A 144,179-nucleotide genomic window follows, 5' to 3' on the forward strand; every position below is an offset into this window, starting at 1 on the left:
GAAGCTCCGCCTTTCCAGATGCTATAAAAGGACTCGCAAAGGAATATCTGGGTCTTTTCTTTAATGTAACGATGCAGTAAAGTTAATACAAAAAGTTATTAGTAGTTCCTTTTTATTTACTCCGGAGATCTTAATTTTTGTAATTGCTATTTTCTCCTGAAATATAATAAATGGATCCTGTTTTTTAAACTTATCGTCTGATAATTTAAGCTACGACTACATCTATGATTCTTCACCAGTCTATTTATTCCGGACAAAAGCTGGTACATCACACACACATACACACATATATATATATATATACTCTTAGTATACGTATTTATAGTTTGTTGTAAGAAGTTTTATTTACGATTATAATTAATAATATATATTTAAAGGGTTTTATTCTTTGATTATATACACTGCATTTAGGATGCATTGATTTTTATTGGCGAGTTGCTTTTATGGTGGTACACATTTTCTTGTTTCATATTTATGTGGTACAAAATTTGGAAAGTTTGAGTACCCCTGGCTTAAAGTAATTCCCACGTCTGATATCTCGGCCGAAACAACTTGTAAAGTTTTAATTAATGGATTAGCTCGTTCTGGATGTCCTTCCACTATCACCACCAACAAGGGTCGCATCTTTTCAGGGAGTTAACGAACCTGCTGAGCACTCATCGTATTCGTACCATTGCCTGTAGATTTCAAGTACATATAATCATTGAACGGCTCCATCGCCAGCTGAAAAACAGCATAAAATTGCAACAAAACCCTCGCAGAATAGAATCATTACCTCTGATACTTTTGGACATCCTATCTTCTGATGACAAAGAAGTCATCTAAGCAATTTATTGTGAACTAGTATACGATACTTACTACCTTAACATTGCCTTCGGAAACCTAGTGCTCAGATCAGCTTAATCCACCATCCTCGACACCAATATATGTTAATCGTTTACGATCTGTAATGAAATCTCCGATTCTCATTGCAGCATCAAAAACATTGTTCAGAACCTGTCCACATTCATCCATCGGTGAAATCGTGTTCTCATGTTTATCTGAGAATTGACTCTGTCAAGCCTCCTCTTCAACCACCATAAACAGGCCCTCATACTGTCATTGACCGACATGACAAAACTTTTGACATCTCTGTGCACGGTAAGAATCAAACTGTTCATGATAGTTGATCGACTCAAACGCGCATTTTTTTATCAACGATAAAATTGTTGTGCATATTACCTACCAGTAGGTCGGACGTATTGAAGAATACCATGTCAACTATTCCTAAAATTGTCACAAAACTGGAACGACATGTCAGATTCCCTCAACATTTCTATACTACCTACTACATATATAGTAATATATTCTGCTTATTCAATATTTTCATTGTGCATTTTAATTTATCATATGTTTTATTTTTGTAACTTCTTACCACACAATTACTACTGCATAATTAAGACACAATAACACGCCGAATGAATACTAAATCAGAAATCAAACAACAAAAATCAGCGTTATATTTACCAAATTTTCACAGGACTAGTTTCGATGGTTTTACCGAACCACCATCTTCAGCTGCAAAACCGCAAATGAACCAGATAGGAAATAATGATAAGATAAGATAAGAAAGCCTGGACAAGAATAAGCAAGTGGCGCCATCTGTTGGTGAAACCAGAACTAAAACGTAATTTCTTTAAAGGCCGAAGGCAAATTTGGATTGGAATTAGGATCGTTAACTAGAACAGAAAGATTTTTATGAATGTGAAATGCCTCTAGAAAATCCAGTTCTCCAATGGAAGATGTTTTTTGAATAATTTTGGCAGCAGAAAAACTGAAAGTGTGGTTTTCGGACCAACAATGTTGAGCAACAGAAGACTTCTGTGTTTCCTTTTTTCTAACATATGCCTCGTGTTCCTTGAAGCGAAATTTTAAGGCTCTCTTAGTTTGGCCAATGTAAATTAAACCACACTGGCAAGGAATCCTATAAATACCCCAGGAATTCATATCCGGAATGGGGTCCTTGAGTATGGAACTCGGAATTTTATTGATGGGAGAATAAACAACCCGAAAGTTAAATTTCTGCAAAATATGTGCAACTTTATAGCTAATTGATGGAAAGAAGGGAATGACAACAGAATTTTTATAATCTCCTAAAACAGTTTATCCTTTTAGACTAAATCCTTTTAGTGTGTTGAGATGAGAATTTTTTAACTGCTTGATTAATAATGTTGGGTGGAAAGCCCCTGTCAATAGCTATTGCTTTTAAATAACTTAGTTCTTCATCAAGGGCTAGTTTGGAGGAGCAAACTTGAAGAGCACGGAAAACATAGGAATAAAATGAAGCTAACTTTTGTTTAGTCGGATGACATGATTTAAAGTGTGGTGGAAGGCAAACCGATGAAGGTTTACGGTAAACCGTAGTACTGAAGTTGGATGTGTTACGTGTGACCAGAATGTCGAGAAACGGAAGAGAATTGCAAGTCTCAAGTTCAAAAGTGAACTGAATAGCAGGATCAATAGAATTCATTGTTGAAAGAACTTTATTTAAATCATCTTTATTACCTTCAAACAGAGTAAAAGTATCGTCTACGTAGCGGAACCATGCCGGGAAGTTTAAAGTTTCAAACAATTTTGATTCATAATAATGCATGTAGATATCAGCCAGGATGGGTTAAATTCGAAAAACTTCTTTTACAATCTTCCAGTTCAAGTAGTTCAAAAAATCTTCCCATTGTAAACATCAAGCCAATAGTTAATATTTCTAATGTTAGTCTTTCAGAAGAACAAGAGAGAATTCTAAAATATAATTTTAACTTCTCACAAACCTGTAAACCCTCGATTCCAAAGATTTTAGCTCCTATCGAAAAAGCTTTCAAGTTCAGTAAAGTTTCAGATTCACAGAAAGAAATGATTAGGCATCTTATCGCTCATAATGTGAAATTCAATAATAAACCTTTGAAACCAAATCTAACTGCGAGAGAAAGAGCTACATTGCGTGAAATTCATTCTAACCCGGATATTATTATTTCAAAGGCCGACAAAGGTGGCCAGATAGTCGTCATGGATAGGAACACTTACATCGATGGTGTCACTAAACTCTTAAACGAAGGACCATATAATCCGATTCCTAAAGATCCTTCACCTTCGGACTTGTCAAAAATAAAAACTGCGATCAAATGTTCGCAAATCATTTCAGGCAACTTAAAACATTCACTTATCCCATCTGTTGCGAATTGTGCCAGATTATATGCTCTTCCCAAAATTCATAAAAGTGGTATTCCTTTCCGCCCTATTGTATCAAATTTAGGTACTGCCTCGTATCCATTAGCTAAATATTTAGTTTCTAGATTTTCAACTCTATTAGACAATAACATTTACACCATAAAAAATTCAATAGAGTTTGTAAAAAAAGTTAAAAACATTTCTCCTAGTAATTTACTCATGGTTTCTTTTGATGTAAAATCATTATTCACCAATGTCCCAGTGGAGGGTGCATTAAGATGTCTAGAAACCAGACTTCGCGAATTTCATTTCTCTTGCATCGAAATTGATGAGCTAATTTCTCTCACTCAACTCTGTTTGAAACAAACACATTTTGTTTTCCAAAATAAATATTACAAGCAAACTGAGGGATTAGCCATGGGAAGCCCCCTCAGTCCCATCCTGGCTGATATCTACATGCATTATTATGAATCAAAATTGTTTGAAACTTTAAACTTCCCGGCATGGTTCCGCTACGTAGACGATACTTTTACTCTGTTTTAAGGTAATAAAGATGATTTAAATAAAGTTCTTTCAACAATGAATTCTATTGATCCTGCTATTCAGTTCACTTTTGAACTTGAGACTTGCAATTCTCTTCCGTTTCTCGACATTCTGGTCACACGTAACACATCCAACTTCAGTACTACGGTTTACCGTAAACCTTCATCGGTTTGCCTTCCACCACACTTTAAATCATGTCATCCGACTAAACAAAAGTTAGCTTCATTTTATTCCTATGTTTTCCGTGCTCTTCAAGTTTGCTCCTCCAAACTAGCCCTTGATGAAGAACTAAGTTATTTAAAAGCAATAGCTATTGACAGGGGCTTTCCACCCAACATTATTAATCAAGCAGTTAAAAAATTCTCATCTCAACACACTAAAAGGCACACTCTTGTTTTAGGAGATTATAAAAATTCTGTTGTCATTCCCTTCTTTCCATCAATTAGCTATAAAGTTGCACATATTTCGCAGAAATTTAACTTTCGGGTTGTTTATTCTCCCATCAATAAAATTCCGAGTTCCATACTCAAGGACCCCATTCCGGATATGAATTCCTGGGGTATTTATAGGATTCCTTGCCAGTGTGGTTTAATTTACATTGGCCAAACTAAGAGAGCCTTAAAATTTCGCGTCAAGGAACACGAGGCATATGTTAGAAAAAAGGAAACACAGAAGTCTTCTGTTGCTCAACATTGTTGGTCCGAAAACCACACTTTCAGTTTTTCTGCTGCCAAAATTATTCAAAAAACATCTTCCATTGGAGAACTGGATTTTCTAGAGGCATTTCACATTCATAAAAATCTTTCTGTTTTAGTTAACGATCCTAATTCCAATCCAAATTTGCCTTCGGCCTTTAAAGAAATTACGTTTTAGTTCTGGTTTCACCAACAGATGGAGCCACTTGCTTATTCTTGTCCAGGCTTTCTTATCTTATCTTATCATTATTTTCTATCTGGTTCATTTGCGGTTTTGCAGCTGAAGATGGTGGTTCGGTAAAACCATCGAAACTAGTCCTATGAAAATTTGGTAAATATAACGCTGATTTTTGTTGTTTGACTTCTGATTTAGTACTACTGCATAGTTTTAGTTATATTTGCTGTATTTATTAGTCTCTCTCACTGGGGAGATATTCTGTGGTATTGCTATGGAAATAACATGCGAGGTTTTCGTTTTGAAGTACTGAGTTGCAATTTTTTTTTTTTTTTTTTTTTTTGTGCTCTATGAGAAATTGCAGAGTATGTGGAGAGACGCAACAGTTTGCTTTTAGTCGAAGTGTTGTTATGGTCTCTATGATTAACAAAGTTTATTTTTGATTGGTTATTCACCATTAAGCTTCTACAATATTTTGCATATATATATTTTCATAAGGTTATAATGTATTTCTCCCACTTTCCTAGCGTGCCTGCGTGGTGTAGTGATTCTGCGCGCTGGGCCGGTATTCCAGAGGTCCGTGGTTAGATTCCCGGCGAAGGCGTTTGCTCATTTTTCATCTCTGGCTTAAAAAAAAAAAAAAAATCCTAATGTCTGTACAGTGGCGCCCGAACTAAAAGGTTGTTTGCTGAGGTTTCTGCACACCCAGGATTTGGCGACTGGGTCCCCTAAAAACCCCAGTCGCTCTTTAAAAAGAGGAGTATATAATGTATTTCTTCCACTTTCTTAGCAGGCTTTAGTGGTGTAGTGGTTTTGTACGTTGGGCCGGTATTCTAGAGGTCCGTGGTTCGATTCCCGGCGAAGGCGGTTGCTAATTTTTTATCCTGCCTGCTTCTAAAAATCCTGATGTCTCTATAAGGTAAAATCTTTGAAAGCAAAAATAGCAGTAATTAATCAAATAATTAAACTAACAAACAAAAAAAAAATCTGTAGTTTAATTTTAAGAAAGCTTGTCAGAAAACTAAGTTAATCTAATCAGACTGAAAGAAAATATGACAAAGACAGTAAAAGGATTAATTAAATAAATTTGTGTATTTATGATTACGAGTATCGTATCTTTACAAAATGATATGCGAAAATTTCAAATATTCATAAAAATGGACGTCTTCTGTCTTTCATACCAGTACTATTTCCAGAACGCTACAGTTTCTTTGATCAGCTGCAAGACCAAAAGTGTTTAATAAATTTGCATTATCTTAATGCAAATTAATGGCCAATTGACATGAATTCAGGAACAGAAATTTTCCTTTGTGTAAATCACAGTGAAACTTCTCGAACTTAGCGCAGTGTTTAAACTTTTGGCCAGTACTCTTGGATATTGACTCCAGTACTCTTGCTAATCCATTCCAGATATTTCTGTATCTTGACATAAACACCAGGCACACCTGGTTGACCACAGTCTATGCCCCAAGATACTATACCCGCCAAGGCGTAGCTTTTATCTTTTCTGTAGCAAACCAAGGGACCGCCTCCATCACCCTAAAATAGATAAGGGCAGAAAAAAAAATATTATAGCATATCAATTATTTGTTGTAGATTTCAGTTTCAGCATCTGGAAGGTATGGAATTAAATCGGACAAAATTTCTACCTTACCTCAGTGGTTCCGAAACTTTTTTCCCGCACGAACTCTGTGTAAAAACATTTTCACAAACTATACTCTTTTTACCAGCTTTTCATTAATATGTGATTTATAGTCTTGATTTTATTAAGGAGGAAGGTAAGAAAAGAAAAGAAAGTTCGTGTTACCGATAACCAACAAAAGTAGTAATAATGAAGTTGCAGTTATGATCTGAAGGTGTTGCATTCTACCAAGTTTGTGTTCTTAGAATTTGAATTTAAAAAAAAGTATCAGTTTTATGTTGGCCTTACGCTTCAGTGTGTACCATATTTCCTAACCTTAAACTTATTATCAGTTACTGTCAAAATGAACTTTAAAGCACCATATAAGTACACTTCCCTAAAAACTTTAAAATATTTTATTAACTTAAACAATATGCTATTTTCTAAATATAAATGCATAATGTTATACATAATTTTGTAGTAACTAAGAGATTTATTTCCTTTACTTCCGGTAAACATTAATCGGTTGTAGAGAAATGACGTCATTCCTTACCGTTGATTTAGACGTGGTAAGTATAAACCGAAACAATTTTTAAAGGCTTGAAGTAATAAAATTAACAATATAATACACATTAATAAATTTTTACACAATTTGAAACAAGATTACGATGTTAATAATTATGATGTAAATAAATTAATAAGCTTTCTTTCTGAAAAAGAAGATAAGCGGAATGTTTGAATTTTGAAATCTATGCAGTGCAAGGAATCGGAATTCTTTTGTATGTTTGAATAACTGAGAAAGCAAGACTGATCTGATTTCAGTTCTATCACTTTCCTGCAGTCAAGCCATCTACGCATAAATAAAATTTATTATACGATACTTGGCAACAAATGTTGTATGGAATGATTTTATTTTATTTCTTGATTCTGCTGAGTGATTAAAAAAGGGCTGCAATTTTTTGGCGAGGCGGAAAAATTAGACAATTTACTATATGATGCTATTCGACCTGTGCGAGATATAACTTACGTTAAGATTAGGAATAGCGGAGAAGAAAGCCACCTTGAGTATTTTTTTGAGTATTTTTTACAGCTTACAGAGAGTATGAATAAATATTTTAAAATAAAAGAAATTTGTAGAATTGATTTGAATGAGACTGATATTTTAGGATGCTGATATCACTATCAATAGATATAGAAGATTTCAAATTACTTCGCTTACATAAGCAGATTAATTTTATTAGAAGTAGCTCCTTCTTTGATAACATATCTGTAATATTATTTATCCGTAACACTTATCTATAATAATATCATTTGTAGTATCTATAAGTTTGTATCTATAAGTCTTTTATGATTCGATGCAAATGATTAATAATTCCTCGTAACAATTTTAAATGTTAAAAACGGTTCCAGAATACACTTCTTTAATATTTGTTACAATATTTGCTACTGTTGCAATTCTGCTCACATTGAAGATTTCATCATAACTTATTTAGCAAATGCTATAATTTACTTATAATTTTAGCGATTGATTTCGAATGCATTATAGGAATAAATTTCTGTTTTTTTTTTTTTTTTTTTTTTTTTTGAATTTACGGCAATACTTTTTAGTTGTTCTTATAATCTTTTTTTAAAGCAAATCTGTAAGTTTATTTAAATTTGACCGGAGACTCAAATCTTGGGGAACGAGTTGGAAGCAAAGGCGTTTTCGTGTTTTATCTCTTGTGTAACGTGAATATAAGCCAGCTCACGTTCAGAGTCCTCCATGAAGGTATTTTCTCTTAGGCCAAGAAAGCGCAGTAAGCAGTTAACCTAACCTAACTGACGGAGGATGCTGAGGGAGTAGGGTAAGAATAACGTAAGATTAGGCTATAAAACGTTTCTAACCTTAAATAAACTTATTTCCTCGAATTTCATTACAGATATATTTCACACTCAATCAATTCAATTCTCACTTCGTGGCAAGGCAAAAATACATAAAAACTCGAAACATCTTCATTTAAAAATTGTAAAATACAGAAAAAACCTAAACACGAAATACAGTTAAGAGAAGAGTTTTTACACTTAGAGTGCTTGGGCAAAAACAAGTAATTCGGCCAGCGGGTAGGGGACAAAATTTTCGGTGCACAAAATTGAAAGTTGACTTTTGGTCACATTGGGCAAAATGACACTGAAGTTGGTGCAGCAACTGACTTAATTTACTACTCTACTAAGAGTTTCGTATGTAAACAAATAGCTGTCGCTATAGACCAAGAGGCACTTAAACTTTAAACTGTAGATAATTCTACAACTACTGCATGCAGTTTAAATAAAGGCATAAAAACCTTTTTGGAACATAAGAACAACATAATTCAATCATTTTTAAAGCAAAAAATACCCAATTTATCAAATATCAGAATAAGAAAGTGAGCTTACCCAGCGTTCTACGGCTAATCGTTTTTGAGTTATGGGACATATATTCGTACAGACGAGTCTGAATCTGAAAAGTCTCTTCTGAAACTATTTTAAATCCATTTTACAATCCGTTTTGGTAAAAAGTGTCCTTTATTTGTCCCTATGTACAGATGTTACGCAAAAACATCGATAAATTGGTTTCCAGAGCCGTTGAAATGGATGCTTTCGTTGAAATATGATACCCGAAATTTTTCGCGATTACAATACTTCCTTTACTTCGTACAAAAATTAAAATTGTTTTGCAAAGCTAAATTAATCAAATATATTCAATTCTACGCGATCAGAATAACCCCTAGTTATGCTATATTTATTTAACATTTGTATTAAAAAGGGAACCGTACTGCGAAAGACAGCAAGCCATTTGAGTTAAGGTGCATTTTGTCAAAGATGAATTATGAAGAATCTTTATGTATATTTATTTGTATGTAAGTTTCTTTGTTCTTCTCATTATAGAAAAACGGAGACGATCTAGAACGCAAAATTTTGAACACACATAGAGTTCTTCACTCGAACTTGTACACCGTGAAGCCTGAAATTTGAATTTTTTATTTCATGTTTTGCGCAAGTTTAATGAAATTATTATTAACAAACTCAGCGATTAGAAAGCAATGTGTTGCCATTCGGCAAAGCGTAAGATATGTATGTTTCAATTTCAATCAAGAAACTCGGCGATTTAAAAGCAATGTGTCGCTTCTTCCCGAGATAAAATAGTTTTATCTTCCACTCCCCAGGGCTCCTTCGGCAAAGCCTAAATTATTATTTTTTCCCAGTTTAATCTATCTTTTAATGGTTAACAAACTAAAAGATTTAAAAGCAGTTCTTGATCTTTTTTGTTATTAATTGCAATCTGAAACCCTGAAATGATACTAGCTGCCCTTATCATTATACATTTTTTATAATAACTATCTTAGGCAACTGGCCGCGCTAACTGTTAATTCTTAAAATAACTGAGATAAATAAAACTTACCTTGCAGGAATCTAGCCCATACTCTCCACCTGCGCACAAAAATCCTTCATGCAACTGGAAAAATCTTCCGAGACGCGTTTTCCGAAGCATTTCCTCGCATTTGTAATCGTCGATGACTTGCAGTGCCACTTCTTTCATCACATTCGAGAAAGTTCCGCCCTCTGGATCGGAAAGGAATAAAATTAGAAATATATTTCAAAATTAATTATTGCTCTTGCATTAAAACCTCGTTATGTATGCCTCGTTAAGAAGCCCACAGTCTCAGTTTTCATCAATAAAATACTGAAATGTCTCTTTTATAGCAGTGATTATAATTACTGATCACAGTCGCCATTAGTCACTCATTATGATTATCTCTTTGCGTTCCATTAATTCGGTCATTACATTTGTAACAAACTAATACAGTCAAATACATTATAGAGAACTCGGCCCGGCATAACGAATTTTATGGAATCGAAAGCTGCTTCGCTATATCCGATCTCAAAAGAAAAAGGAATTATTTTCTAAAAACGATTGATGAATCACAAAAGTATTGATTAGCATTGTAGCATCCACCAGAAAAAAAAAGTGAATAATAACTCTAATTTTTTTAAAGATCAAATTAAGAAGTTAATTACAAGTTATTACGTGCAGTTATTACTATTATTTATAGTTGTTCTTCTTTTCCTGTTTCGTCGTACGTTAGCAGTTTTAAACGATTAATTATTTAGCATAAAAACCATTTTTCAGATTTTTTCTTCAAAATAAATATTTCCCTCTAAAATAAACTTTTCTAACTGTGAATTATTATTTTCATGACTCAATATGATTTCCTAAAATCTGTATGTCGGAGTTTACCAAGAACTGGATGTCACACCTACTTCGAATAACATGTTGTTTAGAATAGGGGACCCAAGGAGTTGATATTGGAAGGTCATGGGGGTCGATGACATGTTAAAGAGGGGCAATGATGATCTTCGACAGCCGAGTAAGCGTATAGGAAATCGAAAGGTAGCCAAACATTTTGTTCGTTATACCCAGAAGCTTGTTATATCCCATTTTCATAGGTTTGAAGGTTTGTTATGGCCATATAAAATAATATTAAATAGAGAACTCGGTTTATTATCAACCCATAGATATACCGAAGGAATTACTGCAGAACCTCTGTCGTCCGAGGTTTGTTAATCAAGCTGGCAATCAGTTTAAAGAAATCATGGAGAAAATGTAGTAATATGATAATAGAAAGGGTACAACGAAAATCAGTCACATTCGCGAATTTTATCGTGATGAATCTTTTGGCTTTTCTTATGGTTATTTTATTGAGCATTAGGATAAAAGATATGGTCTACATGTGTTAAAGATTAAAACAGTAATGGCTGACTATGAATTCGTAGGTATGCACCGAGGGATAAAAAGATGATATTTCGAAATGATAAATGTGGAAAAGAGGGAACCAAGTTTTCAGCTTTTTAGTTATAAGGTATTTCTCCCGCCTTCTTGGCATGCCTTTGTGGTGTGGTGCATGTATTCCAGAGGTCCGCGGTTCGATTCCCGGCGAAGGCGTTGCTAATTTTTCAATCTCTCTTGCTTCCAAAAAAAAAAAAAAAAAAACTAATGTATCTACTGTGGCGCCCGAACTAAAAGGGTGTTGGATGATGAGTCTCCACACTCAGGATTCGGCGACTGGGTTCCCATAAAAAACCCAGTTGCCCTTTAAAAGGGAAAGTAGGTAAGATATTTCTCCCGCCTTGGCATGCCTTCGTGGTGTGGTGGTCTGCACGCTGGGTGCGTATTCAAGATGTCCGCAGTTCGATTCCCGGCGAAGGCGTTGCTAATTTTTCAATCTCTCTTGCTTCCAAAAAAACCTAATGTCTCTATAGAGTGACGAAGAAATCTTTCGCTGCATTGATCCGTGAAATAAAAAATTTGCAGTGACGCTGAGGATAAAGATGAAGCGGAAACTCACAGCATAATAAAATACAAATTTAAAAAATATTTTCATTAAATAAGCTTTAATGTAAAATGGATATGATAACTAATGCACTAAAAAGAAAAAAATATTAATTGAGCAATTTTGTACATTTTTTAAAAAAATACATTTATTTTGAAGCAAAGGAGAGAAAAAGTGTTTCTTACGGAAAAGTTGCTTTTGAGTTTGCCATCTTGACGTTAACGAATTAGTGGCATTGGTTTTTCTCATTCTATATCCAAGTAAAATGATCGTTGCAACATTGTTATTACATCCAGTTCCAAAACTTAAATATTCAAAGCGATTTCATTCTCTGAATGATGCTCAGTTACTTTTATTTATTTATTCAGTTACTCTTATTTCTTATTTGTGTTCGATGCATTTATAGATGTTGAAATTTTAAAATCATAAAAGTCAAATAGTTTAAAAATTGAGCGATTTTAAAAAATTCGTCAAAAATTCAGAAATTCAATTTGGGGACCACTTTTATCGAAAACACTTTTTTTTCTCTCTATTCCGATTTCACAAATAGTGAAATTATGATATGTTTAGTTTGTTCGTTAAACGAAGATATGTATGAAAAAATAAACCGAATGTTGAAATATTTTCTTCATCACATTGCATTATCATCTAAAAACTAAGTGCGTACAAAATTTGAATTCGATAGCTTATCAGGAAATAGTTTAAGAATCGGTGACAAAATTCCATTTACACCGTGATTGAACTAAACAAAAGCTGATTAAAATTATTTATACTGATATCTTAATTTATTTTAATTACGCAAAGCATGCAAGGGCTGTTTGCCTAATGAGAGAGATTTTTCAAGGGAAGCGGCTCGGATTCATGTTGCATATTACAAATCCCTGTGTACTCGAGGAAAAATAGAAAACTCCCATCCACCCAGTCCGTTTCCTCGGGATTTAAACTGGGATCGAACTGTCACATATACAGAATTTCGAAATGAGAACAAAAGTTATTGCAGATCATATTAAAAGTTTTGCCACCTAGACAGTGTAGTGGTTAGGGGAGCCTACTGGGGTACTAAAGGATCTGGATTCGAATCCCGAAGAAGGCCTCGTTGTAACTGTCCGTTCCTTCGTCATAGGAGGCAACGAGCGCTCCCTGTTAGGTGCTCCGCAATAGAATGGTTACCACTTCTGGCCTTAGAAATGGCCAGAAGTTGAATAGGCAAATGTCCGCTATTAGATTAAAAATATGCATATTGAAAGATTTCAGAGCATAAATTGGGGTTTGAATCCATATACACTACATTAGCAATTATATGTCACTGCGATAGAAAAGACTGTTAATTTCTCAGTTGCTCTCTGGGAAATTCCTATGAAAAACAGAAGAATTAATCATCTACAAAGCGTTCAGCCCCATTTGTCCTTACAATTACCAAGACTAACAGTACTACTTCAAGTACTGCAGCTAATTAAGTTTAGTGCTTGCATGTTTACTTCTACTGCATATCAAGTACAGCATGAAGCCTACCATATTCATGACTATATTACGACTCAAGAGGCAAGTAAGCTGCACTGAAATAGTATTTAACCAACTTTATTATGAAAATGCCACAACTTCAGATAACTTCCATCTTTTTAAGGAATAGCCAAAAGCATATTTATTAATAAAAATAATAAAAAAACAACCTGGACATTTGTTACATTGTAACAGAATGCCTACAATCTACACCCATAGCTCTAAAATCAATGATAATGTGGAATGGGAATTTGTTCCGCTGGAGGGTGATTCTATTAAGTGTTAAACGAAAACTTAAAAATAATATGTCCCAAACATAAGCTATTATTAAAGCAATTAAATACAAAGCAAATATTGTTTATTCAAATATCTGTACCGATGCTTCTGACAGCACCTTTTGCAGTTTCGAATTATTCGCAGACATTACTATTAATTCACAAGATTCAACATTTATTAGGAAACAGCAGAAGGATTCATGTCAGTACTTGTTGGATAAAAGCTCTTGCTAGATCACATGGAAGTAAGTTGGTAAAAGAGGCCGACGAAGATTACGGCGTAGAACTCAGTTCCATTCCTTGGCCCAGATCATACATTAAAAAATATCTTTTGACAATTCAATTAAAGAAATAGTAAAAAGAATGGAATATTGTGAACAGGGCAGAAGCACCTTTAATTATCTTCTAACATCGCTAAATGTTATATGATATTCGGTTGTATGATGTTTGATTTATGGACTTCATAATTGTGGGCTTTATCAATTCAAAATTTTATTTTTTTCCTTAATTTTTCCTGTAAATACGTTTCAAAGTTTTTGTATTTAAATTATGTATCATAATAAGAAAAATGGGAGAAATTTGGTTATTATTATTATTATTTAAAAACTAAATCTAGTTAATGGTGCGTATGCCGTAATACCTATTAAACACTGGTAAAGACCAGGTGCCCATCTATCGTCAACTGAACTGAACTACCAGAGTTCAGCAATTTTCCCGCTCGGCAATTAGGGTCGCTGGACCTTTTATCAAAGCTCTTTAATATTGAAAGCAAGTTTCCGTTACTTCTAAAGAACTTTTGTTAATCAAAAATCAGCATGATAGCGGGACGGCTGATAAGAGTTACCGGAATATCATAATACAGTGTAATAGTGTCTCGACCTCCTCCCAAAAAAATATCCATGTCTTTTCAAAATGCAAATTTTTGTAAACTTGGATAGAGTATGTTTATTTGAGTTTTTTCATGAATATTTTTGTCGCGAAATAAAATATTGTGTTGTTTATTTACTTATTGAAAGAAACAAAGGTTAGTCTATATTTTAGGGTGTCTCTTGTATTATCATCAAGTTGTTTCATTTGTCGCCAAATTGTCGCTTCATTTATGGTAACCTGAGTAGTTGAATGCTATGGAAACAGTATTATGACGTGATTGCCATGAATTTCACTGATGGGGAAATATTTGTAAGGGCTTATTTCTGCATTGGATGTCAGTTAGGAAGTACGTTGCTTATTTTGTGCTGTACACTGTGAAACGGCTGTAGGTGGTGAAATTAATGTGAAGTTTCTGTACGATTTGGAACGAAAGGGGAAAGCATTAACTGACTGGTGTGTAAATGAAGGTTTATGAAGTATCATTATAAGTGTCCTGTTTGTACGAAGGAAATGCGTACGGTAAAACATAAACATCGTTCAGATGCCTTTGGATGGGTTTATCCTAAGAAAAGTTCACGCAAGAAATGCCACCGACACTCCGGTACTACGGAGGACATTTCTGGCTCTTATTTTTTGTGAATTTATGTGGTGACGGCAGTATACATATTCTAGTTGAGATAATTTTAGAAAGTTTCTGGACGCTGTTAAGGAATTTTGTGTGCCACAGACTGAAGACACAGAAATTTCTAAATATGGTAAGTCGATATTTGTAGTACGTATATGCAATAACATGTATTTCCTTTTTTAATGTTATTTTATTGCGGGATTTAAAATGCAGTTTATTGAGCTTATATTGAATACAAATTTTGTTCAATTCTGGTGATGAGTAACTTTGTTTTAACATCATATCGTCATTCTCCTGATATTTTTAAGTTAAATTAGATCGATGTGTACATGGACAAAGCCAAGGGAGTGCGCAATGCCGAGTTTGTGCAATTATCCGGTGTTCTTTTAAGTGGAACTAGATCGATGTGTACATGGACACCGAGTTTGTACAATTCCTTGACTTGTTATTTTGGTTTTGTGTAGTGGCCATCTTAAAATTGTGCTTTGCTGGCCAATCGCCAAAAATCACGAATTTTCGCCAAGGGTCACCCTGAAATATACTTTTACTAAAACACATTTCGTCTAGTAAGAAAAGAATTTGATTAAATGTTAATAGTCGAACTTGTGCACTTAATTTTAGCTTTCATATGAACGATTTCAAAACACCTTCCCTAAAGCAAAGTTAGCATTTAGTCGAGTTTTTGACTATCGGGGACGGTTACGGTCCCAATTACTTTGGATAATGGAGGTTCTACTGTCTTTTGGTCCTATCCAATTACCTATGCCCTTGATACCTTTATATACGGCTGCAGCGAACCTCGAAACGTATTTAAACGATCTATATGTATATCTTCGATTAAAATTTTCTTTTCCATTTTACACGATTGTTTTACAACTGTAAGTTTTCAGTGAAAAATTATTAACCCTAAAAATTGTTCATATTTATGTTATATAAATAACAAAAAAAACTTTATATTACTCTTTTCTTTTTCCATCTTCACCCCCCCCCCCATCTTTCTCTAAGTTCTGAATGAAGGTTATGCCAGGCAAATGTAAAAGTTCTTGGAAAACCAGGACACATCATAGCCTATCTTAGGAGATCATATAATGTGAAGCTGATGATTACTCATAATTATAAATATGTATTTTAGGGGATGATATACTGTTTTATACCAAGTAATTTATTAGGTAAAGTTATTAATATATGGCAAAATTAAGGAGGCAAAACCCAAATCAATAGCCACACTTAATAACTGTAATTAACCCTTAATGTTATTCTAATTAAATATTATTAAAATGAGATTAATAATAGCATTTAATTAATTTAAATTTAAATGAAAAATAACCTTTAATCTCTTTTGATAGAAGAATAGCGGAGTTTCATAGCAATATCTGGCTGTATTTACATTGCATTCATAACATATTAGAAGAATATGTAAACTCACTGTATGCGTCTTTACCCCAACCGGTGACCACGCAATTTTGGCCGGAAAAGACCTCGTCGTATTTCGGGAGGCAGACGGTGTCTATGTGGGGAGCGAACAGAACAGGTTCCTCCAGCCGCAGGATTGCGACGTCGTTCCAGAGACTCGTATTCCTGTATTCCGGGTGCACAAGGATCTTGGATACCTTGTAGTCCTCGTGAGCGAGGAATTCTGTGGTCGTCTGCGTGTCCCATTCTCCCAGACGGACTTTGAGAGGGTATTCGTTGTATTGGCTGAAAACACACCAGGGTATGAATTCTCATGCATATCAGAACAAGTAAAATGAAGGCTATTTTGAAAGATTAAATATAACTTCAACACTTAGCTCCAGATTAAGAAATGAACTAAACGAAACGGTTTTCAGACTACACAGTTTTGGTGCTATCGTGCCATTAACAGTAAAAGTGCCAGAAACAATCATCGACTACCTAGGACAACTTTAGGGCTACCTAAACAACCTTAGGACTTAGTTGGTGGTTGCTTCGGCAGAATAATTTACTGGGTATACTAGTTTTAGCAGAAGGTTAGGCCAGCAGACATATGACAATCATTTATTTAAATTAAAAGATATTATTGCCAAGTCACCATTTGTTATATTATTGGATATTATTAAGTACTACTGCGAATGGCACATATTACTTGCCAGGGTGAAGAACACAGTTGATATCAAAATTAAATGACATCATGACTTGAATAAATAATAATAATAATAATCATTGAAGATGCCTTTTATATAAACCTGTGCAAAAATTCAGATTTCAAAAAAAAAAAAAAAAAAAAAAAAAAAAATTATGTAGACACCAGATGATTTCTACGGCCTATTAAATTATACACATTTTTTGTTGCACTTCGTTTAAACTTATTTCCTCGAATTATTACAACTTAATTAACGGATCCATTGAGGCAAGTTAAAAATGATATCAAAAACTGCAGATTTTGAAATTAAATTACCCGTTCAATTTTCGTCGTACGGGAGTCAAACTTCTTCTATTTTTATTTTTTTATAAGAGTAAAAAATTTCCCAAATACAAAAACAGGAACCGGGAAATATTATTAAAAGTTAGATTTCGTTATTTGTCCAAAATTAAATATTTTTAAATTGAAATTGTCAAAACATGAATATTTTCGTCATTTAAAACACTTCTGTAAATAAAAGTATATCTCTACGACCAACGATTGTGAAAATAAAAGCCGGCAAAACCAGTTAAAGGGCTGAGTATATAGGTATACATGTTTGGCACTGCCGATTGCAATAAAAGACGGAAGTGCTCAACTATATATGTTACAGCAGTTCCATACACGAAATTTCATTTTTCTGCGGCTAATCGGTTTTAAGTTACCCGAGATACATGCGTACGTACATACATACAGACGTTGCGAAAAAGTCAGTTTTGAAACCATTTTAAATTCATTTTACAATCCGTTTTTGAAAAAAAGAGTGCTATATTCTATCCGTATGTACAGACGTCACGGAAAAGAAAGAAAATCGAAATGGGTTTCGAAACGGTCAAATGGATATTTCCGTTAAAATGTATAAAACCTGGAATTTTTCACGATTACAACACTTCCTTTACTTGGCACAAAAAAGTAAAAAAATACAAAAAAAAAAAAAAAAAAAAAGTATTAAAGTAAAATACAAAAAGTACTAAATATACGTATGGCAAGAAATGCATTATGACAAAAGCTATCCGTGCAAAAATGCGTATACAGCGATATACGCTAAACACGGAAAACATTAAAAACTACAAAACGTTAACATATAAATCTGCTAGAATACATTCATACCGATATGAGTGTCTAAGTATATCTGTTACTTGAACTTATATGAATAATATTTTTACATAGTAAGTAAGATGAATAAATATTGTTGGAACTTTTCATAGTACAGAGGGCACTGTTGCGCCAAAAGAATTCTGTGTTTTTAACATTATGTAACTGTGGTTAGCCATTGCGATGTATGTGTATTGCTGTGATATATTTTGGTGCTTTCATTAAATATAAAGAAAGATATCGTCATGAATTTTTTGTATCCAAATCAAGATCAAATTTACCACTGATGCAAATTCGTCGAAACAAAATTAGCGTTCGAACAAGAATCGTCAAGTTATTACTAGCCTTTCGAACTACGCATTAGTATCGTTATTCGCTTAGTAACATGTGGTGCTGTCGCCGGGAAATTATCGTAATGGTGGGGTGAGTAAATAGTTTTGTTGAAAATTTGGTTGAATAGAATATTTTGTAATTGTTGAAGTGGTAAAGTTATTTGATGTTGTTGATTTTGTTTGGTAAAAATTTACAACTTTAGGTTTCGCATTTACTGAATATTTGCATTGGTATTTGAAAATAAGAAAATGTTGTGCTTTCTTAGAATTAGAATTTGTTGTTAATGCTTGAAGTGTGATTTGTTGTTGAAAATTACAGTTTGTTTTCTTAGAATTAGAATTTATTGTTAAATTATTTGAGGGGTAAATTTTGTTGCTAGAAACTGTGAAAATGGCTAAATTGTTAAAGCTTCGAACTAAGCGTGACACACATCGTGAACAAACTTTAAAGTTAGTAGAAAAAATAAACATATATTTGAATGAATCAGATATTGACATAGATGTATGTGATTCATATTTAGAACAGTTGAATAGTAAAATTGAAATTATTAACATACTAAATAGTGACATTGATGAATTGTTGAAAGAAGAACAAGAAATTAAGGATGAAATTAACACAGTAGATGAATATAACAAAAAAATAATACCAGTTAAAGTAAAGTTGCAAAACAAAATTAAATCAATTGGAAAAGTTCCATATCAGTCAGGTGAACAAACAGTAAATCCAGAAAATGTTCACGTAGAAAATAAAACTTTAGGAAACAGAACTAAACTTCCTAAACTTTCGCTTCCTCGATTCTATGGTGAGCCTTCAGAATATTTAGATTTTTGGAATCAGTTTGAGAATTCTGTACATAATAATTCTAATTTAACTGAGGTTGACAAATTTTGCTATTTGAAGTCGTTATTAGATGGTAAAGCCCTAGCTAGCATCAAAGGATTCTCAATTACTCCAGAGAATTATAAACAGGCTGTTAAATTAATTTCTGAAACATTTGGCCAAAGAGACATTTTAATAAATGCTCACTTGTCAAATTTATTAAATCTGGCACCTGTAAAAAATGCTTCTAACATTCAGGCTCTTCGTAACCTTTATTTTGAAGCCCAAACTCAAATTAGATGTTTAGAAGAATTAAATGTCAAATCGGAAACATACACAACAATACTGACTAACATAATACTAAAAAATCTGCCAGGAGAATTGACTCTTGAATTTTCTAAGCAAAATATAAATAATTGTCATGATTTACAGGAATTGATGAAGTTTTTACACAATGCTATAAAGCCCCGTTCACAAGAGCAGATTCGACCGGTAGCGAAAACCGGTTCTTCCAACGTGTCCCGTTCAGATGGGACAAGCATTAACTGCCTCGCCGAATTGGAGGTAGAACTTGGTTGAATGTTTCTTACCTCTCGGGAGCAGGGCAAATGGGGAGATTTCCCGTACTATACTGCGCGGTTCACTTAATTTTAGTTACTGCTCGCTGGACTGTCAGCGAAACAATCGCGCTGATAGATGTCTGGGGATGTGATAGCATCCCCCCCCCAAAATTAGATAGAACTGTACAAGATACGGAAATTATAGGCAAATACAGACAAGGTTTATCTGATGCTAGGTAATCCAAAAATATCGTTCAAATTAAAACTAAAGTTAAAACAAGTGCATATCGGCTTCAACGCAAAAAGGGACTCGGTACCTTTTGAATGATTTTTTTTTTAAATTTAAGCATTTTCATCTACTTAATAATTATGAATCATCCATTTAATAATTATGAATATTATTAAATGGTTTTGTGAGACAAAATAATTTTAAGCTGAAAAAAAGTTTTTGCTAGCATTTTTTTTAATTTAAATTTTTGAAGAAAAATTTTACGATTAAAATGTCTTTCTTCACCTACAATTTTCAATGTCTCCCCCCCAGTTTTTTTATTGTATTTATTAGAGTGTTCTTAATAACTTCAAGGAATGATTTTGCAATTAATGAATTAGTTTCTGAGGAAAAAAAAAATACACTTTAATCTAAAATCTTTAAAACAAATATGATCTCAGTCACATTTTCATTTCAAATAATTTTTTCCGAAAGTATTTTGCAAAATCCATCATTGTTTCTATAAAGTATATAATTTTATATAAGCAGTAAAAATAATAAAAAATTTAATCCATACCTGTATATGTTTTAGGAGTAAAAGGATTTATTGAAAAAAGTGCAAAAGTTTCTCAGTTTGCATTTGCAGTTTAAAGAATTCAAACTGTCTAAATAGACATTTAATCATTTCAAATCTTTAAAATTTTATTACTGAATTTCAATATACACATATGTATATAAATCAAAACTAGTGCTATTTATTCAATTGGTAAATATAAACATAAATTACAATCCTTTTTTTAAAACCTTATGTGGCCAGAAAAATTGCAAAAACTCATAAAACGCAAGCAGAATTTTTCTTTACCTGTTTTTGTTTTGTAAAACACGTTCAAGACAATTTTAATACATTAATTACTTATAATATTGCTGCGTGCGTACGGGTTTGTAATAGATTGATAATAGTTCGTAAATGATTGTCATTGCACTCAAATCCGATGATAGCCTAATTAAGTTTATTTTATCAACATAAACACTTCAAAGTTCTGGAATAATAGGTATAGATTTTTATTGGAAGTTGACAAAAGGTTTTGAAAGGTTAAATACGTCTCTGGTAGCTGTAAACACAGAACTTGGATGGTCCTTGCAGGGAAATTGTGGTGATATGAGTTAAACAGGCTGTTAAATTAATTTCTGAAACATTTGGCCAAAGAGACATTTTAATAAATGCTCACTTGTCAAATTTATTAAATTTGGCACCTGTAAAAAATGCTTCTAACATTCAAGCCCTTCGTAACCTTTATTTTGAAGCCCAAACTCAAATTAGATGTTTAGAGGAATTAAATGTCAAGTCGGAAACATACACAACAATACTAACTAACATAATACTAAAAAATCTGCCAGGAGAATTGACTCTTGAATTTTCGAAGCAAAATATAAATAATTGTCATGATTTACAGGAATTGATGAAGTTTTTACACAATGCTATTAGTGCAAGAGAAAAAGCATTCCGTATTAATTCTAATAATGTATCTTCATATAATAATTTTCATTCTAACCAACACAAACAAAACAATTTTCGAAATCAGAAACGAAACTTTCATCCGAGTCGCAATAATCAACACGCGTCAGTAACAGAATTTATGGCGAAAACTTCCGAAGTTTGTTTATTCTGTGGTCAAGGTCACTGTAAGACTGAATGTGAGAACATGAATGTACAGCAAAAAAGGGATAAATTAATTAAGGAAAGGAGATGTCTGTTATGTTGTAACACAAACTGTTATGTGAAAAAATGTAATGCTAAACAGTGTTCATTCTGCTTTGGTAGACACGCCAAAGCTATTTGTTTTAAATTTGAAAATTCTAGCAAGTGTAAATCTAATTCAAAACCGGAAAGAAAAACCAAAGGAATTGGAAATTCAGCCTACTATTTCGAATTCAGTTGCAAATGATAGGAATGTGATTTTATTGCAGTGTGTTAGGACAGAAATTGTTGGTCGTAAATCGTCAGGTACAGTTATTGCAATGTTTGATAACGGTAGTGAGAAGAGTTTTATTAAAAGAAATGTATCTATGAAGTTGGGATTAAAATGTCTAGGGTCAGAAACATTAAAGATTTATTCATTTGGAGCAAAGGATCCTAGGTTGCAAACATGTCGCAGAGTTGAAGTGAGATTGCGAAATATTTTAGATGGAAATGAAGTCGTAATACAGGCGTTGGAAACAGATGAAATTTCGAGGGCGGCGATTAATTTGCCGAATGAGCGTACAAGAGCTGAAATGGAAGCCAAGGGATTAACTTTAACGTGGGGTTATAATCAAGCGTCAGATGATAATGAAATTTCCTTGTTAATAGGTATAGATTTTTATTGGAAGTTGACAAAAGGTTTTGAAAGGTTAAATACGTCTTTGGTAGCTGTAAACACAGAACTTGGATGGTCCTTGCAGGGAAATTGTGGTGATATGAGTAAAACGGCTGCTGTGAACTTAGTTTTAGGTGATCAAAGCACTGTATCAGCTGAACTCAGGCGTTTCTGGGAACTGGAAAGTTTAGGTATTGAAAACAAGGAAGCGGAGTGTTTGACTTTAGTGGAACAGGAGATACTTGATGAATTTAATAATTCTGTTGGGTTCGTAGATGGAAGGTATTGTGTAAAGTTGCCGTGGAAACCAGGTATGCAGGAGAAATTAGCAAATAATAGAGAAGTGGCTCGGAAACGTTTCGATGGTCTGGTTAGGAGATTTAGAAATGATACAGCTTTTTATGAGGATTATAAAAAGGTAATTGATGATTATCGTAGGGAAGGTATCATTGAGAATTCGTCGTCAGATACTGAAGTGTCATATTCTGAGCAGTCATTCTACTTACCCCACCACGCTGTCATTCGCGAGGACAAATCTACTAGTCGACTTCGAATCGTGTTTGATGGTTCTTCTCATGAAGGAGGACAACTTTCAATTAATGACTGTTTATTTAAAGGACTAAACTTGTATCCAAATCTATTTGAAATGATTTTAAAGTTTCGACAAAATACAATCGCCTTTACAGCGGATATAAAGAAAGCGTATCTACAAATTTTGATCGATCCTAGTGATAGAAAATTTACTAGATTCTTCTGGACTGATGATATCGGTTCTAATTCATATCAAGAAATGAACTTTAGTAGAGTTTTATTTGGACTAAAACCAAGTCCATATTTATTAGCTGCAACTCTGAAATATCATTTTGATAAATGTAAACAAGAATTTCCTGATACTTGCAAATTACTGTCAGAATGGTTTTATGTCGACGATTTGATTGGAGGTGAAGAAGTCTTGCAAGCGGCTTTGGAAATTACGACTGAAAGTGTAGAAATTCTCAAAAGATGTGGCATGATATGACGAAAATGGAAAACCAATTCCATGGAACTGCGTAAGCTGTGGAAAGATGCTGAGTTCGACATCGATGAGGAAAAGAGCTCAAGTACAGGACTTGACTCACCATCCAAGGTGTTGGGTCTAGTTTGGGATCCAGATGCGGACAGTATATCTTTTAACGTGAAAGAATTATCAAAGTTTGTCAAGAACGGAACTGCTTCGAAAAGGTTTATTCTTCGAGTAGTGGGTCGTATTTATGATCCGATCGGATTTCTTGGGCCTTTCATCATAAAGCTGAAGTGCATTCTACAGGAACTGTGGAGTCATGACATAGACTGGGATGATAAACTTCCATCGTCACTGGATCACAAGTGGCAGTTGTGGTGCAGTGAAATCGAACACTTAGAAGATCTTCAGACTCCTAGATGTTATTTTTCAAATTTGTCAAATTTGAACTGTAAATTTATTTCATTTGAAATTCATTCTTTTTCAGATTCATCTCTTTTAGCCTATGGAACTGTATTGTATTTAAGAGCTATATCTGAATATGGGAGGATAAGTATCAGTTTTATTTGTTCTAAAAGTCGTGTAGCTCCTCTGAAAAGTCTTACATTACCAAGACTGGAATTAATGGGAGCTTTATTGTCCGCAAGATTAGTCCATCAAGTAAGTAAATGTCTTAAATTTAATACTTCTAGTTATTTTTGGACCGACTCGATGATTACATTATGTTGGATTAAGGGACAAGCTAGTAAATACAAAACTTTCGTAAAAAATAGAATAGAAGAAATTCAATCTTTATCAGATACCAATAATTGGGCTCATTGCCCTGGTAAGGATAACCCTGCAGATATCTTGTCCAGAGGAATTTCTGCAGTAAATTTAGCTACAAACCATATTTGGTGGCACGGTCCACCGTGGCTAAGCCAATCACCTGAACACTGGCCTACTGAAAGAGAGAACTTAAAATCTACAGACGTAGACTTAGAGCTAAAAAAAGAATTTGAAAGTACAGTGCAAAATAACTGTTTGGTAGAAAATTCGATATTTATTTTAGATTTAAGGAAATATAGTTGTTTGTTAAAAGTACTAAGAGTAACTGCACTAGTTAAACGGTTTGTTAATAAACTTCAAAAACGACAAACGATTGCAGGTCCCCTCACAGCAGAAGAACTTCAAAATGCTGAAATAGACTGGATAAAACATGAGCAAAACATAGAGTTCAACTTAGAATTGCAGAACCTTAAAAATGGTAAATCGATTCCTAAAAACTCACCACTTTCAAATTTAGCCCCATTTCTCGACAGTTGTGGTGTATTGCGCATAAAAGGAAGGTTAGAACAAGGAGCGTTTACAAAGGATGAAGCTCATCCTATACTTCTTCCTAAGCAGTCTAAATTTATAGAGTTAATTATTATTAGAGAACATAATAAAATTTTTCATGGTGGAGTTACATTTACGCTAGCCAAAATTAGGTCTAGATTTTGGATTCCACGAGGTAGACAAATTATAAAAAGAGTATTAGGTAACTGCCTAATTTGTCGAAAGTATAAGTTGAAACCAGCTAAACAAATAACTAGTCAACTACCTAAATGTAGAATTACTGAAAACCCTCCTTTTACTGTAACTGGCATAGATTTCACTGGCCCAGTTTTAATAAAATCAGGAAAGGATACGCCTCAAAAGGCTTACATAACATTATTTACATGCAGTGTTACTAGAGCTGTGCACATAGAATTAATCACAAATATGTCAACAAAAAATTTTATTTTGTCATTAAGGAGATTTTTAGCTAGGAGAGGAAATTGTAAAGCTATCATTTCCGACAATGCTAAGAGCTTTAGAGCCACTAATGAAATTCTTAAAGAATTAGCAAAAATTATAATAGATTCAAAATTGAAAGATTTCATATCAATAAACGGCATAACTTGGCAATATATTGCGCCTCACGCGCCTTGGTGGGGTGGTTTTTATGAAAGGCTTATGAAAAGTATCAAAGATCCTTTGAGAAAGGTTCTCGGAAGGGCTCTTCTTAACTTTGAGGAAATGATGACTATTCTATCAGAAATTGAGTTAGTTTTAAATCATAGACCTCTTACTTATGTCCATAATGAAATAAAAGAGCCAGAAGCTCTTACACCTGCCCATTTCTTGTTTCCAGGGCAAGAAAAGATTTCTTATCCTGTACATTTCGCCGACCTTTTCAGGAATGAACCATTGAACAGGCAGACTTTGACTAAGAGAAAACTGTATCAAACTAATCTTTTGAAACAAATTTGGAAAAAGTGGAAGGAGAATTATCTCCTCGAATTACGGTCTGCGCATACTTTTCTAAATCCATCTCCTGAAAGGAATCTTAAAAAGGGTGAGGTTGTATTGCTGGAGGGGTCGACGAAATCAAAATTTTTATGGCCTATTGGAATTATAGAAGAAGTTTATAAAGGTAGGGATGGGTATGTGCGTTCATGTTTGATTCGTACTTCTCAAGGACTTTATCGAAGACCCGTCCAATTAATCTATCCTTTTGAAGTTTAAAGTTATATATATATATATGTTTGTTTCATGTATTGTATTTAATTTGCAATGTAGTTTTCAGTATTAATTTGTGCATATTGATTTTTGATTATATCTAAATATATTATTGATATGTAAATTTAATGTGCTCTTAAAAGAGCACAGGTGGGGTGTGTTGGAACTTTTCATAGTATAGAGGGCGCTGTTGCGCCAAAAGAATTCTGTGTTTTTAACATTATGTAACTGTGGTTAGCCATTGCGATGTATGTGTATTGCTGTGATATATTTTGGTGCTTTCATTAAATATAAATGAAAGATATCGTCATGAATTTTTTGTATCCAAATCAAGATCAAATTTACCACTGATGCAAATTCGTCGAAACAAAATTAGCGTTCGAACAAGAATCGTCAAGTTATTACTAGCCTTTCGAACTACGCATTAGTATCGTTATTCGCTTAGTAACAAATATACTAAATTACTCAGATGAATAAATATACTAAATTACTCAGATGAATAAATATACTAAATTACTCAGATGAATAAAATATTCTAAATTTCACTAACATGACAAATAGAGACACTACAGATGCACTCAAGATACGTATGCGACAAGGACTGCATTAAGTCAAAAATGATAACTGTATGTGAAGAGATCCCATAAATGAAGAACACTCTTTATGTTATCTGCGTATGGCAAACCACATGAGAAGTATCTGCCTAGAATGAAGGATTTCTTCGTAGAGGACGATCTAAAGTAAACTGGCTCGTATCCAACTTACACATTGGGGGGAAAAACCAATAATGAATCGGCCCTCTCGTTTAGTATCAAACTTCCGGCATTCAGCAATTTTAACGACTCACCTTAGTGGAGCCGAAAAGAACACTGAAATGGGATTCAATAAACTTATGTAATATAGAAATACCAAAATATACTCTAACTCCTAAATAAATACCGCAATATAAATGCACTGAAGAAATACACTTTCTGCAAGAATATGTGCATTATGCCAACAAAGAAGGAAAAATAAATTTACGAAATAAAGTAATAGTTTGGATAAGATATTACACTAAGCCCCGTTTGAATCAATTCATATCTGGACACGGCTTGTTCCCCACACATTACTATAAGAGAAATATCTCTTCAGACAACTGTGCTTGCGGCGACAGAAAGATACCAGAGCACATGGCAGTGTGACGGTGTTGGACCAACTACGAATGATCTTGAGTTCCGAAAGTATTTGATAAACGCTCCAAAACTGTTTTGTAAATTCAGCGAAGTTATCAAATATTTTTCGGGATTCGGGATATATAAGAGTAATAACTGTCGCAGAATAGATCCTTCCTTTAAGTTCGTATCCTTTAAAAATAATAACAATAGGTAAAATTTTGGGAGATGTAGTGTATACTACCTTTTCCAAAACCGTTGGCATAATATAATAGCATTTGATAGTTGCAGGCACAATTTTGTACCTGCAGTTGTCAGATGCTATCATATCATCCACAATCACGTATACTTTCATACGCACGTTTCCTTTTTTGTGTTAAAGACAAGGTCCAATTAATCTTATCCCAGTTAATAAGGAGTTAGTTGCCTGTGTATGCCCTGATAACTGAAATAAAAGTATTTGAGTGCACATTGAGTACCATTTATTACGAAACGAGTTAAATCTAAATCCCTTTTGGAGATCCTGTAGAAAAATAAATGAAAGAAATTGAAGTAATAAAGCAGTCGAAACATTGCTGACCTCAGTTAAAAACATCAAATAAAAGAATAAAGGCAACAAATATTTTAAACAAAGCAGAGAGCCTAAGTGTATGAAATTAAATCTTTACGTTAATATAATACTACTATACTTACTATAAATGAAATACACAATGAGCCACGGTCAAAACGTGATACTTATCAATGAGCACGCCTCCGCATTGAAATATGTTCACTTTTCCCTCTGCTTTCAATACGGCTGCCTGAAAGAACAGGATTGCAGTTACAAGTCTTAAAAGGAAATAGATTTTGGAAACATGCAACACAATTAATATTTATTGATTTAGAAACAAGGCTTTGTGCTTGTCTTTCAAATATCATAGTCAGGAGTAAATTATTTCATTTGAATGCAATTTTGTTTTCCCCCAATATTTTTTTTCTAAAAAAATAGCTAGCTGTTTGTTAATGAAATATAGCTTATGATGAATAAAAATTAGATGATTTTTTAATATCAAAATAAAAATTATTTTTATGCTGTTAAATTCGTTTATAAGCATCAGAAGTTTTAATTAAAACATCAGTTTTTAAGCAAAACGATATGCAAACACTGAAATTTAACTATGCAAGCTGTATTCGGTTAACTAGTATTTTAAGTTGCCTTCAATCAAATATGCAAGAAATCAACTATGTTAAATAGCATTCGGAACATTTATAACTAAATTAATAATATTTTTAAGAAGTAGGGATATAGTTTTCAATACTTTCAGTTTGTTATAAGTCGTTCTCTGAAGTACGATTTGAAATATAAGTTTGAAAATTTTTGCTACTTGGAATGATAATAACTCCGAGGCACTATTTGGTAGTCCCGTGGTGGTTAAACGAAAGAAAGATGATTTGATTTGTGCCTCGTAAATAAACGTGTGAAAAAAAGCGTAAAATAAAAGTTACAGAGAAAGACAGTTAGACTTTATAAATAACATAGGTGCATCATTTGAGGCACATATAATCGAAACTGAGCTTTAATTTGTTATGAAAGCTCAAATGTATACGTCACTTATATCTTCAGTCTAACATGTTCGGCGCCCCAAGCAATCAATACAGTTAACGCACGGTATAAAGCAAACATAATATATGTAATATTTCAGATCTTACTGAGGCCCATTTGAGGAAAGCTCGCGACGTTTCTTTTTAGGATAAGCATTATAATACAAAATATTAATTACTAATAAATGAGCCATATAATACAGAATATTGTTCTATTCCCCGGCCTAAATCATGTCTTAAAAGTATCTCTTGACAATCTCACTGAAAAAAAATGGGAAGAAGTGTGTAATATTTATATAAAATTTTCACTTGGTACAATAACTTCTCGCAAGCATCAATTCCTTTAAAATCTTCTATCAGCGCTATCGTGTGATGAACAAGCGGAGGAATGAAAATTTTGCATACTCATTCCTCTTCTTCTCATATTTATATATATTGTCCTTAAATTTTACCTTGCCAAGAGTTGATCAAAATCACAAAATTTCGATACTGCTGTTATCAAGATGTATAACAAGATATGATCCCTTTGCTACGATTTTGCTGTAAACATGAATTTACCAAGTCTGATCATTGTGTCTGTGTAGACATAGGATATCTAGATTCTTATATTATTGAATTTCCTTTAACTAAATAATATCATATTAATTTTCTTGAGGCTAAAGTCTTTTCTTTCAGATTATACTTCATTAAAGAAAAAAATCTTGTTTTTAAAATTTGTAAAATCATGAGTCTACTTTCTGCATTGGAACAAGATAATTGCCAACCATCTTAAAAATTTCGATATAATAGTACGGTATTTACAGTGCAGGACAATTTCTAAGCCCGGACAACGTTACCAACCATAAAAATCACAAAATGAAACCAAGCAAAATGTGGAAAATTACAATAAGGGCGGATATGGGAAGAGAGGAATGCGTGTGCAAAATTTTCGTTCTTCCGCCTGTTCATCACGTAATAGTGCTGATAGAAGATTTTAAAGGAATTGATGCGTGCGAGAAGTTATTGTATTAAGCGAAAATTTTACAGGAAAAATTTAATTGACTGTCTTGGAAATTCTGGTGTGTTTTTCCGGCATCACTTAGATGATTTTATGTATGGCTTTATCATAGGAAAAATCGAAGAAGGGCAAAAAATACAAGCTGTTTCCAAGGCGGTCATCGCCATAGGACAGCTTATCTCCCGAAATACTGTAGCCAGAGGCTTATGGAAAGGAGGACTGTACGCCCGTAGGCTTGTTGGTATGTGTTTAATTGTCCAGACATCATGGTACTGTCCCTTTGCAATGCTGTCCGAGGATAGCTGTTGAACTGAACAGGACTTTACTTGAGTACTATTCTTAAAAGAGAATAGATTTAGTATGTTACCGGATTATAGACGCCAACTAAGGGTGTAACCACGTAAGGGTGGTACTGTTTATCATTTGGAAAATACCCCAGAAAGAGACCGAGATGCATTATTTTACTATGAACTGGCACCATGATAATGAACGCATGCCTCTATATGTGGTTGCAATTGCGACTATGACCAGTCAGCACTACATTGACGAACTTCAGCTGTCTCATGTTCAACTTTTTCGTGCTGCTTTCTAGACAACGAGAAGTTCCAACCCTGATGTGGCCAGCACGTCCTCCAGATCTAAACACAATTTTAAAATTTTTGGGATGCTCTGGAGAGCCGACTTGTTAGTCGAAAATGTTCTTCAACGAACAAGAACACCCTCTCCGTGCACCGACAGAAGAGTAACATCATTTGCATCAACAGCTGCTGGATAATGCTGTGCAAAGCGTGATACAACGAGTGGAAAGTTGCATCGCACTCCATAGTGGATCGCAAAACAGAGTTTAAAAATCTCGATAGTTTCACTGCAAGTCATAGTACTTTGGAGAACATTAATGCCAGTTTGTATCTGGAAGGGTGTCGTAATACCTCCCGTTTGCAATGCGAGTTTCTAAGTGTATAAGGCATTTCTCCCGCCTTCTTAGTATGCCTTAGTGGCGTAATGGGCAGCATACTAGGGGCGCATTCTAGAGATCCGTGGTTCGAGTCCCGGTGAGGGCATTGCTTATCTTTCATCTCTACTGTTTCAAAATAACCTAATGTCTCTAAAAGTGATTGTGTAAGTTTCGGTGTCTCAGAGAAACTTCTCCTTGTAAAACTGTTATCCTCAAAAGGCAGTTCGCTTCAGTCTTGTTGACGTATCTTCGATAGTGAGGGATCCAGATTTTAATTCCACAACCAGTATAATTCGCCACGAAAAACTGTATCCCCAATTGAAAATGACTACAAATATTTATTTGTTCATTTCCTTTCCCCTTTTTCCCTTTTTCTGCAGCAGCAACCAGCCGTAAGTTGACACAAGAAAACTAAACAAAACACTTAACCTATGTATCATATATCTGATCTTTTATCACCTTATTATGTATCATCGCGTAACCACCAACTTGTGCAGATCGCGTAACCACCAACTTGTGTAGCAGATCGAGATTAGCTTACTCAGTGATACCACAAATAATCTTCTAAACACTGGTGAATAAATACCATTTAAACACGTTATCGAATAGTTTTGTCTTTATATATTTCCTTTAGCTTTAACCCAACAGTAGCAGCTAAATAAAATGTTTTGCTTTGTGAGAAAATGTTATTACTTCAGGGCGACAACTCGTCAACACCTAAAAGAATAGCTCTCTGTAAAGTAGAGTAGCTAGACTTCTAAGAATAGTTTAACGATACAGATACAAACTAAATTAAACTAATTTGTCCGCTGAAGACTCAAAACTATTTACCTGCCACGGCCATTCACCAAAATCTGCTTCGCCTTTGTTACTGGGGGAGAGAATCCTGCTATTGATGCCACTTGGATTGCGAACACCACAACGATGCTCGTAGGGCTTCACCGTCGATGTTTCAGGTGTATTACAACAGACATGGAATGGACCACACGAAGGAGGTTTGAATTTTCCATCCTGTAAAGAAAAAAAAAAAAAAGAAAAAGAAAAAAAGGACAATTTGAGTTGGAATATGGATTAAAAATATCCCAGATAGTCTGTGGAAGAAAACTTTTTGGAACGGAAAATTTTTTTTCTGGAGTGCGAATAACTTTGTTCACATTGGGAGCTGGAATATGGTTTGATAGAAGGTGACAGCAATTTTAAAATGATTTGATAACTAATATACATTACATTAAAAGAAAATAACAGTTGGTTTGGAATAAAAAGTTCTGAACCCATAAGGCGGACCGATTGGGCCACCCGATAACGAAGTTTAACATGTAGTTCATAAAGAAGCATTGCAAAAGTACTGAATGTTATTAAGGAAGTCAAAATTTCATATATGCTACGTGTCTAAGATGGAACTAAGTTGAAAAATTATTAAAATAATACGTAAAATATTATTCGGCACTCAACGTCTCTTTAAATACGTTTCTCGAATTGGAAACACTATCTAAATCATCACTTTAATGAAGCCCTCGGCGCAAAGTAAGAATGGAATAAGATGAAAAGAGTTGACTCGAGATTTGGAATTGGCATGCCAGTCGCGGGAACCAGGAAAGTGACACAGTAATTGCCTCTGCATTAAACTGATAGCCTTTTTGTTCGCACAGGAGCTCAGGAACAAGTTTAAACCTAAGAAAGTATCCTAAGGAAATAATAATTTATTTAATCAAATTCTTTTCTTTAAGCACCATTGCTACTTATAGTCCTTGGCTACATTGCGCAATGTATACTGTATGCTATTGCCGATCTTATTATCTTATAGTCGATCCCATGCCGATGTCAGTCCCCGATGTGAACGCTTACACTTTAGCGAAAGTATGCATTAAATGCAAGAAAACTGGTTTTGCAAATGTCACACAGAGACCTTGTGGCGTGTCATAATGGATTAGTAACACTGTGGAACAATACATGTTGCATCGTGGGTCTGGAACAACTGCACTATCTACAGCTAAATGCGGTGTACCGTATTCTTATTTCTGTGCCGTCCTCTTGATTCTACGCAGTACTAAACGTATAGCTGTGGCAACTCTGTGAAGTGATAAATGTGTCTTTTTCTTCTTGTTCCTTATCTCAATCTCGTTTTTATTGTGCCAGTTGTATGCTGGTATCGATACTATGTCGGCGTCGATGTTTCGCGTTGTCAAACCCACATAATGTCTATGCTATGTAGTGAAGATTGTATGAATGTCGATCTGATTAATTTAAGCATTCTTTTTCATTTAGCCAGTTTATAATGTTGCTGTTGTTATTAACTCTTTTGATCTGAATTTCAGCCAGATGTAGTCCCCAAATTTAATCGTGGCCGAAAGGCAAAGGTTGCACAAATTACAGGTGACAGAAATGAGTTTCCCCAACTCTATCCATATTATTTAGAAGAAATTTCTGGAAGACCGATTCTGTCAACTCTAATATCGATTCTTTGATAACCCTTTAAAATAACACATTGAATTTTTCATCTTACTCGCCATCATCATCATCATTTTTTTTTCACAGTTTTTGGTGGCAAAATAAAAATTAATGTCGGTCTTATGTACATGTCAATCCAGTGTCAATTTTATGCCGTGCCGATCCTTCGCATGTCGATCACATAAATCTAGTCTAACCGCAGATACAAGAAGGCCTGTCTACAAGACGAATGTGGTCGCGAGAAGTCAAACAAGACTTTTAACTTTTGTATGATTTTAAGTATTGGTATGTCACTTGTAAGAAAAGAAGCTGTAAATGCTATTTAACATTCACTGTTGTCAGGAAAGCATAGTTCACGCAGGGAAGAAATAAAAGTGCAGTTAAATTATTTTATAAAAGATACAATTCTCAGGATTTAATAGTATTCCTAATTAGGAGGTTGACTTTATTTATATATAGGCATAATCCTTAACGGTTGCTAGCTACGCGATGGCTCAATAAGTACTTTTGTGTGTCTTGTGTGATTTCGTGCAAGAGGAGTTCAGCTTTGATGTGAATGAAGATAATTCGTCTCTACTAATAGTCAAGAATTCTGAAAGGTGTTTAAACTCTCATAGGCCATAGAATTCATGACAAACCTTCTGTTTGAGGGTAATAGTATTTCGAATTTACAGGTTTTCGCCCCCCCCATAATGAAGATTCTACTGTTTATCATTGCAACAGACAAAATGCAGATATTGTGCGGAGTATGACCATTAAGAACATTTAGCGAATACTGAAATTTGAGTGCAGACCATTTAGTTCTCTATTAAAATATAAAATTAGTTGATTAATAATACCATAATGTAAGTACTTAAAAAATTGAAATTAAAATGGTTATGATGCACGTACCAAGGGCAGTTCTTCGTCCGGTTCCGGTCTTTTTCTAGCGTCAATTATTCCTGCACCATCAGTGACAATATGGCCATCCTGACACTGGTAATAGGGTACGCAAATGCAATTCCCATCTACTACTGGAATAGGCTTAATACCATCGATGTAATCTTCGTCTTTGGAGCCATCCCCGACACCATAATCGTCATTATAGTCATCATCCTTTGGGTCACCGTAACCTCCAAGGTCTTTCTTATCTCCTGTAGGCCGACGATTCGAATCGTCCGCGACAGGTTTTGGATAGTAACCTCCACCTCCACCCCCACCTCCTCCTTCCCCAACAGGACGGGGAACGTAATCATCTCTGTCCACGACTGGTTTTGGATTATACACTCCTTCATCGTCGACTGGTTTTGGTTTGTGCTCATCTCTATCTACTGGAGGCTTCCTGTTGTATCCGCCTCCTACTGGTCCTCCATCATCGACGGGTTTGGGTTTGTAGTCATCTCTGTCTACTGGAGGTTTTCTATTATATCCACTCCCAACTGGTTTAGGATCGTAACTATCTCTGTCTACGACAGGTTTGGGATCATATTCGTCTCTGTCTACAACGGGTGGTTTGTAACCTGCTCCAGTACCAGGACGTCCTCCTCCCGATGGAACGGGCCAATCGTCTCGAGTCAATTCAGGCGGCCTGTCTTTGTCTGAGACTGTCTTAAAATCTTGGTCGTCTTCTTCAATGTATCCATCTCTCGAAGGGCATCGTCCATTGCGGTTGCATTTATTTGGATAATAAGGTCTGTAGTGTCTACTTTGTACTGATTGCGATGAAACAGAAAAAATCAGCTGTATTTCGATTAAAACTGTGAATAAAATGCAGACTGCAAATTTATTCATCTTTGTATCTGAAAAGTAAAATATAAGAATGATTAAAAAGACTGCATATCGATTATAGCAAATGTTTATAAGATTTGTTTATTTTACAGTGCGTTATCAGTTATCTAAAATGCAGAATTAGACTAAGATGCAAAAGTCACTTGATTCAGGCTCCGGGGCTAAAGCCGTATCCTGAGTGTAACAGACAGCAATCGCATAACTTTTTATAGCGTGACATATCTAAAATTCTTAAATGAGAATAAATTTCTCGTTTGATGCTTAGATAAGTCTTTGTTATTAAGTTACTCCGGGCTACGATGTCGAAAATGCGATGGCAATAAATATGATTATGGCAAAGCCTCGAAGGCTACATGCTTAAGAAGAGGGATGCCTTCGTGAAGGACTTTCTAAGGGAAACCGGTCTGTATACACGTTTACACGTGGGAAAAACCACGAAAATGCCCATGCAGCCACCCCGTTCGCGATATTCGAACATCTGACAGAGCTACCGGCGTTCAGCAACTTTACCGCTAGGCCGCCGGTAGGATGACTTATCATTCTTTTAATTAGAGTAATCAGAAGTAAAGAAAGGGGTTAAAATAAAACTAGTTATAAACACGTCGATTTGACCGCAACACAAAACTGATACAATCACATAATTCAACTCTACAGCTTCCAGGAAATGTAGAACAAACTTTAAAATTGAATTAAGATATGAATGCAGATTAACATGCATTTGTATAAAATATGTTTCGAGCTCTAGGTATTCGCAAAGCAAACAAACTGAGCTGCCAAAAGCACTTTTTCACACCCAAGAACTCTGTTCATATTTATATATTTACTAATTTCCATTCTGGTGAAAGTTGATGAAAGTAGGAATGAAAATACAGGAAACTGATAAAATAACGGTTTAATTAATACAAAAACCTTATAATATTCTTCTGGAGTATAAAATTTCAAGCTTAAAAATGCTTCACATTTAAACATTCCCCCCCCCTTTTGCATCCGATGGCAGATATCTGTTCATTAAGCATTCGTTATGAGAATCACGAATTCATTAGTCATTTAGCCATCTCCTCACCGAAAATGTTGCCCAAGGTGCATCACAGGGAGAAAGGTGACCAGTATTACCGAAGCTAGAAGGGGATAGACAACTATAAACGCTAAAACATGTTGAGTTGGTTGTAGTCAGAAAAGAAACTGAATGACGAAGCAAAAGGTCCATGCTGAAAATAACGATCTAATGATGATTTAGTAGTAGCAGAAGTACTAAGCTAATCGACATTGCTAACATTATTAACAATCGCAGTTTGTTAGATTACAAGCAATATGAAAAAGTCATTTTTAGTTTTATTAATGTACTTATTTTTTATAATTTAAAGAAGCCGCATTTTCCGTAATCGCAGTTCTGTCGTTGACTGGGAACCCTCCTCCTAAATCATACCTTGCGGTTTGTCTTAATTGCTAATTCCGCTTCGTAGAAATCTAAAATAATGTTTGAAACTGTAAATAAGACAGCTATTTAAACTTCCGCGTCAGGTGTGACCTTTAAACCATACAGAGTTTTTTTTTTTTTTTTTTTTTTTTTTTAAAGTATTGATTATGTGTCTTATACTTCTTCAATTTTAATTCAAGGCAGTAAGTTCAATATGACTTCCTGTAGTAATTTTGAAGACGTTTTCACCCCAAATATAACTCTTGTAACTTCCGGAGCTTACCTGGAGAAATTTCGACAATGAAGACATTAACTGTGAGATAGTGTTCTATTAATATGGATTGGTAGTCATGAATAAAGTAATCAAAATATCTGGCCCAGGTAAATAATGCTACATTACACTTAATACCTAATGGACTTAAGCAGAGTTGTAAATATTTGTTAATTTATCACTTTGAATGATATGCAAAATATTTTATAGTTCGCAGGTAATTTTTTTCATTAAATCTGATAGTAATTTCTTCATTTAAGTTTAAACTTAATTGCTCTAAACTGATGCATGATTCTCAATTAATTATAAATAAAAATCAAATTTTTACCTCTCTACTGCATAAAATAGACATAAATTGCACTTCTTTCTTTGATCATTAATAAAACTAGCCTACATTGAACAACTACAGTAAAATAAAATTTTGGATTGCTGTTACACTCCCTATTAATTGCGCAGATGAACCTCTTTAAAAAAATCTAATTTCTATATTGCTATATATTCTGTATGTTTACATTGATATATATTATATAGAGATTACTTTCAGAAACCATTATCATAAATCAGAACTGTGTACGGAAATTGCAGAATAAAATGAAAAAAAAAATATGGTTTAACATCAGTGATGGCAGATGATATTACAGTCATTTTTAATTTACCCACATAGCATAACTACCTCTTCGCTATATCCTGTAGATGTTCCTTACGGGTCAATGCGCATCCTCAGGACTTCTGGGAACATCCCTTTATCTTTCCAAATACATCCTCCTGAGCGCTTATGTCACAACCAAGGATATCCTTAGGATCCTATGTCTAAGTCCCTTCGACAATGTACTGAATGTTGTGACAATTTTGAATCCTATCCACATCCTCAGAACAGTTCGAAATGTCCACTTAACCTCTTAAACACATCGTCTCGAGTGCTGAATATCACATTCCAGTATATCCTAAAGACATCATCTCTAGGTTCAACCAGCAACCTATTTGGTATTATGATGATTTAAGTCCGATCTATCATATCCTCGAAATATCCGGGAATACAACCTTAAGCCCTGTTTACACCACGCGATCATGCGTTCGGGGGGAAAGTGGTGACCAATATCAGAAGTCAGCTCACAGACGGTATATTCCGGACGACCGAAGACCGCACGTGTTGACTTAACTTCAATTTTTTGTCGCTTGGAGCGTCAATTTTAGACATCTCATTTCAAATCTCTAGTTCACACCACATTTTCAAAAATTCTTCTTGAGAAAAATAAAAAGTCAAATGGACTAATCTCAACAAAAATTTCAGATAATAATTAATAATACATAAGTTAGTAGAATATTTTAATAAATTACTTAAAAGATCGGTATTTTCAGAGTAGCACAGATGCTTATTTAGATTTCTGAAGGTGAAGTCTGAAAACCAACTTTCCACGCAAGACGCCTGAGCGTAGAGGTAGAAATTTCAGATGATACTAGGGACAATAGTAGAAAATTCACTCTATAGAAAATTCATGATATACTCAGTAGAAAATTCAGATAATACTAGGGACTTGTACTGCGGGTTCGGGCCTTTTTTCGAAAGAAATTTCGATGTCTTTCAAGTGCATTTCTCCAGTTAAATTATTTGTATCTCTCTGCTGTAGTCATCTCTCACATATTAATATAAATCACTGCATTCTGCTTCACTAGCTTAAAGCAAGAAGTAAAATAAAGTTTTAGCCGAAACTGGATCCGTTTTAATTAAAACATATAACCATATAATGCAAAATACCACACAAAAATTCACTTTTTGCCCCAAGGTTTCGATATGAAGAGCCATCTAGTGTGCGCATTTTATAACTTTTAAAGCGAAAGTTTCCGCGCTGGTGTGAATTGATGTACGCGGAAAGCGGTTTTTTTTTTTTTTTTTTTTTTTATTCTCGTGCCAACGGACCAGTGTGAGTGCAGCTTTAATATGTTCTCCAGATGAATTAAAGTCATTTTCCAGTGTAGTATAAGCATGACAACCTTGAGCAAATTCGAGAAACAGAAATCAGTAGAAGAAACACCTCAGCCTGTTTGATGACGGGAACACTCCGGAAAGTACTATATTACGAATATATTCAGGCTATTAAGAAACGAAGTTTTCGAGACATCTAAGTATTAATATATTTAAGACATTTTTGCATATCCCAGGGCATAGTAATTTACTCAAGACATTTTCGGGTTGTTAGATCAGCGATGTTACTTAAGCAAGACATCCTGAGCCAGAGATTTCGAACCTCTTTCTCGTATCGATCCATTTTAAAAGAATACTTAAATTCACCGACCCCTTACATTTTTCTCAATATTATACAGTATGCATCTTAATTATAATACAAATAATTGAACATAAAGAATTTAAAGACAACAATTAAATTAAGAATATAAGAAAGAGTTTTAAAAAAAATGGGAGTTTTGACTTACGTTTAACTATTTTTTGTATTAGTATTGTTTTTAATTTTAAAAATGAAAACAGGTTTTCAAAGAAAAAACCCATTATTCTAAATACACAAAATTTCGATTTAAATAATGGGATAGTACCGCTTCATGTATTGCTTCAAACATTTGGCACTGAATTTGTTCACTTTTAAATTGCATCCTTCAAAAATATTTAAGTTGTTTTTCATTCTAATTTTGTGTTCTTCATATTTTTTATTGCGTTTTCTTGTGCTCCTGAGTCCTCTTATAGTACTCCTGAGTTTACTAGTACTTACTTTCTAGTACTCCTGAGTTTACAATTTTTGCACTTATTGCATAAAAAAAAATTATACAATAAATGCAATCCAAAAATATTAAAATTTTAAAAGATATTTTTTTTTAATTTTAGGTATTTAAAAAGATATCATTGGCTTTTAAAGCATATGAAATAATATTAGTATATTTTCCCTTATATTTATTTTATATGACTTCTTCTTTATTACATGCCACAGCTTTTTATCAATAAATAATTAATTATCAATTTTATTAATAATTTTTTATAATGAATGGGATCTTATTTATGACAATCAGATGCCCGCTGCATATTTAGCTATCAACCCTCAGTCGACCTCTTGATCATTATTGACCCCCTTTAAAATTTCATCAGTTCCCAGGGGTTGAATACTGACTCCATGGAAACTACTATCTGGAGCACATACTATGTTATGGGTGTAATTTTTTTCAGACGATGTTTAATCTTCCTGTTTTGATAGTGTGTTATTCTTGTTTTGAAAACTGATATAATTTGCTAAACCAAATGAACATATTCATTGCTTGAAAAAATACGCAAATTGGTAACAAAACTTTTCTGTTAGTCATAATGTGGGCTACTCTATATTTTTTTAATGCCCTCGGATTCACCGTTATATTAATTAACCCTGCACGCCGTTCCGGTATTACACTAGTAAATCGGCAGTTGCCTGTATAATTAAAATTTAAGTTATTATGCTATCATAATGTTAAGTTATAATACCTTGATTGTTCAGGGATACTTAAGAACTTAGTTTCGAACTCTCATTACAGTTCCATATCTCATACAATCAAACTTTTTATTGCTACAGTTGATGCTTTCGTAACATTTAACTTTCGACATTTGAAGCAATACCTGCTATAAACTTGTAATTTCTTCTCTGAAAATAATTCGACGGTATTGTTTTAAAGAAAAGTCTACTTTTGCCACTTTTCTAGAACCATCGAAATTTCATGTCTACAATTTTAAACAAAGAAATTTGCACAGGAAGATGTAGAAAAACGTCGCCCAGAGAAAAAGAATTTTTCCATCTTGCCTGATCCAAATGACAAATAAGCAAATTTCAAGGAAGAAGTACACCATTTAAAATTTCATCATTTGCTATAGCATTTCATTCTACTTGCTAGTCCCAATTGACTACGCGGCTAATACCGCGGAAAACGTTCACAGTTTACATAATTTTATGTAAACTGTGAACGTTTTCACAGTTTACATAAAACATAATTTTGTGGTTAATCTGATAGCTGATCCGGAGTTCAAGTCTCGAGGAGCGGGCCGGGTGCATGAGCGTTTTCGTGGTTTTCACTATTTATAACATGGATACAAGTAAGTTTCCCCACGTGTAAAACATAGATACTAGTACTCCACGAGCATTCCTTGCTTTCCTTATACTGCCTAATGACGGGGCACCTAATAAATAAAAATCCGATAGCTATTAAATACCCCAGAAAAAAAATAACTCGTATTGTAACTAAGAGAAAAACTACTATTAACGATTTACTTAATTTTAAGCTGCATAGCCGCTATTGAGAACCTGGTTCATAATAAACTCCTACATATAATAGAAGAAAGTTTTGGTTCCGCGCTCTAAAACAACAGATAATAAAATAATAATAACAATCCCGCCCAATAAACAACGGGGTAGTAACAATAATAATCCTGCGCTATAAACAAGGAGGAAAATGTGTAAAAGATCAAGTCGTAAATAGCATTAAAGACTAATATTTGCAAAAGTACAATGAGCAGCTGTTTTAGGAAAAAGCGTAATGCAAGAACATTAAAAAAGAATGTTTTACAAGAAAATCTAAAGCATGTCACTGGCTTCGAAATCGCTTAAAATGACGGGTTAAAACGTTTTATTTTTTTAAAAGAATTTTTTTTTAGACCGATGACTTTGAAATATCATATAAGATTCAGTTAAACAACAACCTGCTTAATGGGAAATCTTCCTTATTATTAAAAGTTTCATACATATTGTTGCATTACGGTACTCGGTGCGTTTTTTACAGACTTATTGTCCGTTTTTCTTCAGAGCAGTAGATTCTTTTTGAAAACACCTGTATTTTCGCATTACATAATAAATATGAAATCGAAATTTTCAGGTTTTATATTTTCTGGACGACACTTCTGATCTCCATCATTATTTTCAAAACCATTTGAAGCGAAATTACGTCGGATTCTTTCACTTTCATTTGGGATCGAAAACAAGCTTATGGAACAATAGTTTCCTTATTTATTACAAGCTTATTTAACAAAATTATATTCGTGTCTTCGTCAAATGGAGAAAACAATGAAAATATTCTTAATGTCGTTGTTCAGCTTGTTTAAGTCAGAATTACAAAATGGGCTGCAAATGCCGTGACTGAAAAGAAGTAAATCATAGGCGATATTCATGTTTTAACTCATTCACAAGAAATAGCATTTTCTGGATAATTCTCTCTGTCCTTTAGCCTCTCTGTCCTTAGTAAATTGCAAGCATTTTATGTTGTGTTATAAGTAAGTCTTTCAAATTGTTCTTTACAGACAGCCTTCTTCTAAAATATCCCAAAGTCTTCCATTATAACGATTAATGTTAATAATTATAAACTGCTTATAAATGCTATATGTTTTAATTATAAACTGTTTAATAAATAATGGATATAAGACCGAGGAAACTGACTCTGTCCTATAAGTCTAGCTTTGAGAATTACATGAGTCTCCGTTTGTGTTCCGAAGATTTGACAAGAAGATATTCTGAACTTGGAACTAAACTTGGAACAAAGATGTAGTTCTCTACTTCACATACTCCTTGTTTGATTTGGTGAACTGGATCAGGGGTAAAACTCGAAATACAAAGGGTCAAATGCAAGATCTGAAAACAGCTGATGGACCAAATAAAATAATAATAATAATAATAATAATAAGTTTTTATTATTACGTTTTATAATAATAAAAAGTTTTTATACAAAATCTGTTTTAACTAAGTTTTAAATTTTATTTACTACATATTAATCATACACTCATATGGTAAAAGATCCCGGCTATCGCATACAGAATTATGTTCCTGTAGTTTCGGGAGGGGGGGAGGCAAAATGTCAAGCACTTGTTGTTCTACTCTTATGAAAGGAAGAAAAAATTCATCCACCACCCCAGCGGGCTTCTCCCTTGAAGTTGGGGCGGAGCTGCGCAGTTAGTTTGGTGGGGCAATACCCGTATAACCTTTGATAAAATTCTGGTGTTCTGTCCATTTATACCAGTGCCTGTCCTATACATCCGTAAAATGAAATTGATTAGGTTAGGTTAGGTTATTTTATAAGGTATTTCTCCCTCTTTTCTAGTGTGCCTTCGGGGTGTAGTGGTCCTGCACGCTGGGCCGGCATTCCAGAGGTCGGTCCGTGGTTCGATTCCCGGCGAAGGCGGTTGCTAATTTTTCATCTTTCCTGCTTCCAAAAAATATCTAATGTCTCTACAATTTGAATATGGCAAAGCTCACCCAAGAGTTTGTATTCACTTTAAACGTGAGGGAAATTATAAAAATCAACTTTGCAGCAAGCTCACCCTTTAGACCGGGATCTAATCCAGATCGAATTCCGAATATTCAGTAGTCTTAACTACTCAATGATGCTGGAATATATAAAGATTTTCCAGCTAAAAGCAAGCAGTCAAAAACACTTTTTTTTCCGCTTGGAGTAACTAAAAAAAATTCAAAATGTACTTGAGAAAAGTTCAAAAGATGAAGCTATTTCGCCAAAAGGAGATTGCTCTCGTTAACTGTGATTAGTAGAAATAATGAAGGAAACACTGCAATGCAGGTAACGGAGTTTGGTTTCCTTTAACTTATTTGATTTTAACAATCAGGTTCATTTTAACTCCTTAAAAACTTAAAAAGGGTTACTTTAAACTCCTTAAAAAACACGAAACACTTCTTTTCCCCTATTATTAAACAGGGAAATGTTTTTGCAAATTACATTAACTCTTCCTACGTCAGTTAAATAAAAATAACGAAATCAGTTTTTATTACTGTCTCTACTAATACAGGTTTTCTTTTTAGTAAGGTCCGTTTATAAATATCATTTGAAATTCCTTGCGTACATGAGAATGAAAGCGCTCGCGGGCTTCCGTTATTCTATGCAAGAATCCGACACCATTTGTGAGAAATGGGTGAAAACTTTTAAAGGTCCCAGGCATTTGAAAGATTTTAATACCCTCACATACATTTATGCCAGTTTTTCTTCATTTATTCTCCCTCGGTCTTGTTTTAGCTGCAATATATATGCCATAGTAAAACTGGCAATGAGAAATTTCTGGGATGCCCCCTTTCCTGAATCCTTAAGCATCTTTTTGCGGTGCCTTTTTCTTTGATGCCCTAAGAACGGCCTTATTTTGCTTAATGGTTAATTGAGTGCTGCTATTTGCATTCTAGGCGTCTGTTCGTGCACTTCGTAATGTGAGATTAGAATGTTTAAGCAAATCGAGGGATCCATAGACTGTGAAATTCAGTCAGTTATCCAGGTCTTAAAAGCAAAAAACATGAAACTGCCGATACACATCGCCAGATGTGTGACCACGCAATGAATGATAGTGAACTTCGAAAATGTGTGCGATTGTTCTAGACAGGTCGAAACACTGACGGAGAAGTAAAAACGTTCATTAATAACTGCCTATCATCACAAGCGGCAGAATTCTATGAGGAAGGTTGTCAAACACTCGTCATTTGTTATTATAAATCTTTAAATCGACAACGTAATTATGTAGAAAAATAGAGAATTGTATATAAATTCAGGGAATAAATGTTATTATTATTATTATTATCTTGTTTTGCTTTCATTTGAGAAGGAAACCTTACTTATGAATGTATGAGGAATTATTGCATTCCTTCTTGCACTCTCTTGTTATGCGAGTTTTTAGCATGTCTAACTAGCAATTGGAAGATTTGAAATTAAATAAACATAAATTCAGTTTTCATGCTTTTGGCTCCATTTTATTTATAGATCTCTAAAAATTTAGGCTAAGCAAGCAAGCAATACTGCATTAAAATTTTAAAAAATTAATTTCTATCACAAAGAAAATTGCCCAGGCTGTACCTCAGAGGGCAACCGATTTTGCACACGCGAGAGAAGGGAGGCTTGAATTTAGTTTTCATGGAGAACTCCCCAAACGGAGGATCCGAAGGTCTCTTTCCTCTTCCTCGGCCACCAAACCTCTCAAGAGGACTACCAACTGTTCGGTACTTTAAATGCCCCATGCGGAGCAGACACCATTACAAAGATCTGAACCTTCTGTGGATTCGAACTCTGGCCGAAAGTTATAGCAGCCAGCATGGCTAATCATTCTACGGATCCGCTTGATAGATTACGTAAATTAGTCTAATCATAAAACTAATCATAAAAAATGTGTAAAGAAAATATATATATATTACATTATCCTTTGTGATTCTTAAATGAACGAGGAAACTAAATATACAGCATGCATAGTTTTACTTAGTTAATAATAAGCAAAAAGTATACCGGAGTGTTCATTTCTAATTCATCGATGTAACGAAGGAAACAAAACAAAGAAGATTTGTTATTGGAAATATGCTTTTCCTCAACGCCGTAATTATTCACGGAAGTCACGAAAAGGTTGCGCTTTTGACATTGAACCTGCGTAAGAAAGCATACGAATGCTTTTGTCGTATCTTACATTACGTCAGAAACGTCCAAGTAGTTGTATACCCCAAAATGTTGTGATTAGTTTTACGCAACATTAGCCTATATTCAGAATTTTTCATATTTCCTTTAAACATTCTAAAAACTATCAGTTTACGCGACCAGACGCTTGTAATAGTTATTTTAAAAAACAAAAAATATATAATAAGTTTAGCTAATAACTGTTTTAAAAACTGTGGTTTTTGCATTTAAATCCCTTAGATTGCTATTCGGTGACAAATAGATTAAATTTAGAAGGAAAATTTTATATCTTGCGTTTTGCCTAATGGCGACAGAGTGGCGCATGGAAGACAAGAATATTCCATTTCCAGCAATGGTAACACATCTTTCGCTTTGCCGAGAGGCAATACGTGGCTTTTAAATTGCAGCTTCGGTTAATCCAAATTAAATTAAATTCGCAAAAAAATGTAAAATAAATATAAAAAATATTCGAAATTCATGCTTGGAGTTGCACATATTCGGGGGGGTTGGATTATGTGTGTTTAAAATTAGATGGCTCTAAATGCCGCAATTTTTCTGCAACGAGGAACAAATTACATTTCCCACTATTTAATAATAAATATTTATGTGAAATGAATTTCACTCTTTTTTCGTTTAATTCGTGATCATACTTTTTGTGCATTTGTGCATTTTTTGTGCATTTACCTCTCGTGGAGGCTGTACCAACTATTGATTTTGAATATAGTTTTTCTTTTCTATCACAGGTGTCCAAATACTTATTGGTAGTCAGTGTATGTTTACGCACCTTTTTTTTTTTTTTTTTTTTTTTTTTTTCATTTCTTTTCTCTCTCGATTTTGGTTTAGCTGCACGATGCATTCCATGGCAAAACCAGTAAAGAAAAAAAATTTGTGATGCCATTTTTTCTGAATACCTAAGGATCAGTCCGCGGTGCCCCCTTTCCATCATGCCCTAAGCGCGTTCTTATATTTCTTAATGATTAATCTACCCTGATGGCTGCGCTAGAACGCGAAAAATGATCAAATGGCTCCTGACGGCTCTCCGCGGCAATTTGTTTTTTGCCACTGCTTCTCGCTAACTTGGCTACTTGATGGAAAATATGGGAAAACTCATTTTTAAAGCCTTACACCGGTTTTCCCTGAAGCTTCTAATAGCCTTGTTACACCATATGCGTGTGATAGCATACAAATAGGCTCCGAACGCCATTTCTCTGAAGAATTCTATATATTTTATTGCCGACATTAAAAGTTACATCTGTACGTGTGCTAAGACAGCTTCTCCGTTCCCTTCTACCGGATTGTTTCGTCATCCTCGAATGAATATTTTTGTCCTCATACGGGAAAACGGCCTCTTTTAACATTGAGGGGGATCGTAAAATGCAATTTTTGATGAAATCAAGGCTTTTGCTTCCATACTCACAGACCATTTTTCAACTGGCTCAAAGCCTTCATGCATGTGTTCTCATGACTATGTTCTAGACTTAGCGATAAGTAAAGCGTTTTTTGCAGCATTATCTGCATGAGACCAAATAGGTCGATTAAGACTCGATAATCTCAGCATATAGTGGTAGTTGGAGTTAGAATTGGTTTTTAAAACTGCTTGTAAATGTTAATTAACTGTTTATCTTATCATTTTTGCTTTTTACTCTCTCTTCTACATTGGTCGGCTCTCAGCAGGATGTAATTTAGTTAATGAGCATACTACTGCTTAAGTTCAGATTAAAAAGGAGGAATATTATTTTATTTTTCACACTATGTAATTAATTTACAGGTTATCTGTACGTTACCTCCTAGACATTCATTAAAGTGAATGCAAGATCTCTGTGTCAAAAACAGCAACTTTTTATACACTTTATGAAATTATAATGTTCCTAACTACCTGGTCTATGCTGAATGAACCTATTGAATTGGTAGGTACTTATCGCTGAGTTCAAGTGTAACGACAAAGCCCAGAAAAGGAATAAAATACCCTTTTATTCTCTCAAAAAAATAATACAGTCAGCCCTTCCCAGGGCGCACAGGGAAGCCTTCACTCGAGCTTCAAATCTAGATAAGCAAAATAAAAAACTAATATAATACTAAACTAAACCGAAGCTAGACACAAATACCTAACGTAGTTGGTCCTTAACTAAATTAGCCGGCTATTATCAGCAGGCACGTACAATAACGAAGTAGCCTGTTTTTAATAATGTAGTAGCCTGACGGCAAACACGCGCCATCAAAGATTCCTACTAGAGTAAGTTGAATCTTCCTTAAATACTCCTTCTACCTAATTTATATGCAACGCGATACAAAAAAACCATTCTGGTAGGGAGTTATAAGTTGGAAACAAGAATTAAAAGGAAAGAGTTTCAAAATTAATTTTACAAAATTATTTTTTAAATTAAACAGTTATTTATAATTTCAGCCTTTACTATAATTTCTTCTTTCCGTTTTCTTACCAAAATGTAAATGAGTTAGCAAGTATTTAAACTGAGGCTTTAGGATTTTAAAACAGAGCATATTTCAGCCTTTCGTGTGAATGTTACATTTACTTCCTGTCATCTCTGATAAGTTGTAATTATTCGGCTTTGCATTATCACTGACGACACTTAAATTTCATACGCCGGTAGAGTTACTGAGCCAGATTCGTGTATATATAAATTGTGTAATCTTTGACTTCCATTCCAAGATTTAAATTGAAGTTGATCGTTCCAGTTTAGTTGCATCACCAGCAGCTGTGGTTGATTTTGTTAGCACAAGAACGTATATTTATGTTCTAAGTTCTGTTTGAATAAAAAAGGTTTATTTGAACCTTTATCTGACTCTGTAGTTACTTTCAGCCTTATCGATAATTCGCTTCATCTCTATTAGGGTTTGAACTAAATAACTTTTACCAAATTGAGGAAAACCCCATAGCACGTATACAAACAACAGAGTAATAAAGTGAAACTTCGGATAATAAACTCTGCTACTATATGATAGAATCTCACTGTATTAGATAGTAGTATGTCTCAGTTTACTAACCATTCGGTTCACGAACAAAGAACGCCTCATATGACAAATGGTGTCTCGACTGAGATCGGATATATGCGATTTTAAAAGGAGTTTTGAGGTAACTTATGCCACAGAATTCGGGGGGCATTCTACAAAAATGATTTAATATTTTCAGTTGTGCCGCCCAGACGTTACAGTGGTTAGGGGAGCCTGACTCCGATACCAAAGGGCCCGGGTTCGATTACCGGAAAAGGCATGGATGTAAAATTGTCTGTCCCTATATAGCAAGTAACGTTGGCCGCCTATTAGCCCTTCCACAATAAAATGGTCACCGTTGCTGGCCTTAATAGTGGCCAATGCCGTTATAGGCAAGTGACCGCCATTTGTAAAAAAAAAAAAAAAAAAAAAAATTAACTCTGTTTAATGAAGCCTAGCAGCAACTAATTTACAAGATCATGACTTCTGGAAGAAATTATGACCAGACTGGGTTACAGGCAGGCAGAGACTTTAAGCCCTCTGGCCCTTTTTTTCTCTTATATATGATATAAGTACGCTCTAAAAACAAAAATATCGACGCACCAAGAATGAGTTGTCCGATGGAGACAAAAATTGGTGGATAGGAAGATTATGTACAGAAAAGAAAATGATTAAAATTTCAGAACAATTTAATGAGTTATTTCATAGTTACAAAGTAATAAGCTCAATAAGGTGTTGACCCACCTCTAGCCTGGATGCAAGCTGCCAAACGGCATGACATAGACTGATGGCGCTCCCGGATTGTCTCTTGCGGTATTTCCTGCCAAATTTGCTTCAACTGTCGGGCAAGGTTCTCAACATTCCATGGTAGATGCAGTCGCCTTACCATCATATCTGAGACCTGCTCGATGGGAGAGAGATCTGGCTGGCCAAGGAAGTGTTTGACAAGCTGTAAAACAGTTCATAGCAACACATGCCATGCGTGTTGCTATGGCATTATCTTGCTGAAAAATAAGGCCAGGGTACCTCAAAAGGAACGGTAGCAAAATAGGTCTCAGAATGTCGTCGACGTACCGCTGTGCTGTAACTGTACCTCTAATGACGACCAAAGGGCTTCGGCTATCAAAGGAAATGGCATCCCAGACCATAATTCCTGGTTGAGGGCCTGCGTGACGTGTTACATTAAAAGCAGGATCGCACGCTACTCGTAATAAGCTTGAATCCTGCGGCGAGGCATTTTTTTTTCATTCATTGAAAGGTATCCTAAATCGAAATGCAACTGATATTTCTAACAACAGTTCAAGAACATCTCCTTATATACTTCTGCTGGATGCGCAGTGCCGATGAGTTGCAGATCGCACTATTTATTCATTGAACACCAAATATTAATCGTTTGCATATTTGGTCAAAAAATTTAGACATGCGAAATTTCAAAGCAACTAGATTATTTCTTCTTGGCGCGTCGATTTTTTTTTTTTTTTTTTTTTTTTTTTTTTTGTAAAATTGTTTCGGTTAACGAACGGTCATCAGGAACAAAATAAGTTCGTGAACCGAGGTTTCAATGTACAAAAGCACACAATACCTTTATTCCATAAAGTTTCATCTTTTGATATAACCATTGCAAATCAAATTTATGGGCAATTGTTGAAACATAATTATTATTTATACATATTATTACATATTTATTTACTGAAATTGGCATATTGTAAATAAAAAATACTGACAGTTATTGAATCATAATTGCATTTGTTTCTTTTTTGAAATTAAAAAAATCAATAAATATACTGAATAGTTCATGAAAGCGATCAACAAATAAAAGCAGAACACAGAAAGTCAATTAAATGATATTGAAATGGTAAGTATTATTACAAATAAGGAAACGAATTTGCGAACAACATGATAAAAATGTGTTCACCTATTAATGCAATCTCACGAAGTCATGACTCTTTGAATTGCACAGTAACTGCATTTTGAGAAAAGCCATGAGACAAAGTAGGAGAAAGTGGTTCGGAAAATAAAACGCCAAAGATACAAGTCCTAGAATACAAAACGAGAAAGGGATAGAGGAGGAAAAGGAAAAGAGAGGAACAAAAATATTTTGCTCTTTAACGATTCGGAATGTCATCCTAATCGGTACAGTGCAGGGGTGGCCATATAGGGCGGCTCCCGAGTCGAGTTGGGCTCTCCCAGACGAATGATCCTGCTTTTACGTACATAAAATAGAAATAAGGTCAATTGAAATTACTCAATTTACCATATTTCCTTCTTCTGGATATTGAAGGTCCAGGAGAAATTAATTCATTTATTTCATTTCTTTTTGCAAAGTAATTAGCAAACTTAAACTGTCCAAAAGCAAATTGTCCAAAAGCAATTATTTTATTTAATTTCTTGTTAATAAAGAAACTTAACGATATTATTCAAAAACTTACACATTTTTGTAATGAAAGTTTTTAAAAATTAGATTTGCTAGATGCTTTACGAATGGACGGATAGAAGCTTGAGGACGCTTTACAGGAAAAATCTGTTGAATTTCTGAATCGTTAGTAGCAGTAGAAACTAAATTGGTGTGGCCTGTGAGCGGAACGGAGAATCAGAAAATGCATCAGAAACATTTAGCATCCTACAGAAATTGATGCAAGTTAAAAATAACTTAAAGCTGATTATACGCTCAAATTGGTAAGAAATTTATGGCAGTTGAGAGGTGTGGGAATTTCTAATAAATCTGACGACAGCTACAGCTTAGAAAACTATGTTATTTTTTAGAAAATTTCGAGAATCCGTAAAATTTAAGGGCAACAGATATACGGGTTGCTTATCGATAGTAAAAAAATTTTAATTTCGTAAAGTATGTCAGTTTTTTTAAATAAACAGCATTTAGGTACATGTCGCAATCTAATTTTAGTATGTTCATCTTTTCTTTATTTTTAAATCTATCACGCCGGAATATACGATAATTAGAAACTGAAAAAATAATTTACTTTTTACCGCATTAAATAATAATCAGAGAAAACAAACACACCACAAAACTTCGCGCTGTCTTCCACGCAAATCACATGCTGAAACCAAATTGTCATTGAATGATTGTTTGGAATCAGACATTTCTTTCCATAATTAACCTTTGGCAGGGACCGTACTGGTACTGTCTTGTCGGTGTCCTTGGTGGTGGGGACGTTACATGGTCAATACTTGACCGTCTGAGAGGATTGGTTCCTGTCGGTCGATGCGGAGGGACGTATGAACTCGTACTTTTTTTATAAGCGTTGGCAATTTTTAGTCGTGCTGCGAAAGGGAGTGGTGACCCTTATTCGTGGCGAAGTTTCTTAACTGGGTGGTCTGGGTAGAGATCGGCCCTGTGGATCTTTTCGTTACTGTCTAATGGTCGCCCGTCTGTCTCTTCCTAGACGTTTCCATTTCAAAAAAGCTGAGGGAGGTTTCCAGGTTTCCCCTCACCGGCGACCGGGAGGAGTGGCGCCCTCTCAGTACGGTCCCGGAGGCATGGATACAAACAAACCTTGAAAGGGAGGACTTGATCCTTCCAGAACTTGGCCATGTTTTCCTCTGGCTCTCTGTTTCCCTACTTTTAAAATGATGTAAATATAGACTAGTAGCTTTTGAAAAATCTAGTTTCGGCTCTCGAATTATCTTGAATTCCAGAATGCGGCTCTTACTGACGTGAAGTTTGGCCACCGCTATCTTTAGTCCTCCTGTCTGCTGTATTGCTCCTTGGATTCGAAACCTAGAGAAGGCATGTATGCATGTAAGCTGGTAGTGTCTGTGGGGCAGGGGGGTCAGTCAAAATACATCGCGAATCCAACGTCGGCTGAAGTGGTTTGGTGTTAGGAGCAGAACGGTGGAAGATCCTCGGATCCATTCTTCACCAAAATTAGGACACAGAGGTGTAAAATCATACAGTCACCTATATGATATTCAAGGCCGTTCCGATGACAAACGCACTCTTGGGCTACTTGCTATGATAAAATTTGTGATATTGTTCTGATTAGGTTAGATAAGTGAGATTAAGCCACAAAAACAACAATATTCGGGGCACATTACATAGATTACAATGCAGACAAGTCATTATTATATAGACGATTTCGGACTTTAACGGAAAACTTCGTAGAGACTATTAGTCATTTTGTTTCGGAACATTAAACATGATAAATAAATCTGCGATGCCCTCGCTGAGATTCGCACTCATGACCTCCCAGCTACTAGTCGGACCTGCTTTCCAGTTACACAACGAAGGCACGTGGTAAGGAGGGAGAAAATACAAGTTCGAACAAATTATCATTGGTGACACTTGATTGCAAAACTGTTTTATCGCGATTTATGACAGGAATAATTTATTTAGACATGTTAACTGATCCAAAAAGCCTTTTTAGAGCCAAAAAATCCTCACTCTATCGAGTTTATATGAATTATCAGCATCTCACTACGGATTTATATAATCTGAAGTAGTTGTTTACTCGGTGCATTAGCAATTAGCGAACGATCTACGAACGAAATAAGATCTCGGAAATTTTATCTTGATTTCAATAAAATTAGAAATATAAAATAGTTCATAAGCTGACAAATTTAAAATGCTTAATGTATTCAAATTTATTTTACTTGAGAAACATCAAGAGACAGGGGGAAGGAAACTAATTTAAAGAAACCTCCTAGTTTGTCCGGGCCTGCTCCACTCTACAGCAATGTTTATGGTTTTCGTTTGATGGATGATATAATTCTAGCCCACATAATTGCACGAGGTATGTGGACTATTGAATGAATGCCTCGAATTCAAACACATTCTTTATGAGTAGTGATTACGGTTTCTGAAGCGTATATATTTTACGAGAGTATTTTGAGGTTTTCTCTATCAAACTCCGCTAGCTACTCTTTGGAAATAACAAACGATTTTTCTACGGGAATTCTGGCTTTACTCTTTGCTGAAGCTCGGTCAATGAATTCGTTTCGTTGTTTCATGAGCAAAAACCTTGAAGGAGATGGACCTATGTCATCGTTCTCGAAATCGGTAGTGTTTTATTTAAAATCTTCGTCAGTCTAGTGTCGCATTTTTTTATAGAAATAGTTTCCCACCTACTGCTACGATAGATTATAATTAGTTTTATTTTGTAATTATTTACTTGTCCCCTACATTTCTGTTTTGTATGTAACTTACCTCAATGCATATATGTTAACCTTTGTAGCGCTCAGTGTATTTATTGGCTTCATACGCATATATCATACACAGGGGATATCGCATACGCATATCACATGCTTATGCACTTTACTGTAGCTCTTAATGTAGTGGTTTCGTATGCATATTATTGTAATATTTTATATATATTTATCAATATGTGACATGTACACCTTTTTGTTTCCCTTATTGCTATTTAGAATTTTATCATAAGGCTTAGATTATCCGTAAGTATTAGCAGAACGCACATTTAGTGTTTATGTTTCATTTTTTACTGGTAAGTAAGGTAGAATTACTCCCTGTGAACTAGATCTTTTGTAAAAATCAGTATTATTTAGTAATAATTAGTTCATTTTTGTACAAGAGAATATTGTATTAGAACAGTAAGCAGCATACTATAAGGCAGATAATACATGAAAATCTTTTTTTTAAATATTGATTCTTAACAAATTGGTTTCGATTGAATAACAATAATATTTAGCATTTATCTGCTAATATATGTTTTATGCATTTATAAACAATTTTTTTAATTAGTTTTATTAATTATGATGTTACATTCGAACTTTCATATCTTCCATATTATATTATATTGCAACATGACTGTGTAGTATCATATTAATTAAGTTAGTAAATTTTACTTATATTTTGCAATGAAGTTTGTAGAATCACTAGTTCTGATGTCTAATGGTAATAGACATTCTCACATAATTTATCTTGCAACGTAATTTTTGACTACAGAATTCGCACACAGTAATTATGCTGCTCAAAATTTTGGGATAATTTGTATTTACTAGACTATTGTTGTCACTGATTTGTCTATATTTCGATAAACAGTAGATTTCTCCCTTGGGATGGTATATAATTCCGTTTGGTTCACCTCCGTTGGTCGGAAGCCATCTCAGCGGTGCACTCATTCACTCCTAATTGTGAACTTATATTGTCATATTTTTCTTGCAATCAATAGATATACTTGACGTTCTACGAGAATAATCTTTCATTTATATTCGATAATATAAAAATAAAATTTTATATTTGATAATATATATATATTTTAGATATTAGCTAAATATCTAAAATAGTTCAGTCGCTAAATACAAAAAATAGTCATAAATAAATTACTTCTCTTAAGAGTAAACGAGTTCGTTGCAAAATTTCTAAATCTACTTCTTGCCTATACTATTTAACATTCTGCATTAAATATTAAAATATGAAATCCAATGATTGTGAAGAATTTTTGCAACAACAAACAGATTACAAATTAGAATGTTTTCCATTCTCCTTTAGTTTTCATCACACGATAAATATATTTTATTTAATATTCAGATAACTTACTTTTTATCTCGTTTTACATTCAGAAGCGAAATGCTGTTATAAAAGTCGGTGGTTTTAAAAATGGAATTCTTTTCGAGTTGAGTTTTAAAATTATTCAGGATTAAATATTTAGTTTCATGAACTGCCAACACTAGATATTAATTTTTATTCAAGAACAGAAGCGATCTAATTATACGACGATTTTTTTTTTCTTTAGAATTCTCTGAAATATCTCGAAGAAAACCTTTTCGAGGTATTTATTATTTTCATTTTGAAAATTTCGCATCCTGCCAAAACAAAAAAGAAAATTTTTTTTGCAAGTCTCGGGAGCGAGCTATTCAGTGAAATAAAGGAACAGATGCATCTCGAATAATTAAATATTTTCTATATTAATTAAGTGCAAGCTCTGTATGACGTTAATTTGAGATAAAATAATATGATATTTTTTTTCAATCGTATAACTTTGCCATTTTCAACAATTCATTTTAAATACCCTATCTTTAATTTCTGAAGGATTAATTTTTAAATTATTAGGCCTGTTTCAAAACTCAGTTTATGCTTAATTTAAATTTGTTTCAAATACTAAACTGAAATATGTATACCAATATTATTATTAAGTATATTCTTTATTTATTTTTTAAACTTTTCAAATTTTAATGGTAAACATCTTGAAGCGTTTAACAATTATATGTAGCTTACGAAATTTTGATTTTTATGTATTTTAATTTTTTGACGTTTCTAATGATCGTTCTTTCTTCGAGATGTTGTATTGTAATCTGAATTTTGTAAATTGCTGTTTCTTCCGGCCTTCCTCTCTAAACAGAAAAAATGTGTAAACGAACTAAATTGTTAGAGCTAAATTTTTTTCCGTGTTTGCTAAACACTAAGATATTGCAGAAATGAGCCCAAAATTATATCTCTCTTTTTTAATATTATCGAATTCGAAATCATCCTTATGAAACATACAATTTGAAACGTGTTTTGCAATCAAGTAAGCCATTAATATATCAATATTTCTGTAGAAAGTTATATTACTGGGTAACATTTAATATCATGCAACTTACATCAATATATAAAGGGAGAGAGCATATTAAATTAATTAAAAGTAAAGGAATATTTTGACTTACTCGATTTTGAGTCGGATATGAAATTCCAATCAGAAGTTTGTAGTGCGTTGTTTCAATGCTTGTTGTTTAATGAGCAGAATTTAAAGATACTTCCCAGTACCATCAAATTTTTTCAAGGCTAACTGGTTGCAAAACACAAAAACTGGTTGCTCAAATCAGATGACCGGTTACTTTCAATGAATTGCAGAACGACATCGAAACGACCTCTTGTTGACGGAGGAAAAGAGAAAGAAGTGAAGAAACACTTTAATTGAATGCGGTGAAGAGATTTTCTTTTTCTTTCTGAACTTTCACTGCGAAAGGTAAAAGTTAACTGCAACCGGAACTGTTGGTTGAATTATTTGGCTCGTGCATCCCACCAAATTTTTTATCCGCCCTGGGCACTGTTTAGGTTTCAAAATTGCCCTATAATTTATTATGAGTAAAAGTGTGCGTGGCCGGCCGCTTTAATTAGTTTTTATAAAAACTAGCTGCTTGCCTAAAATAGTTACCATAAAAACGAAAAATTATGCAACGATTTTAATGAGTCTTTCTTTTGCACTCTCATAAAAATATTTCATATTTCTAATAGACATCTGATGATCTAAACGCGTTTTTATTTTAATTCCTCGGACTAAAAAGTAGAAAAACATTCTTATGTACTACTTTTATTGCTTTAAAATCCCCTAGTTTGTAATACTATAATAGACAAATTGCATTTGAAAGTTAAAATCTTATTTGGCAAAAGGCTGGTGGATAGGAGATAAAAGTCTTTCATTTCAGGTAGGGGCAACACATTGCTTTTAAATAGCGGAGCTTCTTGATTAAAATTGAAAGGCTAATATCATATATTTTGCCGAATGGCAACAGCCTCACGCGTTTTAGATAAAAATGTTTTATTTCGAATAGTGCTGCCACTTGCTCGCTTTCAAATACAAAATATGAAATAATCAAAAGCAAATTCGTCATACAAAATTCTAGCTTCGAGGTGCGCATGTTCGTGTGGAGGATTACGTGCGTTAAAAATGTGATAGCTCTACGTGTCGCCGTTTCTCTGTAATGCGAGGGACGTACAAACATAGATACAAACAAATTCCTCATTACTTAATAGTACAGGAAAAAAAATTCTATAATGATTAATATGATTCTAGTGGGTATAATTTTATAAATATATTTAATGAATTTAATAATGAACCAAAAGCATTGCTTTTTATTACAATAATTTTAGCAATCCTTCTATTAAAACGACTTTGGATTTCATTTTTCAGTGAACAAATGCATGTTTTTTTAACGACAACCTACACATCTTCTTAATTATATTTGTATTATTTTTGGTAGGCTATGCCATTTTTCACCTCTATATTGGCAGTATTGATTGTTAGTTCAAATATCGATTGTTTCCCTTGTTTCCCTTTTGTTTTTGTTGAAGAATTGGATTACGGGTACACAAAAGTCATTCTGAAGCAATCGTCATGCATATTATTGTTGCATCAAAGTTTCTTTTTTTTTTCCTCTCAGCCTATGCAATGCAAGGCCCACCAATGGTCGAGCGATAAAGTAGCTGAACACTAATAGTTCCGGCTTGGGCTCGATTCTAGGTAAACGGGCTGGCTGCATGGCGTTTTCGCCTTTTTCCCCGTGTGTAACATGTATACGAGGCACTTTTCCTTATAAAATCCTCCACGAAGGCATACCTCCCCTTAGGCAGATAGCCCTTGCGTGCTTTACAATAATTTAATAAACTAAACCAAACCTAACCTAAATGAAATTTGTCGGATCTTTCCTCAAAAAACATCAAAGAAACTCAAGAAACTAACTTAACAATATTATAAGGAGAAGGATAGACTGAAGGTAGGATAGACAGATAGACAATGAATGCTGAAAAATCTCCTTGTGAATTATAAACACGGATACAGTTAGAGAAGATAACTGCATCTAAAGACTTCAAGTTATAGTAAAAAACATAGAAGAAAGTTTGGTTTCATTTAATTATAGACTCTCAAGGAAATACCTTGGGAAAGAAATTGATTTGTGGAGGACTTTCTAAGAAAAAGTGGCCCGTATACACGTTACGCATGGAGAAAAACCACGAAAACATCCATGCACCCAGCCCGTCCGCCGGAATTTGAATCCTGGACCGAACTACCAATGTTCAGAGATTTTACCGCTCGGCTGCTGCAGGGGCGAATATCGTATTTTTTGACGTATAAATGGATATTTTAAGGAGAAAAATATCTTCTACAAAAGAAGGTGGACGGAAGACGTATTGCAAGCCTTTTGTTTGCTTAATGACATTTTCATCTCTTTCCTACCTTATTTTATACGCAAACTATATCGGAACCAGCAGCACGAGTGCTCATCTATTATTACAATGTATATGCACATGACTGTGCTAGCAAGTAGCTTAAAATGAGAAAGCATGTATTTATTAAACGTCACTATTAACGTATTATTTATTAAACGCCACTTTCTTCGCAATTACGCTACCTAAAATTCAACCAGAAAATCATAAAATCTTAGCAAAAGCAGCACATCTTTAGAATTCCCAATGGAGTGTTGCCGTATCTTTTTTCATATTAACTTTTTTCTTTATGTCTGTTGTATTATTTTTTTATTTTAACGAAAATCTGTTCAAAACTTAGAGTAAAGCATCACTTCTGGTTTGTCCATTTAGCCAAAATCGAATATGTTATTTCCATTGATATAAGTTTTAAAATACTAAAACTGTAAAGTATTCGATTATTAATATAGTTAAAAAAAGAACTGTTGTGAGCTTGAAGGGAAGTACCACTTCCGATTGTCCATTAGAAACTGTTACATCGGCTTCAATTAAAGTACCACTTCTGATTATAAAATTTTTCCCGATACATAATCAATTCATTTACGGGAATGCAGAAAGCTTAAATATGGAAAATATAAATTTTTAGAAAAAAGAGTTACAGTGCAAAAAAAAAAAAAAAAAAAGTCGCAAGCATACGCGCAGATGGATAGACACACATCATTGTAAAAATAATCAAAACGTGTTGCGGGGATCCTGATTCGTGCTTATTCACTGAAAATTCACTATGGAATTTTTGGACTGAAAGCATTACCTCCCTTACCTACGCATACAGTTGCCGAGAAATAAATATAATAAGATTTGTTTATCGAGGAACGATGATCACAAGTAACGAAAAGTAAGGATAAATTTAACGTTGAGAGTCTGAATTCATTTACGTGCATTACTTTTGAAAACTATAATTCATTCAGTAATTAACTGAAAACCTTCGATTGTATAAATGGGATAAACATGATACAGAGAAATTTGTTGAAGAGCAATTTAACATTCAAGAAAATTTATATGTAATAATCTAAAAATTAAACAAGACCTATATTTGAATTTGAGAATTAGGAACTTCTTTAAAAAGCATTAAGATCTCAAAATTAAATTTTGCGGATTTTTAGTGGAAACTTAGAAGGATGAATTAATTTCAGCGACCTTTTTAAAACTTGTGTGCATAATAATCCTAATTTATCGAATGCTCAAAAATCACAGTATATATATATATAATAGTCACTAAAAGATGATGCTTATCGTATTGTACCATTATAAACAATATCGAATAATATTTATATTACAGCGGGGCAGTTTTGCTTCTCAATAAATATTTCCCTGAAATGAAATTCGATGAGAAAGAAGAATAGAGAGAATTTTGTCCAGCTGCAGTGATGACTTTGAGAGAGATAATTCCAGGGGTAATATTTCAAATGTGCAGCCATGAAACAAATGAAATAATAGGATGAGAGAAACGTAAATTACCACACTAGCTACAGACATAGTCAAGAAGTAAAATAAAAGATGTACAACACGAGTAAGTCCATGAAAAATTCAAAATATGCAATCGTGTACAGAGTTATAAATTCTCAAACGCTGTAAACACAATACAAATAGTGGCACAAATGTAAGAAAAAACAATGGTAAAGCAAAAAAGAAAATGTATAATAATCAAATAGGTATTAATGATTACAAATTATAAATAAATCATGGAAAAGAATAGAAATATTTATAAATATACTCAATAAACTACTGATCAGAAAACAATATTTGCACGTATAATGAGAAAACATTAAAGGCAGTAACTCTATCTAAAATGCAGTTTTGAGAATACTTGTAGGTTACAAAGGTCTTAGCAAAAAATGGGATTTTGAGTTTTCAGCCTTGACGAGAAACAAACGATCATGATATGAGCAGGTAGTTGTTTATTCTGCAAGTGAAAATTTTTGATTCTCGTTTTTCCATTGACAGATATATTTAATATGCTTAATAATTTCAATTTTCTGCCGATGGAAGACGATGATGTAGATTTTCTTCCTTTTCCCGGAAGAGAAAGGTACTATTTTCCCCTTAAAATGAATTTCTGAAAACAGTTATAATTTGCAACTGTACAATGGAGGAAAAAATATTTGAACAATATAAATTTATGTAATAATTTTATTGCAAATGGTGTCAATCGAGTTAAATTCTTACATAGTAACTAGTTCACATAACTTACGTAATAAAGAAAAATAGAGTGTTTGTTTTACCCGTAACAGACAAATATCAAGATACGCAAATAATCAAGGGGAAGAAAGTATTTGAACTAAATAATTATAACTTAAAATTCAATGACACCAATACTAATAATAAAATTTAATATTTCGTAAAACTTCCATTGTTATCTATAATAGCAGAATCAGTGCCAAGAAGACTTCAGACTATAACAGTCTGTAATCTTCTTGGCATTGATTCTGCTAACCTTTTAGTTAAATCTGACGATATATTTTCCTATGTTTCCAAAAGAATATTTTTGAATTCATTTCTATTTAAAAATTTTTCTTTTCTAGCTTCTTGATCCAAAAGATACCACACATTTTCAGTCGGATTGAGATCAGATGATTGCGTAGAGTGTTCAGTCTTTGGAGAACTTCACATAAGATGCCCTCCTGTTTCATATCCGAATTTATGTAGGTAATTTCTTACTCTTTGAAGCATAATACAAAACCCTGAGCAAGATGCAAGTTCATTAAATATTTCTACATTACTAATAAAATGTTTTTTTACTGACCTTTTGACCGCCCTTCCCTCTTTCAGTCTTCTATACTCAAAGTTGATTTATATTTACTTATCACATAAAAAACAGTTGATAAATTTAATCTTAAAGTTTTTACTATTTGACAATAGGTAGAGCCATAACTTCTTAAATTTACAGTGTTATCAAGCATTACTAAAGTCAACTCATTATGCTTCCCAAACATTTCAAAATGATAAATTTGAAATAAAAAGGGTAACTGAAAGTAATAAGACTAATACAACGTTCTAAATAAAATTTTCTAAAACAAAACTATTTCTAAAAAAATTACTTTTTAAAACAAATTGTATTTCTTTTCCTTTTAATTTCAGTATTTGAAGTCAAGTTTCAACCTTTTTCATTAGTTTTTCAAATACTTTTTCACCTTGGAAATTTGCATAATTTCGTTTTTCAGCGTTGGGACAAGATCACGTGATAGTAATTTTTTCATATATTTCATAAGCTAATTTAAACTAGTTTTTACATAAAAATGTAATTTAATTTACACTATTTGCAATGCAATTATGACAAAAATTTGTATTGTTCAAATACCCTTTTCCTCCATTGTATGTTGGAGAAAAAAACCAACTTACAGCCACCAGAAAGTTTCGTTTTGGGGATAAGTTTTTGTATGCACTCTTATGCTGTGTGTTGTATGTATTGCATGTATATGGAAGACAAGAGAATAAGCGGCAATTTTTAACCCAAAGGGGCAATTTTTCAGAAAAGCTATAAATTTCTTTTTGGCATTTTGTGTTGTCCACTATAAATTGGCGTTTCACTATTCAAATTGTTGCCACCAAATATTATAGCCCTGCATTATATTTAAATAAATTAAATAACGAAAAATCTACATGTATATTTCTCACATTGCTAATAAAAACGATACCAAGAGCCATCAATTTTTGAATAATGCACGTTTCCACCTGAATATCGGCATCTGGAAGCCCAAATTTGGAATTCGTTTTAGTATCTATTTCATATTTTGTAAAACTTAACAAATGTTTGATTAACCAACTCAATGATTTCAAAGCGAGCAATGGCAGCACTCTACAGGGAGAAAAACATTTTTATCTCCAGCCCCCGAGACTGTGTATCAGAAATTCTAAAGAATATGCTCTTTTTAAATATTTTGTGATATTTCTGATGAACTGAATTTTATATTTAAGTGCGAAGAACATGATATTTAATAAATAAAGGTAACACACAAAACGTTAAAAAGACGCCGTCTTGGGCGTAATATAAAATCTAAAAGCTTTCATTTTTTTAAATCAAAAAGTAATAATTTTATAATGCATTTTTATTTTGAACCAATGATGTAATGATAAATTTTTTCAACAATTTCTCTTAGATTGGATTAAGAGAATATGATCAGCTGCAGTTTTACGAAGTTAATATATATTCTCGCTATTCGCCGACTTGTAAAACACGTAAAAGGAGTCGAGCGTAAATAATAAAGAATATTAGGAGAAAATAAATTAAAAATCCACTAAAGTAATAACTTAGAAAAAAGGAAAATATGTAGAACAGATTGTAATACGATTTCTAACAAATTAGCTTGGAAAAAAACATAGGTATAAATATGTTGTCAAGTAAACTGCTATATTAAAGGATAATATTTAGGCATTTCATACAGAATAAAATCTAAGTTGTAATTAAATGTTTACTGTTAATTACTGATAATTTACTGCATTACCACTCATTATTAAATCATGATTACTTGATTGGTCATGAATATAAGATATCACTGGTATCTGTTGGTATAACGAACTATTCGCCCAACAATTTCATATTCCTTATTAGATGAATTACGCATTGTACATTAAGAAAGACGCATTGTACATTAAGAAATTATCATATTAAGATTATTATTTTTTAACATTATTAGACAATTACTATTTATTAGATATTACTAGATTATTATTAGGTATTAGACATTATTAGATTAAGAAAATAAGAGAAATGGACATTTAAAAATAATGAATAATTTAAAATATCAGCGATAATATTTAAAGCAATTTTTATGTAAATTCTGGGTATTTTTTTTTCTTGTGTCTAATATTTTGTTAACGTTGGTCTCTATGATAATGACACTGGTCTTTTCCGGCCTGTCTTCCGTACCTTGTGACGAGGAATGTATGTTCACTAGCGACCGAGCGGTAAAAAGTCGCTGAACGCTGGTTCGCTCAATCTGGGTTCGATTTCAGGCGAACGGGCTGGTTGCATGGGCGTTATCATCATTTCCCACATATTTAACATAAAAATGAGCCAGTTCTTAAAAGTTCTGCACGAAAGGCACTTCCTTAGGCAGATAGTTCTTGTGTGCTTTGTCATAATCAAATAAACCAGACGAACAAATACACAAATCAGACGAACAAAATATACAAATCTAAAATAAATGAGAAAGAAAAGGAGAGGGAATAATCATAGTTTTTAATGAAAGCAAAATTTGAAACCTAAGTTAAAAAAATAAAATATAAAAATACAGTTTTATTAAATCTTCGTTAGAAAATTAAGGCGACAGTGATGAAAAGATGTTGATGAACTAGGTACCGAAATTGCGCCACTTTTTTTTAATTATTATCGTATTTTTTAATGTATGGTCTAATGAGTAGTAATAAAATCTAACGGACGCTCTTACGAAAAGCCACCAACAACGTTTGACAACTTTGTAAATTGGCGAGAAACGTTTGTTTGGCTATCTTTAGGGCTTATAGGCACTGATCAGTTCACTGTAAATAATAATAATAAAAAAGAAGCATTTTAAACTAACCAAAACATTTATGAGAAAAAGCAAAAACAAAATCGATGTGGTCGATATTTATGGGTTTACAGGCAGTTATCTTTTCTTGTTAAGAAGTTAATCAATAAATAGTTTATAATCAGCTTCTAGTTAGTCATTTAATCGTTAATAATAATAATTTAATTAATAAATTTCAATAGTTAAATATCTAGCGAATAAACTTACTTTTTAAGACTTTAATTAATAAATAGTTAACAATCGTGTTTAGTAAATAAACCGTTAATAATCAACATTTAATTAATAACAAATAATTAATGTATAATGAACAAACTAAAATATGTTTTGAAAACGTATAACGAGATCCAGCTCAGAATAATTCAAATAAATAATTCAAATAAAATAATTAAAATTCAAATATCGAATAATTCAAATAAAGCCCAAAGTTTCGAGTTTACGAATCTTTTTCAAGATTTATTTGAAGATTCGAATGTTCGTTCCTTAAAAACTTTCATAATATGCACTTTAAAATTCTGGTGGAGATTGTGCATAATTAAAAAATTATGAGCAAATGTTCACGATATTTTAAAGCCAACATAAACGTGAAGGAATGTTGGCAGTGATTATGTATTCTGCGGCAGGTCGACTCATTGAAAAAATTCAGTTTTTAACTTTTTTAGACGCATTGTACGTAATGAATACAATGAGGGGGGAAATTTGCCCCTCATTTCCCTGAAAATGATTATACGCATCGGCAACTTTCAGAAGTCAAAAGGTGTTACATCCGGTAGAGTAGAATGAACAGTTATTGATGTGCTTTTGAGATTAACCGCACAGCCCTGAAAAAGAGCTGATTGCGTGAATACCCGAATGCATGGATTACCTATTAACTTTTGTTTACATTGAAAGCATGGAAGTTCACGTGACTCATCGATTGTTTTCCGTGTTGGATTTTACGAGAGGGAAGGGAGAACAGAATATGTTTCGACACCGACATTAGAAATGTCGAAACAGAAATTCAATATGTTTCGCATACTTTACGTTTAAGTTACACTACATTATTACTGTAGCGTAGCTAGAGGAGCGGAGAGAATGGTCTACCCCGGGCGACATAGGTAATTTTTGAGTGAATCATTTTATAGGTGCTAGTCATCGAAGCAGATGGAGAATAATTCGATTCTGAAAGTGCCATATGGAACTGAGAAGAAAAAGAGTTTTTACTCTAGAAAAGGTATTCAGAGACATCACCGCCACATGATTTCAACAACTACATGCTGTAGTTATACCTTTTTTTATTTCATCGAAGCGTTTAACTTCAAATTAATGAATATCAACTAAATTACGATAATGGTTGGCATTATACAGTGTGGCCACTGCTTGCTTTGAAATCGTTGAGTTTGTTAATCAATAATTCGTTAAAGTTTTACAAAATATGAAATAAAACAAATTCCATATTCCAAATTTGGGCTTCCAGATGCCCATATTTGGGAGGAAACGTGCGTTATTCAAAACGGGATGGCTCTAGGTGCTGTCGTTTTATCACAATGCGAGAAACAAAAATACATTTATGCAGATTCTTCATTATTTAATTTCGTTAAGTGTAATATAGGTCTGTAATATTTGGTGGCAAAAGTTTGAAAAGTGAAGCGACATTTAAAGTTTTCAACGAAAAATGCTAAAAAGGAAATTATTAACTAACGCTAGTTGGACTAACGCTCGTTGGCCCATGTTCGGGTGGAGCATTAGGCTGCATTCAGACGGCGGCGTAAAGGGCATAGAGGCATAGTCATAAGGGCATAAAATACGGGAGTGCCGTTCACACCTGCGAGAACAGTGTGTAAGCCGTGGCCAATGAGAGAAACTAAATTTGCTCATGCGTGGATGTGTCTACAACTTCCCCGCGCTATTCTTCTGCTCGATTGATTTCCCGCGAGCACTCTGCTTGTTTTGTAACAGCGAAATCTTCTGCAAAACGCCGCTTCGTTTTAGCTTCGCTCTGATTGGTCGACGCTTATCCCAAACTCGGCGTAAAGTTGAAAACTTTGAACCCTATACCACGAGCCCTAAACCAGATTTTGTGTCGTAGCACAGACTGGTTGCCTTGGCAACGGAGCTCGGCTTTAACCACTTATGCCCTTTACGCCCCCGTCTGAACGCAGCTTTACATTACTCAAAATTAGATGGCTCTAGGTACCGTCGTTTTCCACAATGCGAGAAACATATACACATTCAAGCAGATTCTTCATTATTTAATTTCTTTAAATATAATACAGGAAGATAATATTTGGTAGCCACAATTTAAAGAATGAAACGCCGTTTATAGTGAATTGACGCAAAATACCGTTTCGAAACTAATGACTTTTCCTGGTTACCTCCGCTTTGGGCTAAAAGAACAAGCAAAATAATATAATTTTAAAATACTGGAATTAAATTTTTTCTTTAAATTTAACCGTGAGTTTTATTTCTGTATATGCCGATTTCCCATATTTTGTAATTATTTCTTTATAATACCAAGATGAATGTAGTGACTGCCCCGAGCGGCAAAATTTCTAGCTATTTCACTTCACTACTACAGCATTATTGATATCGAGGTTTATCAAAATGCTGTTTCTTATATCTGTTGCCAGGTTTGCGGCAGGAGATCTTCAGTTTATCTTTCCTAACCAGTTTTAGGTTAGGTTAGATTATCTGAATCAGGCAAAGCACACGAGTGCTCTATGCCTAAAACCTTCGCGGATAAGTTTCCTAGGTAAAATGGTAGTTTTCGTGTTACACATGCGGAAAAGCTCGTAAAACACTCGCGCTGCTAAGCCCGTTGGTCTGGGTTTCAACATAGGTCCAATTACCATTATTCAGTGGTCCTAATCAATAGGCCTCTGGTGGAAGCCTGTATAAGTATTATAAGCAATATTATATCATATTATATCTCGCTATGGTAGGTCATTAACTTATAACCTACTTGTTGATATGCTATCGAGTTTAAATTTTGTATACATGTTGTTTGTGTATGATAACACAATGTGGTGAAGCGATTTTTTCAAAATTTGATTTAGATGTTTTCTTAAATTTAACGTTATCTTTAATAAATGTATAAAGTAATGGCTTATGCATTTTATAATGTAATTCGATTATTAGATTTTGTTATTTAAACGCTCTAGCTTTTATTATTCGTGATATAAAATTGCAGATGAGTTATATGAAGAGAATTATTTCGTCTCTTGCTTTAGTTAACTAATATTTTTATTTTTAGTTCATAAATAATTTATAATTTTATTCTTTTAACTCTCTTTCCAGTTCTGAAAAGTAAGATTTAATAACTTACTTTAATAATTTGAATAATAATGAGTAATGAGATATACTGAATGTACTTTAAGTAACATATATGTACTGTATGAAAGCATTTAAGTAACATATATGTACTTAATACTGATTATTAATTATTATTTAGAATTTCTAAGTATTTCAATTTTGTTTCATTAATTATTATTAAAAATGATTAATCACGAATTTTATGTCACTTTTAGTTCATTATTAATTTAGTTTTATGAAATATTATTTTTTTAATAATTATTGTTTCGAAAGGCTTATTTGTATACCCCTTTATTAAATTTCATTAGATATTATGACGAAACATCCAGGTGCGGTGAGATAGCTTCCCCGCAAAGGTAGGGTTGCCAGAAAATGGCAAAGGAAGGCAGGGTGCCGCATTTGGCAAGAAATTGCCCATTTGGCGACAAAATTCGCGATAAGCTGTAGACGGATGGAGACTCTTCTCATACAGAATGTTCTCAAACACAAGACAAAAGCCCTGCTCGTACGCGGAGAGTTAGTGTCCCGTCTATCGAGTTGATAGTCAGTGAGTGAGCGCCTAGTCGAGTCAGTTAAGAGTCAGGGAACGAGTGTCTCGTAGTCTAGTGCCGAATTGGTCGTCGAGTGCATCGAGAGAATCTCTTAGTGCATCTCGAGTTAGTGCATAGTCGAGTTTCATCTCAGAGTGTGTCGAACTCCGGGAACGACTGAACCGAGTCAGGAGCTAGTACTCTAGTGTATAGTCGAGTGCATCGCGAGTTGTAGCACGGAAAGTCTCGAGAGTACGTAGAATTCCAAGAACGTCCCAGCAGAGGCGGGAGCTATACTATGGTGCTTTGCAGTAAAACTGTCTCCACCGTTATAGCCTGATAGCCTGGAGGCTGTGTCCTGATTGCTTCAGCGTGTTTACAGTAGTCCTTCGACGACTCTAAAAAGTGTTTTTGGAGCTGTCTTGAATAAATATTGGCTAATAAATTGTGTTTTGATACTTCATCAAGTGTCGTCTTTATTTACCCCCAAATCCACGAAACCGTACGTACGTGAGAAGGAAAACGTAACAATATTATTACTAATTATGTTAGTTAATATATATATATATGTGTGTGTGTGTGTGTGTTGATTTCGAAGCACAGTCGCGACGGCTGAGTGGTAGAGCAAGAGGTAGAAGTTAATACTGAATTAAGTTCAGTCAATTATCATCTTTATTTCCAGATTTCCAGGCACACTAGAAAAATTCCTCGTAGACAATATACTCTTTAATCATAACAATTATGATAATTTCTTATACACATTTGTTTTTTTTTTAAAAAAGAATGACGCAGGCATTTTACAGAAGCGAAACGAGGAGATATTAGCAAGGTAGAAGCTAGCAGAATAATGACGTAATTAGCTCATCAGAGGTACATTAGTTTTAGTTGCTCTTTTCTAGTAGCGTTACATAACATAGAAAAATCTCGAATTTGGGAGAACAGATGAATTTAGGGGAAGATCGCCAAATCTTGAATGCTAATTTCGAGATCGTTAATTATTTTTTTAAAGCAGCTATCTTATTTCGTTATAATCTTACATATATGTATTCTTTTTATATAAATATTAATAACGCGTGATATATAAGTAGGAATAATGTCTTAACATGTATATATGTTTATAATGCGAAGACTAATATCGGGTTTTAACGAAATTCTCCAGCCACTGCAAATATCCTCTGTCCATTAGTCGCCGTATGTATGGCATAAACATGACATGCAAGTTCAATCGCTGGGTGCCGCATGAGCTAACTCTAGCAGATAAGAACAAACATGTTCGGCCTGCACTAATCTGCTCGAATATCAACGCAAGGACAAAATTCTAGACCGGATCGTCACTTGTGGTGAAAAGTGGATTTACTTTAACAACGCAGTCCGAAAACAGAGTTGATCTGCGCCCAATGAGCCCGTCAGCAGCGTCGCAAAGCACAATTTGACTAACTAAAAGATCACAGAACCCTGGTCAGTAAGGTGTACAGCGAGATGCTAGTCCGTGTTGACGCTGCTGTCAGGGAAAAATGTCGAACTGATTTTTGGCGCAAAAAGGTAATGTTCCATCAAGATAATGCAAAACTAGATGTGTCTGCACTCACCGGCTGGACTCTGTACGGATGCGAATTGGATCTTTTGTCACACCCACCACATAGCCCTGAGTTCGCTCCTTTGGAATTCTACCTTATTTCACACCTGCAGCTACATCTTGCTGGTGCTATCTTCCATTCTGCACAGGACGTCCGAAATGAGGTTGATCTATTTATGGACTCGCATTCACTAAGTTTCTGGTCCGAAAGCTTTGAAAAATTACCAAAACTTTGGCAGAAAATCATAGATTTGGGTAGTAATTACTACCCGCACTAAAAGTGCTACTTTCTTGTTCCCCCCTAATTTTATTAAGTACGTTTTTCTGGCAGGAAATTTTTGTTACAACTAGATATATTACTTTTATATAGGTTTAAAAAAACACACTTTTAAGTGATCTGAAAGTCAGAAACTTCCTTAGCATTTTTTTTTTTTTTTTTTTCGAAATGCTTTGGCTGTTACGTTATGCTACCAGGCATTTATCATCCATGCGATTTGGCAAGCCTTGCCACTCTCCTCTAGCAAATAGCCAATTTCCTCAATCTTGCCATTTAATATGACATCAGATCATTAACTTATCTTTGTTTATTTAGTAAACGTATTATTTATTAATTAAAACTTTTATACTATTTTCAAGTCCCATCAGTGATCGAGCGGTGAAAGACTACTGAATGCTGACGGTTCGCCCGGGTACAAACCCAGGCAAACGGGCTGGCTTTTCGTGTTTTTTTCCATGTGAAACGTGTATGAGATCCAAATGTTCTTCACAAAGACATCTCTTCCCTTAGAGAGATAGCTCTTGTGTGCTTTGCCATATTCAAGTAACCCAATCGGTATTACTTTGAAACATTTTATCTAAGCAATACGAATTGAAACAAATTTCATTTGTAACAGGTATAATTGATAATTTTTGTGGACATTTGCAGCGTTATTATAATCTATAAAAGATGTTTATAATACCTCATATGCAATCCTTTGCTTTTTTTAAGATATTTTGTATAAAGTGAAAATCGAAATATCTTTTGTAAACTTTCTGCGTTTTTATTTTTCAGGTTTTAAAACTACAGTCATCTGTAAAGAAAAGCGACAGACATGTATCATATTCTTCTTCCTGCTCTAATGAAGCAGAAATGGTACGTTCACTATAGCGTATATTTAAAGATGTAAAAAAAAGTAATTTGTAGTTTTCCATTAATTTTGTTCTATTTTTACGAACATCTAAATAATTACAAATTATCTCTTTGAGTGATCTCGGGAAAAATATTCTACATGCTAACTGGTCTTCATATATCGCTTGCGATACAGTGCTTGTTATGGAAACTTACCGAATCGATTGTATCATACAGGAATAATATAAAATAACATTAGTAAATTTTTATTATACGATCCTAATAATTATATTTTTCAAATTCTGTATATTAATTTCCTTAACCTTTAAATATCGTGTGGAAATTTGGGGGCAAATGCATACTCACTTATCAGTCTTTGAGAATTTAATCTATAGTCGTGTGCAAAAGTTTAAGACCACACATAGAAAAATCATATTTATTGGAATTCCGCAACAAAAATATTTGTTATAAATGAACAAAAAATACTTACAAAGTTATTGAAGTATAGTCAGTATTTTACCGGACCTCCTTTGTTTTTTTTTTCACTGCTGCAATCCTTTTAGGCATGCTATGGACAAGAGAATGGCAGTAAGCTTGAGAAATTCTCTGCACACCACATATGCTTTATTACTTCAAAACGTTCTGTAGCACTGTATGGTAGCTTCTCTGTGACTTTATTTTTCACAGCACACCACAGATTCTCCATGTGATTCAAATCTGGGCTGTTACTTGGCCAGTCAAGCACTTGGATTTGAGCAGCCCTCAGATAGTCCTTAACAGTCCTTGCTCTGAGATACAGAGCCCCATTATGCAAGAAAATTGAACATCTGTGAACATCCACGTGAAGCTTCAACTTTTCACGTAACAAATTAAGGTACCGACTGCCTTTCATCGTGGATTTAGGTGGCAGGAAATATAAAGCAGCAGTACCAGACGCAGACATTGCATCACATATCATCTGGCTTGGAGGGTTTTTCACTGTTGAAAACGTATATCTTCCATCATATCTTTTTCCAAATGAGCGGAGAATACATTTATCACGGGCAGAAAATTGCTGCACACTTCACTCATTAGAAAATGACACAGATATCATACACTCTACAACACTGCTGTTCGGTCCAATTCTGATATTATCTGGCGAAAGTCAGTCGTTTCTTTTTCATACTTTGAGTAAGTTGAGGTTTCCTTGCAGGTTTATAGGAAAATAAACCATAATCTTTAGTCAAACGTTTTGAAATATTACTTAAACTGACGTTGGTACCCTTTGCAGCCAGAGCAGCTCTAATTTTATTGCAGAAGGTTGTTGGAGATCGAGTGACCTTCCTTCTTATCACACGATCATCACGTGCACAAGTTTTTCTTGGTCGACCGCTTCTCTTATGATCCATATAATTTCCTGAAATTTTGAATTTACTCATAGAATGGTGCACGCCTATCCTGCTGACTTTTACCTCTAAACTTATTTCACTTTCAGAAAAGCCATCTTCATGCAGGGCCACTATTTTTGCCCGTTTTTCAATAGTAAGTTAAGATCTTTTTACCCATTACAAGAATTATACAACAGCACTGAGTACACAGAATCAATAACGAACTACCGATAAACGAGACCATGTTATATTTACAACAGGTAGAAAGCGTCTAATGCAATCAACGCATGAGATAACGTAATCACGAGAGAAAAGGGTGCAATCTGTTAAAATACAGAAAAAAAGGGTAGTGGTCTCAAACTTTTGCACATGACTGTAAACTGCAATGAGTACTAGATAAAGTGGATTGACACCAAAATTTCACCAATAGTCGAGCGAATATAGTCCCACCTCGCTAATCGTACAGCTCCGCCTCAAATCTGATGGAGAACAATCCGGTGGGGGGGGGGAATGAATCCGAGGGTTGCCATACTTCTGTTCCCTGCCAACAAGCAACTCGGAAGGATTATCGGCTGGCCAGTATTTTAAATACTACTTCCATGCTACACAGATATCATACACTTACAAATTTCATGAACAGCCACCATCGTTAACTACTATACCTCTCAGGCGACTGCAATGCATATATGAAATCGAAATGAAACTTAAAAAGCAATTTTCTTGTGATCTTTTGTTGCTACCTCCTATTCTGTTGTATAGTTAGGCTTTAATAATGCACTCATTAGTGATCCAGTGATAGCTCGAACGCGCTGGCTGCATGAGCGTTTTTATGATTTCCCCTATCTGTAGCGTGGATACGAGCCAGTTTCCTTAAGTTCTCCATGAAGTCATCCCTCGGCTTAGGCAACCCCTACGTGCTTTGCCCATAATTAAATAAACCAAAGCGAGCTATTACATTTATACATATACATTTCTTCATAAATAAATCTAATGAATATTCCGAAGTCACACTTTCGATACATGAAAAACGCAAATTAAATTTCGTCAATCGGTCTAATAGAACGGGAGACACAGAATTGTCTCCTTTTCTTCTGTGCAGTGTACATGCTCGATGCTGTAAGTAGAATTGATAACCTCTTAAAATGCGGGACCTGTACGACACGATTTTGTTATGATGCATTAAAATGTTAACCATATTTATAGATTTTTACATTTTTAACTTTTTAACTATCAAGGAGCTCAGCTCGCATTCGAGTTACGCACCACATTTGGCGCAAACCGACAAGGCTCACATTACAAAGTTACGACTAACAGATATCGCGCATATTTGAGAAGAAAGAATTGTTTAATCTCGCAGAAGAAGAAGAGTTAAACATCTCGAAGAAAACCTCTTAAAGACTTTTGTTGCTTTCAGTTCTCGGATTTCGTGTACTATTAAAACAGAAACATAAATTCTTACTCACATCGAAATTACTAGGAAGTTGGAGAAAAGATAAGCTTTTCGCCAAACGTTCCGGGGAAAATCGGCAGTTTTATTTATTTATTCTTTTTTATATGAAAAGTCAGATAAGTTTAAAAAAAAAAGGTAGAGCTCAGTCGCTTATTTTTTTAATTAATGCACAATAAACCAAAATTACCCCTCTTAAGAAAGAAAAGAAAACAATGAATTCTTGAAATCCTTTATCTTGCAGAGGGTATTTTACTCATATCTTCCGTAATGCAATTTTATTAGCTATTAGTGAGTTGTTTCCCGTTTTACTCTTTAGAAATATTCACTGTTTCATTACCTTTCTCTTAAAATGTGCAGATGCATTTCCAAAATGAAAGAAGCAGTTAAGATGATGAATGTGTGATTGTACATTGCTTGTTTTGCAATGTACATCGTTAACTCTATACCCTGACTTCTAAAGTTTTTACCAGTCTTCGTTTTCGCAACTGCTGGTGGCAGGCACATATTTCTAGTTATAAAATTCTTTTAAATGACGCAAAGATTCTTTTTTTGGCATTTTAATTTTTAAAAAATCAGCTTTATAATAATGACGAAGTATAAATTTTATACGGTTCTCCGTCTCGCATACTTTTCCTTAGGAAAATTTGGTACTCATCATATAAAATCAAATACCAAAAGTGGGACTCCCATAAGTCAAAAATTGAGCAAGATATTTCGGTATTTACACACTGTCGCAACCATCCTAATAGAAGTCGCTAAATTTTCAGAATGGAAAAAACTCTTGTACAATTGTTCTTCAGACAGTCATATTCATAACAATCCTTCAGTCAAGCAGCGTCACCATTTTCTTATGCTTTCATTTTGTGGTATTCCGATTGTTTTTAGAGATAAATCGTAATATTTTTTTCATTGAATTCAAGTTTGAAATATCCACTTGTAAAATTTGCCAGGAATTGAAGAAAATGCTGCTGAATCTCTGAAGGAATACAGCATTTATCAACGGAATCGCTAAAGGGAATCATTGTTTTGAATCTGTTGTTAAAGGTCTCGTTACGAAATTTCCTCAACAAAAGAAATAAAAATCTGCTTGTAATTCTTTTACTGATTGATTTTTTAGTACAAATATCGAATTAGAATTTAAAATATGTGTGTAATAATATTCCTGTATGTAATAAAATTTTGCGATTCAATTGAATGAAGGCTTATGTCATTCATTTTTTTTCCCGTAAAAATTCACCAGATTACACCAAAATGATTGCATTAACGCGTAAATACCAATATGTCCTTTAAAAATTGAAGATAATATTCCGGAGCCATATACAAATAAAAGAACGAAATGTTTTTTTTTTTTTTTAAGCAACTAAAAGCAAAACATCAATTTAAAAAAAAAAAAAAAATCTGCTATCAATAGATTGAGCGATGAGCACTTCTTTGCACACTGTCGTAAAAAGTATTGATTAACATATTTATTTATTTTGTTCTCACAAAGGAGATCTTATTCAAAGAATCTTGTGGAATCCGTATGCTAAAAAACACTGGCAGACATCAATATTGGTGCCTAGCCAACTTATATCATTATCTGTGTAAATTAAAAATTAAAAACATTTCTATTTTTTGTCATTTTTGTACGATCACTGTAAAGTAATAAAACTTCACGAGAATATTAATAACATGTTTTTAGTGTTTAAAATTTTTAAATCACTAGCGTGAAAATTATAAAGAATTTTAAACACTAGTAAATCATAAAAGAATATCATTGAATGGCATTCGAAGAACCAGGAAGTATTCTAAGTTATTTATTGACTAACTTCTAACAGCAAGAAATTTGCATTGAATGTTCAAAATTTTGAAGTTAGATACCTTGATCAATTTGCTGTTTTAGTCAGAGCATCAAATCAGGGACCTTTTATTAACCGTTTCCAAGTATTTATTATACTTGGAAACGGTTAATAAAAGTTTTACTTCAAGAAACGAAGTTGTTCTCCAGGTTCTGCTGTATCATCAGTATGAAACTAGCATACTTGACAAAAAAAAATGAAGATATCCAAGGACTTTTGGACCGGCATTCCTCATAGTGTATTCCGCATGCCGCTACGTTTCTCGGAAAACTGATGACCATGACATGCGCAGTTATGTAATTACTGCATTATCAGTCCACATTACCTTCTTGCCTATGGCTAATTGCATGCTAGAGAGAACTTTCATAATATAACGAAAGTCACAAGCAAGGGGAGGGAGAAAATGAATGCGTACAACAACTGTGTTGGGCTATCTGAAACCAGTTTTTCAGATAATACGCCACAGCTGACTACCTTTCCATCTCTGCCCTCTCCTCCCTTGCAGATCTTCTCAAGAGGAGCGAACATCTTGAACAACTTTTATTCAAGGTTATCGCGTTTGTACTAAGCAAACAATGGAATCTTCAGAAAGTATCCTTCTACAAGCGCTGAAGAAAAAAGTAAACAACAAAAAGGCTAAGCCGTCTGTCTTTGATTACGTGGTTTGTTGAATCTCCTGTCAACGAAGTGCCATTTTGATGCTTGTCATTAGTCGTAGTTTTTGAAGTTCAAGGTTAGAGCAGTTACGACTGGTTGTTGGAAGGTTGATTTGAAAGAAACCAAAAATAATATTCTAGACTCATCAGCCGCGCCGAAAGAATGTCCTCGAGTTTGCTATTATCGCCTCTATGACCAGAATGAAATCGCAGCTGTCTCCATATCAGCAAGGGCGAAGAAGGAAACCATACTGAAGGTCAATACAACGGATAGATCAAAAGGCACGTCTCAGTGTATTTTTCCCCTTCCGGTTTCCGAAATTCTTAAAAAAAATGTTAGGATGAATTGTGAAATAACTTAAACAAGATGGCCTTTAAAACATAGTATAAATTCAAACAGCCGGCTACAGAACCTTAGAATTTACGTTTCTTCTTACAATCATCTTATAATTCCGGTTTAAAATCACTTTAATTGTAAGATATAATAATTTTTGCTTCTTTTTTCTTCCATTTACTTGATATCAAAGATATCATTAAAGCTGTACCACTTGTTGGTATTGGAGGACGCCGAGTTATGGATGAAAAGTTGCCCATGTGTTAATTAAGACACAATAACACGCCGAATAAATACTAATTCAGAAATCAAACAACAAAAATCAGCGTTATATTTACAAAGTTTTCACAGGACTAGTTTCGATGGTTTTACCGAACCACCATCTTCAGCTGCAAAACCGCAAATGAACAAGATAGGAAATAATGATTAGATAAGATAAGAAAGCCTGGAAAAGAATAAGCAAGTGGCGCCATCTGTTGGTAAAACCAGAACTAAAACATAATTTCTTTAAAGGCCGAAGGCAAATTTGGATTGGAATTAGGATCGTTAACTAGAACAGAAAGATTTTTATGAATGTGAAATGCCTCTAGAAAATCCAGTTCTCCAATGGAAGATGTTTTTTGAATAATTTTGGCAGCAGAAAAACTGAAAGTGTGGTTTTCGGACCAACAATGTTGAGCAACAGAAGACTTCTGTGTTTCCTTTTTTCTAACATATGCCTCATGTTCCTTGACGCGAAATTTTAAGGCTCTCTTAGTTTGGCCAATGTAAATTAAACCACACTGGCAAGGAATCCTATAAATACCCCAGGAATTCATATCCGGAATGGGGTCCTTGAGTATGGAACTCGGAATTTTATTGATGGGAGAATAAACAACCCGAAAGTTAAATTTCTGCAAAATATGTGCAACTTTATAGCTAATTGATGGAAAGAAGGGAATGACAACAGAATTTTTATAATCTCCTAAAACAAGATTGTGCCTTTTAGTGTGTTGAGATGAGAATTTTTTAACTGCTTGATTAATAATGTTGGGTGGAAAGCCCCTGTCAATAGCTATTGCTTTTAAATACTTTAGTTCTTCATCAAGGGCTAGTTTGGAGGAGCAAACTTGAAGAGCACGGAAAACATAGGAATAAAATGAAGCTAACTTTTGTTTAGTCGGATGACATGATTTAAAGTGTGGTGGAAGGCAAACCGATGAAGGTTTACGGTAAACCGTAGTACTGAAGTGGGATGTGTTACGTGTGACCAGAATGTCGAGAAACGGAAGAGAATTGCAAGTCTCAAGTTCAAAAGTGAACTGAATAGCAGGATTAATAGAATTCATCGTTGAAAGAACTTTATTTAAATCATCTTTATTACCTTCAAACAGAGTAAAAGTATCGTCTACGTAGCGGAACCATGCCGGGAAGTTTAAAGTTTCAAACAATTTTGATTCATAATAATGCATGTAGATATCAGCCAGGATGAGACTGAGGGGGCTTCCCATGGCTAATCCCTCAGTTTGCTTGTAATATTTTTTTTGGAAAACAAAATGTTTTTGTTTCAAACAGAGTTGAGTGAGAGAAATTAGCTCATCAATTTCGATGCAAGAGAAATGAAATTCGCGAAGTCTGGTTTCTAGACATCTTAATGCACCCTCCACTGGGACATTGGTGAATAATGATTTTACATCAAAAGAAACCATGAGTAAATTACTAGGAGAAATGTTTTTAACTTTTTTTACAAACTCTATTGAATTTTTTATGGTGTAAATGTTATTGTCTAATAGAGTTGAAAATCTAGAAACTAAATATTTAGCTAATGGATATGAGGCAGTACCTAAATTTGATACAATAGGGCGAAAAGGAATACCACTTTTATGAATTTTGGGAAGAGCATATAATCTGGCACAGTTCGCAACAGATGGGATAAGTGAATGTTTTAAGTTGGCTGAAATGATTTGCGAAGATTTGATCGCAGTTTTTATTTTTGACAAATCCGAAGGTGGAGGATCTTTAGGGATCGGATTATATGGTCCTTCGTTTAAGAGTTTAGTGGCACCATCGATGTAAGTGTTCCTATCCATGACGACTATCTGGCCACCTTTGTCGGCCTTTGAAATAATAATATCCGGGTTAGAATGAATTTCACGCAATGTAGCTCTTTCTCTCGCAGTTAGATTTGGTTTGAAAGGTTTATTATTGAATTTCACATTATGAGCGATAAGATGCCTAATCATTTCTTTCTGTGAATCTGAAACTTTACTGAACTTGAAAGCTTTTTCGATAGGAGCTAAAATCTTTGGAATCGAGGGTTTACAGGTTTGTGAGGAGTTAAAATTATATTTTAGAATTCTCTCTTGTTCTTCTGAAAGACTAACATTAGAAATATTAACTATTGGCTTGATGTTTACAAGGGGAAGATTTTTTGAACTACTTGAACTGGAAGATTGTAAAAGAAGTTTTTCGAATTTAACTGCAAGGATGATTTTATGACGGTAAACTGCATTCTCCGTTCTAGACCAAGACTTTTGTTCAAGGGCAGTGAATTTTGGATATGATTTAGCGAGTTCCAGATGAAGCTTATAGAGTTCACGTACAATTTTGGACAATTGTTGACGTGTATCCCTTATGACGGACCGAAGTAAGGCAAGCATGCAATTTAACAGAATTCTTGAAACGCGACTCGAAGGTTTTTGATTAGATTTGATTTGAATAAAATTGGGGATCAATTTTCTACATTTACATTTAAGTAAAAAGTCAAGATGATTCAGGAATTTTTGCCGTTTCAGGCGTAATTTAGTGAAACGATTAACGGATGAAGGCATGATAAACAATACAGAAAATCAAACTAAATTAACTAAACAATAATAAAGCACACACAAAACAGAAGAAAAATTCCTCACTGAAATTAATAGAAAACAAAACGTTTGTAAGCAAAATGCATGAAATCAGACAAGCAAAGCACAATATCCAAATATACAAAATATAAACATAACTTGAAAATTGCAAAAAAGTACTTACCGAAACTCATGCAATCACAAAATGGCGGCCACACCACGTGCAAAAAAGAAAGCAAAAAGTAAGCCTGTTTGGGGCTTCTATAATTAAGACACAATAACACGCCGAATAAATACTAATTCAGAAATCAAACAACAAAAATCAGCGTTATATTTACAAAGTTTTCACAGGACTAGTTTCGATGGTTTTACAAAAAAAAAAAAAAAAAAAAAAAGTTAAAAACATTTCTCCTAGTAATTTACTCATGGTTTCTTTTGATATAAAATCATTATTCACCAATGTCCCAGTGGAGGGTGCATTAAGATGTCTAGAAACCAGACTTCGCGAATTTCATTTCTCTTGCATCGAAATTGATGAGCTAATTTCTCTCACTCAACTCTGTTTGAAACAAAAACATTTTGTTTTCCAAAAAAAATATTACAAGCAAACTGAGGGATTAGCCATGGGAAGCCCCCTCAGTCCCATCCTGGCTGATATCTACATGCATTATTATGAATCAAAATTGTTTGAAACTTTAAACTTCCCGGCATGGTTCCGCTACGTAGACGATACTTTTACTCTGTTTGAAGGTAATAAAGATGATTTAAATAAAGTTCTTTCAACAATGAATTCTATTGATCCTGCTATTCAGTTCACTTTTGAACTTGAGACTTGCAATTCTCTTCCTTTTCTCGACATTCTGGTCACACGTAACACATCCAACTTCAGTACTACGGTTTACCGTAAACCTTCATCGGTTTGCCTTCCACCACACTTTAAATCATGTCATCCGACTAAACAAAAGTTAGCTTCATTTTATTCCTATGTTTTCCGTGCTCTTCAAGTTTGCTCCTCCAAACTAGCCCTTGATGAAGAACTAAAGTATTTAAAAGCAATAGCTATTGACAGGGGCTTTCCACCCAACATTATTAATCAAGCAGTTAAAAAATTCTCATCTCAACACACTAAAAGGCACAATCTTGTTTTAGGAGATTATAAAAATTCTGTTGTCATTCCCTTCTTTCCATCAATTAGCTATAAAGTTGCACATATTTTGCAGAAATTTAACTTTCGAGTTGTTTATTCTCCCATCAATAAAATTCCGAGTTCCATACTCAAGGACCCCATTCCGGATATGAATTCCTGGGGTATTTATAGGATTCCTTGCCAGTGTGGTTTAATTTACATTGGCCAAACTAAGAGAGCCTTAAAATTTCGCGTCAAGGAACATGAGGCATATGTTAGAAAAAAGGAAACACAGAAGTCTTCTGTTGCTCAACATTGTTGGTCCGAAAACCACACTTTCAGTTTTTCTGCTGCCAAAATTATTCAAAAAACATCTTCCATTGGAGAACTGGATTTTCTAGAGGCATTTCACATTCATAATAATCTTTCTGTTCTAGTTAACGATCCTAATTCCAATCCAAATTTGCCTTCGGCCTTTAAAGAAATTATGTTTTAGTTCTGGTTTTACCAACAGATGGCGCCACTTGCTTATTCTTTTCCAGGCTTTCTTATCTTATCTAATCATTATTTCCTATCTTGTTCATTTGCGGTTTTGCAGCTGAAGATGGTGGTTCGGTAAAACCATCGAAACTAGTCCTGTGAAAACTTTGTAAATATAACGCTGATTTTTGTTGTTTGATTTCTGAATTAGTGCCCATGTGTTGTTATCTAGCTCCGCCGCTAGAATCCCAATGACGGTAAAGGATGGCAACGATCGGCAAAATTAAAAACGGTGGCTGTTTTGGGTCATGGAGGAACAACCAGTTAGATCTGAACTGCTGATTCATAAATTAGCCAAATAAAAGAATTAAATCATACATAATGATCAATTTTCTAAAAGGCGCGTAGAGATAATTTGTCTAGAGTTGCAACAATATTTGGCAGCATTCAGGATTGGTATATCGAAGTCTTCCTATCCAATAAGCTAAAGTAATTCCTATTTCTATGCAACTGTTGTATTTTTACCTGTTTCATGCTGAAATGTAATTCTATGTTTCTTTTCGCTTGCATCTGAGTTAAATATCAAGTGGTACTTTTCTGTTATGGGGAGAGGCAAGCATAAATATTGCGAGAAATCTAACCAGAGGCAGATGTAACGTTGAGTGATCGATTCGGGTTTCTCTAGGTTGATAAAATAATTTAATCCTGTAGAAATCTTTCGAATAGCGAAAACCAGATATTTTTGAATTTTTAGGATTTTTTATTCGAAAACTTTTAGCTCAGAGATTAAACTTGGGGCTTTATATCGTGGAAATGCTGAATTAATGCAGAAGCGCCTTTGCATATCCAGATTAAGAACAATTCTCTGTTTCTTCGAATCTTGCTGCCTACAACCATAAAAACCAGTGGACAGTTTAAGTCTTCCACATTTGAAATCTTTTTTTTTTTTTTTTTTTTTTTTTTTTTTTTTTATTGGATTTGATTGCAAGAACAGCCCCTTCCCCGAGAGCTTAGCTTGGACTTATGTAATCAAATGAAAGTTATCTTTCACGGGAATGAAAAGCGTTAACTAATGGCGAAATGTTGTAATATAACAGGGACGACCTTAATGATATGTAAAACTTCTTGAAAAGTTTCTGAAGCTGTTTCGGAACCTAGACTTCCTCATATCACCTCACTCTTTTGCCTTTTTCTTTTTTTTTTCTACGTTTGGAACCAAATCTTCACCCATGTTCGCCAATTCGATAACCAGTATTTCACTCTTATCCGCTACCTGATTGTCGAGAACTCCACTTCCATCCTTCTACTCTCATATTTCGAAGCCAACTGAAATTATTCATCCAGCCATTATGGGTGTAGCGAAGCGGTATCTTAACTTTAAATTAATAAACCTAAGAATACATCACTGCGAGTGGACTGTAAAATTTAACCTTTATGCGGCGGTTTGAACTTTCGAATACAACACAGCACAAAGTAAAACGACAGAGTTACAATGAGCGGTTTTAAGAATGCAAGAAACAAAATGCGAGCTACGCATACAATCTGCGCATTGCGAAATAATATCTCACAGACAGGCAGAGAGCTCTGTTGGCCGAAACAATGGGTTTCTTAGTTCTACAAAATCTTATATTTTAGGTAACAATCACTAGACGGACAATCTCCAATATTTTATTTTCTTGTCTTTACCATACTGCAAAAGTATAGTTACTTCCTCAAGCCTCCAAAATGAAATCTATTCTACAAATCAGTTTCTAACTTTGTCATATTCTCCACCTAGGAAATATGCTTTACAATACGACTTATACTTACGAGGCACTGAAACATCTCGGGCCACCGACAGGATCTAACGCCGATACATTTATACAGTTTAATAGTTTAATGCCTGATCCTTTATAACCGAAACCGTTATTATTGAGTTTTCGGGATTTCATAATGCATAAAATGAGTCTTTAACTCTCCAAAAACATGCGATGTATCACCTGCCTCAAGCTTAACTATACTGGCTCAATTACAGTCAATTACAATATTATTCTACGGGTGAGTTCTCATCATAAGAATGTTTAACTCTAAAACAAACAGACATGGAATTAAGATAACTTTAAATTTATTCCACCTCTCTGCTCTTCAGGATTAAATTAAAAAATTACAACGCAAGATTACCTGCCACCTGTATCTGGCTTAAGCATAAGCTTCTATCAACCTGCTATAAACTCAAGCAATTTAATCTCTACCTATAGGACACTTGATTCACCTAAGACCGCGACACGTCCAAGCTTTCAACATACCAAATTTTCGGGATTTCCGTGAATGGTTCCGAGGCAACAACTTCTTGTATTTTGACTTCTACTTTGCATGGTGCTCTTAGGCTGCTGGCTGTAAATTGAATAATAAGCGCTACTTAGATTAATATCTAAGTATATCAAGCATGAGGGTTTTATCCCCAAAATGAAAAAGTAAGGAGTTCGCTGGCAAAAGTTAAATAGGAGGAACTTAATAGTTAAATAGGAGGAGCGGGCGAGAATTCTTGCATTAACAGACAGAATTGGGAGATGTTATGCACTCGGCTTCATCTGGCGAGTGAGTATCAGTTATTCCTTGGCGAGCAGTCATATATTCAAAATTCAGTTGCTCATATTCTAAATTTGAATAATGATGCACGTAAGTTGGTAATATAATAAGCAATATAAGTAATATAATAAGCACAACGCGTGCAGTAATAATAAATAACAGAATTTCGTGCTATGATAGAAAATGTAAATGGTACAAAATAATGATATCCGAAAAATAAAGATTAAATATGTGATAGACATACCCGAAAACTAAAGATAAATAGCGATATCTTTGAAGGTGAGTTGATTATCTAGAACAGTGTTTCCCAACCTTTTTTTCCTCGCGAACCAAAAGAAAGTTCCGAAAAAATTTGACGAACCCCCTATGTAGTCGTTAATGACAGGTAAAAAAAAAAGCAATAACAATTGATAGAATATATATTTTCCATATTGCAGAATAATTGATTATATTAATCGTGAAACATTTAAATAAAACATTAATAAGACTAAAATTATGGCTATAAAAGTTGAAAACAAGACAAATTTAACAAACTGGTTCTTATGCTTTACACTTGGAAAAACTCTTAATGGGATATTTGTGGCTGTTTGATAGAACAAAGCAATTCAAAGTTGGGCTCAATATCTGAAAATTTCAGTCTTAGATCAGGTTCTGCATTTAACCTGTTTCTGTATTTATCTTTCAGATAAGTATGTGTTGAAAATCCTTTTCGCATAGATATGTTGTGCAAAATGGTAATAGAACTTCAATGGCCTTTTTTGACAGAACAGGATATTCATTTTGTATACTGAGCCAGAAGTTAATTAAAGATTGATCTTTAAAAATTGCTTCTAGAGAACTGTCACAAGATAACTCTATGAGTTTTTCTTTTTCCAGTATATTTAGAGAGGTTTCTGAACTTACATTTCCTTGAAATGGATTACGTATCCAGTTGTTTGAGATGGATATATTGCATCTGTTGGGAAAATAGTCATCGAAAGTTAATCTGATGATAGTTCAGATGTTTACATATACTCCTTTTAATGTTTTCATCAAGTTTAATTTTATTTTCAGATAAAAAAGTGCCGACAGAATCGAAACATCCATACTCGTTCATCTGCAGGCATTGAATCCAAAAACTGATCTTTTTCAACATAGCCTCAATTCTATCATGTACACTGAAAATGGTAACACCCTCGCCTTGTAAAGACATATTTAATTCATTCGGTTTACAAAAAATGTCAGCTAAATACGCAAGCTTTTACAGCTAAAGAACATCGGATATACAAGAAGACAAATGAAACGGATGATCAATAAAAAATGCTTGAACTTCAGACTTCAATTCAAACAAACGCGTCAAAACTTTACCACGCGAAAGCCATCATCTAACTTCTGTGTGAAGTAGTAAAGAAACGTGGAAACTTCAAAAATCCTCACAAAGCGTACGGAATAGACGGTAATTTGTAGCACGCGATTTTATAAAGCTCACAATTTTCCCAGCATCACTTAAAGTAGTAGATAACTCTGCAGGAATACGCTTACATACTAAAGCTTGTCTATGAATACAACAATGAGTCCATTGAATTTTCTCGTTGATCTTCTTCACCCGTGCCACAAAACCAGAAAATTTTCCTGTCATTGATTTTGCACCATCTGTACACACACCTACACAATAAGACCAGCTTATTCCATTCCTTTCAAAATACCCATTGATCATATCGAAAATCGCTTTTCCAGTTGTGTAGGTTTTTCAAAGGGTTTGCAAATAGTACATCTTCTTGAACAATATTCGTAAAAAGATATTTAACGTAGACAAGCAAGACTGCGGCATTTGTTACATCCGTCGATTCGTCAATTTGAATTGCAAAATAATTCAATTTTATTCTTTTTAGAAGTTCGTTCTCCACATAATTAGCCAAGTCATTAATTCTACGCGACACCGTGTTGTTAAGGGAACTAGCTCAATTTTCTTTACTGCCTTTTACCTAAGCATACACGTGGCGATATCTTTCAAACATGGTCCAATTAAATTTTCTGCTATTGTATGCGCTGGTCCAGATCTTGCAATTCTATAACTTACTCGAAATGATGCTTCAAGGGCCATTTTACTATCTTCGTTTGAAGTCAAGAAAGAAGAAAGGCTACACTTTTTGATATCTGCTAATTTTCTTTTGAAATATTCAAGAGGTTTATCTTTGTGTGTCGGATATTTGTTTCAATATGTCTACGAATAAGTGATGGTTTTAAACTGCTGTTGGCAAGAACTTCGTTACATATAACACAAAGCGGTTTAGGTTCCGACTCATTCCCAGTAAAATGAAAACCCAATTGTAGATAGTCGCTGTCATATTTTCGCTTTTTCCCTTTTCTATCATCATTTCCTTTGTTTTTCGTCTGGTGAAACGCTAACTCACTACAGCTTTCAGTACTATCATCTCGATTATCATGTCTCATTTCTAAACGACCCATTTTTAGCCATCGATCCATAACAAAAATAAGGTATAATAATAATTAAATCATTTACACGAGAGCTTGACAGTCACAGTATCATTATCACTCAATCTTTACAAGTGCTAAGCCTATGTATGAACGTCGACAGACAGACAAAATAGACAGTTAATACAGCACTACTCTCCCAGTTCCCGGTTGTGAACAAGTATCTAATTCTAAAATTTGTAGTAAACTGCCTTAATTTGATATTTATTTTCCAATCGTATTGTAAAAAAAAATATTACATATAAGGGAAAACAGCTTCAATGATTTTAAATATAAAGCAGAACATGATACTAATCACATTGATAATATGTTTTAAATATAAATAAATGTTTGTAATAAAAAGAAAATAATATTTGATTACTTGAATAAGAGGAATAAATTATAATGTATAAAATTGTTGATATAATTTGATATTGATGAAGTAATTTTGAAAAACAAATAAAGAAAAAAGAAATGAAAATATTGAAATTTATTATAGATTCCTTAACAAACAGGCAGCGAGCAATCTATTTTACAGTGGGTGTGTTCTTTAATTTTTTTTTCTTTTGATTTTAATGGCGTTTTAAAAAGTCCGCCATTACAATATTATTTTCGCGAACCCCCTGTGCAAACACTGCGTACCTCCAAGGGTTCGCGAACCACCGGTTGGGAATCAGTGATCTAGAATAACTCCCAGGTGTTTAGTAGAATTTACGACTGGCAGTCTAGAGTTATCAGTAATGAAATTAGTATTGACTCGCTGGTTTTTATAATATCTTCTGAAAAGGATTATATTACTCTTGCTGGAATTCAGTTTAAATTTCCACAATTTGCACAAATGGTTGATGGTATTTATTCTAAAGTGCAAGTTGTCAATTGCATGAAGTTTTCTGGATCTTGACATTATATTTGTATCATCAGCATATTTTGCCGTTTTACATAGAAGTGGTTCTGGTAGATGATTAATATAAAGGCTAAATAAGGTGGGAGCAAGGACTGAGCATTGAGGGACACCAGCTTTATTGTATTTTTTATTTGAGAGTTCCTCTCCCACTCTTACTTGGAAAGTACGGTTCTTAATGTAGGAACTGAGTAATTTCATGAGTCCTCAGGGGACTTACCAAATCTGAATCTATTCTTGCTGCATAAATAGTTAGTTCAAGACAGCGTTGTCGTCGCCAATGTGGAGACAAATTTTATACTAAAACGCGGTAGCGGCTATCAGGCCAAAACTACGTAAATTCTAGAATGAGCGAACATCATAGCGAAATGAGGCAAATTGGAAAAATGTGATTTAAACAATATTTTGTTAATAAAACTTATAATTCCTTATATTCCTATATATTCCTTATAATTCCTATATATTCCTTGGCCTAATCATTGACAAGAAATTAGATTGGATTGAACATTTAAAATTCATTAGAAATGAAACCTCCAAAATTGCAAACAACATCCGAAAATTGAAAGGATTAAATTGGGGATTGAGTCCCTATATTAAGAAAACTCTCTTTAGTACAGTTATTGAAAAAATTGTGTTATATGGGGCAAAGATATGGGCCCAACCTCTTACCGAAAGAAAAAAAACACAGCTGCAGGTAATGCAACGCCCATTTTTACTATGCATTACAAGGTGCTACAGAACAACTTCAAATGCAGCAATCTGTGTGTTGGAAGGAATAGCCCCCTGCATATAACAGCTCAAATGGTACATACCAAAGGCACGATTTTAAGGCTTAAAAGGAACTGTTTCATAAAAGACAGAGATTTCGAAAGTTCCAGCTATGAATCTCTCTGTAACCCATACAGAAGGAACACAGCAGTAAATCCAAAAATCAGCTTGTATTGCAAAAGATACACAAACTAGAGACTACTACCCATGCGCATACACAGATGGCTCCGAAATGGAAGAATGTGCTTGCATTATTTATATAAATTCTCAAGTTAAAATAATACGAAAAGCTAAACTTCGAAATAAAAACAATATTTTCCAAGCTGAGTTATCAGCAATAAAAATGGCCCTAGAATATTGTACCGAAAACGAAATAAAAAAAAATTCAAATATACACAGATAGTCTATCCACGATTCTAGCTATGAAAAATACGCTAAACATAATTCTCTGATCATTCAAGATATCTATGATATCTCCATCTCGAATCCCGATATACTTCCTACTATTTCATGGGTTAAAGCCCACCAGGGCCGAGCTGAACACTGATAGTTCGGTCCAAGGTTCGAATCCTGCGAACAGGCTGGCTGCATGGGCGTTTTCGTGGTTTTCCCCATGTGTAACATGTATACAAGCCAGTTTCCCTTAGAAAGTCCTCCACGAAGGCATCCCTCTTCTTAGGCAGTTAGCCCTCGAGGCTTTACCATGATCACACACACACACACATTCATGGGTTAAATCCCATGTGGGGATTTCTGGAAATGAAGAAGCAGATGTAGCGGCAAAATCTGCTATTACTGGCACTGACGCAGAATTAAAAAACCCCCTTTGGCCCAAATCTCAGCTAAAACACCAACGTAAATGCTTACAGGAACAAGTATGGGAAGAAGAATGGGAAAATAGCGATAAGGGGAGAAGACTCTTCCAACTGAAACCTCATATCAATACGGACAGACTTAGTACGAATCATCTAATTAATTGGTTTATGACAGGACATGGCCTCTTCCCCAAGTATTTTTATGAACGAAACATAGCTCCTTCTGAGCAATGTGTATGTGGGGAAAGGGGCGACCCCAACCATTACATCTTCAAATGTCCATTAACAAAAACACTATCACTTGATACTTCCTGAGACTAACATATCAGTGCTTGCAAATAGCTTTCAAAATAAAACAACTGAGAAGAAAAATAGAACTCTCAGTTTTATTCCTCGCTAGTAGAGGAGAAGAATTGTGCAATACAAGATAAGCAAAAAATAACACACTGGAACTTTCAAAAAATTTAAATTAGAATTGACAAAACTACCTACTTGACAAAATATTGAAGGACAAAATTGACAAAAGTACAGACTAGAATTAACAAAAAGACTGGAGGACGATACAACACCTCTCTTCGATCCAATAAAATTTTTAAAAAATTCAAAAATATTCTGGAAAAAAAAATTCATATACAAAATAATTTCTGCCTGACTCAGTATATACTCTCTTAGACAAACAGGCAAAAAAGTGCTCTTTCCATTTATGTATATAATCATGCTATATATATGTTCCTAAATGTATTGCTATATGTATGTCATTATGTCCCAATATGTTATATATTTACCTTTATGTTATATTTTTGCCTTTATGTTCTGTATTTATCATTATGTTTTATATTTATCGTTATGTATTTGAGTATGAAAAGCACCATATGTCACAACTATATTGTAATCATATGAAAAAATGTTGAAAAAATGTAAATATGTCAAAATTCTTTCAAAAAATTATAATGTTCAAATAACGAGATAGTGCAGTTGGCCAATACCCACGTTACCTATGGTTAAAAATTGGGTGTCCGCTTCACTACAACTTGAACCTGAACCTAATAAAACTTATATAAATGCCACAACACAGAGGCTGTTCACACATTTTTGGACGACTTTGCTTTTATATAAAAAATTCCCTGATTGTATCTTTTTAAATATTAACTTTATTTTTGAAAGTGTAAAATTATCGTTTGCTTTTTGACAAATTTGTTTTCATGCAAAATGGCGCTTTTAAAGAAGAAATAGGTGGAAAAGCTATGTTTTTGCTCTTTCCGAAGAAAATTATTCGTGTTTAGTTAATAAAAAGTCCTGTGAAAGCCATGATGTTTCGGTATCTAAAGCAACGGTAGATAGTATTGTCAATAAGAAAGGAAGAAATCATTAAAGTTTTGCTTCAAGGAGAAAAATTGTTCAATATACATATCCAAGGATAATTATAGTATTATCAATGGACATGCACCTACAAAGGACAAGGAAAAGGAAGAGAAGAAAATTTTTTATAAGGAACTTTCTATGCTATACAGATCTTTCCCAAGCATGACATTAAAATTTTGGGAGATATGAATGCTAAATTAGATAAAGAGGATGAATTTAGACCAACAATTGGAAAGCATGGCTTACATGATAGTACGTACTAATGACAATGGACAACAACTAGTACTTTGTGCTGCTGAACACAACATGATAATTTCAAGCACTGTGTTCAGCCACAAGAGAATACATAAGATGGCTTGGCGCTCACCTGATGGAGAAACCTGGAATCAAATTGATCATGTACTCATCGATTCTACGCATTCTTCGGATATCCAATATGTTAAAACTTATCGAGGCGCCACCTGTGATTCCGACCACTTTTTGGTTATTGCTAAGCTAACTGCTAAAATTTCAAACGCCCGAAAGATACAGGGAGAGAGACAAAAAACATTTGATTGTGAAAAGCTGAAAAATGAGGCAATTGAACGAAATTTCCAGTCATCACTCAGGGGAGAACTAAGATCTAAAAACATGGCCGAACTGGAAACAGTGGAAAATAAGTGAAGTTTGCTCAAAGACTCGATCATACGCTCAGCTGACAACACACTGGGATATATGGAAGACCCATACCAAGGGATTGGTTTGATAATGAATACTTCCTTATAACACAGGCAAAAAGGGCTGCTTATAAAAATATGGTCCAAAAGTGACATTCAAGACTCTCTGTTGAGGAATATAAGAGATATAGAAAACAAAAGAAGGAGATCCATCGGCTTAAGAAAAGACTTTTTCACGACGACCTATTTAAGGATGTTGAACATCCGAGAGAATCCAATGAAAGCCGTGCTTTCTATCATGAAATTCACCTTGGCCGCAAAGATTTTAAGCCTAGAACTTCTGCCTGTAGAGACAAAAATATCATCCTAAATGATAGAAAAAAGGTACTCCATAGGTGGAATGAGCATTTTAGTAACTTGCTGAATGACCATACGCGAGATGGGTCTTTAGCCTACCCAACTACCTCTGTAAATACCAATAGTGTCGCACCACTATCTTTTGGCAGAAGATAGAGAAGGAATTAAAAAGCTCAAAAATAACAAGGCCCCAGACCCTAACTGGATTACTTCAGAATTTATTAAAAGTGCTGCAGGTCAAAACATTGAGGAAATACGCCTCCTCGTCAAATCAGTTTAGAACCAAGAAGTTTTACCCGAAGATTGGAAACTGAGCATCATCTGTTGTTTTCTATTAAACTTAATATATTTCACAAACAATAATCATTCAACAAATGGACTGTATTCCTACACTTTTATTTTATTACACTTGTCAGCGATGCGAAATAATTGATACAAAATAAGCGAGCCATTCTACATGGCTGTCACAAACACAATTCTATCAATCAATTATCTTGTTGCCACACATAAAGTTCAAAACTAAAAGAAGAAAAACAAAAGGAATTTACGCTGTTTGCAACAATAAAATGAAGCAAACGATACTCACATAAACATCCTGGCCCTCGTTGAAATCCCAGGGGATTTCAACAGTTGGAGCATTTTGAAACTTCTTAGTCTGTAATAAAGATAAACATAAGAAAAATAATACAAAATATTATATGCGAAGCAGTTCATAGTTTTTTAGTCTGAATAGAAAGAGGACACAATTTCACGACTGGTCGTTTAATGACACCATGACCAGTTTTAATACTAGCAACTCTGACTCTTTGATCTGAGCCCGGATGAACAGCAATTATTCTCCCTAACCTCCATTTAAGAGGCGGAAGATTGTCTTCTTTGATGAGGACTAAGTCATTGACTTCTAAATTGTTTTGACATTTTTGCCATTTAGGTCTTTGTTGAAGCTGAGACAGGTATTCTCGACTCCATCTTTTCCAGAAGTGCTGAAAAATAAACTGTCTCACATGCCATCTGTCAATGTGATTGAAGGAACTATAATTTAGGTCTGGTTCAGGTATGGCAGTTAAAGACGTTCCTATTAGGAAATGACCAGGTGTTAATGCAGTTAAATCATTTGGATCAGCCGATGTTGGACACAATGGCCTAGAGTTGAGACAAGCCTCAACCTGCGCTATCAAGGTCTGAAATTCCGGATAGGTCAGCACAGTATCACCAACAGTCCTTTTTAGATGTAATTTCATTGACTTTACTGCCGATTCCCATAGTCCACCAAAATGGGGAGATGATGGCGGGTTGAATATCCATTTTATTTCCTCTAAAGACAAAAATTTGTGAATTTCTTGATTTTGCTTACATTGCAAAAAACATTTTCTGATTTCTTTGTCTGCACCTTTAAAGTTAGTACCGCAGTCACTATAAATCTCAAATGGTTTCCCTCTTCTTGCAATAAATCGTTTCAATGCACTTAAAAATGCCTTTGTTGACAAATCTTCTACCACTTCAAGATGTACTGCCTTGATTACAAAACACACAAATAAGCATACGTAATATTTAAATGATTTTTGTCCACGTCCTGCACGATGTTTAATCATGAACGGTCCAGAAAAATCTATTCCAGTTCGATGAAATGGTCGTGATTGTGTTACTCTAGATTCCGGTAGATCAGCCATTATTTGACTTGCAGTTTTAGCTCTAAGTTTACAACACGTAATACAAGATTTCACTACTTTTCGGATAGCAGATCTAGCAGCTATGATCCAAAATTGCTGTCTAATTAAAGATAGAAGAAGTTCCGGTGCTGCATGCAGATATTTGACATGAAAGTGTCTAATTATGATTTCTGTCAGATTGTGTTTTGAAGGTAATAAGATTGGATGTTTTTCATTTTCTGATAGTTGCGCATTTTTCAGTCTTCCTCCTACACGTAACACTTTGTTGTCATCTAAAATTGGACACAAGCTAAGGAGGTTGCTGTTTGTAGGTAAGTCCTTTCCCAACTCCAAACATTGAATTTCTTTAAAAAAGTGAAATCGCTGTATTATTCGGACAATACAGAAAGTTGCAGCTTGAATTTCATTACTAGATAAAAAAGACGTATTTCTTTCTAGATATGCTACTTTAGAATTCGATATGAATCTTAATATCCAAGCAAATATGTGTTGTAACTTAACGCGTTGTAAATGAAGATATATTTGATATAATAGCAAGTTCCTGTACAGGTTCAGAAACTACAAATGAGACTGTTTTACGTGCATCTGGTAATGCCTCTTCATCTATAAGAATATTTTTAGATAAGGCAATCTCACTGCACTTTAACCAAGAAGGACCATTCCACCACAATTGATGAGATAATAGTTCTGCAGGAAATAATCCACGTGAAGCACAATCAGCTGGATTTTCCTTTCCATCAACATGACTCCAGTTCTCAGGTGGTAAGATGGATTGTATTTCAGAAACTCTATTGGACACGAATACTTGCCATTTTTTAGGATCTGACCTTAGCCATGACAACACGATTTGTGAATCACTCCAAGCTTGCACTAAATCAAAATTTATAACTAATGCAGCTTTTACAGACTGAATTAAGCGTGCCAATAACACTGCTGCACATAATTCCAGTCTTGGAATCGTAACAGATTTTAATGGTGCTACACGAGTTTTAGCTGTTACGAGTTTAACATTAATGTCAGAGTTATTGCAAGTTTTGATATAAATAACTGCTGCATAACCTCTTTCAGACGCATCACAAAATCCGTGAAGTTCACATCGAAAATAATCAGGTAGCAGAATTTTCCTAGGTATATTTATAGAATTCAAAAGTTTAACTTCTCTACATAGCTTTCTCCAATTTCGATCAATCTCTTCTGTTACAGGATCATCCCATGATAACTGTAATTTCCACAATTGCTGAAGGATCATTTTAGCGAGAATTACAAACGGAGCTATCCACCCCAATGGATCGAATAGTTTTGCTACGAATGACAAAATAATTCTTTTAGTCGGAACACTTTGATACTCTATTACACCGACATTACATTTGAATTCATCATTGTCCGGATGCCATTCCAATCCCAGAACTTTCAATGGTTTGTCTTCTATTACACGATGAATATTGTCACTATCTGTGTTTGTTAAGCCAGAGGTTTTTAACAACGACGGTTCACTTGTCGACCATTTGTGAAGCTCAAAGCCACCACTTTTTAGCAGATGTTGCAATTCGTCTATCAATGCAATACCTTCCGAACTATCTTTTATACCAGTTAACATATCATCAACATAAAAATCTCTTAAAACTATATTCTTTGCCTTTGGAAAGTTCAATCCTTCATCAATCGCTAACTGACTCAAAACTTTGGTTGCAAGATATGGAGCAGCTGCAGTTCCATATGTAACTGTTTTCAAACGACAAACTTGTATTTGCTTATACGGGCTATCTCTCCATAATATTCTCTGAAAATCTCTATCTTTTTCATGAACCTTTATCTGTCTGTACATCATTTTAATATCAGCGGTTATTGCAATGTTATGAAGTCTAAATCTTAGTAAAATACAAATTAAGTCATCTTGTATTTTTGGGCCTATCATTAGTGTATCATTTAAAGAAACACCTGTGGTTGTTTTAGCGCTCGCATCGAAAACAACTCTCAATTTTGTTGTTAAGCTAGAGTCCTTCAACACAAAGTGATGTGGGATATAATAGTGTTTATTCTCTAATTCATAATCTGTGTCTGGCACTAATTCTACGTGTTCTAGTGAAAAGTACTCTTTCATAAACTGAATATACTGGTTGTAAATTTCTTTCATAGATAACAGCCTCTTCTCCAAGTATTGAAATCTTCTGTACGCCATTTCACGGGAGTCACCTAGAATATCTCTATTATGTTTGAATGGTAATGCAACTGAATAACGACCTGATGTGTCTCTAAAATGCGAGTTTTTAAAATGTTCTTCACAAAGTTTTTCTTCATTTGTTAAAGGTTGTACATTTGGAAACTTTTCTAACTCCCAGAAAGAATTTACTAACTCATCTGTGTTTGTATTCAAATGATTTACATATACTGGCTCAAAATTTGTAGATTCAAAATTTGTAGTACCCGAAATTATCCATCCCAACCTCGAATTTAGAGCAAATGGTAGATCAGGACCACGTTTGACAATTTCTCCCGTCATTAAATGCAGAAATACACTTACTCCAAATAAAATGTCAACTGGTTGTGACTTGTAAAATAATGGATCAGCTAATTGTAAATCACTGAAGTTATCGAAGATGATTGATGGCAAAGATACATAGGGAATGTTATCTGTCACCTTGTCCAGTACAAACGCTGATGTTGATACACGAATATCACTTTTAAAATGAGAAGTGAATACTAAATCGACTTCCCCATTACTTATAGTATTAAATTCTCCTAAACATGATACAGAAATGGAATTATCTTTCACTCGTAATCCTAATTTCTTCACACAATCCCTTGAAATAAATGATCTCTGAGATCCAGTGTCACATAAACATCTACACTTCACAAATTGTTGCTTAGAATTTTGAACTTTTATTAAAGCAGTACACAATAAAATGTGACTGGTTTGATTACCTTTTGCATTCGAATCATAATGAGAGACACAAACTGTGGCTGAAACGTCCTTAGGACTCGTTAATTTATCTCTTTTAATGATAGATTGCGTAGGCGGAGATATACTGTTTAACTGAGTTTTATTCTTTGAATTATTTACAATGTGCAAAATACTGTGATGCTTCTTAAAGCAATGTTGACATGTATTAAAACTCTTGCATTTTTTGAGCAAGTGCATATTAGATAAACAATTAAAACAGTAACGATTAGATTTTACAAATTCTATCCTTTGCTGAACCGACAAATTTAGAAATTTCGAACATTTGGCTAAACTATGATCTTCTTTACAATAACCACAACCCAAAGTAGCAACCAGAACATTATTCTTATTTTGAAACACAGATTTAGGTACCTTATTACTTGTTGATTTGCTATTTTGAAGTGTTCTTGCATAGTTTTTTAGGAATTCAATTAAAGTCGTAAGTTTTGGAATTTCATTAGATTTTAACTGACGTTCCCACCATAATTTTGTAGCAGGGTCTAATTTTTGCAAAATTAAATAAGTCATTAAAGTGTCACCAAAATTATCAATGGTTTGATTCAATACTTCTAAAGAACGAATTATTTCATTAATATTGTCAACTAAATTTAAAATAGCAAATGCTGATTCATTTTGAATAGTTGGTAAACTTAAAAAACGTTTAATATATGCAAAAATTTGTTCTCTCTTATTTGAATATCTTTCGTCTAACAGATTCCATGCTATTTCAAAATTACAATCCGAAATTTGAATGGTTTGAATAATGCGATATGCTTCACCTTTCAACGAAGCCTTCAAATACTGCAATTTTCGAGCATTAGATAAATTTGTATTATTTCTTACACAAGCACTGAAAAGATCTTTAAAAGCTATCCATTCTGTAATATTACCACCAAAAGTCGGTAATGTTAACTTGGGTAATTTAATATTGTCAAGAACCCGTTCTGAAATTACACTATTAGAATTATTTTTATTATTTTGATTTTTTAATATTTTTTCACCTTTAAATTTCCACAAATAAATTTTATCTGTGTACTCCTGAACATTATCTATTTCGTTTTCTAATTCTTTAGTATCTGTAATTAAACTTTCGATTTCAGAATCAAGCTTCCTTAACTCAGTTTCTTTTTGTTTCAATAATTCGACACATTCCTCTAGTTCTATTAAATTAATTTCATCTGCAGTTAAAATAGTTTCAATTTTCTTTACATAATTAGTAACACTCCTGCGTAAGACCGCTCTTTTTGTTTTAAAAGTTATAAGTTCACTCATAATTGATCAATTCAAAAACAGAAATTGTTCTTAAATCACTTAACACTATTATTAAAATGAAATTGAATTCTATGTTGTATTACAACATTGTTCTTAAAATTTAACAACAAATTAAACGAATTTTTGTTCAAAATCCACTTACCTCACAAAGTGGATAATTTTCACAAACCATATGCATATTTCCGTTGTTAGAATACACTTAGAACAGTCACTATCTTCACTAGCTCTCCGGTAGACTTTTGACCAACAATATGTTTTCTATTAAACTTAATATATTTCACAAACAATAATCAATCAACAAATGGACTGTATTCCTACACTTTTATTTTATTACACTTGTCAGCGATGCGAAATAATTGATACAAAATAAGCGAGCCATTCTACATGGCTGTCACAAACACAATTCTATCAATCAATTATCTTGTTGCCACACATAAAGTTCAAAACTAAAAGAAGAAAAACAAAAGGAATTTACGCTGTTTGCAACAATAAAATGAAGCAAACGATACTCACATAAACATCTGTCCTATACACAAAAAGGGATACATTTTGGAATGTACCAACTGCAGGAGAATCAGTCTCCTTTGTTTTTTCTACCAACTATTTTCCGGTTTACCTTTTAGAAGACTAGTAACTTATACAGAAAATATTGTGGGTGATTACCAATGCGGTTTCTGCAAAGGAAGATCTACAGCAGAACAAATCTTTAACATTAGGCAAAATTTGGAAAAAACTAATGAATATTGTATTGCAACGCACCACCTTTTTGTCGATTTTAGGACTGCCTACGATTCAGTAAACAGAAAATATTTAATTGAAGCTATGAGAGAATTTGCAATACCTGAAAAACTTATAAATTTGGTTACCATTACTCTTACTGAGAAAAAACTTAGGGTTAAAAATCCAGAATAATCTTTCTGAGCCTATTGTTGTTTTAAATAATTAGCATCCGACATAAGCATTGCTTTTCATTGATAAATTATTTGAACATGCATTTTCCCGAAGATTATGAAAAAGAAAATTAGATTAGAAATCCGTTTTATTTAAATGTACCTAAAATTTCATGTTGTGAAGAGTGATTGATAGAAAATTTCCTGTGATCGAATTCTGACTGAGTATTTCAATAATAACACCCTTGTTAGCTTTTGGCATTTTGGCTGAACCGAGAAAAAGACTTTAAAGGCACTTCAAATAAAGCTATTAAAGTTTTATTGCCTTTTTCCACAACATATTTGTATGAACAAGGATGTTGTTCCATGTTATATTTGAAAAATAAATATAGAACAAAATTAAAGGTGGATCATAATTTACGGTTAAAACTAAGTGAAATAATACCATATATAAATAAATAGATCTCTCATAATGAGGCCCAAACTTCACACTAGATTTTAGAATTAAAGTTTTATAACTTAAGTTTTAATAATTAAAATGGTAACCAATTTTTAATCTAATATTTTTATGTGTGTATGTTTAATTCAAATAGCCAATAGGTTGTGCAAATTGCAAAATATATTTCTTTTTTAATATTTCTATTGAGAAATTGAAAAATAATCACTGTAAAACGTAGAGGTGGTATTAAAGTCTTTCAATTTTTGTTTAGATGATACACGTTAGTCAAAAGGTTGAGAACCTCTGATCTAGAGTAAAAACATTTTTTTCCGCAATTCAATTTCGTAATCTCATTACTAGTTACGTGCGTCAACGATCCATGCCCCCCAAAAATGTGTCGTCCGAGGCGGACGGCCCTCTCATGTTACATCACAGACATTGGGTACCAAAATAACAATTGAGGGAGGCTTCTAGTTAATTAAATACTTCTGACAACCCCTTTTTAAATATTATCTTACCGTGAAGGCAAGTTATCGCCTTTAGTTTAAACTGACTGTAGAATAAAGAGACACTCAAAACGTGAAATATTAACTTTATTTTCTCCCTGCTGAGGAGATGAGGGTATAACTTAAGTACAAATACAAAATTTAAATATATATGCGACAACAACATAGCGGCAAGTATTATAAACTTTATTATCGTGTTTAGGAAATCTCACATGAATCAATAAAATAAATACACAGTTGATGGACTACACACAAATATATAAACAGGATGCAAAACTATGAAAGCATTTTTGACAATAACTCTGGCATTTTCCTCGATACAAGCTGCAACGAAGAGAAGAAGTTGTGGTATCGGTCGTAGAATTTTCTTGTACCAATTTGGCATACATGTTACTTCCTCCATGTTGCAGATCATGTATTTGGATAGCGTGATTTCGCTCAGAAGACAGATCAAGTAGTATTGTCATTACAAGGCTCTAAACTGCCAAAGCAGAAAGCAGTTTTTCCCAGAGAAGCAAATGATGCTGTTTCTAATAACATATTTCCGAAATCTCATTTTTTATTCCGTTTTTTTTTTAATATTTACAAGTGAATAAAAATGCTCTTTAAAGAAGTTTAGCATTTGCTCAAGGAGGAGATAACTACATAGAATAATGTATTAAAGACCAGAAAAAAAAGCTCAGGAAAAAGCTTTGATGTGAACGAGCTTCAAAGTGATGTGATTCATTTATGAGGAGATGAAATAATTCGTTATTTCAAAAGTCTTTAGGTTGATATTTGAGGAAAATAAGTTTGTACAGTTTTTACAGTCTTGTACAGCACAGAAAAAATCGGTACTCGCTGTTTATTTGAAAGTAGTGATTTATTTGTCAAAGAATTGTTGCTACGATAAACACAGCAGACATTTTAGTATTTGAAGTGCAGTTTGGAATATGTGGTCTAACGAAGGAACCTGTTCCACGTCCCATCTCTGTTAGAATGCACATTAAATATATTTCGACTTTTGCTGTGTTTATTGTGGCAATAACGATTTGATAGTGTTGGGCTATTTCTAACGAAACAACAGCTAGTAAATTTTTATTTGTGCTGACTTTAACCAATTTTTGTTTATTTTACGTGATAATTAAATAGTGCTGCAACTCTCAGCAACGATTTGCACATTTTATTCTATAACTGCTTTTAAATGTAAGTTTGAGGAAAGCATATGTAATCAACATTGTTAAAATTCACCCTATTTTTTTCTACTAATGACCAGGACTTTGACGAAAATTCAAAAAATTCAACAATTAACTCACTGGGAACTCGGATATATCTAAATAAATGATAAACGAATTTGTCTTTTAAAAATCAGTTTGTCTCGCAGCTTATTGTGAAACTTCAAGAAAAGTGTCCAACGGCCTTAGACGCATCATCACTTTTAGCAAATATTGCGGAGAAAAAAATCATCAAGTTGAAATTTTGTAATTCCTTAGATCAGCTCTTAAAAAAAAATTCGCGATAATGTAACTTACTAATGAGCCTTGTAATTACAATACCATTGTAAAAATACAAATAAAAACTTAAATTGTCTACCAGCAGACAAGACACGTCGATGGAATGAGATTATGAGTTAGAAATGCGTTTCGTTTAACAAATATGGTTTCTGAAGAGGATCGACGTACTATCCGAAACGATGGATCACAGTATCTATCCAGCTTCTGTATTTCGCCATATTGACATATATTCCTGGAACGCCTGGTTGTCCACAACCAATGCCCCAGGACACCAGACCGGCGACTTTCCATGTTCCTCCATGTTCGCAAACCAATGGACTGCCTCCATCACCCTACAAAAAACAGATCATAGATATACTGCCATATATCTAGAAACAATCACTGGTAAACAGATCGCAGAAAGTGAGTACAATTTTTAAAATAAGGAAATATGTTTAAAGGTTAAGGATAACTCAAATTTCAGTTCTTTCATTTTTGAAATTTTAGCAAAAATATTTTATGTATGGAGCACATTCAATTAAACAATTCATAATCAGTAAAAGGTTAATAGTTCTGCCAAACGGAAAAGCATAAATTTAATAAATAAGAGAACAGGTTGTCATTACTTATTCTCACGTTTTTTTCCTGCTTGAAAAGTTTTCGGCACTTGAATACCTTTAGTTTCAGTTAAATAAGTTATTTAGTGGTTTATTCAACATATTAGATTTATTTTAAATAAATGATAATCTAAAAATTTGATATTTAAGTATCATAAGTTTGAATTACAAGTGAAACGATCAGAAATTTTTTGCAGATACCAACCGTAGATTTCAGACAGAAAATAAATATAATTTGGAATTTTTACTTTTTCGTTATTATTATTACTGTTTACGTATGTTTTGATAAATATTTATAGCAAATAATATTTAGTTTTGTTAACAAAAATCATTTCTAAAAGAAAAAGAAAAGAAAAAATTCTGCCCATCAACTGCTTTCTGATCGCGCATTCGGTCTTCACGCAATTTCAGTTTGAGACCACTCGTCTTTGGGATTTTTACGAGAGAAGAAATCTCCTCGATTGATTGTTAGATACTGCTTTGCTTGGACAGCTCGATGAGGGGTATGTGTTATAAACATGAAACGATATTTAGATGTATCCCTCTTAAATAGTTAGACATACCATTTAAGAATGACAGTGCTATTCTGTGCTATTTCGGACCTTCATTATGTCTAGAAGATTGTTTGAAAGTCCATCATTACTCTGATCCTCACTAGAATCAATATCATATCAGTAATAATGACACTTAACATATCAGTAATAATGACACTTAACATATCAGTAATAATGACAGTAATAAATATAAATATTTTCTTGAGTATTTCGGTTCGCCTCATAAGTATAGTAGTTAACGTTATTGCTGCCTTATTGTTGGTATTTGGTTCGAATCCCGGAGAAGGCTTAGATATTTGTAAGCATATGTTGGCTTGGATATTGAAGCGTCTTTACGTTATGGAGGCACTTAAAATGCACTGAGATCTAAAAATGTCCTCGCAGACGGCTGCGTGGGAAAAGAACCAATTTCCTTGAAAGGATTCTCTTTCAAAATAAGAAAGTAGCTCAAGTTCTACTGTCGCCTATACAATTCCCAAGGTGCATGTCGTCTAACAGCTGGTGGCAGAAAGATATTTTCTTGAGTCGTTAAAATACGTAAGCCGTCCACAGAAACATTTTCATCATCTTGGAACAGCCGCTAAATTCTAGAAATACACTTCAAGAGACGTGAATATTTTGGGACATTTCTTCAGAATATGGTCAGCTTTCTGCGGACCAATGATTTTTATTGTGCTTAACATCATCCGTGAAATTTCATTTAGCCGCATTCATTTAGTACTTAGCACTGTAGGATGATTTAAATGTATGAATCTTCTGTTCCGCAGCACTGAAATGTGTTTTAATAGCTTTCAATGTCATGGATTTCATATTCAGCGCAATCAATAGCCTTCTGCGGAAATAAATGGTTCTTGACCATTCCAAAAGAGATATGGAATAGTTTTCATGGTGGATCTCTTTTCGTAATGTAACATTTCTTTGTAGTTCATAATTTTTTATATCGTATTAGTAAATACAGTATACGAGGAAGTTCAAGAGGGAAGAAATTTTGGTGCATTCCTGTTCAAGAGTCCTTTTTCGCAACCACTGGTCTTAGACATAATATTTTCAATTATCCAATTACGAAAATATTTTAAACGAAGAAAGTATTGATGTTTCGCCGTTTTTAAAATTAAAAAAGAAAAATCAGTTTTTGTAAAAACTGCTTATCTAAATTTTTATGTATTTCCCTTATCACTGTACATTTATTTAGAAAAATTATATACACTTTATAAAAAATAAAGAACAAAAGTTTGATTCCTATATCACAAAAACTGACCAAGTTATTTCATTTTAAAATTGGTTATCATATTCAGGGCAAGAAGACAAGTGGAAGAGAGAAATATCGTACGTAACTAAAAATAAAATAGCAATTTAGAAAAACTGCTTCTAATATAAACAGATTTATTTAAGAACATTTCTGTGCAGATGACGTGAAAAGTATTGATCAGTACGAAGGTTTTATAAAACTGGGTCTTATCCACAAGATTTCGCAGAATGTGTGTTCCGGAAAATACTTGCAGGATCACACACAGCCAATTCGCAACATTATTTGCATAAATTAAAAAGAAAAAACTTTTTTGTATGATAATTAGATTATGATTCTAAAGTAATAAAACTTTGAGAATATTAATAACGTATTTTTAGAGTTCGGAAATTAAAAATTACATGTATGAAATATCTTTCAGTATACCTATTAATTTAACCTCCTATTATTCTAATTTATGCATTAACCTATCCCTTAAGGCATGTCGAAAATAATGTCAAATGTTCCAAATTTGCAATTAAATTATTTTAGTCAATTTTAGGCGTACGGTAACCACGCTTTATATATATAAATATATACAAAGTATAAAATTATATATACATGAGTGCAATTTTTTGTTGAATAGAGGTATAGGGATCGCGGGCCGGTATAAAAAGCTAAATTTCCTAATTTTTGCAAAATTTTTTCTTTTTTAAATTGAAAAATGCCAAAACATGAATATTTCAGTCATTTAAAATACTTTACGTTATTTAAAACAAATTCTACGATCAGCGGTTGCGAGCACTACAGCCGAGTACTGACTTGGTGAACACGAAGTTTATTACTTCGGTTCCCATTTTACATTCATTATCTGTGCTTCTGTTCTGAAAGACCGAAGACCATACGTATTGAATAAATACAAAGGAAAACACAATTCAAAATCTAATCCATTTGCACACTGAAAGCACCAACAAGTGGTGGTAATGATGCAAAATAAAATTTTAAAATAAGACATTTATGGGACGAATTTTAACTGTATTACTTTTTAATTTATGTTGCTCTTTATTAACTACTATACTATATACACTGAAAATATACGACTAGTTGAAAATCCTCTCAAATGTTTTGCTAGTAGGGAAACAGGAACCTTTTCCCTGAATGGATTCTCTTTCAAAATTGGGAAGGAATTGGACAAAGTCCTATTGTCACCTATACAGTGCCCGCCATATAATTCTTTATATAGAAACCGAATATCGTTACTTTGCTTTAACTTTATTTAATTGAATTCTTCATGGAATTTTTCTGACTACTCAAGTGAATGTAATAACAGTATCGACATTCTTAATTGTCATAATGATACAACAGCTTTCTTACTGTGCATGCGTCTTTGCCGGGTTCACCGCCACCGCATAAGAAACCAGGATGCAAGTTGTAACTGCGGCCAAGACGTGTCTGTTTCAGCCTATGTTCGCAGTCCCTATGACTTAGAATTGGAATATCTACTTCCTTCAGAACGCTTTGATATTCTCCTTGCTCTCCTGAAATTCGAAAAAAATATAAATATTTTTATTGTTGTTTGAAAAATTACATTTAGATATACAATAAAAATGTATACAAAAGTATTTACATTTTCATTAATAAACTGAGAGATTTAAAAGCAATGTGTTGATAATGTAAGCAGAGAGTAAGATATTTGTCTTTCAAATTTAATCAACGAACTCGGCGATTAAAAAGAAATATACTGCCACTGTCATAAATAAAATAACGTTATGTACATCACGCCAATGTGATGCGATTGAGCAAAGCTTACGATATTTCATTTTTCTTGCAAATTTAAATCCGTGTAATATTTATTAACATACTAAACGAAGATCATGTGCGTTTGCTAATAGTATAGTGAGTACTTATTTTGCAAGTTGTGTAACTCGTGGGTTTTTTTTTTTTTTTTATTTATTTATTTATTTTTATTTATTTTTTTTTTTTTTACCTTAACCTCAGATTTCTGCCAATAAGTATAACTAGAAAGGCAGTTAGAATGTTTTTTTTTTTTAATTTTTGCCCTTATAAATAATAGATAACAGGGATATGGAAATAAGTTATTCGTTTGATGAATCTATCAATAGAAGAAGAAATATCAATAGAAGATGTGAATAGAAGCAATCTAATAACACAACCGAATGCGTACCACCGGTAGTACGCGCCGCCCGATAAGACAGACTAGTGCGGGCCACCGGTGGCCCGCCCCGGCGTGAATGTGTTAAACATCAAGAAGTACTCTAATTTTAATTAAGGTAAAATAACACGCCAAACAAATACTACACAAAACATTTTTCACAAAAATCTATACAGATTTGCACAGGACTTTCGGTGGTTTTACCGAGCCATCATCTTCAGCTGTCAAAGTGCAAATGAAAGATGATAAATAAAATATAGTGATAAGATTATCTTAATCTCGTTCATTCGCACTTTGACAGCTGAGGATGATAGTTCGGTAAAATAATCGAAACTAGTCCTGTAAACATTTGTAGACCGCGATTCCAAGAAAAGCACAAGTACCGAGCTAATCCTCTTTTTTTTTTTTTTTTTTTTTTTTTTTTTGTAACAATTAGTATTACTCTAAGACGGCACCCTGTCGTCTTCACATAAAAATTTAAATGCTCTTAACGGACGTCCTCTTCCTAACTATTACACCTGAATCTTGCTATATGCAATGGAGTAGAGACAAGCACTTCCTGGAACTTCAGAATAGTGTATATTCTTGTTCAAAGAAATAAATTCAGTTCTTCATCTGTATTATTATTAATTTGTTAACTGGACTTTAAAATCTTTACATACTTTTTTTTTATAATAATTATTTTAGGTAGCTGATCAAGCAGGCGGTTAGTATTGAAAAAAAATGAAATAAATATTTATGAAAAAGCAAAAATTCTTTTATTTACAATTCATTTTAGTGCAAATCTCAACCACTTACACTTTTGATTTAAATTTTATAAGCTTAGGAACTTTTATCTGTCCTTTGTACAGCTACATACTCGTACATAAATATAAAAAGAGAATGCGTGGCAGCAAACTGTTATTTTAATCTAAAAAGCAAAATAATTTTTCTTACCGAAAGCGTTCTTTCCCCAACCGGTGACCCAACACCTTAGGTTGTCGAACCTCTCGTTAAGCTCTGGAAGACAAGCTGGTGAAATGTGTGGTAAACTGGGATCGACGGGAGACTCGAGACGGAGAAGTGCCAAATCGTTCTGGAGGTTGCCAGGGTAGAAGTCGGGATGGACGACGACTTCTACAACAAATTTCTCGACGTAAGGATAAAACTCGTCATCTCTGTGGACATCCCAGTCTCCTAAACGAACCTTTAGTTCTTCGGCGTGATGTCTGCAAAAAAAGCAAGCAACCTTATTTGTATGCAAGAGTATCTTCAAATCGAGAATATAGTAACTTCTACCTTATCTCCTTTGGGCACAATATTCTTACTTTTCGCCAGTACCAAGATTTTAACGTTAAGTTCTTAACTTCTTGCCAAGGTTTAGCACTTAAACTTTTTACAGTGTTACAAGGGCTTTTATCTCATTCACTGTTTTTTTATTATTATTACTATTTTATTTTTATTTAAAAGTTTCAAAGCATACCGATAACACAAATCTTTTGAATTGAATCATCACTGACAAATGGTAGCTTCAAAGTAGTTTAGTGGCGTACGTGGAGGATTCTAGAAATAACCAATGGCGTAGCCCTTCAGTCTAACCTAAATAACCATATTCTTCATTTTAATAAGCCGAGGATCAAGATTGGCTATATGCATATCACCAGGCATTGAAAATTCAGCCGCCCCAACAAGCTTCTCTCTTGCTGGTCTGAATATAGTTTCAGGATGTTAAAAAAAAAATATCTGTTGGATATTAGATGTAAGGTAGATCTCGAATGAGTTTGCACAGTTTAGGATATGTCATGCCTTTAAACAAAAATGCATGCGAAGAACATTTCAACTCCAAAATGCTGTTCTGTGCTTTGTTAAGTATCTTTTAGGGGGGGGAAAGAAGGGTCCGAAATATGCGATATTGGTTCTAAAATGATATATATTGCATATAGATGCATACATCCTAGAGCAGTGATTTTTCAAGGGTGCCCAACGAAGTTGCTTATTTACACCGTGAAGGAAATAAATATATTTTTATTATATTAAAAGTATTAATTATAAAAAAATGAATAAAATTTAAATAATTATATATTCAAATTTTGAAAAATACTTTGTTATATACGTATTAGTTACAGTTGCTGTTTTGTTTGATATATTATTTCTGTAATTTTACATATCAAATTTTCACAGAAAAAAAATATTATAAGTTTCCTGTAATTTAATAGCTTGAAACGAATTCTTTAAGAGCAACAAAGTATTCTTGAATCCCTGTTTATATTTTATGCAGAAGAATTCTTGAGTTTAATTAATTTAACTGAATGTAGAAGCTTAGAATGTAAAGTGAATTATTATTTTCTTCGACAATCGAATATCCGATTACTCGAAGTTTTCCGCTCTACGTTAAGTATGAATTTATTTCTATTTTATTCATTTATTTCATGAATTATTAATGGCATAACGTTAACTAATTTTCGACAGGTCGGAACACTAAATGAAATCTTTTTTTTTTTTTTTTTTTTTTTTTTTTTTTTTGAAAAAATAAGTGTTCTGTATGTATAAACAAAATTTTGTTCTATATAAATCTGTGCTTTGTATTTATGAGCAGATATGAAATCAGGCATACTAATTTTGCATTTTTCTGTGCTAAATATGGGAATTAAATCTTTCAAATATGTAAAAATTTATGTATGTATGTAAAATGTATTTCTACAACTGTAGTTCACTTATTAAGCATTACTCGCACTTAGGAAGGATAATTTTAAATTTGAGTAATACTTACTTTTTCAAGCAATGCGCTGCTGTTGCCACCCAATTTTGAGAAATGAGAGTACCACCACAAACAAATAAGTTGTTTCCAGGTCCAACTTTCAATAGAATAGCAGCCTAAAAAGATTTTAAGGTATTCGTCTGTTATATTTGCATTTAATATTTATCTATTAGTAAAGAATGAACAAATACGAAATTTTCCAAATCAAGATCCGAATTTTGAAAGACTCTTGAATTCTCCGAATATCAAATCCCTCGTGGTAAAATAATAACTAGAAAAATTTCTTTATATTAAATGTTTTACCTAGAATAAAATCTGGAATCAGTATTTACTCAAAAACAAAGTTTAAGAATACAATTTTTAAAAAGAGGGTTTAGTGTATTTCTTAAGAAGATATTTATGAAATCTACTAAACGAAGTTCGCAAATGAAACTCTTCAAGCTTGAAATTAAGATATTATTTTACATAGATTATTAGAGTAAGGTTTGAAAGTTTTTGTATTCTTAAATAATCTCTTTTACTTAATCAAGTGCAGAAAGGACAGGGAATATCTTAGAAAAATATTAAATATAGAGCGCTAAATTCTTTCTAAAAATCTATAATATGGCATTCAAGACCGCCACGAAGTGACACTGGTGAACCAAGTTTACTAAATTGCAATATTATTTTTTTAATTCGTTTAGATTCAATGAAATTAATCTTTCTAAATTTCAGTTAAAACATTTAAAGTCCTCTTATGTTAGAATTTGAAAAATCCCGACGTCGATAAATGTGCGAAGATTGGAGTGTACGAACAAAAATCTTTTTTCCATAGCCGGAGTTTCAAGTGTCCTATCTCTGTCTAATAAATCAAGAAACAATAAAATGAGTTTTAATATTATCATTAATAATATTAATAAATTATTATAAAATAATAAGATAAATATTTATCGTTTCTGAGTTTAAAGATATTTCCCTTTGTGCGGTAAATAGTAGAGCATTAATTCTTCAAAATGTTTAGGTTTCAAAAATATCAGGATTTGGATTATTCAGTTATCGCAAAGCACACGAGGGCTATCTGCCTAAAGGGAGGGTTGCCTTTCGTGGAGGACTTTCTAAGGGAAACTGGCTCGTATACACGTTACACATGAGGAAAACCACGAAAACGCCCATGCAGCCAGCCCATTCGCGGGATTCGAACCTCAGACCGAACTACCAGTGTTCAGCGTCTTTACCGCTCGGCCGCTGGTGGGCTCAAAAATATCAGAAAGAAGGAATTCTGCAGTGAGAATATCTTAAGAATTCAGTAATAATTTCAATAAGCGATAAGGTTTTTAAAGGCAATCAGAAATTAAGTCTGAAGCTAACTTTTACAATTTGTGTGGCTTCTTGTGTCTGCTGTCAGATTAAACAAAAGCGATAATTACCGATTTACAGAGGTAATATCCAAGTGTGAGCGGTCGACTAAATCAGTCACATAGGACTTTATTAGGTCTAGTAGGATAATGAATAACAGCTTCGTTAAGCAAGATCTGAAGAATTCAAATAGTTTAATTCCGATATAACAAACCTGCCAGACAATGAATTAGCCCCGTCTAATTTCTTATATACTTAATGTAATTTATTGGTGTCATAAGGAACCTCTAGAAGTATGACAATCGAATGTAACGAACCATAATGGATATCTTCGATTGAAATTTTTTGTGTGTTTTTCATATTTTCCCAGAAATTTTAAAAGTTAAATAGTTACTAACCTTTAAAATTATTCTCATTTAGAAAGTAATATTCCCCATTCCGTCTGTAAAGGAAAGCACTTTTACGTCCCTCTATTTTATTTTCACCCTCACTTTTCTCTGAGTTCTAATTTGTTCTGTAAGACAGGTGTGAACTTAATTCTAAGAGAATGGAACATACTAAACATAGCTTAAGACACCATGTGGTGTTAGTGACCACTGAATCGAAGAACACAAATAGGTTCTCTAATTCTATTCAAATTCTTTGAATGAGCTGTGAAGCACATATCTATTCAAGCCAAATGCTTTGATAGAAATTTTGAAATTTTTGAGAGAATATAATGAATTATACGAGCTTTAGGCTGTACAGTTGCTTCAGGCTGTCTGAGGAATGAAATATTTGTTTTGTTTGAGCATAAATAGTCTCCAAATTATGTTCTCCAAATAAGGATTTTACATTCTTCAAGTCTAATAAGACACATTATTCATAAAATTTATTCAGTCTATGCTTTGCCACCAGGGATAAACTTTTCTTGCAATCTGCATCCCTCCAACAGAAAATTGCAGATTGCTTTTGTACTTAGAAGTTATGTTAAAATTAAATTGATCAACATTTATTTTTATTCCTTTTAGTATTTTTATGTTACTATGGATAAAATAATTATTCATATTTTTTAAAGGATAGCTTGAGGGAAGAATCAAAGCAGTGGTATTTATGCTAAGTTATTTATCCTGTAAAATTATTAATGTATAGTGAAACTTGAAACGAAAAACCGACAAATTTAATAACTGCGTGTAATAATAATTGTAATTAAATCTCAGTAGTGCTTCTGTTTTAAATTAGATTTATTAGCCCAATATGGCTAGCAGTCTCGAAACGAGATTTTGCGTCGTACACTATAAACGACTGTATCACTTTTCAAATGGTTGCTACCCAATACTATCATCCTGTATTATTTTTAAAGAAATTAAATAATGAAGAATCTGTATGTATGTAGTACGTTCCTCGCATTGTGAAAAAACGACGGTACCATGAAACTTTTAATAACGTAGTCTTTCCTCCAATCCTGTGCACTTGGAAGCCAGAATTTTAATTTCAAATTTTGTAAAACTTTAATGAATTTTTGATTAGAAAACTCAACGATTTGAAAGCAAACATTGGCGACACTATAAGGAATAAAATATGTTTATTTCGAGCTTAAGAGATTATATATTAGAAATTCTAAAGATATGCTGTTTTTAAATATTTTGTGATTTTGCTGCTGAATTAAATTTTATATGGCGTAAGTGTGAAAAACATGATATTTAATTAATAAATTTAACAGACAAAACGTTAATTATAAAAAGGCAAAAAAAAAAGCTGACAAACCATCTTCTTACTATTACAACAGAACATTGATATGATGAATTAAAAGACTGAAAAAAAAAAAAAAATAGAAAAATATCATGCCCACACTTAAAACAGCAGCGGAAATTCTAAACACATGCAACGACACTGCTTTTAAACATTTTGTAATTTTGCTGTTGAACTGTATATATATTGTAAGTGCAAAGAAAATTATGTTTAATAATTAAGCTTAAAAGACTGCAAGAATTGGGCTAGCAGGAGAAATAACCTTAACAAACCCTTTTGAGAGACCGTAAAATTCTGAACCCTTTCAGATTATCTTTTTTTTTTTTTTTTTTTTTTTTTTTTTTTTTAGTCACATTTTGTGTGGCAGTATTAATAGTTTTATTTATTTATCATTTAATTTTTACATGTTTTTATGAGATAATCTATTTTTCTTATCTAATCGGATCTAGGGAACCAAAATTCCGGTCCCTTGAAGATCGTCATTCCACTGTAAGTTTTGCCTGTTACTTTGTGAATAACTGCATAAAAATTTAACATTCTGGAAAATATTTATTTAATGGCAAGTCATGTTTCAAATCATGGTTACTACTCAAATCTAATTGTTGTTTTATCTATTAGGCGCCTAACAGAAACACTATTATAAATCTTAGTTTGACTTAACAGATATATCTGTAATCCCCTATGCAAATGCAGCAAATTTTAATTATGCATGTAATAGTACCATTTTGCTTACCTGCCAAGGATATTCACCAAATTCAGAAGCATCGTCGTGGTACTGAAGATTGTTCACTCGTCCGTGGATCCCGAATCCATTCCTTGCTCCACACTGCCCGTTATGGATTTGTGGTGGAGGATCGGAGTAATCAGGTTGAGGATATAAAGGCTTTGGTGGTCGGTGGTTGGGTGGTGGGTACACAGGCTGCGATGGGGGATAACTCGGTTGAGGTTGATATACAGGTTCTTGGGGATACACAGGCTGGGGTTGATGAGGTCTTTTCTGCGGATATATGGGTCTGATGGAACGATTAGGATTGCTTGGCTTTGGTCGGCGGGGTGGTTGATACGTAGGCTTAGGAGGCTGTGGATATGCAGGTCTTGGTCTTCTATGTGGAGGTGGTTGGGGCAATTCTTGGGGAACTAAAATGATCTGTTGCTCTTGGGGATGACCTAAAAATAATACAAGATAATTTAGCAACTTGCTGTCATTTATAATGCGTGAAAAGTAACACAAATAAATTATTTCTCGTTTTTTAGTAAAACACTAACCTTGGTTAACAATGTATGCATTGGGATGGTCTTGGTTGCCCTGGATTTGTTGGATGGTAATACCTTGAAGACCCGGAGGAAGGAGACCAGGAGGTAGTTGGCTTAAATCTCCCACTGGGTTCGGTATAGGATAGTTATCAGGACTGAATGGTAGAAGACCTCCTGGTGCACCCCTCTGAGGTACTCTGCAACATCTGCGCAAGAGGCCACAACTGTCTCCTACGTTGTTCAAACCTATGACCCTGGCCATGATGTCTTCCGTATAAGGTGCTATGGTTTGGGATTCGGGACCTGATTCTTTTGCTTCTGTCTGCAAAACGTTTTAAAATTATTATTTTCCCAAAATATTACGAGAATAAAATGTTTGAAAAAAACAATTATTTTATCTTACTGGTATTCTACCTGTCCCCTCATCTACCGTGCAGCAAACGTTATTATAAAATATGCTTAGTGTTGAGATATTTTGCAAATCTAAATCTTTAGAAAGTATTCGTTAGGATAAGTGTATCAAATGCATGAGTCAAACGGGCACAGTTTCATCAAGAAGAAAGCTCATGGAATAAAACATTCGAGAATATTACAGATGTATTCTACTTACAAGTGCTGTTTCAGCGGTCCCGCTGTAAGTCGGGTACTTTTTATATTGTTTGATATATTTGATAATATTATTATAAATCAGGCTATTATTTAACACTAATTTAAATCTTTTTAATATTACTTTTTAGCTATCGTGAGAAAGGGACGTAAGGTCTGGTGTTTTAATTCGAGAATTACTTGTACTTTAAATTAAATTCAGAATTGTTTGGCATTCAGCGAAAAATAATAAGAATTCCCACACACACACGCAAACCGTAAAGTAAGGATTAAACCTAATGCTTGAATAAAGATCTTGCACTGAATATTTGAAAACTGTAAAGTTAACGTAATATATTTATACCTGGTTTCCAGCACTTCTTTTAGACACCTTTCTTGCTGACCGTTCATCAATGGGATCCTTTTCTAGAGATCTGCCATAATTAGTGAGGTAACCATTCCTGCACAGGTAGAAAGGTACACAGATGCATTTGTCTTCTCCACCCTGGCCGTTTTCGTTGCTGAGGATGTAATTGCCGTTAGAAAGTTCATAAAGTGTTTCTTGGTCGAACTGCTTGCTTCCCGGTCGAAACTGTTTTGCAGTGGTGTCTTTTGTCGGATGTCTCTCTTTTAATGGTTCCGGTGGATAAGGACCAGCTTGAGCATACTGGACATCATCATCGTCGTCCTTGTTAGAATTAGACGAAACAATGAAATGTCCTGCCGCCTGTGATGCAGATTTTGTCACGTCTTCGCTATAGTATTGATCTTGCTGATTATTCCCTTGATACTTTTTTGAATCTTCTTGGTAAGTGGGTCGCTTGTGATATTCATCCGCAGAAATATAACGTACAAGTTCTTTCTCTGGAGCAATGATGTACCTCTGCTTATTTTGCTGATTGTTCGAATTCGAGTTTTGAGAGGGAGGAATGTAGAAATCATGATTGTTATTATTCTGATGCGCATTTTGGAGCCTTGTTCCAAACACTTCCTGGTTATTGTCATCTATAGCCTTCTCGTACCCTTTGCGATGGTTTTTCAGTGATTCAGACGAAGGAAGGTAATAGTTTTGGGACTTTGTTTGCTCTTCGTTATCGATGGGTTGAGGAGGATACGGTCCGTTGTAGTACAAATCGTCTTCTTCTACACGTTTCGGACTTTTCGCCAGAGATTTCTTACTGGGCTCGTCGTCGCTTTCCTTACCGGCAAAAGAAACGATGGGGATGAATCCTTGCAAGTTCAGTCGACGGTTCCCGGGGTCATCGTTCATTATTCTGCCTTCCCTAACGTTGCCAATAGCATCCAAGTCTAAAATTCTCGCGCTTCGTCCTCTGGAAACATTGGCTGGTGCAAAATCGTCAGAAAAGAGTTCAGCTAAACCGGCACTCCTTCCGCTGGTTGCGTTGGCTGGGAGAAAGCCATCGGAATCGAACGCCTTGGGGGAAAATATCTGGTTTTCTGTTTTATTACTTGAACCATTGTCAGTAGAAGTGTCCGAAACTGTAGAAGGTGTCGTAGAGCTTGCGTTCTTTGGCGATAGTTCATCTGCAGTTTGTGAATCTGTTGCATCTGTGGTTGAGTTCCAGAACCATTGTTTTGGTGTTTCTTGAGTACCTAAAAAAATAATGGAAATTTGTAAACGTGAAAGGTGCTCATCCACGTGATAGCAAATGAATATAGCAATTTAATAACAGCAGCTTTTGAAATACATGTATAATGATTTTAATGAGCCCAGGGAATGTCATTTCAAGGTTCGAAGTAGCAGTAAAGAACAATAAGAGATGAAGAACGGAGAGATGAAGAGAGATGAAGAAAGATATTGATTGTAAACATTACTTTACAATCAATAACAGATTATTGAATTGGAAAGAAAAGTTAAATAGATTATTTGCCGAATGGCAATGCAATAGCGTGTTGGATAAAAATATTTTTGGGGGATGCTACTGCACATTTCTATTAAATCGCCAAATTTGTTCATTAAGTCTGAAAGATAAATATTTTGCTCTTTGCTGAGTGGCAATGTAATTCTTTTAAATTGCTGAGCTTTCGCATTAAATTTGAAACATAAATATCTTGTGCCTTGCTGAATGGTAACAAGTTGCCTTTAAATGAATTCTTTGATTAAATTGGAAACATAAGCATTTTATGCTGTGAAACATAAATATCTTACACTGTATTATTATGTAAGAATTCTTACACATTAATTTTTAAATAGTTATCTTTATTAGTCAAAAATTCATTAAGTTCACAAAAACAAACATAGAGAAAAATAACTGAATTTTTCAGATTTATTTATAATTCAGATTTATTTTCAGACTTTATATACAAGAACGCGCAACCGGGCGTGTATTTTTTTTTTAATAATTTAATGACACATACACGTTTTGAGATCATTTGAGCCAACGCCCCGTTGGGCTAAAAATATTTTAAAACAGCATATCTTTAGAATTTCCTATAGACAGTCTCGCGCACAGGAGATATAAATGTTTTATACCTTACTGTGTTGCCACTGCTCTCTTTGAAATTGAGTTTTTTTAATCAAAGATTCGTTAAAGTTTTACAAAACATGAAACAGACAATAAAACAAACTCCAAATTTCAGATTCGGTCTTCCAGGTACCCATGTTCGGGTGGAGGACTATGTTATTCAGACTTTGATGAGTCTAGGTACCACTGCTTTTACGCAATGCGAGAAACATAAGTACATCCATGTAGATTCTTCATTATTTAGTTTCTGTAAATATAATATAGGGCGATAATATTTGGTGGCGACAATTTGAAAAATAATACAGCCGTTTATATTAATGCCTTTTCGAGACTAATAGCTCTTCTAGGCTAATGCCCATTTAGGCTAATAAATAAAAAACAAATTCAAAATTCAGGTTCAAAAGGACACATATTCGGATGGAAGACAACGTGTGTTTAAAATTTGATGGCTTTGCCGTTCACATATGCTTGCCGAAAGAAGTGACTAACATTTTTATCGTTGCAGTATCATAGATGCAAATTTCCTACGAAACTTTTATTTGTACTTACCACTTTCAAACTGGGAGACAACTGCTGTCACAGAAACGACTAAACAGAGAGCCACAGCAAGAATTGACCTCATCTCTTTGGTTTTAAAGACCAGGTAAAGCCTGTAAAGAAAATAAATATGGATATAAATTCTTCGTAGGGTATAAATTTTTCAATATTTTTTTGGTCGTCTTTGAAATTAGATATTTAAAAAAAAGTTAGAACAAAATTAAAGACACTTTCCTAATAAATTACAGCATTTTAATGAAAACAAAATGAATGAGCAATGCAAAAGAGTTGCATTCCGAAAACTTCAGCTTAAAGCATTCAAAAGAAACTTTTACATTAAAAATTTTAACAAAATTATTAAATATTAGTTAAATATTCACAAAATTATTAGAAATTAAAGAAAATTATAAACTTAAAAACATTTTTATATTTATCATAAAAATATTCGCTTTCTTTTAGAATAAAAATAGCATCTACTTTTGGCAATTTTCAGAACTAAATCTTTATCTCACAGAGATACGTTGATAAACGTCCGCTGTGAAATATATGTCTTGTGTGAAAGCGAAAATTTTGTTTGGAATATATTTCGAATTGGATGATTCCCGGCAGTTCGCATTACACTTTTTTACATCTTTCGAGACAATTCTACGATCGTTCATGAGCGTCAGTATGCGTGTTGCCACTGTTCATTTAACAGTCAGAGTTTTAACAAGTGATTTTTATAATTTTCGAAATCAATGTTTTGTAAATTCAATAACAACGAGTTTCAGGAAAGTTAGTAAAAACAACGAAGAAAATTGTTAGGATCATCATGGAAGTAAATAAACTGATTGTTGAAAATGAGGAAGATAAAGTGCGTATCCTAGATTTCGTTATTTCATGCTGTATATGCCGAGTAGAATGGTATTTATGATTGCGGAAAACAAAGATGGCGTTAAATCGGCTATCGTTGCGAAGGGGTGAAATAACAGATAGCAAACAAAGGTCGAAGACGTTATAAAGTGTTGAAAATGCTTTTGATATGTACAGCAGAAAAACTTTTATTTACAAAATTATGTGCATTGTTTTATTTATGTACAGTATACATTTCATACATTTGCGCTAACCATAATAATAGCTAGGGCACCACGAATTCATACTACTCTACTTTTGAGAATTAATACTATTTTGTAGTAATTAATGAGTCATATGTTATAAACGGTTCATTAAGATAGCTAAAAATTACTAATATTTACTGAGTTTTAAATTTATATATTTATAATTTTGCTTAATATGTTTCTATATATTATTTTATTAATTTCTACATATTTATTAATATTATATATATAACTATATATATTACTAATATTATATATATAAGTATATTAATTATTAATTGTATTAGTATTAAAATATTAATTAATACTAATATAATATAATTTTTTAGTTTCTATATATTAATTAATACTAGGAAGACTAACATTATTAGTTATTCAAATGTAACTTCAGCGATTCTCCTTTAAGTGAGATCAAACTCAAAATGAATTTTATTTTCAAAATTAGTTGAGTTTGAAACATATATTGTCTGACCTAAATCAGCTTTCAACTGCAAGCGAAGAAATCGAACAAAGCGCTCACATGACGATTAATTTGAACTACAACTTCGAATGACGTGGAGAAAATAAATGCTTTGCTTGTGATGACGATAGACGTTATGATCGCAAATGGGAAAGGGGCGGCCAACAACTGCCTCTAAGTACTTATTTTATAGTATCACACTATAGCTAGGTATGTTATCGCTTACAGTGAGAGAGCATGCATGGGGGCTACTCTTAAAGGACAAAAGTGGAGAGCTACGAAACCTAGTCGACTAAATCTAAGCCGTTACATATCATCCACCACATATTTTAGTTCGAGGACCGCTGTACGAACATTTAGGATTTGGGGGAGGGATATCTTAGAAAGCTACTAAGCACTCGACGAGATTCGAACAACAAATGCTTCATCTGATGGCTGAATGTTGAACGACTAACACCACTACAAAACCTGCTAAAGTATATCATCGCTAAAAATCATAACAGTGATTAAAAGCGACGTGTTGCCACTCGGCAGATTGTAAGAGCAAACAACACAAGTCTTCCCGATTAAATTAACAAATTTAGAGATTTAAATTAAATATGTTGCCCCTGCCGAAATAATTTTTCACTTCCCCTCGCCAGTGTGTTCCATTACTGATTAATTATCTATAGCCGCTCAGAGAACGATTAACTACCTATAGCTTTTCACAAATACTACAGAAAATATAACGCTCAATAAAACCCATCGGCTGCGGAGCAAAAGCTGCAATAGTTATACCTTAAAGATAAATTTCGTTCTTCTAAACTATGCTGTTTAGCACTGAATTTGCTTACATTTTTTGGTTTGAAAGAATATAGTGCCAAGAGCTAAGAAGGATAGGATAGAGTTTTAACTGCATTCTTAACCGTTAGTAAAAATAATTCTCAGATTTGTACTAATAATACTAATAAAGTCCTTTGATAATTTTTAAAAACATTAGTAAAATTTGAAGTATTTTCAAATTCATCAGGTAAAAGATTAACAAAATTAAGTATTGCGTCAGATCATCAACGTGGAACCGTCATAACAAAGCAAGTTTGAATAAAAGTGCTCAAAAGGGAAAAATAAGTATCCGTAATTGAGTTCATTCTGATTTGTTTTTGCCGAAAATTTAAAGCGGCTGTTCAATGACCATTTGTGCCTGTTTAAATTTCTTCGGACTCCCTACTAAGCGAGACAGAAATGCTCCCAATTCTTCTGAAAAATATGTTAAATCTTGCTTCCCCCGCTCTTCTGAAAAGGAAGATCCGCTCAAAAACCCACCTTATGTGAGTTGCAACATCGTCACCATCCCTCGCTTTGACCTATAAATAGTTACGCAACTGGGTCAAAAACAAGGACTCTTTCCAGTTTTGGAAAGTTTGTTGACTTCTTTCTCTACCTGTGATTTCTTTTTCTTCTTCTTTTGAAGAAGTTGGTTGAGAGTCGACAGGTGACAATGAAATTGAGATGAATCTGGTTCTATATCCAGCTACTATAGTAACAAAAATTTCAGGAAAATCTTAAATAAAGTACCTGTTTAACTGAGATTATGATCGCTAAAATTCCAGAGAAGAAATAACGAACGGGAATCATTGACGTTAGTGAAAGTTTTTCAAAGACTTGTAAATAATATATGTATAATGATTTTAATGAAATTAAGTAATAGCGGAGTTGAAGAATTGCGTATATTGCTTTTAAATCTTTTAGTAACAATCATTAACAAACAAAATTCAATTGTAAAGAAAAAATAAATACCTTACGCTTTGCGGAGCGGCAACATATAGGCAGAGGAATGATAAAAGATATTTTACTTCGGACCATGGAAACACATTTTTTTTTTTTTTAAATAGTCCATAGGGTACACACGGTAGGTAGCTAAATACTGGTTATTTTTAGACCTAGGCTCGATTCCAGGCAGAAGTGTTTTGCTGTATGACAGTTTTCGTGGGTTTCTCTATGCCTAATGTAGATACTAGCCAGATTCCTTTAGAAAGTCTTCCACGAAGGTACCTTTTCCTTTAAGCAGACAGTCTTTGCCTGTATTGCCATAATTAAATAAAACAAACCAAAATTTAAATCGCCAAATTTATTGACTAAATTTGAAACATACATATCTTTTGCTGAGTGGCAGCACATTGCTTTTAAACAGCTGAGTTTGTTAATCAAAATTCATTAAGCTCTCAAAAAATGTGAACTAAATTAAAAAAAAAAAAAAAAAAATTGGGCTTTGGGGTGGATATGTTCGAAAGGAGAACTGGATGCGTTGCAAATTTGATGGCTGATTTGATGTATTATGGTTTTTCGACAACGCCAGGAACAATCAAAAATACATATATACATACATGCTTTATATATATTCTTCATTATTCAGTATAAGAAACTTTTCGCTTACATAATTACATAAGTAACTGATATGAATAAGCATATGGAGCGTCGGAATTATATTTATAAATAAACCCAAAAATTCGTTAAATGGCTTCATTGTTTTAATATTTCACGCGTCATATTTTATTCGAAAATAAGACTCTTCGAATATAAGGGTTTCTTTACATTGTATATAATACATTTAAACATAAAATAATTCATTTTGCCTTGCAATCATTCTCAGGAGAGAGAAGAAACCTACTTTCACTCCTCCGTTTCCTTTTCTTTAAATAACAATACCGTTAGCTGTGGCGTCTGAAAGACTATCATTTTTTAGAAGAAATATAGAGCAAAACAAAGGAGTCTTAACAAATTAGGGACAATTCAATAGCATTTTAATCAGATCCTTATATATTGCTTTTCGTTCTCGAGCGTTCGCAACATCACCAACGTGGAACAGAGTACATAAAATTGACATTTAACAACTTCATCTAGAAAGGCTTGACGGCTGCCCAGCGGTGAAACCGCTGAACATTACTAGTTCGACTCGGGTTCTTTTCTCTGCAAACGACCTGGTTGTTTGAGAGTTCAACTAATATCTTCGTTCGGCAAAATGTAAGATATTAGTTTTCGAGTTTTTATCAACAAATTCCTCTATTTGAAAGCAATGTGTTGCCACAACCTGAAATAAAATACTTTTGTCTTCTACGCTCCAGCGTGTTATCATTCAGTAAAGCGTAAGATGTTTAACTTTCAGATTTAACCTGTTTGGTGTAGTGTAATAAACTAAGGGATTTTAAAATCAATAAACGTAGTTCTAAAGAATATTTTTCTACTTTTGAATTTGATGAATTTCAATAAAAATGCATTTAAATCACGAGATGTCTAATTAAAAATATAAAATACTTTTAGAAAAGGATACTGGCTGGACTCGTTAAAATCATTTTATATATTTTCTTTTTTTTTTTTTTTTTTTTTTTTTTTTTTTTTTATGATGACTATTTCACGCGCTGGCCGCGCAAGCGGCTAATCATAATAAATATACAAATACTATCTTTACAAAAGGCCGTAAGAAATAGACAATGTTACAGTAATAATATTAAAGATAATTTTAAAATAAAAATAAAGAGACCAGCGAATGAAGACCATAAATAGATTAGCAGAATTCAAATTAAATTGCAACAGCAGAATAGCTAAGACGGCCAGCCAAGCGCTCGCTGATAAAGTTAGCAAATCGAAGCCTTATACTTTAACTAATTTGTATTCTATTGGAAGATGACGAAAGTAGAAGTTATGGCAAAGCCGAAACAAAAGATAACTGTAAAAATTTAAATAAAACTTTAAACCAAAGTAGTGGCTTTCACGCTCTAAAGAGAATAGTCATGACATCTTTTCGGGCCCTGAAGCATCATATTGCAGTTATTTTACTTTTGAGGATGTAGATCATTTAGCTAGATAGCGAAATAGAATTAGGTGTCAGTACCATTTCTGTAAAGGTGTTGATACAGATAATTATTATCTGTTGCTGTACGCGCAGAAATAAAACAACCAGGTTTTCCACCTCGAAACCCACTTGAGTCGACTATTTAAAGAAACGGATGTCGATCCCTGCGTCTGTTATCTATTTTAAAAGCGTTGCGTCCAGCCTCTGACCCTGAAAACTCTCGTACGTACGTATGAATAAAAGAAGGAAATTGAAACAAAAGTCTCAAATCACTCGTACGCTTTACCACGTGCGCGTGAAGATGATCACTGAAAGGAATTAGCTGTGTCTTTCCTTTTACGATTTTCCACCGCCTCGTTGCGCAACGAGATTATTTAGCTTCTCTAAATTCTTTAATTAGTTTCTCTAAAATCGCATGTTTTATTTAATCAGTTTTTTTTTTTCTGGAAACAATTTGCATTCGAAATAAAAATAGCTGTGTCCGACTTTAAGAAAATATTTTTGTTTCTGTTATTGATGTTTCTTATCTTCCTGACCTAAACCTCTGATTAGATTTTCTCTCAAGCCCGTCTATCCTTCTTCCATGAATTTTATGTGTTCAAGACTCAAGAAATGTGCTTGTCGTTTCGTTTGGACTAAGCCTTGGTTAGCTTATTGGTGACAATAAGAATTTTCGCAATCCCGGACGAATCTCGAAAGAAAATTCCCGTGAGATGGATCCGAGCGTCTCCCTCTTTTCTCTTTTCCTACTAGCAACCTCTCGGAAAGATTAAGATTTTCTGTTCGACAATATTTTAAGTGCCTCCATGCCAGAAAGGCACCATACATTTATAAACCTTCTTTGAGACCTCAATCCAGGTCTAAGGTAATGGCAGCCGGCATTATTGTCACTATGCCAGCAGAACAGCATTTTTTATAGAATATCATATTTCCGGGGATACTTGAATGCCACAAAAAGGACAAGGATTATGCAAAGAAATGTGGCAAAAAATGTTTTATAACGTTGAGTTTATATCGTGCACCTAATCTTAAGATGGCTAGCCGTTCATGTTGTTAGGGATGTTGAAAATAGACACCTTCAAAATCCAGTACAGTTAAAGAAAACTATTAAAAGAAAAATCATGGTGACCAAAATTCTCGTATGAAAAAAATCAGAAGATATAAGTCATGTCACAGTTAAGTACCAATGGGTGGGAGATCAGACGTCCTCTTGAATTTTTGTATGACAACATGATTATATCAAATATTGTCATAATTAAAACAGAGGGATTTGAAAAAATGGGTTATATTTATGGATTTGAAATAGTCTTTAAAACTTTTGATCGGTCAGTGAAGTACTTAGATCATGATGAACAAGGCTATTTCATAAAAGCCAGAATGCTTCGAAGATAATGTGCAGTAACTGACTTTACAGAACTCGCACTTGTTCCTGATTCATGTTAAAGATGTTTCTCATGCCAAGGCACTACTACAGACTTACAAATCTGATTCAGGAGAGATAAATTACGTTTGTTTCTAAGGTTGATCAGGGAATGAATTCCTTTAAGGAATGGAATACAATACCACGAAAATTTCATAGAATTTCTGTGAAGTATAGTAGTTGATATGCTCTTACTTACAGAAATAAAACTTGTATTGCTCTGTCAGGTGTAGATTTCTTCCTTATTAATGTCACTGTGATCATAATTTAATTGTCAATTGCATTTTTGATTCAGAAATTTCAATGGAAGAAGAAAGACGCAACAGAAAGTGTAGTTATTGAAGTCTCTTTGTAAATTCTTTGAATACTCTGTCCAGTGTAAAAAGAAAAAAAAAAAAACATTATCTTCTCAGTTCAATTTCTTATCACAATTCGACATCTCGTGCTTCTTCACCTCACCAGTGATTGAGTGGATAAGATGACTGAGTAATAGTAGTTTGACCTAGGATCAAATCCCAAACTACTGGTTGGCTACCTTATATGGTTTACTTTATGTGTAAGATAGCGTATGTAACGTTGTATTCACGATACATGATGTGAATACGTATCAATGCCTATTTTGTAGCCTGAAACCAGTTCCCATTTTTTAAACCTTTCGCGGAGAATATTAGTCCTTTCAGCCTCTTAAACAGGTAATCGTTATACTTCAATAAATCTGAATTAGTTTTTCTGCTCTAGACGTTACATGATTAACTCCTATAATATGTTTCAGATGAAAAATGCTGCCTCCCAAAAATATGTACTTACAGAACTTTTGCCTCTCATCTTGATATATAAGCAAATAACTATAAAAAATATCAAAATGACATGTAGGGAAATAAATTAAAACTCGTCGTTAATTTTTGAAGAAAAACGTTTAATTCCAACATTTTAAAGTCATGTTTTTAGTCCGAAAGGCGTTAGCCTAGAAGGGCTATTAATTTCGTTTAAAAGTCTGAATCACTTTTCAAATTGTTGCCACCCAGTATTATCGCTCTATATTATATTTAAAGAAATTAAATAATGAAGAATCTGCACAAAAATATTCATGTTTCTCGCAATATGATAAAACAACGGTACCTAGACCAATGGTACTAACGGAGCGTTATCAAATTTTGAATAACGTACGTCTCCACCCGAATATAGGCATCTGGAAGCCCAAATTTGGAATTTGTTTTATTATCTATTTCATATTTTGTAAAGCATTTATGAGCTTTACAACTGAATTAACAACTGAATTTCATTAACAAACTGAAGGATTTCAAAGCGAGCAATGACAACACTGTACGGATTTTTTTTTTATCTCCAACGCGCGAGACTGTGTATCGAAAATTCTAAATATATACTGTTTTGCTGTTTTTAAATATTTTGTGATATTGCTGTTGAATTGTATTTTATGTAGTTTAAGTGCGAAGAACATGATATTTAATAAATAAAGGTAACGCACAAAATCTTAAAAAAACGCTCTTTGGGGCTTAATAATAACATCTGAAAGCTTTCAGATTTTTTTTTTTATTTGTTATAGCTATTCTTCTTTGAGATTCTGTCTGACAGAACTTCAGCTCGATTTTATGAATGAACTGCTAACTCTACTTTTTTTTTCTTATTTATTTATTTTGGCTCTTGCTGTCATGTAGACAGTGGAGAAAGATTTCTTTAATACAAAATATGCATTTGTGGTTTTTTAAATACTACTAAAATACTTTTTATTTAGCAAACGCTTTTCGAAGCTAACAACACTTACAGAAGAAGACAGAAAATCCCACGTTATTATTACACTATTTGGAATTTTCTTCTGATTTCAGTTTCTGTTTAGTTGATTATTGCAAAGAACACTAGGGCTATCTTTCTAACGGGAGGCTTCTAAGGGTCTTCGTGGAAGACTTTCCAAAGGAAGCTGGTTCGTATACATGTCACATATAGGGAAAATCACTTTGTTCCGAATACTGAATTTTAAAATAAACTGCGGAAATTCAAAAGGACTGCCTTTCTACATTCCTATTTCGAGTTCCCTAGCAATGACAAAAATAAAACTCTGGAAATATTTCTCTCTTAATGAGGAATTCTTCCTTATTAATGTCTTCTTGATCGTAATATAGTTGACATTCGTAATTTGCTTCGAGGGAATAAAAAAGCCATAACAAAAATATGTAGCCATCACGTGATAATTTCTTTGGACACTCTATCTAGAGTAAAAACTGTGTTTCTCTAAATTTAATTCAGTATGGTAATTTAAAATCTCTTTATTTGCAATTGCCTCGACGATCCGTCTGACTATCACTTAAAATACAATGTTTCAAGTTAAAAAAATCCTTACGAAATGTGTTTATTGCTTTTAAATCGCTTAGTTTGTTAATCAGTAACGGACAGATTAAAATTGAAAGTTAAATAGCTTACGCTCATGCCTTTTAATCTCTTAGTTATACATTCCCTCAAGTCTTAACTGAACTCTTATTTAATTTATTTTCTCAACTGCCAACTGCATTTTACTTATGTCTTCACACCGGAAATCCATTTTAAATAACAGTATCGGATTGCATATCTTCGAAGAGTTTTTTCCTCAAACGGGATTAAATATTCAAATAGGCCTTAATTTTTGAAATAAAAATGGAGATTAAAATCATATAGAGCAATAATAGATTACTTCACCGACAACAGGAAGGCATTTCGCACTGTTGCCTTTCTGTGTTATGGAAGATGTAGAACGAACCCGATGCACTTCTAATGACTTGTTACTTTCTACTTAATCGCTATTCTCTCAGAAATGTGATTTTTCCCCGCTGCTGCTCCTTTTGATAATTGTTTTTTTATAAGTATTTACGTAATTTGATGACATTATTTTCAATTTCGTTCCAGTGCTTTCGCCATTCTACTGATAAAATTTATTGTGCCTCTTTGGCAATGATTTTAATGGGTTTGTAACACTCTTCAACTGAAATGAAGTTACTTCACGTGCGGCTTCCTGCCTTCAAATAATGTATGAATCGTAATATTTTCCGCTGCTTAATTATAGATATTGCGCGTAGCGTAAAACTTCACATATTTACAGTTGTTAATAGCTTTTTCTTATGTTCAATTGAAATGTAACTTCTTTTTGACGTTACAAATATCAAAGTCTTTTAATTTCTGTTTCATGTTACACGTTTTCTGTCAGGACACTTATCATTAAATCTGGGGATTGTTGCGTTGGGAGATTTCTTATCCTGTCAAACTGTCAATTCTGAAATTTTCCAGTTCATTTAATTTATCAAATCTCGTTGCCTGTGTTGTCATTTAATGCAACCTACCGAATTCTAAGAGTAATTTTCCCTTGTTACTTATTAAATTCTAATCCGTTATAAGCAGCTAAGATGATTCCCAAGATGTAGCAGTTTTGCGAACACTGACAAATTCTGAAAGACATTGCTATTCACTGCGCCCGTTCAATGACTAAGAGACGTTTCCTTTACATGTCGAGTATGAAATTCTAATAAAAATGTTTGTTCAATACGGTCTATCAGAAACTAAAAGACTTTGTTATTTTCTGCAACCAAATTCTAACAGACGTTTCCTTTCCACGTGTCTTATTGAATTCTAACAGATGTTTCCATTGTATGCAGCAAACCATAATCTAAGAGACTTAGTCATTCCTTGGGGGGTCTATCAAATTGTAAAAAATTTTGCCTTTTCGCGTAGTATAAGGTACATAATTTAAGTCATAAATTAAACTATATACATCAGAACAGATTCAGACATTTAAAAATCACACACGTGTTTCTTATAAAATAGTATCTTCATTTTATTTTTTAACCATGTTGCTAACTGAAATAATTAATAAAACACCTAACAAGTAATTTTTGTAAACTTCTGAATTAATAATAAGCTATAAAATATATTTCTTCTACTATATATATTGCGTACTCTAGTCTAAATGAAGCATTTGCGTATTGTTTATCAACAGTCTGAACCCTGAGTTACTAACGATAACAAATTTTAAATAAAAGTTGTCAAAGAGAAATTTGACAAATTTCATTACGAAATTTGTCTTGTATATCATTTCTATATTATTGCTCTTAGAATTCTTGGAAATTCTGTGAGTGCACTAATAAAATTCTCATATGAATGCCAGAAAATTTTAAGAAGTCAGGTAACTTTGATTATTTTTTTAAAAATCGAAATTTTATTCCTTTATATTTAAATCTGATTTCTTATAAGCATTTTAAAGCAAACCCCACGTAAAAATTCTCTCTAGAACCCAAATCATGGTGAAAAAAGAGCAGTTCTAAGCATTTGCCATTTAAAGGGCAAAGATGGTTTTTGTTTATATTTTACATTTCATCAAATTCCTCGGATAAAATCGCCTCAACTAAATGCATAATATATTTCTCTATGCAATTTTACATAATATATATTTATAAATAATGGAAAGGTTAGCTTTAGCAAAGTTATCTATTAATTTTAAGAAAATATAATATATTTAAGAAGATTTCAAGCTAATTTCTTTCTCAATTCCGATTTTATGAAAACGTGATTTTCCCTATTGCGTTCATGATTTATCTGAACCGGCCGATTAGTTTCGAGGAAACTTCGATTGAATACCTAAACCATGGTTCTTTCTCAACCAGAGGGAGGGGAGGACCTTCTCCCTTTTGCGAAAATTTCATAGCTTTAGGGGTGAATGTGGTCAGCCTTTAATTTACCTGTTAAGTATTTATTTTAATTTAGGAATATAAATAACTACTTTTGTTCCAGTTTTGGTATTTATCAAACTTTTCTACACTTTTTCTTGTTTAATTTATGAAATACCTTAAAAAATTCTCTTAAATCTAGATAAATACATATATTTATTTTTCAACTTTTCGAAAGGAGAGGGTAAATGATCTTCAAACAATGATGAACGGGCAATGGAGCAAAAAAGCTTGAGAACTCCTAATCTAAACACAGTATCTGTATAAAAGGGCTAATTATTGTGCTTCTGACGTCAGAACTTTTAAAAATATAATTAAATTTGAAATTACATGAAAATTTCGACTCGTCACTTTTCATTGCCTTAATTAAAATTAAAGTGGTTTTGTACTCAATAGGGTTTAAATGTATAATTACGCATGCTCACAAACTTTAAATGCATTCTGATATATATATCTTTATTAATATTGAGAAAATATTATGCATTTATAGGAGCTGGTGGTAATCAATTTGGTTACGAAGCTAAGCATTTTTCTTGAAACTATAATTTGCCCGCTTGCACGTATGATTCCTCCGAAACCTTAGGTCAGAACTTCAAAAAAACTTGACAAGTTGTGTAAACCCTATCTGATCGAAGAGGAACCGAATATTATGCTTCTCACGTGAGAATTTTAGAAATTACCTTTAATTTTTATGTTTTAAAGAAAAAGTAGATTTGCGAGTCTCGAAATTAAAATTTTTTTATTTTTTTATGAAAAAATAGTTCGATTATTATTAAATTAGATCATTTTAATTATACGATATTAACTCTTTGCCTGACATTGCTCTAAGCTGAAGCAAACTAGCGAACGAGGTTTTTGCGAGTGTTGGAGATACACGAGAGAAATCATTTCCGAACATACACGAGATAGCAGTAAACAGTCAAACTTTCGACGCACAAAAATATGATCCCATAGGCGACACCGATGGTTTTTGCTAGATACATATATGCGCTCATAGCAGTCAAAGGGTTAATAAGCCCCCGGTTCAAAGCGAATGCATGAAACTCGCCTCGGTATGAATCGCACGTGAATGAGAATGGAAGAATTAAAAAGTAGAGAATAAACCCAACTTTTAAAGTTGTATATGCATTTTGAAACTCGTTGACTAAGGTTAAACGAAATTAAACAATAAATAATATTAAATAGAGATAAACGGAGGTGAATCCATGTTGATTTTGTCCATGGTCCTTTGCGCAACGACGAGCAGGCAAGTTAACATAATTCAATTCATGAAATTAATTAAAGATTTCATTGTATATAATGTTTCGAGGAAAAAGATTGTTAAACAATATAATAATACTAATTCAGAAGTCAAACAACAAAAATCAGCGTTAATTTACAAAATTTTCACAGTGAAGATTTTGTGAAAATTTTGTAATTTATTTTGATAAATTTTAATTTACTGTGAAAATTTTGTAAATTAACGCTGATTTTTGTTGTTTGACTTCTGAATTAGTATTTATTCGGCGTGTTATTGTGTCTTAATATAATAATGTCTAAAACTTAATAACAAATGGTGCCAAATTTAATGCTAAGCAATGCGCTTTCACCTGATGCGATAAGTACACCGTATATACTTTCCGTAAGATTTGGTCGCTCCTTCACGATGCGGGGGGACGGAATGAAAGAGGTTTTTCAGTTTGAAACTTTGTAAGATCACTTGAGTGCGCACATTTTCTTTTCTCATCCACTTTTCTAATATAAGATTTTTTCAATTTAGAAGGAAAGTAAATCAGCTAAAAATAGTAAAGTGTTTATCCACAATGCTGCGTGAAGTATTAATTACAATTTTATGTCCATGACGAGAAAATGTACTTTATTTATATTTTATTTAAACTATTTTAATATTTGAAACATAAAGTAGAAGAGCAAATACACGATCAAGAATTTCGAAATAAGTATACAAAATTTCACGATCATAAAGCATTATAAAGATATTGAGCTTTTAAATGTGTTATATTTTTTATATATTTTGACACTGTATAGGCATCTGATACCTTAATATTTAGAGTCTTTTACTTTATAGTAGACATTTCAAGTATTCATGACTATCCCTCATTTACGATACTAACACATGTCGTTAGCTCCACATCTCAGTTATTTTCTTCACTTCAATTGAGACTATAATTTAAACCAGTCTTTACTTGTGCACTTTACATGAAGCAAAACACACTAGGCGGAAACAAAGTAGAAAAAAAAAAAAATGAAAGCTGTGGAAGATTCTACCCTCTTCCACAGCTGTCTTTACCATAGCTATGAGGCAAATCGGAAGGGGAGAATGACCTTGACGAGCCTACTCTAAAATAACTGGATAATAATTTATGACTAAAAATATTATAACAAAAATTATCGTTTAATGCACTTAAATAAAACCGTGAAATTTAAAAAACTTTTAAAATTTGTTTTATACTTTTCTATTTTATGAGGGGAAAAAATAAAAACAAAGAATGAAAATCATCGCAGCTGGTAAAAAATTATTTCTCCTAATCAGTATTACAAAGAACTATATGGAGTATCATTTCTTCTTTCAAGATCTTCCGATCAATCCCATGGTCTTAGATTACGTTCAATTTATTTAAATTTCTGTTCGATTCATACATTCGATTTCATCATCCTTTAAAATTGCATGGACATTAACAACGAAAGATTAAATTATTTATTGTTTTTAGAGATTTATCATTGGTTGCATGATTTAATATATGGAAAGATTTTTGAAAAATTGCCAAAATTTAATGAATTAAAGAGATTACGAAAAAAAGGCCACTTGAAAAATCATTTTTAACCTATGCGATAGTCGAAATTCTGCTTTGTTTTGCATTGTTTCATCACTAAGAAAGGGTATACGAGGAAAAATCAACGCTAAATATAAATAAATAAATAAATAAAATATCGTATAGAATTTTGAAGATGGAGAAAAACAATTTCTGTGCAGTATTAAATTCTAATCAAAAACCAGAGTCTGTTCAAAATTTATTATCTGTTTTGCAAAACCATATACGATATGGGGGGAAGAATAGTAATATCTTTTAAATCCCGGGGGAAAAAATAACAGTCTAAGAAAAACTTTGATTTTATTTCTACTAAAAAAATAAGCATTTTTAATTTATCTTTTCATATAGTTTTTCTCCTTTCTAACTGCAATGGAATTTTGATTATTGGAGCTTCATTAAGCGGAAACGTGCTAACCGAAATTTATAGCAACTTTCCACGGGAAGTTGAAAAATCCATTACGTTCAGTTTCATTAATAGATTTCGAATTTGCAGACGAAAATCTTCATCAAATGATGAATTAGATTATCTTTTAAGCGTTTATATGATATTTAATATCATTTTTAATAAACAGTTCCTTCCCAGGTCTTTGTGACAGTTAGCAGAGACAGTTTTTACGCAAGTCAGCATGGTAGACATCACCAGTATGGTATGAATACTGTTACTTAATATCCACAGAAGAAAGTGTGGGCCAGTGGCGCAACGGATAACGCGCCTGACTGCGAATCCACGGAAGAGCAATACATAAAATTTGTCACTTCGAAAATTTTTTCGAGCGTTTGTTTGTAGGAAAAGAATCTACGTAACTGTCAAATAAATTGAGTAGCAAATCTCTTAGCATTAATAGTTCCAATAATTAAATTCGCCCGACATTTAGCGGAGTTTTTTTGTTAAGCAAAATTTATTTATTTATAAAGCACAGCTTTTAAAATTACCAAATTATTTAAAAATAGCTTTCCGGAGAAAAAAAAATTCTGTATTGGAATTCGATAAAGATGTTTTCGTACAAACATTAAATTCATTAAAATATCAAAATATCTCAACAGATTTTTAAGCCTTTTCTTCTAATTTTTTAAATCCTTAAAATTAAGGATTATTAAAAAATAAAAACCTGAAAATATCGTTAAAATAATCAAAATCACTTCGCATTAATTCATGACATTAAAATTCGATCTAGAGAAGAAATTTAATTCTAATATGAATAATTCGGATAACTGGCATTATATAACTTAATTTAAAGAAGCATTATTTATATGTATGCTACTGTGAGATGTTCAGATGGTATAAACATTAATACAAAACAAACAAACAAATAAAATTACCTGGTAAACAGATGTTAAATCACAAAGGGCGAATATAAAGTAACTCAGGTTTCAATTCAAATACTTCGATCTGTTTTCATTTCTGTTGATGTGATGCCAAACGGTGTATGTTAAAGAATGGCCTAGATAAACTTCTTATATACTTGGAGGCAAACTTCGAAAACGGGTCATCGCACTGCGATGGGGGAAGACAAGAAACGGAAAGGTGAATGAAGAAATAACGTTAGGGTCCTCCGAATGACGTCATAGTTTTTTCGCTCGCCCTCATTTTCGAAGGTGGGAAAACCCTCAATGTTTAGTTCGTTTGTTGTTACCCATAGTGCCAGGAGAAAGCCATGACTGGAAAATTGAATGTTTCGAAACTGTTTTCACTTAAAGGTTTCACTTGAGTAGTGAATATGAGTATACTTTGTTACTCAAATATTCCAAGGATGCGGATTTTGCATCCCATCGAAATTCGATAGAATAATTTAAGTTATTGAATATTCAATGAAGTAGCTGTATTCGAATAGTAACTATGCGATTTTATTTAACTTAAATGCTCTGTTTCTTTGTGTTAAACACTGAAATTAGTTTTTAACCTTTTTTATCTATCCGATTTTCATGAATTATTTTCTCATAAACGAATCTGAGATGGCAACATAGAATTTTTACAGAGGATTTTTTTTTTTTTTTTTTTTTTTTTTTTTTCAAAATACGGTACTGATACTTTACAAATCATACTTATTTCAATTACAAATTAATATTATATTAACGATTAATGTTTGAAAATAAAATGTTCAAAATTATTAAATGTAGATCGTTTTTAGCCCAAAAAGGGATATTAGTCTGGAATTGGGATTTTGCGTTGGTTCACTATAAACGGCGAATCACTTTTCAAAGTGTTGCCACCAAATATTATCGCCCTGTATTAGTTTTAAAGGAATTAAATAATGAAAAATCTCCATGTGTGTATGCATATCCCTCGCATTTTGAGAAAACGACGGTACCTATAGAGCCATCCAGTTTTGAATAACGTAGTGCTTCACCCTAATATGGGCACTTGGAAGCCCGAATTTGGAATTTGTTTTATTATTTATTTCATATTTTGAAAATCTTTAATGAATTTCTAATTAACAAATTCAACGATTTGAAAGCGAGCAATGGCAAACCTTTTAGAAATAAAACATTTTTTATCTTCATCGCGCGAGACTGTTCCCATTCGAAAAAATGTAAGATATTTATTTTTCAGTTTTAATTAAAAAACTCGGCTTTATGAAAGCAATGTGTTGCGGAGATTGGAAATAAAATGCTTTTACCATCCACGCACCAACATGTTGCCATTGAATAAAGCCTAAGATACTTTCAAATTTAATCTAGAAGTTTACTGACTAATAAACTAAGCAATTTAAAAGCAATAAACACAGCTCTTAAGAATAGTTTTTCTACTTGTTAATTAGGTTGATTTAAATAAAAATGTATTAAAATGAGATGTCTAATTAGAAATATTTAATATTTTTTGTGAAATTATATTAGTTAGATCCATTGAAATAGTTATATACTTTCTCTTTTCATGATAACTATTTTAAGCGGCTAGTTTTTAAAGAAACAATATGGTGAGTATAAAAAATATATATGACAGCCTGTAATGTTCTAGCGGGAATTCTAAAGATATGCTGTTTTTAAATATTTTATGATTTTGCTGTTGAATTGAAATTTATGTAGCGTAAGAACGTGATATTTAATAAATAAAGTTAACATACAAAACGTTATTAATAAAAAGATACAAAACAAAAGTTCGGTGACCTATCTTACTAAGAAAACTTGAATAATATGAACTGAGAAAAATAGAAAAGTGCCTGACAACACGTAATACTGTATCGGGAATTCTAAAATATTCTATCCTATTGCTTTTAAAAATTTTGGGATTTTGCTGTTGAATTGTATATGGTATAAGTAAAAAAAAAAAAAAAAGTAGTTTAGTGGGCGTGAGTGCAATAGTAGATCAGTGGACTGCACACTCAAATGAGAGCGTAAAAAATATTAACTTTTGAGCGACAGTTAAAATCTGAAAACATTCAAATGTTTTGTAGTTCAATATCCAATTCATTACTCTTGAAATTTCCTTATACAGCCTTGTTAAAGTTCAAATTAATCACTCAATTTCAACTTATAAACATATCGCCGGAACTATTACACAAAAGTGTAATTCTGCCGGCTCAGTGAGAATGAAGCCTAAAAGGTGCATGCAGATAAGAGTTTCCTGGCATGGTAATCTCTCTAAGGAGAAATGGTGTGTGTGTGATTATGGCAAAGCCTCGAGGGCTATCTGCCTAAGGGTAGGGATGCCTTCGTGGAGGACTTTCTAAGGGAAACTGGCTCGTATACACGTTACACATGGGGAAAACCACGAAAACGCCCATGCAGCCAGCCCGTTCGCGGGATTCGAACCTCGGACCGAACTACCAGTGTTCAGCGACTTTACCGCTCGGCCGCTGGTGGGCCTAAGGAGAAATGGAGGCAAGAAGAAAGAAAGGGGGCCTTGAAGCCTGAAATCGGAGAAGCGGGTCTGACTGATGAATAAGCTAGGATCTGATTGGACTGTTGAAGAAGACGAGAAGAATCAAATTATTATAGCTGATGTTACAATTAATAATGCAAGTTGAACAATAAAACACAAATAATGCAAAAAAATTAATCATTGCGGAATTTTGATCTTTAAATAGGATTACTTGACCAACCCCCGCGATCAGCTCAGATGTAGTCCGGGATTCCTAATTAAAATGACTCACAATTGTTTTCGGGCACCTGTATTTTGTGAAACACAGGCTTCAAATTTGTTTCCAATATACTAATTTTTTCTAAGCCTTGCTTGCTGTAAAATAAATATCATCAGAATATTCTTTGTAATGAAATAATCAGTTGAAAAGTCTTTATCAACAGCTACCATAATAAATTCTTAGACTCCAAATTTTGTTGAAATATTTTGAAGATAATGTTCCTTGCTATAATTTTTTTGGGGGGGGGTTGGTTTTCTTTTAAATGAAAATACATTGCAAGATTTATTTCGTGCTTTTGTAAATTATTTCTTGTTTAGTAAAAATGTTAATGTTTACAAATCTGAAGTGAATATAGCAAGACATTACTAATTAACAGCAAATTCCATCCGAAATTCAATACGAAGTGTGTTTACACATTTTTAAAATAATTTCGATAAAGAATTTTAAAAAAGCAAATGTTTTGGAACACAAATTTCTGGAAATAGCATATTGTTTGAAATGAGAAATATCGTCTGCAACATTTATTCTTCTTTTTAAATGTCGCATGTAAAGAAGCTGTGTATTGAAGGATAAAGATCTTTCTGAAGAGATATTCCTATTCTATAATTCAATAACGATGTGAAATACATGGTATTAAAATTTCTAAGTACAACATAAGCAACATTATTCATCGAAATTGATGAATCGTCTACTTCTACATTGAAAGAAGACTCGAAACGAATACCCGTAAAACGGTATATACTATTTCTAATGTTTCTATAGTTAAATCGTTGGTAAAAAAGATAAAAATTTGCCTACACAGAAATCAATTGCAAAGCCTTTAAATACATCCTTAGCAATAATGAATAAAATAATAAATGAAGATTTACAACTTAAAAAAACTAAAAAACGATGAAAAACCCAAGGCATGTGGCTCAATGTAGAATAATACACTAATGTCCATAAATCAAGGATAATGCAAAATCAGGCAAAGGAAAAGTTAGAAGCAAAACAAATTTGACTTATTTGTAAAGCTTATTTATTAAACAAAAGGTAAAGAGCAAAAAAAGATGCTATATGTTTGATATTATTAAAAAATTAGCGATTTTTTCCTCCCTGGAGCAAACTACAAAAAAAAACCTATTTACAAAAAACCAATATTACATGGTTGGTATAATTGTTAATACATTGTATGTCTCCCAGACGATGCAATACAGTTCGTACAACGCCTAGGCTTGATGAGTATCAAATTATCGATCTGATATTTGGGGGATATTACACCACTCAAAAAGCAATGCCCTCTGAAGTTCCGGTAGACATGTAGGAGGAGGTTGACGGGCTGCAACTCGTCGGCCAAGCATGTCCCACACGTGCTCTACTGGATTCAAGTCCGGTGAGAATGCTGGCCAGTCCATACGGGTGATATCCTCCGATTGAAGGCATTCGCTTACAATGTTTGGACGATGAGGACGGGCGTTGTCATCTATAAACACAAATTGTGCGCTCATGGCGCCCCGAAACAAACGTACATGTTGTTCCAGAATAACGTCCAGATAGATTTGGCTTGTCATGGTTCCAGTTTGAACATGCAGGTCAGTTCTGGAACCCAAAATAATTCCACCCCAAACGAGCACTCCTGCACCACCGTAACGGTGTCGTTCAATGATGTTTTCTTGGTGGTAACGGGTACCTGGAGCTCTCCATATGAAAGTCCGGCGAGAATCAGACTGCAAGCTATACCTGGACTCGTCGGAAAACATCAGACAAGCCCACTGTTGCGGTGTCCACAATGCATGCTCTCTACTCCAGGCTAACCGCAGGCGACAGTGAGTTGCAGTAAGTGTAACGCATCTGACAGGTCTACGAGCATATAGACCAATCTGCCCTAAGCGTCTGTACACGGTCTGCCTTGAAATTGTCGTACCAGTGGCTGAAGAGAGCTGACGAGACAGGTCTGAGGCTGTGCTCCGCCTGTTTCTTTCGGCAGTAACTGCCAAACACCGGTCCTCATTCGGCGTTGTAACTCTGGGGCGACCTGTGCTGTAACGTCTACTCACATTACCATCATCTTGGAATCGTTGCCAAAGCCTGGAGATGACACTCGGCGCAATTCCAAGTTCGTCTGATACTTCCAGTTGGGTACGCCCACATTCCAGACGGCCGATAATTCTACCACGTAAAAAATCATCCAAATGCGTCCTTTGTGTCATAACTATTCGGTTATTGTACTGAAATGCTTATAAAGCGCCTGCGAACAATTTTACTTCTTTGCCTGTATTCCTTATATATCATTCTCGTACACTCTCGTCGAAGTACCATCGGTGTCATTTGGTTACTTTCTGAAATTTGCATATGATTCTTGAAGATGTGTGTAGTGATTTTACAGGTGATATATTTATTTTAGAGTTCAATTTCAGCATGACTCCGAATTATCCTTGACATGAGTGTATATAGAAACCTGTATGAAAGTTATTTAGCAGGCGATAAATGGAACAAAACTGGGATTTGTTATGAAGCATGGTTACTGTAGACGAACCAGTATGTGGCCTAATTAAGAGCTGAATTCAAATAATCCTGTTGCCTAAAATTATGCACAGGGTCAAAGGCATAATGGTTTGGGGACGTTTCTCTGCCTTTGGATAAGAAATTTAGTGTTTATCGAAAAACATATGGATTAGTATAAATATGTAAATATTCTTAACCGAAACCTCAAAGCATATCCAAGGAAAACTCGAGTGCAAAACAAATTCAAGTTCTATCAGGATAATGATTCTAAACATGTAGCCCTGTATGTTCGCTTGTGGTTATTATACAACTGTCTTGAAATTGTCAAAATTTATCCACATTTTCAGCAGTTAAACCCTATGGAATGTGTGTGCAGTAAGTAGGGAGAAAGAATAAGGAACCATGATACTTCTTCTAAAGCTCTAATAAAAGCATCTCTTTCGCAGGAATGGAAAATTCTTGCTCCAAAAAATTAGTTGAACCCATGCCAAACTGCATGAAAAACGTAACTTTAACTAAATGATATCTAAGGAAATATTGAATTTCTTGTTATACGTATGTGACGAAAGAATTCTGTACCATGCAGTAAGTTGATATAGAGATGAGTGCGTGGCTAAAGAAGACGTTATCATTTTTGCAGTCGCGAGTAGATTGAAGCTAGAAGGTCACTGAAATTTTGATTGCGTAGTAAAAAATGCCGGGAACTTTTGAAGAATTACAAAATCACTTGCTAATCTAAACCTATCTTTATTACTTGTTGATAACTCTATGGCATGGCACATCATAATGGGGGCAATCTGCCCTCCACAGTTTTGAAGATACCGCATTATAGTTTTAATAGAAGCAGCCAAATAAGAGACGTCCTTTAGCCAGCAAGCGTAGGCAGAAAAGAGACAGAGTAGACTGAATTCAAAAGAAAGAGAAAATTTTTGTATTATCCTCTCTGAGGAAAAAGGTGTGGAGTGTGGAAAGTTTAAGTTTTCTTAAAAGTAAAAATAAAAATTTAGATTAGTCAAAGATGGCAATCTAAGCTTTTTGTATGAAAGGATAAAACTTGTGAAAACAGTGGTGTAATCATTAAAATTAATGTGTCAAACAGAACTTGTCAAGTGGCAAGCATTTAAAACATTAAACCTAGTTGATTAATGAGGGCTGAGTAATATGCTTCCTCTATCTGGACACTGTGAACCTCTAAAGCGTTGTCGATTTATTTCCTTTTTGAAAAATTATTTCTCAGTTAGTTACATTGTTGAAGAGCTTCCCTGATATGTTATCCTCCCTTTTTGAATCAAAATAACAGTAAAAAATTTTTTAAAATCTTTTTAAAATTAAAATAAACAAAATAAAATTAAAACATATAAATTATAAAAATGTAGTAAATGAAAAGAAAACTGTTCTGAACATAAAATCGCCGTAAACGTTATTCGTATAAACTATGAAATACTTAAGTGTAGGCAAACTAACAATTAAAAAAGTTGCTGTCTCGTAAACTTGAAGGTCTATCTAATTTTATATCTATATCTAAATCTATATTTATATATATCTAATATATAAATAGATAGATAGATAGATATTTACGAAAAACATTTTGAATAACGTTTTTCAAAACAAGCAGGTTTCAAAACAGAATACGAAATAAAAACAAAATTATTTCGCTAATAGATATTTAGTTACAGATAATTGCAAATAAAACAGAACTTTAACTGAATTGAATATTATCTAATGGCAGGTAGAAGAACCTGTAAGGTTTTTCGAAGCAGCGAAAACAGAGAATCGACTATATGTTGCCACCTGGAAGCGATTTTCCTTTTACGAGCTGGGCGTTCTAAAAACTTACACCACGACGGCAGGCGTTGAGGAAATGCAATAATTCTTTATAAACAAAAATATATCATATTCGTATAAAAAAATGGAAATTTCGCTCTTATTCTAAAAAATAAATAAATAAATAAATACAAATCAATCCTTTTCGGACCTGCTGTAACCAAATAAATTACATCAATATTATGAAAAAAAATCATAACATTTGAAATTAATATTCTTGTCTTTGAGTCTTTGTCTTCTTGCCATAACTGCGATGCTACAACTACTAAACTAGCTTTCAGCATCCATGCCACTAAAGAGACTATGAAGGCTTCGAATAAGTCGGCTTCACTGCCATAGTCTTGATCCCGAGTTTCAGTTTCGGAAAGCTGATCCGCGACCGAGTCGCTTAACTCTGGTAATTCGACCTGAGTTCGGTTCCAAGATAATGGGCTGGCTGCAAAGGCACTTTCATGGTTTTCCCCATGTGCAGTACCGATCCTAGATCGTTAGCCGCCCACATGCAAATTAAAATTGGCAGCCCTTTTTTACAGAAATATAATATATTTGATAATCATTTCGCCGTCCTTAAATTTGACCGCCCACATGCCGTGCACTCTGTTGCCCCTGCTAGGGTCGACCCTGCTCATGTATAGCATAAATTTCCTTAGAAAATCATCCACGAAGGCATTTCTCTTATGCTGTGCCATACTTCGATAAATAAAACAAAACAAAGTTACAGAGAAACGATGGAAGTTTCTATTAGTATATAGATAATTTGCGGATGGGGCGTACTTAGAGTACTCAGGCGCCGAAAATCTACATACATATAGTTTTGATTTTGCTAAATAATGGTTTTGATTTCAATTTTTCTACTTATCTTTTTTCAGTTTCTGTCTTCAGTATTACTGCATTAGATTGGTAATCATTTTTCTTAAATTATGTTTAATTTAAAATTATATATATATATATAATTTTATAACCGGAAATATGCCGGTCAAAAGGCATATTTCCATTGAAATATGATACCGAACTTTCGCAGTTACAATACTTCCTTTTCGTACAAGAAACTAAAAACGGATCATCTCAAATAGTACAAAACTTGATTGACGAATCACACAGGAAGAGTAGTTAGTATTGTCATATCTTCCAACAGAATGTTAACAGTAACTGTAATTTTAAAGAATGTGTTAAAAGAGTTATGTAAGTTAATGTGTAATGTATTATGTTACATTTATAATTACGCGCAATTACTAAATAGTTTGTTCGTTACTTTTCTGTTAATAATTTTTATAGCTTATCCATTTCGTGCACTCTCTATCAGTGTTTCACTAAACTCACTGCGCTCTTTTTAGTCTCATTTACTCGCTCTCCCAACACTGTTTGTAAGTTCAGGTTGGAATTCTAATGTGCCTCTTTTCTGCCTCTCAGAATGGAATGCGACGCTATGTTCTATGGTAATTATTGCTTATCTGGATGAGTACTATCACCCCTCTTAATTTGTAAAAACAATTTAGAATCACCCTGTATATACACCCATGGTGTTACGCGGATCGATGAGCTTTGTTATTTATTTTTATATAATGATAAATTGTGCATATTTTGATTTAAAAGCGACTGAATTACGTTGTTCTTATGTCCTGGTTAAAGTTTTCATGCCTTTAGTTAATCTGCATGCAGTAGATGTAGAATTATCAACATAGTGAATTAAGTAAGCTGGTGCACCAACTTTATTTTCGCTCTGCCCAGTAGGACCAAAAGTTACCTTTAAATTTTGATGCACTGAAAGTTTTGTTTTCCCGCACGTAGACTGGATTGCTTGTTTTTGTGTAAAAACTAATTTTAATTGCAATTTTTTTTTAAACTATTTTTAACCGTATTCCGTGTTTCAGGTTTCTTGTATTATACAATTTTTAATGAAGATGTTTCGTGCATTTTTGTCTTACCACAGAATGAGAACTGAAGTGGGACACACAATAACCATATCTTAAGTGATTCTAATAACATCATGCACTGAGCCAAAGTACCACTGATCTGTTAAGACAAAGAACTTGAATCTTTCTTTGATTCCATTCGAGTTCTTCAATCTAGCTATCAGACGGCAGTCTGTTCACGTTCGATGTTTATTCACAAGTGTAAATGCGTATTGTAGATGGAAACTATCATTAGGAAGACGGGTCTAAATCATCACTTTTATAAGTAATTTTTTAATTTTTGCATTTTATTTTTCGCATAAAATTATTAACAGAAAAGTAATGAACAAGCTATTTAGTAATTGCGCGTAATTATAGATGTAACATAATACATTACACATTAACTTACATAACTCTTTTAACACCTTCTTTAAAATTACAGTTACTGTTAACATTCTGTTGGAAGATATGACAATACTAACTACTCTTCCTGTGTGATTCGTCAATCAAGTTTTGTACTATTTTGTGAGATGATCCATTTTTAGTTTCTTGTACGAAGAAAAGGAAGTATTGTAACTGCGAAAGTTCGGTATCATATTTCAATGGAAATATGCCTTTTGACCGTTCCCCAATCCATTATCCATTTTGACTATTTTTTTAATGTGACGTGTGTACATACGAGCAGAATAAAGTATTCTTTATTCCGAAACGGATTGTAAAATGGATTCAAAATTGTTTTTTTCGTATCGTGTAGACATGTGTATGTAATGCAAAAACGATTAGTCGTAGAACAGAAAACTTGGCGTTCGAGTGTTACTTCGAGCTCAGACTTTGATGGCAAACACTCAAATGCACTTCTTCAGTTCGCAAGGTCTCAACTTCACAAACGACTGCAACAAGTTAATTATCTAAATCAAGGGTTCAATATTATCAACTGACACCAACTTCTGCTGTACGCCGAGATTAGAATGAAAAATTCATACTGTGTTTCGGTTGTCAAAACTTCGTCCCATAGAAAGGCACTTCAAGTAGAATGAGCGTAGAACAATAAGTCCAGTGGTGTGGTGTGGTGTATTTAATTATGGCAAAGAACACTAGGGCTATCTGCCTGAGGGGAGGGATGCCTTCGTGGAGGACTTTCTAAGGGAAACTGGCTCGTATACACGTTACACATGGGGAAAACCACGAAAACACCCATGCAGCCAGCCCGTTCGCGGGATTCGAACCACGGACCGAACTACCAGTGTTCAGCGACTTTACCGCTCGGCCGCTGGTGGGCTAACAATAAGTCCAGAAGGACGACGAAGGGGGAAAGAATTGCTACCTTGATAGTACCAAACCCTACCTTGAGTTGGAGTTAGTTGATACTATTCAGCACTTGATTATATAACTTGTTGCAATCATTTGCGAATTTGAGACCTTGCGAACAGAAGATGTGCATTTGAGTATTTGCCATCAAAATCTGAGCTCGAACTAACACTCGAACGCTCAGTTTTCTGTTTTATCCGTTTTGTGCACTCTTTGTGAGTTTTTCACTAAACTGATTGCGCAGCTTTTGGTCTTTTCTGTCTCTTATAGTGGAATGCGACCCTATGTTGTATGGTATTTAGTGCTCATCTGGATGAGTACTATCACCCCTCCTAATTTGTAAAAACAATTTAGAATCACCCTGCATATCTCATATTGTTATTTTGGCGGAAGATAAAGCCAATTCACTTTTAGTCATGGCCGGAAAGACTGCTGCATAGATGACTGGATATTGCCTCTTAGTGGAATGACAGACTAAAATTTTGTAAGAAACACGACCAGCTTGATAGTTAAACATAATTTATTTATGGATGACGAATTCCTTAGCACATAGCTTCATAACTGGTAGAAGACTAGGGATGCTAAATGCACCCCACAATTTTAGATATGCCATTACATCTCAAATAATGCAGAATAGCTAGCAGAGGCTACGCGACACTTTGATAGCTGGAAAGCGAAGTGGCAAAAGAAAAAGAGAGAGACTACGCAGTTAGTAGCTATTTACACTAGAAGTTTTGCTTAATCTGATTGGCCGAGAAATTATGCGCCGTGCGGATGGCTACAGAATTAATTTCCAGATCTGACTCGGTTTTAAATTAAAAAGAGGAATTAAGAGCTAATTGAAAGCATAATCTGGAGTTAAATATATTTTTTTAAATTTTACACACAGACACATACACACACGCACACACACACACACACACACGGTATGGCCGATAGCAATCAAAAAGGAATGTGCACAGACATTATAGCAGTCCCATATACAACATTTCAGTTTCTACGGCTAATTGTTTTTGAGTTACGCGAGATACATACACGTCACGAAAATATCCCTTCTTAATCGACTTTAAGTCAATTTTACAATCCGTTTTGGAAAAAAAATTCTTTTATTCTGTCCGTACTTACAGATGTCTGGCAAAAGAATCTTTCAAATGAATTCAACAACGGTCAAAATGGATATTATCGCTGAAATATGATACCCGAAATTTTTTGCAATTGCACTACTTCCTTTATAAGGTATTTTCTCCCTCCTTTTAGCATGCCTTCGTGGTGTAACGGTAGCACACTAGGCGCGCATTCGAGAGATTCAGGTTCGAGTCCCGGTGAAGCTACTGCTCATTTTTTACGTCTTCCCGCATCAAAAACATCTAACGACTCTACACCTTTACTTCATACAAGGAAGTAAAAAAATCACAGTATTAAACAGGTAGAATACACGAAAATTTGACTTAATTTGTATCTGTACAAAGGAAAGTGTATAAAACAGACGGCGTAACTGGCAAATGGTTAGGATGCTTCTGAAGATTTTTCTTCTACAATCGTCTTTTGTTGCTGCTTCTGAAGCTGTAATTATTTCTTATTGAGTTCATTTTTATGGTCCTCTAGTAACTCTTGCATGTTTTCATTGCTAACTTCCTAGCTCATTGTTTTGCTTATACACAATATCGTGGATAACACAATAGTCCGAACTGCCAAAGCACTTGATGTCCCTGCCTGCAATGCACTGGCCATAACTTTCTTCCAAGCTGAAATCATGGTTTTGGAAGACATTTGCTGCCGGGATTTGTTAATGAAGGTTAGGCCCTATAATACCTCTGAAAATAATTAGGTTGCCGATTTGAGTTCGTAACACAAGACACCGTTCCTCCTCCGAGACATTTTCTGTGTAGATCATTTGTTCATGGTACTGCGGTAGCGACTGCAGCTGCGACAACAACACAGTGACTGCAACAGCAACTACAACAACAACAGCTATGCAACAATAACTGCAACAACTAATACTGCAACTGCACATATTATTTAAATTCCGCTGAAGATATTTCTGTAGTTGATACTATGCTTGTGAAATATGAAGAAAACGTTTTCTCCTTGAAAAAAGGCAAACATGCCAGGGGATAATTCGGTCCGGATTACATTTCAGCATCTTTCTTTTCCTGTCTGATATTCTACTCGAACTTCCCAGCCGGACTGGCTGAATAGAATTATTCTTGTTTTTCCTCATGTATAACATAAATGCAAGCCAGTTTTCCTTAGCAAGTCTTCCACGAAGGCATCCCTCCGTGGATAACCTTTACATGTTTTGCTACATTCAAAACAGTACCCACCTCATGTGCCTTGTTGCAATCTGAATAATTCAGCTCATAGTGTTTCTGTAGCCACCCAATAAAAGCGAATATTTTGGTTAAAATTGAAATTGGAGCATTTATATCTCGAATGATGCAGTCTAACACTGACATAACAAATTTTATGGAACCAAAAGCTGGTTCGTTATATCTGATCTCAAAAGAAAAAGGAATTATCTCCTAAAAACGATTGACGAATCACAAAAGTATTGATTAGCATTGTAGCGTCCACCGGAAAAAAAAAGTGAATAATAACTCTAATTTTTTTCAAGATCAAGTTAAAGAGTTAATTACAAGTTATTACGTGCAGTTATTATTAATATTACTATTATTTGTAGTTGTTTTTCTTTCCCTGTTTCATCGTACGTTAACAATTTTAAACGCTCAATTATTTAGCATAAAAACCATTCTTCGGTTGCTTTCTTCAAAATATATATATGTTCCTCTAAAATAAACTTTTCTAGCTGTGAATTATTATTTTCATGACTCAATGCGATTTCATAAAATCTGTATGTCGGAGTTTACTAAGAACTAAATGTCACACCTGCTTCGAAAACCTTTGTTTAGAATAGGGGACTCAAAGGAGTTAGTATTGATACCATGGAGATCGATGACATGTTAAAGAGGGGCGATGATGTTCAAGGGGTCGACAGCCGAATAAGCGTATAAGAAATCGAAAAGTAACCCAACATTTTGGTTGTTATATCCAGGAGCTCGTTATATCCCATTTTCATAGGTTTGGAGGTTTATTATGGCCATATAAAATAACATTAAGTAAATAGGAAACTGACAGTTCTTTGATTATACTGGAAGGCCGTTACTAACCATGTTTTCTACAGAGGGATTTGGCTGCTGTAACTATAAAAATGTCAATTCACTCTCATGGTAAAATTATGATTTCGCTTAAACCTTCAGCAAAACAGCATGGAGTAAATAATAAAGTTTTTAGAACTGTTTTTTACCAATTAATTTCGCCTTAAGCTTCCGACCTTGAAAATATGGAAATGGTAACATCCGCAAAGTGTTCTTTTGGAGCTCCATTCATGGACGATACTGTGTCATTGCCACTCTTTATTGCCCCCACAAAAACATAAAATGGCGTCGGTACTTCCCCAATTTTTGCAAAACGCGGCTAAGAGACGACTCTCGTTACGTCTCCTTTTACAGAGTTTCTGAGACGAATTCATTCTCGCAAAAGTGCTCGTGGAGTTCGTTCTTTGTGTGCTCGAAATCGCAAAATGGGTTACGGGTGTGATGAGGTTAGACTGTCTTTCTTTTTACCGAGAATTTTGTGGTTAGAAGAAAGAGGTCGAATTGCGAATCCAAGGGAAAATTGTGAAATGAGCCAAAGTAAAAAGTAAACTCCGTGCATCATCACTTCATCTGCATGCAGACAGCTTAAAGTATGCAGAGAAAATATGCTACGCCTTATAGCATTTAATTAAGGATGCTACACTATGTTACACAATAAAGTAATATAAACTATAATGTCCAGTATTCTCTCTCTCTCTAAACGCTATTTCTATCATTAAAAAAATAATGAGTATGTATGTACGTGCGTACGTATGTCTGTATCATACTCGCATTATGGAAAACCGGCGGCACCTAAAGGCACCAAATTTTGAACGCGCATAGTCCTCCCCTCGAACACGTGTACCTCGAAGCCCAAATTTTTACTCTACGAAGTAAAGGGTTATCAAATGCATATTTTAATTCTTTATATATTTTTATTTTATGATTCAGTAATCAATAATAGTATTTTAAATTAGTGTACAATGTTATGAATATTAAATTA

At 33.7% G+C, this 144,179-nt stretch overlaps 2 protein-coding genes across 2 annotated transcripts; both read right to left on the reverse strand.

Annotated features, from left to right (window-relative positions):
- Window positions 1–5,690: 5,690 nt before the first annotated feature.
- LOC118202493 (phenoloxidase-activating factor 2-like) lies at window positions 5,691–55,582 on the reverse strand. The gene is made up of 7 exons (XM_085823853.1): window positions 55,427–55,582; window positions 33,915–34,801; window positions 31,407–31,586; window positions 27,736–27,842; window positions 16,283–16,554; window positions 9,657–9,817; window positions 5,691–6,156 (listed from the first exon to the last, which is right to left on the reverse strand). Exons 2-7 carry the CDS (start codon window positions 34,791–34,793, stop codon window positions 5,968–5,970), a joined length of 1,788 nt encoding a protein of 595 aa, XP_085679979.1. The 5' UTR covers window positions 34,794–34,801; window positions 55,427–55,582; the 3' UTR covers window positions 5,691–5,967.
- Window positions 55,583–97,496: 41,914 nt separating this feature from the next.
- On the reverse strand, window positions 97,497–129,930 carry LOC118202495 (uncharacterized). Its single transcript, XM_035374678.2, has 9 exons — window positions 129,776–129,930; window positions 114,146–114,246; window positions 111,475–112,724; window positions 110,538–110,847; window positions 110,005–110,438; window positions 106,218–106,321; window positions 104,405–104,676; window positions 102,670–102,833; window positions 97,497–99,252 (listed from the first exon to the last, which is right to left on the reverse strand). The coding sequence occupies exons 2-9, from the start codon at window positions 114,216–114,218 to the stop codon at window positions 99,088–99,090; spliced, it is 2,772 nt and encodes a 923-aa protein (XP_035230569.1). The 5' UTR covers window positions 114,219–114,246; window positions 129,776–129,930; the 3' UTR covers window positions 97,497–99,087.
- Window positions 129,931–144,179: the final 14,249 nt, after the last annotated feature.

This window comes from Stegodyphus dumicola, chromosome 9, assembly GCF_044657685.1.
Source record: "Stegodyphus dumicola isolate Sdum_Otavi_A_Nest chromosome 9, ASM4465768v1".
Taxonomy (NCBI): domain Eukaryota; kingdom Metazoa; phylum Arthropoda; class Arachnida; order Araneae; family Eresidae; genus Stegodyphus; species Stegodyphus dumicola.

What these genes read in the sequence shown, in the direction of transcription:
- LOC118202493 (XM_085823853.1), bottom strand. Translation starts at nt 34,793, where the DNA reads ATGAATAAATTTGCAGTCTGCATTTTATTCACAGTTTTAATCGAAATA. An exon ending in TTGGTGAATGGCCGTGGCAG is followed by an intron (nt 27,843 to 31,406) that starts GTAAATAGTTTT and finishes CTGTTCTTTCAG; the next exon opens with GCAGCCGTATTGAAAGCAGA. An exon ending in CATTGTGTATTTCATTTATA is followed by an intron (nt 16,555 to 27,735) that starts GTAAGTATAGTA and finishes GTGTGTTTTCAG; the next exon opens with CCAATACAACGAATACCCTC.
- LOC118202495 (XM_035374678.2), bottom strand. Translation starts at nt 114,218, where the DNA reads ATGAGGTCAATTCTTGCTGTGGCTCTCTGTTTAGTCGTTTCTGTGACA. An exon ending in TGTCTCCCAGTTTGAAAGTG is followed by an intron (nt 112,725 to 114,145) that starts GTAAGTACAAAT and finishes TTATTTTTTTAG; the next exon opens with GTACTCAAGAAACACCAAAA. An exon ending in AAAGAAGTGCTGGAAACCAG is followed by an intron (nt 110,848 to 111,474) that starts GTATAAATATAT and finishes AACGTTTTGCAG; the next exon opens with ACAGAAGCAAAAGAATCAGG.